The following is a 124,870-nucleotide window of genomic DNA, read 5'->3' on the forward strand; positions in this document are numbered from 1 at the left end:
TGTGTCTGCCTCTCCCTCCTTCCAGGCCACCTTCCTCTTCTCCTTGAGCAAGTACACCTCTCTCAAATACAACAACATCTACGTGTACCCTCCCTGGGGCTACTCCATCGGCTGGTTCCTGGCTCTCTCCTCCATGGTCTGCGTCCCACTCTTTGTCATCGTCAGCCTTCTGAAGACCCAGGGCTCCTTCAAGAAGGTAGGGACCTGGGGAAGGGATACATGGAAAGGGGTTCCTGAGAGAGGGTGTGGGCAGGACACCATGGGTGGGGCCCAGCTCTGAGTGTGGGGCCGTCCTTTGGTCTCATGGAATCTTTGAAGACCAGTCCCATGGCTTCACTGCCAGAAACGTTCAAGAGTCCTCGGATTCTGGACATTCAGAATCTGACCTCCAGCAGATCATGTGGGTGGGCTGAGCAAGAGTAAACTGTCAGAGGCTTAAGGGGGAAACTGAGTCACAGTAAGAACTTAAAGAGGTGCCCAGGCAGAGATTTAGAGAGCACAAATCCCTTGCTCCCAGGAAACTAATAACCCGTTACCATGGTTCATTTCATACACAGGCTTCCGGCTTCTTTTCTTCTCTTAATTCTGCCTGGGGAACCAATGCAAAGGCTCCCTGTTTAGAATTGAAGACATGCCTTCCTAGAAGGGGATAGAGCATGTCCCACAAAGATATTACACTTGTAGAAATTGATCTGGTCTATAAGTAACAGAAAACCCAACCAGCAATAAGCAAATGGGCTTATTTTCTTTTTACGTCGAGAAGACCAGAGATGGATCCTGTTGACATTTGGTTCAGCTGCTCAAAAGAGGTCATTAGGGACCAAACTCTTCCTATACTTCGCACCTCTGTCTGAGCATGTCTTTGTCATCATGCTCACCAGCCCAGGGTCACAAGAAGGCTGTCATGACTCCAGTCATCACATCTGCATTCAAGGCAAGAAGGAGGGGGAAGGAGATGGTCCCAATACCAGTAATAATAGTAGTACTACTACTCCCATAATAGGGACCTATTGGTCACATTATAAGGGTAATAGTAAGAACAAAAATAAGCACTTATTGGTCAACTTACTTTGAGCTGTGTACTATTAATATCTTTGTTTACAGATAGGGCACAGAAGGGTTAAATGGGTTGCCTACTATTGCACAGGTAGTTAGTAAGAACCAGGACTGGAACCTGGCCAGTTTCTGGTCCTAGTCACCACGCTACTGTCTCTTCTCTCTTCTCGAAATATTTATTCCCATATTCACTCAGATTCTACCAATGGCCCCTATGTGCCTGGCTCTGGGCTGGGCCCGGGGGACACAAAAAGGATGAAACATCTGTGCCTTACTCACCAGTAGCACCCATCTGCCCCTCTCATCTCCACAGCGCCTGCAACAGCTCACCACCCCTGACCCCAGCCTGCCACAGCCCAAACAACGCCTGTATCCAGATGGTGGTACCAGCCAGGATGGCGGGCCTTCCCCAGCAAAGGAGGGATTCATAGCTGCGGAGAAGGAGACCCACTTGTAGGATGTGGCCAGCAGTCAGGTGGCTATGGAGCCAGGAACCTCTGTTAGGGCCACCACGGTGGACAGCCTTCATCTCCATCCCTCACTGCAGTCCGGCTGGGGACCTCTGTGATGTCCATGGGTGCCCCCAGCCAGAGGCCAGGCCACTCGCTCCTCAGCTGGGGCAGCTCCTTCTGTGGGTGAAAGGTGGTCTGCTACACCACACCATACTGTTGGAACACACCTTCTTATTTATAAAGGAGGGTGGTCTTCTTTGAGTCCACCATCTGATTCGAACACATCATGCTGTGTGGGAGCTCCCACTGTAGGGATGTTCCAGCTTCCTGTATTTGTGCTTTGGGAGGGTAGCGCCGATGGGGTTATGTATCACGCTTGGACTCGGAGAGCCCGATGGAACACGTGGGTTGGAAGTGACAACAGAACACACCATATTTGTTCTGACATTCCATTAGAGGGGGTCCTTCACTAGGCTTGGTGTTCTGAAGTCCCCGGGGAAGGAACTAGAGAGACAAAAAGCTTTCAAGAGCCATTAGGGTCTCAAGTTTTCCTGGAGGCTTCTCAAGGTACCCCTGGTTCCCCATGCTTTCTAAAATCTGTGTCCTCGGCTCATGGAACATTGGAATGGAAGGAACTTAGAGATGATCCCTAGACTGTTCAAAGGCAAGAGTGTCTGTACCTTCCTGTGCCCAAGGCAGACATTGCTAATCGATAACAGAGTCTTCCCACCACACAGTCCTTCCAAATACAGAGCTCCAGGCAGCTCCATTGGCCACCCTGCTTTTGTCCCACCTCCTGACTTCATGGGTAAGAAAACTGAGGACCAAAGAGAAAGTGACTTTTTCAAGTTCACATAACTATGCCTAAAACCTGGTCTCTTTTTCTCAGGCCGAGGTTCTTCCCATGATATCCTCCTGCCTTAGTTAACAAGTATATATGGCTTGTCTGCTATGGTGTGCTAGTCTTCTCTGCCTCGACCTGTTCCTGTTTAGTTCTGCTGTCTTGGGGTGGGAGGGAGAGGGTCCCCTCTCTAGAGGGGTGAGCGGCTTTCCCCACATTGGCATCCTTATCTTGGCATTTCCTCTGCTGGCCCATACTCCTCTGGCCAGATTTCCTCTCTCGACCCTTTTGTTCTTGCTCTTTTCCATCTCCTCTCCCTCCGGAGATTCCTTGGAGTACATGAAAGCCCATTGGTCTCCCACAGAGAGGGAGGTGTTGCATGTAGGATGCTCTTCTCCCCAGGCCCTTATCAAATGATGCCAGGGCCTCCGGAAGGCAAGGGAGGGGGAGCAGTCGGGGTGGGGGAGGCCACTTCGGGATAGTGGCCTGGGGCAGGACCTGGGAGCTGGAAGAAGGGAAGCCACCTGTATACACCTGTGTATCTATAGATAGCCATCTGCAGGGATGCAAAGATAGATGTCACCCAGAGCCAGTGCCTGGTGGCCAGAGCAAAAATCTGTGGTCCAGCCAGGGTGAATTTCATCTTCAGAGCACCCAGCGTCCTTCACCCAGATCTGTCAGGGCTTCCCTGCTGGGCACAAGCAGACTTCTAGACCCCTGGGTTCAGCCTCCCTTGGACTGCTCTGCATATCCGTGCTCGCTTTGGTCAGACTAGTTAGTGGGTGGAGAAGGAGGTCCAGGAGAAAGCCATAGAGAGAAACTGCTTCAGCCTGGTAGCTCTCCTGAATGACCCTGGGGGACCTGTGGAGCAGGTCTGCTGCTTTCTGCTGCCGCCTGGTGGCAGATGGGAGCAGTGCCGCCTTCCCTGGCCCTGCCAGCCTCTGGAGCTCCCCATAGGAGCAGGAGGAAAGTGCTCTCACCCCTGTCTGGAAACTAAATACTTCTTATGTCCTCCTCCTGTGGCCTCAGCGGGGCTCCCCAGTACAATTGGCTTGGTTTGGGGGAGCCCAGCTTCAAGGGCATGGGGGCTGAGGCCGGCCAGGCTCCTCAGCCCCCCGCCTCCTCCCCAGAGTGTGCTGTGCTTTTTAGCCTGGCCCCCTTCCAGTCTGGACTATGGTGTTGTCTGTTGTGGGTGGTTTTCCTGTTCCGCACAGCGGTGGGGCACCAGCTCTCCCCAGCTCCCAGGGCCCTCAGCCTCAATCTTGATCTCTGCAGACGGCAGACACCACTGTCCTCTCCCCACATCAACTCACCAGGACTCTCAGCTGCTCCAGATCCCCTGGCTTTAAGCTCACCAGCATGTCCAGGAAAGTCTCTGCTCTGGCATGGGGGTGAGGGAGGTGGTGGGGGGTGGCCCTGATTGGAGCTGGAGAGAACATCAGCCGGAGAAGAAGGGACTTCAGGGAAGCCACTCATTGGGCCCACAACATGGGCAATGAGCACGAATTTGACTCTTTCAAGTGCCCAGAGCACTACTTCAGCTGTGCGTGCGTGTGTGTGTTTACATACACATGTATGCGTCAAGAGCATAGCTATGCCTCTGTGGGTTGTTGGGTCATAACTTGGGGTCTGTTTTCATCTCATCGAGACTATTTAAGTTTTAAACTGGTGGCCCGACCAGGCAGCCATGACTTGTTTGGCCACTATGATATTTAAAGAACAACTTTTTTCAAGGTGGATGCCTCCAGGCACCCTCCAGTTTGCCACAGGCCCCCCTCCCCCGCCAAGTCCCTATTACTCATACCTGACCTTTTCACACATTCATGCCTGAATGCATTTGCCTTCATAACCGGTGCCCAAGCTGAACAGAGAATTCTGCGCAAGGGAGGTCACCGGAACCCTCGCTGGAGCAGGACAGGGACCCAACACAAGTGGTCTCAGGAGTCCCAGCGCCTCTGAAGGGCTGGAAGTTCATGGCTTGTTCATGAACTTCCCACTCTGTAGACCCTCTGATGCAATTTATTAATCCTGGGTCACCTCCCCGTCCCACCCAGGCTCTTCTCTTGCCCAAAGAAGGATGGTGGCTGAGTTTAATTGCGAAGCTGGATCTAAAATGTCAGTGCACGGCGGTCCCTAGGGGCAGGGTGGGCTCCAAAGCAAAAAATGTGGCCGTGTTTTCTGAAGTCTGGGGTTTCTCCTGACTCCCAACCCCACTAGTGCAACCAGATGTGCTTAGAAATCATCCTCCCCCTTCTTTTATTTTAGGCAAAAGCATTTTTATCTGACTGGCACTCCCCTATGTCATGAGGCTAAGAGTGTCCCTACTTTTCCCTCACCACCCCCAGGCTGGGATTCTGGGGAGCCCACCGTCTAAAGCTGGGGTTTGCTGTCCCCAGCTGCTCACTTTGTCTTCCCTGTATGTCCCCCTTGCGTGGCTGGGTCTTGGTACTGGCTTGGACTTGGCCTCTCCCCGTCCCATCTCCCCTGAGAGTCCAAGACGCTGCCCAGTGCAGGAGCTGAGGAGGGCGCTCAGGCGAGCTCAGCCCCCTCCTCCCCATCCCCCTGAGCTGGGAGAACTCTGGGAACTGAGAGGGGCCTTGAACTCTGCTGACACTGGAGCCTCTGACCTCAGGGGAGCTGACTTCCCATTTGCAGGCTGTAGTCTGTGTGTGTTGGGCCAGAAGGTGCCTGACTAGGGGAAACTGTTCCCCTATCTAGCCTGGCTTCCCCCTTTTACAGCTTCCTTACTCCATCCCATGCAGAGCCCCAGAAGAGGGTAGCTGGCCCTGGTTTGGGGCCTCCAAGAACTATCTGGGCTTCACCTCCAGCTATTTGCCCAAATCCACCTTTCAGGTACGGGCCACCTTGAGGTTGACCCTTGACTTCCAGTTGGTCTCTTGTCTCTGCTGTTGCTGTCGACAGGAGGCACAGCTCTCCCTTTCCTCTCCATCCCAGTGCTGCCCAGGGCCTCAGCTCAGAACTCCCCCAACTGGGTCAGAGAGAAAGACAGGGAGAGAGAGAATGTAAGTGCCCAATCTCTCAGCCTTGTGAGATTTTTGGCTGTGGAGGGGAGGGGACAGGGTTACAGGAATGGGGACTGAGGCAGGAGAAAGAAGCAGCATCAGATGGCATTAGGGGGAAGCATGGTGGGGCAGAGGGACCTAGACTACACGCCCTGGAAGAGAGCTCTATGAGGTTTTGGAGGAAAGAGCCAGGATGGGGCTTTGTGGGGAGGTATCATAATCACAAGGCTTGAGGTCAGCTCACTTGAAAGGCTAGCACCTTGTTTTCAAACAGCCAGGGGATAGAAAGACCTCTCTGGATAAACCTTCCAGTCCACCCCCTTCCTCCTTCTCTGCTCGGGACCCTGGTAGCCAGCATCCAAGACGGCTGTCTGTGAACCCCACCTCCTGGGACCCACACCCTTGATCCACAGTGTGTGTGACAGAATGGTGGCAAGTGACTTCTTCTGTCTTGACCTCTTGGGTCATTCGCCCGGGGAGGGGAGGGGTAAGCCAGTCGCCATGCCACATGGACACTCAAGCACCCCAACAGAGAGGCCCATGTGGGTGGAACGGAGGCCTCGGACCAAGGGCCCTCACTGACGTGTCAGCCACGTGACTGAGCCACTGTGGAGGGGGGTCCTTCAAAAGGGACCAAAGAAGGGTTGCTGATGTTGCAGGCCTGGCTAGTGTTGACTGTAACCTCACGAGGGGCTCTGTGCCAGGAAGGTCCAGCCACGTGGGCCCTGAATTTGGAGCAGTTTATTATGTACCAGCAGGTAACCAATATGGATCCTTGGCTCCCCTGCATACCAGAATCTCCCTGTTTGAGGGTCGGGTGCCACCCCCTCATCAGAGGCGACCCTCAGTACTCCCTGGGATTCCTCCCGTCTGAGCCCTTTGCCTTTCTCCCCCAACCTCACCACCTCTGGCCCTCCAAAGCCCTGCCCGGACCCTGGGCTTTGCCCTCCTCTCCCTGCTCTGAGGCAGGGGAAGCCGGCCTGCCACCCCGGTCCTCACGTGTCCACTCCCCAGTGGCCCAGGGCACGTGGCTTCCCTGCGAATTTAGCTGCTCAAGAAAGTGATGCGGGCTGATCAGATCTGACAAGGAGGAAAAGCTTGCTAGCCAGCGGTTGGCAAAGAGAGGTCAGGAGGACAACAGAGGGCTGCGGAGGGCCAGGCTCTGCTCCCAGCCCACGGGAGTACATGAACATAGCCTACACCCAGCCTGTCCTCAGCTGGAGGGGGTCTGGTGATGAAAGGACCGTCCCCATGAGAGGGGCTACAAGGCTATGACTTTTAATCTGTTCCAAAGTTCCTGGGTTTTTTTGTTTGTTTTTTTTTAAATCAAGACCTTTGAGTTGGTGGTAGGACCTTTCTTTTCTGTAGGCGTGATTGAAACATGACTTTTTGTGCAAATTAAATGGCTAAATTATTTCTTTTGGAGCAAGAGGATCTACCTTTCTCTCCACGATACACAGTTGTATACCCCTTTATGGTTTTCCAGGAAATTAAAAAAAAAAAAAGATGTTGAGTTCTATTGATTGCTTTTTCATCAATTGAAATGATCGTATCATTTTTCTGCTTTAATCTGTTAATGTGGTGAATTATATTAATGGATTTTCCCCTAATATTTAACCATCTTTAATTCCTGGGACCCATCTAAGCCGGTGGTGGTCTACCATAGTCTTTGTTATTCACTGCCAGATTCAATGTGCTAATATTTTGCTTGGAGTTGCTATATTCTGGCTAAATATACGCACAGAAGCAAGAGTGGCTTCTAGTGGTTTCCCTTTCTCATGTTGCCTTGTCTACTTCCGTTTTTACTTTTAAGATGACTTTAGCCTTCGTGAAAAGCCGTTTGGGCATTTTCTTTCTTTTCCCCCTCTCTGAAGGAGTTAATAAAAGGTTGGAACTTTCTGTTCCCTTGATGTATGGTAGAATTGTGTAGAACCATTCAGCTTGGTCTTGTGTCGTTGTTTCTGTGGAGGGAGGTGGCAGAGAGATTTTTTAACATGTGCTCGAATTTCTTTAATGACCATTCATCTCAAATTTCCCATTTGTACTCGAGTGAGTTTTGGTAAAGTATTTTTCAAAGATCGTATTCATCTTACGTGACGATTTTCAAACGTGTTGTTCTAAAGTGTGTAGTTTATTTATAGCTGGTTTGTAGTATTCTGTTTATAAAAACATTTCTGCAGGATTGGTAGCTATGCGCCCCTTCCTGCCTCAGTTTATTTATCTGTGCCAAATCTCATTGTCGTGATCAGTCTAATTGGAGGCTTGTCAATTTGATTAGTCTTTTCTTAGAACTAACTTCTGCTTCTGTTAATCCTTTCTGCTGTGTATATCTTTTCTGTTTCTCTGTTTCTGCTTTTGTCTTGATTAGTTCCTTTTTCCTACTGCCTTTAAGATTATCCTGTTTTGTTTTGTTATTTGTTTGTTTTTTGGTGGTTTTTTTTTTTTTTTTTTTTTGAGACTTTAACTTCTTATCGGGAACAATCCCGTCAGAGATAACCGTTGGACTGACTAACCTGTTTGCTTCTGGGTCCGACATTCGGGGACTCTGTGGCTCCCTGCGATGGTGACTAGGCTCCCTCTAGCCTGGGGGGTTGCGAGGGAGGCAACTTCCAAGCCCGGATGTCTTAGAAGAGAAAGGATTGGGGGTTCTGGGGGCAGGGAAGCTGGGAATGTGGGAATAAGAGCCAGCTCTCCTGGAGGCTTCCTGCCTTCCCGCAGCTGGTTCCCACAACTTCTCCACAGCCTGCCTTGAGGTTCCTTAGGGTCATGGAAGCAGGAAACTCAGAGGTGCTCAGGGCTAGCTAGTGGGTCTAGGGCGCCTGGTTCTCTAGGGAAAGGAGCCACCCAGACCTGCAGGAGGGATGGGAGGACAGGGTGAGGAAAGAGTTTTCACCCGACCCCTTCATCTCCTGAGCCCAGTTCCCTCATCCTCCAGCCTCTTCCAGAATGGAATTTTCCCAGTGGGACTGGTTCTGTCTTCAGGCTGGAACAACATGGGGCCTCTCCCTGGGTCTCGCTCCTTCCTGGGAAGGAGAGAGGAGCAGATAAGAGGTCAGGCTGCCACTTCAGGCCACAGTGCTCTTGTCGGGCCCCACATTCTCCTGGAGGGAACACGTCACCCTGCCCTGTGAAGACTTGCCTGGTGGTGGCCGCTCAGGGCCATGCTTTGTCCTGGGATGGAGAGCTCTCCTGAGTTCCTGTTCCCCAGACACTCCCTGTCTGTGACCCTGGCTGCTCTCCTGTACCTCAGTGGCTCACTCTGTGGGTCAGAGGAAAGAGGGAGCTGATGGCAGCTGAGTAGAGCAAGTGAGGGGACCTCCTGGGCCAGGGGTCAGCAGGGTGCCAGAGTAGGGTGGAACCAGCCCTAAGAGGGAGCAGCCGTGAGCATCGGACTGGCACAGCATTGGTGAGCTATGGAACAGTGAGGCGTCCTCCTGAGCCATTTTCCACAAGCAATCTGACAAGAGTGGGCACAAGCGTCTGCCGCCAGGCTTCCTCCCTAGGACCCGGTCCCTCAGTCTACAGAGTTCGCCTGTGCCTCCTGCTCTAAAACTACCTCCGTCCCAAATAGCTTCCTTCAGGGCAGCTCAGGAAGGACACCTGGAGTGGGCGGCCTCTTCACTTCATCCCAGTGGCCAAAGTTTGTTGATTGATGGGGACTCCTGCAAAGCAGTGGTCAACAAGCCGCGTCTGTCAAGGCTGGGGGAAGGAAGGGAGGCGTACCAAGGTCCACGGCAGCCTTCTGCCAGCCCTGCAGGATGAGAAATTGACCCTACCACAGTTTTGGGTAATTCATGCTGAGGTCAGAAAGGTTGCCAACCTGGGTCTTGTGGGTAATGGGCCATGGAATCCATCCTGTTATTTAAAAAAGCAAATCTGAGTTTCCTTGGCGTGGGGTGACAGGGAGGAGGTAGACAGAGGGCTGCGTGCTGGCCCACTGGGCCCTGGGTGGGGGGCGGCGGGGGGCTCTTCCGCACCAACTTTTGCTCTGGACAGTAGCTGCCCCCACCTGGCCAGCCCCTGGAAGTGCCTGCCGGTCTGTGTCCAAGCCCCCTCCTTCCCCACTGATGATGGTGCCCCTCCAACTGGAGTTTCCCAGGCGAAGCCCAATTTTATCATTTCCTCAGTCAAGATGGTTCTTTAAATGCATTTCAGGAAGATACAGTAAGAATTTTCATGTAAGGACATTCACAGATTAGGAGACAGTCCTGTGGCAGAACGTCTCTGTTTTTGCCTCAGAAAGCTATGGTCATTCCACCCCCTGAACTGCTCCCCTGTCCTGGGAACTGTTCTTGACCTTGCTGCATCTGGCTCCCTGCAGAGGCCTTCCTTGACTGTTCACCCTCTCACCCTCTCCTTGTGCCACCACTTGCTCTGTGAAAACAGCTGGTCCCTTTGTGTTTCTGTGACAGCACCGCTCAGTGCGAGCTCCTGGAGGGCAGGACCCTTGTCTGTCCCATTCACTGGATGCCCCCCGCACCCGTACCAGTGCCTGGGGCATGCTGGACTTCCTAACCTTGCTAACTGCTCCCTGAATTCTCACGCTGCTGTCCTGTTCTGGGCCATTGCTCTCAGGTGCCCCTTATTGGAAACATTCTGAATCAATGGCTGAGGAGTTTCTCCCTGCTCAAGGGTCACTATAGGGAGAGGCACTGGCCAAGGGACCCAGGGGGCTTCTGTAGAGCCCCGTGGTCTCCCTCTCTCACTAGAGAAAGGGTGTTCCTTCCAGATGACCTCGGGGGCCAGAAGGCTTGGAGGATGGCGCCGCCCTGTGTTCCCACACAGCAGCAGCCCTTTTGGCCTTCAGCCCTCTCCCAGGCCTGGGCCGAGCTGGGTCCCCTCAGGGGTGCTCTCCAGGGACCCGTCCTCAGATTCCTGGGTCAGAGAGTTCCCAGGATGGGACAGGTCATTGCTGGCCCCAGACTTCTCCTGGAATTTCCCGTTTCCTGGAAGGAGGGTGAGGTCACGTTCCTTCTTACTTGAACTGGGGATAACGGGCCCCAGCCTGGGGAGCTGCCTGGATTCCTGGGTGTTCAGAGTTCTGGTCACCAGGAGAGTGGGTCACCCTCTTTACAGGTGTCCCTGGACCCTCCGCCCTGGCCAGTCACTCTTCTCCCACGGCGCAGTGCCTCTGAGGCGTTGGCTTTGCTGCAAGGCTCTGTCCTCTCTCCCCCGCCAGGGGAAATCGCTCTCTGTGAAGCCCCTATCCATAGCAGTGAATGCTCGCTCAAGCCCCTTGTCTCTCTCCCCCACCCTGATGCTGTTGTCCTCTCCTGCAGAATTTGGGTGTCCCCTCCTGCAACCTGCAGATGTCTGCCCCACACACTCCGTGCCCCACACACCAAGCGGTGCAGCTTGCCGGACCGCGCCCTCGGGCCTGTTGACCTCCACCTCCGGAAGGGGTCTCCACCCCAGGGCTGGTCAAAGCAGACCTGTGATTAGAAGGTCAGACATTCAGAGGCTGATGATCAAATGTGCTCAGTGGGACCCGGGGCCCCCAACATGGCCCCTGTCTCCATGGCATAAGGCCAAGTACGGCAGATGGGGTCCTGACCCCTCCTCTCCCTCTCTGCGGGGAGGCACACTGGAGGTCATAGGGCTTCTTCCCTCTAACGTGGCCCGGGTCTCCACTGTTAGCGGCTCTCTTGGCTGAAAGGTGCGTGCGGGCGCGCGTGTATGCGCATGCGCGCTGTGTGGGTGTGGCTGTGTGGCGGCGCTGAGTGTTGGGGTCAGCTTCCCGGCCCTGCGCCCCCAGCTCTGACCCATCCTATGACTCCCGCACAAGCCCCCAACTCTTCTTTATTTCGGATGAGGCTTCCTAACCATGTCCTATGGTGGCACCGAGTTAACCCATCCCGGGGTCAGAGGTGACACCCCTGCGGCCAGAGGAGAGCAGCCTGGCAGTCCAGCTGCCCCCCGAAGCCCTCGGAGCTGAGGGCTGCGCAGCAGCCTCTGGCTTCGGACTCTGGCCAACCGGATGCTCAGACCCAAGGTAGGACCTCCCTCCGAGAGAAACGGAACCAACGCAATTTGCTCAAGTGACATATTTCAATATAATCTCTAAAACTCTATGAATTGAACAGATAAAATACCTCTGGGCTATTTTGTTACAAAATATTTGCCATTTGGATTCATCGCTGGGTGCAGCCATCCTGCCTTTCCCTAGAGAGGTTTCTCTCCAACGAGGAGAAGGGGCAGATGCTGGGGGGGGGCGGTGCTGGAGCGGGGCGGGGGGATGTTTAGCAAGAAGGTCTGTACAGCAGGACACAGGGACAGATGGACAGATGGCTACCAGGGAAGCCTATTGGACGCAAAGAGACATTCTGGCAGGCTGTGGGGGAACGGGGTTCAGTCGGGGGGGGCGGTGTCCAGGGCCCAGGTCTGATTGATAAGTGTGTCTTGGAGACTAGCAGGCTTCCAGGCCAAGCTGCCAGGGGGGGGGCGGGGGCTTGTTCCAGCTCCAGTGGGGGACTTGCAGAAAACTGTGTGGGAAAGCTGTTAATCGTTCCCACTCCTGCTTCTGAATGAAGCTGGGGCCGGATGGATACCACTGAGAGGGGGCCCAGGTCCCCTAAAATAAGGCCTAGAGAGCTGATCCAGTGGGCCCACCCTGGAGTGGGGGTAGGCCCACTGGATTCATGGGGTGGGCCCACCTGGGGTCATGGGGGCTGTGCCCAGGACGCTATGTCTGGGGGCCCAGTCAGCACTCCACTGCCTCAGGGAGCAGGGAGCCATAGTGCACCTCCAGCTGGGCCCTCTGGGAGGGCTGGGCCCTGACGCTGCCATGGGGAGGAGCAGGCTTGTCCCACGTATCTGGGGACAGGGAATGAGGTGGGTCCCAACCTCAGCTTGTTAGCTGATCGGAGGAGGGCAGTTAGAGCCAGTGGGAAGTCTGGCTTTCCTGACAGTGAGGGGGGCCATCAGGAATTAAAAGCCCCTCAGATCCCAGGCTTGGCTCCAGGTGCCGCTGACCCCAGGCTGATCTGCCTCCTAGGCCAGGCCTCCCTGCGCTGCCAGTAGGGCCCAGGGAAACTACCCCAGTGACAGTGGGTAAGCCCCTACCTGGGGAAGGGACCCTGTGACGCCTGGGCATCTGGTCTTCAGGGAGAGGCTCCAGGCATGGTTTCAGCCCTAAGACCTTTGCTGGGCCTGGCCTGGAAAGTCAGGGCCACAGCAGAGCTGGGACAGGGGTTGGTGTGCCTGTCAACAGAGAGGAGGGCACTTTCCAACCAGAAGCACTGTGTGGGCAGGTAATAGGGGTCCAGCAATTGTGATGGTGCCCCTTCTCAGTGCTCCCTGGCACTCACGGTCCCTACCGAGTGAATACACTTAGCCATCTCAGAGCTCCTGTTCCTTCCTAAGGCAGCCTCCCTGCCACCCAGCGTAACTACCGCTCTCTTTCAGCCTAGCCCCTCTTTCAAGGTTCATCCGCTCCCCCCACTGAGTCCCCCCAACCCTGACTCCTGCTGTCTAGGCCTGCATTTTTTTAAGGGCAATCCCTGCCTTGGTCAAGGGCACCAGAGGTGACTGAATCTGTGGGCTCCATCTGTCAGCCACTCTGCTCCGATGGCTATGACTGTAGCCACCTGTTACAGGAAAGGCATGGGGGGGGGGGTGGCAGGGAGAGACAAGTACAGGAGATCAGCTGGGCAGCCACCCGGGGAAGAGGTGGCAAATTGGTCACAAGTTATGGAAACGGGGCTGACAAAGACAGAGCCAGAAATAAACTCACTGGGTGACATCATATGACGTCTGGGTGACCGCACACACACATTAGAAACTAGGTCATCTGGAACCTCTGAGAGTGGGGGAGGATGCTGCATCTCCTAGCTGGCTCAGGGCACTCCCTCTGGGGCACGGGGTAGGCGTCAGGGAGACGCAGATTCACTTTAGCCCTGGCCAATAGTCCCTTCCATGTCTTGGCAGGCTTTGCTAATGGGCTCCAAGTGGGAGGGGATCTTAACGAAGGACAGCAATGAACTCTTGGCACAGTACTGGGGAGTCCGGCCTGACTTGGGACAGATACTTCCTGAAAGGACTGGGATGGGGCAGGCCACGGTAGTGCCCAAGGGCTTTGAGGCCGGGCTGCCTCGGCTCCGCGGGGCCTCACAAAAGCAGACATTCTGATTCTGGTGGGCCCTGGTCAGCGGTCAGTGAGCCCTGCTCGGCTCTCCTGTGCAACTCTCCTGTGCCTCCTGGAGGCAGGTCTGTTGCCTTCCTGGAGGAGGCAAGGGGAGCAGGATTTAAAGGCTGCTGGGCTGGTTGGGGATGGCAGCAGGAGGAATGCTGGTGCCTTTACAGCACCTGCTTCTCTCGCCTGCTTCTGTCTCCAAACCTCTCATGGGGGCCGCGGCAGCCATTCCAGAAGGAACCCTGACTTAGGTCTGAATTCTACCTCTGCTGGCTGTATCCATCCCTTGGGCAATCACCACCACTTCTCCGTGTGTCTGCTTCCAGGCTGGAAGAGCCTGGTTCAGATGAGTATGTTTAAGTCTTCACCTCTGCACTTTGCCTTGGCTAGGCACTATCTGGGACTAGAGAACTAAGAAACTCTTTTAAAAGGTGTGTATTGTGGCTATATGGCCTCACGATTCCACAGCTCTGCTGACGGGCTCCCTTTCCCTCTTAAGTTCAGAACTTTCCTGAAGTCTGAGAAGCCCCGGACAGGCAGGGCCCAGCTCCTGAGAATGTGGCCGAAGGCCCTAGGAGGAGGGGGAGGGTGTGACCAGGACAGCCAACATCCCTGGGGGCTAGGGGATCAGCTTGGGGGCTGCTGAAGAGGAAGCCCCCCACCCCTTGCTTTCCCCACATGGCCTGAGGCCTGGGACCCGACAGACTCAGGGTCGGGAAGCCACTTAGGCCCTCGGCTCCTGCCTTCTTCAGTCTGGGGCCCAAGGGGCCAGAATGGTAGCAGGAGGAAGGGGTCCCTTACTGTGTCGGGCCCCAGGAGAGTGAGGTGGTGTGTCCAGATTAGGGGGAAGGGGTGCTCGGACCAAGGGAAGCATGGTGGGCAAGGCCAACCCAGGCGCCTGGGATTGGGAATCTCTTTCCAAAATGATGGTGAGCAGTGGCCAGGAGTGCATTGTGCCGGAGTGTGGGGAGCAGCGAGTGAGGGGGTGTTGGGGCTGCTGGGGGCAGCTAAGGGCCCCCCCATCCCCACCGGCCAGCCCTTCCAGGACAGCAGCGCAGTGGGGACCAGAGTCTACACCAGGCTCCTGGAGCCGCTGGAGTAGCGGCGCCGGTGCAGCAGGGAACCGGGCGGGCAGTACTGGTGGGGGTGGTTGTATGGGGGTGGGGGCGGGGGCAGCGGAGGCTGGTGGGTGACCTTGACGGGGGAGCCTGGGCCACCCAGGGGTGTGGAGCCACAGGAGTCGGAGGAGGACGAGGCATAGCAGGAGAGGGCCTGGCTCAGCAGGGGCTCCATGCGGGCCAAGCAGGGCTTGTCCAGGACAATGACCTTGACAATCTGCTGGCACTGCACCAGGGTCCCAGGGGGTGTGGGTGGCAGCGGCGGCAGCAGCGGGGGCTGCTCCCTCAAGGGGCTAGGCTGCGGGTCTGGCGGCGGCGCTGGCGCTCCCCTCTCGGCCCCCAGCCCGGGGTTGTGCTGAGACGTTTGAAGCCTGTTGTGAATTGACACCTAGTTTAGAAACAGCCAGAGAAGCATGAAATGTTATAAGACTAATTCCCAGCTGCTAGGACTGGCTACCCTGAGCCTCCCTCCCCAGCCCTTTCTCGTCTCCTGGGCCCCTCTGCTGCTTCTAGCCCTCACCTCGAGCCGCGCTGGCTGCCTCCCCACTGGCCTGGATGAACTCTGGCTGCCATACAGAAGGGCCGCCCCCCCTTGTGGTCCAGAGAGCTCGGCTCTCAGGCCTGTCTCCTCACCTGGGGCTCTGCAGGCCTCTGCAGTCACATCTCATGGGTAAACTTCTCTCCACTTCCCTCTCTACTAACCTCTGAGCTTAGAAAACAGGGCAATGGTCTTTGCCCTCTCCCTGCCTCCCAGGGCTGTGGCAAGGACAAACAGAGACCAGACACAGGGACAGTCCATCATCTTTGAGCCTCTCAAGCCCCCTCCTCCCTTTGTTAAAGGGGAAGCTTCACCAGCCCTGTCGAATCACAAAGGCGCCCAAACCCAGAACGCTGGGGGCCTCTGAAGGGACGATCTGGACCTACCCTGTTCTCCTAGATTTCCCCAAGCCCAAAACCATGAATCTAAAAGCAACCCAGATAGCCAAGGCCAGAGCTCGGTCCCCAGCTGCCTTTCTGGGCCAGCCTGCATCCTGGTTAAATTTGTCCCACTGTAGGAGAGGGTCACCAGAAAGGACTCTAATCGTTATGCCCTCCCTCGACCCATGGAGGTCACTCTGAACCAACCTGGCCTCCTCTCGCTAGCAGGGGGAGGTTGAGGAAATGGGAGAAAAGGAGCTCAAGCCTTCTGGGGGATGGGATGTCTTTAGTTCCTCACCTTCCAGCTCCCCAGCCTGTAGGTGTGACATTGCCCCCATCCCCTTCTAACCCCTGGCCCTCTGAGGTGGCTGACACCCTTCACTCTGAGGCATTCCACTGTTCTTGGGCCACCACCACCCAGGATGGGCTCTCAGAGCACAGAGGGGGACATCAAGGCTGGAGTGGAGGTGCCCTGATTGCCAGGTCTAGACCAAGATGCCCATCTCAGAGCTGTACGCCAGGGGTTCCTAACCGTATTGGCACAGGATACAATTTCTGGGAACCCCCCTTCTGGGCCCGTGCACTCCCCATGGGCTGCTTCCCTCTCCACAGTCCCCCAACCCACCCCCACCCCCACCCCCCGTCCCTCAGTGCTCTGCTGAGACACAGGGTAGGCAGAGGGCATAGCTGGGACCCACCTTCTTCTTGGGGAGCCCTCTGCCGTCCCCACTCTGGCAGAAGGCTTCTGCCCTCCACTGCTGGAGGGGACCAGCTCCTTTCTCCACCTGCCTGTATTCTGAGTTACTCCCCAGGAGAAAAGTGGCCTAGAGAGTAGGGGCAGGCCTTCTGTTCTCCTGCTCCCCCAGATTTTACAGCTGGTGTCTAGCTGCCCTAGTCCAGACCCACTGGACTTCCTTTTCCTCCTCCTGGCCCGCACCCCTCCCCCACGCAGCCCACAGCTCTTGGCTCATCTCCGCCCCCTCATCACCTCTTAGTTTCCGTTCCCCCCCCACTGCCTGCCCCTCCCTCTTCTCCACCCCAGCCTGGATTCATTATCTTTAATGGTCAGTAAGTGAGAAGCAGGAAGTGACAGCAAAACATTTCATTCTGACCCCCTTCTTACCTCCCTGCTAATGGAAGAACGGAGAGAGAGAGAGCAGGGGAAGAGAGAAAGAGAGAGAGAGAGAGAGAGGATGGATCATGAGTAGCAGGTCAGAACAGCTCAGAGAAGATGGAGAAGCACCTGCCAGAGGGGCTCGGCCAGGCAGTGCCGGAGAGAGGGCAGAGGACGAGAGAGCTTGGGGTCCAGCTGAGAGGCTGGGGGCAGCGAGGCTGCCCTCTGTGCAGGGGAGCAGAGGCTGGCAGGGCCCCGGGGCTAGCTGGGGGTGGCAGCCTTGCAGATAGCCACGTGGCCCTCTGGCAGGGTGGGAGGGGAGGACCGGCCGTCAGACGGCTTGTGCTCCCTAGGCAGGCCAGGGCAGGGCAGAGCTGGGAGAACAAACCGGACGGCTGGGAGCCTTGTGTGTTTATCTGCAAGGTTAGAGAATGGGCAGCTGCAGGAAGATGGGGAGAAGAGGGGGCACGGGATGGGATACCCACCCTGGGGGCTTGTCAGCTGCTGGGGCAGGAAGCTCCTCCGTGTAAAGGTGCCTCCTCCAGACACAGGTGTGTGGGGGGTGGGGGCCATGGGAAAAGAGGGAAGAAGCTGGGCTCCCCTGGGGCATCATGGTAGGCAGGCTCCTCCCTCCCTCTAAGTGGGGGCTCCTCCAGCTTGGGGTAGGGCTGGGAAAGGAGGTGTCTGTGTGTGAGAAGCTACATCCCTAGAGGCCTGGCAGAGGAGTGAGGGGTTCACTAGGGTGGGAGGGGAGCAATGGGGGAGGACTGGGGCCCTGTGGAGCTTATAGGGGCACTAAGTAGGGCCCCCACTTGGGAGCTTGGCAAGGACTAGCTGTGGCGGCTACCTCCCCAGCCTCTCCCTATGTGGCTTGGGAGGGCATCCCCCTCCCATGTGGGGAGTCTTCAGACACCTCTGCTGTCCCCCCAGGGAAATCCCCAAGGTGACCCAACCCTGCTCTCCCTCACTGGCTCCCACACGCACCCCTACGCCGTGGCCCGCTTTCCAAATGGACGGGCGGGTCTAGGGAGGAGCTCCCCACTCTCAGCTGCCCCCTGTCTCTGTTCTCCAACTGTCCCAAGAGGCAGCAGGGCGGGCAGCGTTCGAACCGGAAGTGGTCCCTAGGGCTGGACGTGAGGGGTGAGTCTCCGGAGGGACCCAAGCTCCCTCCTGTGGGGGACAGACACCCCACGGGGAAGGGACCGGTGGCTTCCCTGCTAGAGCATGTATTAGGGGCTCAGTGAGCAGTCTGCTGGGGAGGTGGTTTGGGGGGCTGTGAGCGGAGTCGCTATGGAGGCGTCATGGGCATCGTCTGCAGGTGTCAGTCTGGGAGCTCGGCCTCGGAGAGCACGCGGCCGGGGAATGGGCAGAAAGGGCTGTGGCTTAATTAGGCGCTGGAACAGTGGCATTACCCATGCTAGCAGTAACTTTTAATTGTATCTCTTGAAATTGGTAAAATGGTGAGTCGGGCTGGGGAGGCATTGATTAATACCTGAGAAGAGAAACAACAGAGACAGTGAGAAGAAGGACAAGCAGGGGCTCGGAACCACTCACCTGGGCGACCAGGCGTCCACTTACCTCCACCGTGCTCTCCACTGGCTTCTCCCCCAGCGCCGCTTCCCTTTTGGCTTTGAATGCAAAGAGCACAGGGCTCACTCTCTACCCAGCCCAATACAAATAAATTCCTGCCTTTCCCAGCCACTGCCCAACCCCCGCGCCCTGATACCAAGCATCCTTGCAGTTAGCCGGTGTGGACAGAAGACTCCGGGTACCGTGCCACTCCTGACTGGGACGCAGCTCCAGGGCAGTGGACCTGAAGGCAGAGTCCAATTCTGCCCCTTGTTGCTGTGTGACTTTGGGCATGCAGACTACAGGATCTGTGATGGTTTTTATGTGGGCAATGTTGAGTCTCGTTCACCCACGGTCAAAGCCTCCCCAACAGGGACAGTGAAAGTCAGTTTCACGGTGCCATTGGCTCTCAGAAACGCAGGGAGTCTCTGCTATTAACCTGTCCCTGACCAGCGCAGGCCCCTTGAGGGAGAGGCAGTGTTCCTTTTGTGTTCCTATCCCCGCTACTTAGCTCTGTGGTGCGTACGGGCTCTGAGGCCTGTACAGGGCCTGGCATGGGAAGTGTGGCTGTGTGAGCTCTACAGGGCATTCTGACTGGCGTGGCACAGCACCAGGAACCCTGCAGGCCTCCAGGGACAGTGTGGTGGCTTTCTCTGGCTCAGTCACTCCTGGCTGCCTCCCCGGCCCTCATCAGGCCTCCCACAGCCCCTTCGGGGAGCCCCTCTGACTGCTGTGTGCCCATGTGTGTATGTGTGTGTCTGTGCGTGTGCGCTCCCGCGTGCACAAGTTCCCTTGCTGTGTCCATCTCTCTGCTTTCTGTAGCACAAGAGGGAGCTATGCCATTGTTTGGGACCGAGGAGAACCCCAAGCAGGAGGTGACTGATGGACCAGGCCCTGGAGACAGGCATCCTGGACTGACGGGGGGTGCAGCTTCCAAAAGAGGCAGCTGGGCTGCAGAGTGGGGTGGGATGTCAAGTAATTAATCACAGCTGAGGCTTGGCTCCGGAATTTACACAGCTGTGCAAACAAGCAGTGACCCGAGTACTGTGACCTGATAGAAATGGAGGGGCTGGCTGGAAACTCAGGCCGGGTAGAGAATTATGAATGCGCGACGTCAGGCCAAACCCACATGCGGAAGATGACGTCACAGTGAGAATCCCCGTGCAGCTAAAGGAGCCTCAGGTCTTGCTTGGGAAAGGAACTGCGTCTCCAGAGTGACCGAGGCCTGTGATGCCGTCTGTCCCAGCATCGTGGTGTCATGGCTGTCACCGAGGGCTGGGGCCCAGCATGAAACCCACCAGAGTGTCTCGGCTCAAGCCGCGGTCTTGCTGGAACCCTGGTCTTCTAGTGCTTAGCAGGGGGCACACGGCAGGCACTTGATAAGTGTTTGTTAAATGTAAGAATAAATGGCTGAATTAATTAACCAGTGAACAGTTCTGGATGGTTTACTGGAGGTCTGTTGGGAGGGGAGTTCATTCTTACGCCATCTCGGCCTCTGATTTTTATTTGGGACCGCAGAGTGGGGGTGGCGGTGATACTTCTCCCTGTGGTGGGGGGGCCGTAAGGTGAAGGCCAAGAGGTAGAAAGTAGGAAGATGTCAGTGGCAGAAAGGAAGCAGGTGTAGAGAACATGGCCAGAGCTGATAACAAAATCTGAAACCGGCTTGAGTTGTCTGGAGTGAATAAGTCAATTTGAAGAAACCATTGGGGAAAATGGGTTTAAAGGTTTATCTGGATGTTGGGGTGGGCTGACTCTTCTGGCCTGGAGCACTTGTGGTTCATTAGGGAAAAGACTTGACTGGCAGACCAAGATTTCCAGACCCTTCTGCCATCCTCCTTACTGGGCTCCCATCATAGGCAGTAATTTTTCTCAAGCTGTTTCTCTTTATTACACCACCCACCCCCCAGAGAACCCCAGCAGTCCCCGGGGAGTCTGGATGCAGGGTGGGTGCGTGCATGGGAGGCTCCCCCACTGGGGCCAGGCGTCTGGGCTCTTGGCCCGACTTCTCTAGGGAGGATAGTGACATTTCACAGGGACGCAGGGCCTCAGGGCAGCATGTAAATGGACACGTTCCTCCCTCGTTGTCCTCCTCACTCCCACTACTAAGGCCCGTGAGATTAGCCTGGAGCTCTGAGCAGAAAGAAATGACCATGGGAATGAGCACTTCCCTCATCCCAATTCCCCAGGAGCCCAAGGCTGGGGGTGGAGAGTGGCCTCCCTGTGGGCCCAGGGCCATCACAGGCCTGGGGTTTGGGACTCCAGAGTGGAACCAGGGCTCACCTGTTGGCGATCCTTGCTTCGACTGCGGGTCCACCTGCGCCCCGCTGGACTTGAAGGAGAGCGTCTTTGCTCCCTGCTGCTTCTCCAGCTCCCCTAGAGGATGGAGAGGAACCCAACCTCAACCACAGTGAGATGGGAGAGGAGTGAGGAGAGAGCAGGGAGGGGGGCTGCTCCCTGACCCAGGATCTAACATGTGGCCCGAGTCTGGCACCCTCTTCACAGCAAGTTAGAGACCCACTAGAACCTCAGTTTCTTCCTCTGTCTGTGGGGATGCTAACGGCTGCTTGATTGTCATATAGGCAGCAGAAGAGGCGGAGAGGGCGGCAGGCAGTCTGAGTTTGAATCCTGGTTCTGGGACTTCTTAGCTGTGTGGCTATGGGCAACTTACTTAACCTCTCCATGCCTCACTCAAGGGGACAGCAGTGCTCACTTCCAAGTGTGGTTAAGCAGATTACAAGAGGAAATGCACCAAAGCCCTTTAGGAGGTGGCCCAGCTCATGGCAAGTGCTCAGTGAATATTAGCTTTTATGACAACATGGACGAATCACCTGGCACAGAGGACCTCAGTGACGGCTGGGGCCAGCCTGCGTCCTTTGCACCGGATGGGAAAGAGCCCGCCCAGCTGGCTGAGCTCCCCCAGAGAGGAGATTCCCCACCTGAGAATGTCGGTGCTCCTCAACCCGCAGGACATCCGCCTTGCCCTCAACCTTGATTCCTCTCACTACACTGTAAGCCTGGTCCAGACATGATTCAATCACTGCTTCAGGGTCTCTCTTCCAGGAGATAGAACTCAGGTTCCTTTTATTAAATCTGCTCTCCTGGGTCCCATTTTCTGTGTCCCTAGTTATCTATAACCCAGGGCCCTGGACTGCAAACCTCCAAGCCAGCACAGGTTGTCCTGACTGCCTGAATCACACCATCAGTCCATACTTCATACTTCTGCTGAGCGGAGGGTTGTCTCTCCCTGGAGAGGGGCTGTCTTGGCTTTGGAGAAATTAGCATCGTAATTATAAGCAGGGATTCCGAGGAACTTGGTGCAAATCTTGTTTTGTCACTGACTGTATGAACTTGGACAACTTCCTTCAGCTTGGTTCCTTATTTGTAAAATGAGGACAAGCCTCCCTGCCTCACGGGCAGTGGTGGCAAGGATCAGATAACAGAAGAGGGCCGGCACGCAGCCCAGCGCCGGGCATGGAATAAATGGTGGCTCTGCTGTTTCCATTTTCCTTTGTCTATTTCCTTCCCTCCCTGCCTCCCTGGCCCGTGCTTCATCTTTTCTTAGCTGTTGCTTCCCCTTCTCTGCATCTGAAGAGGAAGAGCCAGACGTGAGTGAGCCTCTCTCCCTGCTCCCCTGCCCTCTGGGCAGCAGGGAAGGACATTGCTCTTGACAGACTGATTCTGGCAATATCTACTCCTTTGTGCTTTGGGAGGGCTGGGTATGCTGCTCCCGGGCAGGTGGGGGCAAAGGGGCCTCTTCCAGCAACGCACTGTGCCTCCCCGGGGCGGGGCAGAGCCATCTGTAACGTTTCGACAATGACAGAAGTGACCTTTCAGGGTGTGTCCTTGAGAATGTTCAAGATCAGCAGCCAAGGTGGCGTGTCGGAGCCTCCGGTCCCGCTGCTGAGCTCAAGCATGCCAGCAGAGCACAGCAGCGGAATTTACACACCCCCACCTCCGAGCCCTACAGTCTGGGCTGGTGGGCTCCTCTTCCAACCTGACTGAGCTGTTTCCTTATGATATTATAAACGGAACCTCTTTTGTCAACGTTAGAGTAGAAAGTACACGAACCTCAGAAGCAGACCTAAATGCAAGTGCCACGTCTACTTCTAAGATGCCCGATGTTACACACGTCCCTAACTTCCCCGGAGGCTGGTCTGTAAATTGGGGACGAGCACCACCTTGCAGCATCACTGTGAACGCTATAGGCAAATTGCCCGGCACGTAGTAGGTGCTCCAAAAACGTGGATTAAAAAGCACCGGCCTGTCCCATTGCTGCCCTGCCCCCAAAGTCCCTCTGCTTTTCCTATTGCCTAATGGGTTTAAGTTGATTTAGAAGCACTTTCCAACAAACTGACCATAGAAGGCAGACCCGAAATCTATCTGCTCTTTTCGTTTCTGAATCCACGGTTGTTTGATTTCCCATGAAAGGCAGTCTGAAGCCAAGGGCGATGTCACAGCAGGAAAAGCTTGCGAGTGGGCACAGCTTGTGGGCCCTCGCTGCTCCCTTCCTCAACCACCAAGTTACCTGGCAAACCACCTTCCCCTCCAGAGAGGCCCATGGAGTTTCTAAAATGCCTGAATTGGAGCACTCAGGAATCCAGGCATTCCTTAGGGGAATCAAAAGACAACTCCTAGATGAGGGAGAGTCAGAAAACCAGGCAGGACCCTTCAAAAAGACCATATGGTGAAAAAATAAAGTCGGGGGACGATTCTAGATGAGAAGAGATGAACGAAATGAAGCAGACAGATGTAAGGTGTGAGCCAGACTGGATCCCGTGGTCTGTGTCTCCCCTGGGCACACAGACCATCGAGGCTGGCATGGCTGCCTCGCGAGGCTGGCATGGCTGCCTCGCTCGGCCGGCTCAGCAGCGCTGGTCAGACACAGCGGGTCTTCCGATCCCAGGGGTCCACACGTAGCCCCACAGCCTGATGGGTGTGCACACAGGTGTGCGCACTCTAGCGACCCCCAACTTCAATTGTGAAGAAACGGGAGCAGATGCAGTGAGCCTGGAGTGGGGCTCGGAAGACGGGAGGGGCCTCGGCTCATCCCACTGCATTCACTCCAGGGCGGGGCCAAGAGTCAGACTCCTGCCACAAGCAGCCTCCATTCCCTGCAGACGGGGAGCCCACCCGCCCCGCCGTGCGCCCCCCCCCCACCCATGGCCCTTACACTCTATCCGGATCTGCTCGAGCTCTGTCACCTCAGCGATGGACTCCTTCAGATCTTCCACAAACTTCTGCATCTCGTCCGAGCCCAGGGCACAGAAATGCAGCACTTGCTTCTTCTCAGAGCCCGAAAGTGGGGTCACCAGGGTGATGCCGTGAGAGTAGTCTGGAAAGGAGACCCCAGGCCCGTGTGGCCGTGAGCAACAGCAGGGGAGGCTAGAGGCAGCCCCGTGGGGAGAATGACCAGGGACTTTGGGACCCTTGTCCCCTCTCTCCTCCCTCCAGCCTCCAGCTTTCCCCTCCAAAACTCCCTCTGCCATGTCTCCGGGTCTGCGGGAGACTTACACTCGTTCTCAAAGAGATGGAACTGCATGCCCAGCAGGCCGACTGATTTGCAGAAGGTGTATGTGGAGGAGCTCTTCTTCTTTGGGCAAAGCTTCAGAATCTGTTCAGAGAGGGACAGAGACAAGCACTGACAGCGCACGTGTGTGTGTGCGCTCGGATGCACACACGCACGGGGCACTGGGGAACACACGAGTGCATACAAAGAAATGTGAACACGCTTGCACACTTGCATACTTAGGATACATTCACACACATTCACATGTTTCTATATACACACATGCATACACATTGCTATATATGTGTCCACACACATATACATGCGTGTATACACATGTATATAAATAAACACGATCTCAAAATATGGTGTTTTTTTAACTTGCTAAACTCCTCAGTGGCTCTTCCCACCACAGTTAGAAGAAGCCAGCCCACACTCCCTGCCTCTCCCCATCTTTTCCAGGCCTCACTCTCGCTTTATGCTGGGTCCTACTGTCCTCCTTTCCGTGGCCTGAATAGGGCAAGCTCAGTCCCCCTGCAGGCCCTTTGCACATGCTATCTCGGGGCCGCAACCCTCCCTGCAGCCTTTTGCATGGCTGGGTTACTCTCATTACTTACATCTCAACTCAGATGTGGCCTCCTTAGGAATCCCCTCCCTGAGTAGCCCAAGTAACAAACAGAAACAAACTGCACCAAATCCCCCCTCACCATTGCTTGCTTTCATCCCACCTTCTTCCCAATTTGATAATATCTTGTTAATTTCTTAGTTATTTCCTAACTATTTCCTAGTTATCTCCCTCCCCCAAGGAAAATGGAAACTTAGCCAGTTGCTCAATACACAAATGCTTCCTCAGTGCCCTTCCTCCAGCTGGGCCCTGGAGACACTGGAGCCACCAAAAGACAGAAATAACTACAGCATTCTGAAGGAGGTCCCCAGGGACAGGGCTGAGGCTGAGGAGGGGCCGCAGGGTGCCCCGGCCTGGCCAGTCCACTCACCACCAGCAGGTCGTTGAAGAGGAACACCTCCCTCTGATGCGCGGCCTGTTTCTGCAGCTTGTTCACATCTGTCACCTCGAAGAGACGGCTGCAGCAGACCAGGCGGCGGTGGGGCACAGACAGCACCTGGAGCAAGGGCGTGGCCATTGAAAAGAGCTTCCAGGTTGTTCAAATATGGCTGCCATCGACCCGTTTCCCTCTAAGACTTCTGTAGGGCCCCCGCACGACCCAGGCTGCCAGCTGCAGGGCTGTACCTCCATCCCTTTGTCCCCTGCACACCAAATCCTAGTGTGCCGGAGGGAGGGGATGGCGGGGAGGCCTTGGATCTGCCGTGTGTAACAGTCTACTGCAGCGGCACCCGCAGACCAGGCAGATGCTGAGACCTCAGCAATGGAGGTGCCTGGGGAGCTCAGTCAGTTCAGCGTCTGCCTTTGGCTCAGGTCATGATAGCGGGGTCCTGGGATAGAGTCCCACATTGGGCTCCCTGCTCAGTGGGGAGTCTGCTTCTCCCTCTCCCACTCCCCCTGCTTGTGCTCTCACTCTCTCTCAAACTAATAAATAAAATATAAAAAAAAAAGACCTCAGCAATCAAGGCTCTGGGCAAAAAGGGCCATCCCAGCCCAGTGCAGAGCTCAGATGACATCCCCATGCTGCTTCTGGGTCAGCAATTTAGGAGGAGAAAGTGGAAACAAATACCAGAACCCTCTCTACATCCTTTATATTTATGGCATGAACAGCCTCTGCTGATGTGTGAGTAGTAAACTATAGAGCATCATTACCAGCTTGGACCATATTGCCTGTGACATAGGTCATAACTGAGGGGCACCCGGTGGTTGGGACACCAGAGTCTAGAAGGCTTTTCAGCTCTTTCCTGCCTTCTGTTCAGTAGGACCATTCAGGAACACTCAGCATCCCGCCCTTCCTTAGTCTCCCCATCAGGCCATCCGGATGCTTCAACCCTAGATCACTGGCCAGTCTTTCCCAATACCTCACCTCAGGCCCTCCTGCTGTGGTGGCTGGTAGCCACGAGGAAATGAGGCTAGAGGAAACGGCAGGGGGTGCGGTGGGTGCCACATAGTAGGAATTCAATCACTATGAAGTGAGCAAATAATGTAAAAGTGTTTCAGAAAAGGAAGGAGGAGAATGGGAGGAGATGTCACACAGGAGACAGAAGCAGGTTCAATGTGGGGGGCTTGGCAGCCATGGGAGGGGAAGCGACCCCCATGGGGTGAGTGCTGTTCTGTGGGGGGCACTTACTGTCTTCATGCCCACGATGGACTTCTCCACCTTGGTGACATACGTGACGTGGTCCTCATTGGACTTGAGCTCCTTCTGCTGTATCCTTTCGTAGATGCCTACCACCAGCTCCCTGGGGATGTCGGCACCATCATCGACACCTACCAGCAATGGAGAGGGAAAGTAAGGTCAGGGAGGTAGCGGAGGGAGGGAGGGTGATATTAGAGACCAGGAGCCAGAGAGGGGAAACCCTACCAGACTGAGGCTCTTTAAGGGTGGCCTTGATTTTGCCCTGTCCCTGTTCCAAAGCCTTCAGTGACAAGTCCCTTTATCTACTGAATTAAGGACAGACTCCTGAGCCAGGCACCAGAATACTATAATATAACACACACTGCAGCCTCATATCCTGCTGTTCCATGATCAGAACCTCCATTCCCCGATCCCACCTCTTTCCCCATCCCCAAATACAGCCTCCATGCTCCTGCTCAGTTCCTTGCTTCTGTAGTTCTCTTATCCTCCGTGCATTTGTCTACCCCCACCCCGCTCCCTGTTCCCACCATGAGAGTCTCTTGACAGCTGATGTTCTAGCTTGTTCTCTCTTGGATCTCCTCCCTCTTGGACCCTCCGCACCCCTCCACACGGAGGCCTGGTGCCCCATGATTAGTTGCTGCATGTATGACACGATTCTTCCCTCACTGGGAGTGTGGGAAGTGGTGGTAGTTAGACATCAGGTGAAGAGAAGCGGAGGAGACCTTACATCCATCTCCTACTTCACAGTCATTACACTCTGGCAACAAAAAAATACTAGCACGAAATTGACCAGCCATGGAAATAAATTTCTTCAGGAGGTAGAAAGAGAGGCAATAAAAAATTTCTTCTTTCTACCTTTTCTAAAGCTTTTTTTTTTTAATGACTATATGTTTCTCTTACAAGAGAGAAAAGTGGAAAATAAAGCAACTTTGGCAAGTGTGCTCAAAGGAGATTTCCTAACTTAGTGAGAGGATATTATACCTTCTACAAGCAACTCTTTGTATCAACCTTGTTTCTTCCCTATCTGACCTTGGTTCTTCAAGTCAGGCACATTAGCCATGCAGCACCCCTGGGGACCTAAAAGGCATCAGGCTGGGGGCAAGAAAGAGCAGGGACCAAGACTGAACCCACAGAGGCTCCCAGCTGAAGACGGCAGGTCACACATCTCTGTTCCTCCTCAACATTCTGGTCAAAGGGAGGTTTTTTTAAAGAGGGCAGGGAAGAAACAATGGCACCACATGACCTGGGAAGTGGACTAATGAGCCGGACTGGCAAACCTGAGAGAGTGGAATGTGAAGCCAGCAGCAAGGTTAGAAGCCACTCCGTACACCACAGAACCACCAAAGGGCTCTGGAATGGTGGCAACAGGAATCCTTGAAAGTGGAGGTAAAGTCGGGCTGGACATAGGATCATAGCTCGATCGTCAGTCTAGAAATCATTTAGATCTCCCTTTCCCTTCTTCCACTCTGGCAGCCGACCAAGGGTTAGTCCTCTGCAAGAGGTGAGATAGGAACTCTGTGCGGGGGACGGGGGGAGACCCCAAGCCCAGCCAAAGGTGGGAGTCCGTGCTGAAAACTGGGGCATGGAGTTGATGTCTATGCATTAAGAGACCCTCTCAGTCCTATTGACCCAGAAGATCTCAGAATGTAGGCAGCCAGACTCATACCCTCTGGGCAACAGATCAGACGTTTCTCTTCTGAGAAATCAACAGGCAGAAGAGAAAAATCTAAAGATGCTGCTGTAGGGGTCCCTCAGTGAAGCAGCTCAACTAAAGCACCTAAATCACCCTATGAGAAAGACCACTGGTCAGCAGCTCCTGCCTATATATACATATATATTTATATGCATATATATATATTTAAAGATTGTATTTATTTGTTTGACAGACAGAGATCACAAGTAGGTGGAGAGGCAGGCAGAGAGAGAGGAGGAAGCAGGCTCCCTGCTGAGCAGAGAGCCAGATTCGGGGCTCGATCCCAGGACCCTGAGATCGTGATCTGAGCTGAAGGCAGAGGCTTAACCCACTGAGCCACCCAGGTGCCCCATACTTATAGTTTTTAATCAGCCTTTTAGCTCATTCTTAAATATGAGAGAACAACCAAGTTTCATCATGTATATATATAAAGTGTATAAAGCAAAAGAGAAAAAGGACAGGGAATCAGAAAAAGGAAGCCAGAAGAAATAGAGACAAGCAGGGAGAAACTGAACTAAATAAATACCATCAGAGACATGTAAGAAGATACCACATCTAAAAAACAAGAGTAAAATCCTAGAAAAGAGGAAGATTTTGAGAACAAAATGTTCTTGAAAATGAAAAATATGACAGGAAAGGTGAAAACCTTAGGAGAAGACTTGGAAGACATCTTCAAGAAAGTCCAACAGGGGGCACCTGAGTGGCTCAGTGGTTTGAGCATCTGCCTTCAGCTCAGGTCATGATCCCAGAGTGCCAGGATCGAGTCCCACATTGGGCTCCTTGCTCAGCTGGGAACCTGCTTCTCCCTTTCCTCCCAGCTCCTGCTCTCTCTCACTGTCTCTGTCTCAAGTAAATAAAATCTTAAAAAAAAAAAAAAGTCCAACAGGAAGACAAAGATGGCAAATAGAAAGCTGTAAAAATTAGAAGATCAAACTAGGAGATCTAACATCCTTATAATAGGAGTTCCAGAAAGCACAGAGAAAACGAAATGGGGAGATGATCAAATACTATATTTAAGAAAACTTCCGGGGCGCCTGGGTGGCTCAGTGGGTTAAGCCTCTGCCTTCGGCTCAGGTCATGATCCCAGGGTCCTGGGATCGAGCCCCACATCGGGCTCTCTGCTCAGCAGGGAGCCTGCTTCCTCCTCTCTCTGCCTGCCTCTCTGCCTACTTGTAATCTCTGTCTGTCAAATAAATAAATAAAATCTTAAAAAAAAAAAAAGAAAAGAAAACTTCCCAACAATTGGAGGACATATTTCTAGACTAAAGGATCAACCCAGTGCTAGCACAAGAGATGAGAAAAGAACCATAAAGAAACTCAGCAGTTTGAAGAGATATCTGCAACCCCAGGTCCACCGAGCATTACTTACAGTGGCCAAAATGTGGAAGAATTGAAAGATGAATCGATATAGAAGATGTAACATATATATATAAAATGGAATACTTGTCATAAAAGAGAATGAAATCTTGCCATTTATGACAGCATTGGTGGACCTAGAGGTTACTGTGCTAAGTGAAGCCAAGTCAGAAAGAGAAAGAAAAACACCATATGATTTCACTTATATGTGGGCTCTAAATATGAAACAAATGAGCACACAAAACAAAAATAGAAACAGACTCATAAATACAGAGAACACCTCCAGAGGGGAGGTGGGTTGGGGGTGGGCGAGATAGGTGAAGGGGATTAAGGGGTACAAACTTCCAGTTACAAATAAATTAAATCACAGGGATGTAATGTACAGCATAGGAAACAGAATCAATAACATTGTAGTAACTTTGTGTGGTGCCAGATGGTAACTAGACTGCTTTCGCAGTGTATAAAAATCACTCTGTTGTACACCTGAAACTAACAGGATGTCAGTTACACTTCAGTTTTTTAAAAAAGAACCAGAAGGAGGTGAAAAGTCATGAAAATTTAGAACACAAAGGACAAAGAGAAGAGCCTGTAAATTTTCAGAGAGAGAGAGAGAGAGAAATTAATATGCAAAAGGGGACAAACTGGAATGGCAGAGAAGCACCATCGTTAAAAGACAATGGAGTAGCGCCTGAAGAATTCTGAGTTCCCTGTTGCCAATCTGGAATTCTTTCCCCAGCCAAACTCCCAATCAAGAGTGAGGGTAGAAAAAGCTATATTCAGACACACAGGTTCTCGGAAAGTTTGCCCCCTGTGCCCCTTTTCTATGGAAGTGAATTAGAAATAAGCAAACCACTACTGGGTATTTACAACTAAAGATATAAGTGTAGTGATCCGAAGGGGCACGGGCACCCGAATGTTTATAGCAGCAATGTCCACAGTAGCCAGACTGTGGAAAAAACCTAGATGTCCATCAACAGATGAATGGATAAAGAAGATGTGGTATATATATACAATGGAATACTATGCAGCCATCAAAAGAAATGAAATCTTGCAATTTGCAATGAGATGGATGGAACTAGAGGGTATTTATGTTGAGCGAAATAAGTCAGTCAGAGAAAGACAATTATCATATGATCTCCCTGATATGAGGAATTTGAGAAGCAAAGTTGGGGGCTTGGGAGGTAGGGAAGGAAAAACAAGATGGGATCGGGAGGGAGACAAACCATAAGAGACTCTTAATCTCATAAAACAAACTGAGGGTTGCTGGGAGGAGGGGGGTAGTGAGAGGGTGGTTGGGGTTATGGACACTGGGGAGGGTATGTGCTATGGTGAGTGCTGTGAAGTGTGTAAACCTGACGATTCACAGACCTGTACCCCTGGGACTAATAATACATTATATGTTAATAAAAAATAAAAAAAAAAAAAAGAAATGAGCAAGCCATAAAATCTAGGATCTATGGACCGAACACAGACGCAAGGTGAAGGGAGGCCCCAGATGATGGAGGAGGGGATCCCAAACAGACTGGAGCAGCTAGAGGCTCTGGGAGGGAGACTCCAAGAAGAAGACCTCCCTGGGCTCAATGGGTTAAGAGGGACATGATACTTAGGATGGGGAATTTGGAGAGGAATCAGTAGCGTGTACCTAAAGAGCTAAGCAAAGGGAAGAACACAAGTGCTCACTTCACTCCAAGGAAAGCAGAAATAAAAAGACTTTGTAATCATGACATACTTCAAGACTCAGCTTTGGACTGTGTTTAGGTCTTAATAACATAAACGCAGTGTCGTCTTAGTGCGGCAGGCTGGGGATGGTGGATGAAAGAGAGCTAATCCTTGGATTCTGCAACAGGAGATGGCCGTGGTCCGAATGTTCGTGTCCCCTTTCCCCATGCATAGGTTGGAATCCTAAGCCTCAAAACGGATGGCATGAGGAGGTGGGGCCTTTAGAAAGTGTGGAAGTCATAAAGATAGAGTTCTCATAAGTGGGATTAGTGTCATTAAAAAAAAAACAACAACAAAGAGCTCCGCACCCCTTCCGCCATGTGAGCACACAGCTGGACGGGCCCAGCCAGAATCAGGAAGTGGGTGCTCACCAAACACCAACTTGGCCAGCGCCTTGATCTTGGGTGGCCTAGCGGGCAGAACAGTATGAAATAAATGTCTGTTATCATCTACCCAGTCTGTGATATTTTGTTACAGCAGCCTGAACCGATTAAGAGAGAAATTAATAATACTTAAAATTTAAAAAATGAACAAGTCTCATATAAAAAGAATAAAAGTATAAAAGGAACCAAAGTGTGTGTACTATTTAATCCCACCTGTAAGAAGTTCATGAACTGGCCCAGCTGGTCGCGGGGATGGCAGTTAGGAGAGTTGGCCCTCGGGCAGGGGTGCTGAATGGGACAGGACGGGAGAGGCTGTCCTGGGGTCAGGGAAATGATCTAGATCGTGAGCTGGCTGTGATCCCACACGTGTATATTCATACATTCAAGCATTCCTCAAGCCCTCAGATTTATACACCTTACAGTCCGCTTTTTTTTTTTTTAAGATTTTATTTATTTACTTGACAGACAGAGATCACGAGTAGGCAGAGCGACAGGCAGAGAGAGAGGAGGAAGCAGGCTCCCTGCTGAGCAGAGAGCCCGATGTGGGGCTCGATCCCAGGACCCTGAGATCCTGACCTGAGCCGAAGGCAGAGGCTTTAACCCACTGAGCCACCCAGGTGCCCCTACAGTCGGCTTTTATACTAATTAGAAAAAAGGCACAAGAAAAGAAGCAGAAGCATGTTGTTTAGCGCTATAGAAGACACACAATAAACAGCAAAACAAAATTGAGATTGGTTGCTTCTGAGGAAGGAGAGTGGTGACAGGGGTAGGGATGAACTTTGTAGCAAGCCTTGTGGAATTACTTGACTTCATTAAATTATGTGCATGTATGGCTTTTGATTTCTTAAATGCTAGAAAAGAAAAAAAACCAGTTGAGCACACATCCCGTCCTGCCAGCTTTGTTCTGTTCCCTGCCAGGGGCTGCACTGTGTCATTTAGGGAAGGACTTGGCTGGTGGCTGCATGACATTATCTGCAAGGCGGATGTAAGCAGACCTAAGACCTAAATGTCATTGTATGTTGTGCAGGGGAAGGGCTGGTATACCCCGGCACTGGCTGTGGTGCCGCACCTAGAGGTCAGCCCATGGAGGGCGTTCCGTGGAGGGCAAGGGGTACCGTCCAAGGTCTAGGACGGTGGCAATGGCTCCTGGAAACTGACCAGATGCCTGGCACTCAAGCAGCCTTCCCAGATTGCTGTGTGTGACCAAGACCAGACAGCAGCGTCCCCGTGCCCTTGGCTGCTGGGGTGACCATCTCCAGTGGACTCAGGCTCACAGAATTAAGGCTGAACAGATGGGGGTCCGAGCTGTGGTCTCACCCCTCCTACCCCTCCTCCTCACCTCGCAGGTTTCGGATAAAGTCCTCCAGCATCATCTTGCGGTCAGGCTTGATGTTGGGACTGTACATGTCGGTGTTGAGGAGGATAATGGCGAAGGCAAGAATGAAGATGGTGTCGGGGTTGTGGAATTGTTGCACCACCTCGGGGTTGCACATGCAATAGCGCTGGCTGTTGGGGGAACATGGAATGGGATGCCCAGTTACGTCCTCTCCCCCCAAATCCTCATCCCCCAGTCCCTGAGCTCCAGAGACTGGGGGCTGTTGGGGCCTGTAAGCTGGTTCCCCAAGGGCATCCGGTCCGTAATGGTGGTTGGCTTCCCTGTAGCCTGGTCCTCTTCTCCACTGAGAGGACGGGGCAGGTGTCGCACACCCGTGGAGCCCATCACCTTGCACAGACACGGGATGAGGGAGAAGCCCGCAGTCCACTTGGGGAGCCCGGCGCTACTCCAGCTTAGCGAGCTCAGGGGCTGAGGGCTCCTGTCCCTTTTCTTCCCTTCCCTCCATCCCACCCAGCCCACCACCCCCGCTGCCTCACCAGGAGTGCTTCTCCCCAACCCTGCACTAACCGCCCCCCCCCCCAGAATCTCCCGTCCCCCGTGACCCCAGGCATGTGTTCTGAGGGCTGGGGGAGGGGAGGGAGGCTACAGAAGGGGGTCCTACCTGAAGGCCTCTATGAGCCGCTCCACCTTCTGGGCCTCCCCTTGCACGCGGATGTGAGCCTGGAACTTCCGCAGGGCCTCGTCCAGCTCCATGCTGGAGAAGTCCATCTCGTCCACCACGCAGCTGGGGGCGGGGGAGGAGGGGAGGGGTCTTGAGGAGAGGTCGGCCCCTGAACCTCCCTCAACCCAAAGAAACTGAGGAGCAGTGTGCAAGGTGCACCTTCCCTACCCCCCTGGACAGCCCGCCCTGCTGGGGGCGGGGCTGGGGTCCCCGTGGCCAATCAGGAGGGGCCTCCTAGGCCAAATCGCCCCACCCTCGGGGGCTTTCCTTTGAAAACCCCCCAGAGGGCAGCTGGTGGTGGAAGCCTCTGGGTCTAACCCAGGGAGAGGCCACTCTTGATTTCTCAGCAGCGTGTTACCTCTTCCCTAGGTCCTCCCCAGGTGGCAGGTGAGCCCTGAGAGCAGCATCATGGGGCCCACATCCAAGTGACCCCCAGCCCAGCACAGTCGGGAGTTAGGGATTGTGCATGATTGACCCAGGCCACAAGGCTGGTCGGAGGAGGTGAACCGGTGCGGACCGGCAGTGAGGGGACCAGGAGCTAGAGCCCGGGAGGCAAGGGCAGGGCGGGGACGGGGATGGAGACAGAGAGACGCAGAGGATACAGAGTCTGGTGAGAAAGACAGGGAGGACAAAGACAGAGAGACAGAGAAGGCAAGAGAGACAGAAAAATAAGGGCAAGGAGATGAACAGGGAAGCAAGAAAGACCCACAAAACAGGGGAGAGACAGAGACAGAAGAGACAGAGACGGCGAGAGACAGGGAAAAAGACAGACAAAGAGAGGAAGGAGAGGAGAGAGAGAGGTGGAAAGTAACAGGGCATGGAGGTGGAGAACACCACAGACTGGACAGGGAGGCCTGGGTGTGTGTGGGGGGGGTGGGCTGCCCCACGCTGGCCAAACCCAGAGGACCCCAGGCTGGCCCCTGGTGCCCCGGCCAGGCGCCCAGCTGCTGCCCAGGACTTGCCCCATCAGTCTGTCCATCCCACTGCTGCGGGGCCTCTGAGGCCCTCTGCACTGTCTTTCCCAGAGCCTCTGTGCCTTCTGTCCCACCGCTCTGAGGGGGTGGGTGCCTCAGGCCTCTGAGGGGGTGGGAGGCCCCAGGCACCATGGCAGGGGGCGAGGGCAGCTGAAGGAGATAGTGGAGCAGCTGGGAGAAAGTGGGATCTGCTCGGCCAAGCACGATGGCCTAGTTTCCCGGCCTTCACTCAGGTGACCGGCAGCCCGCTCACTGGCTCGCTCGGGGCTGCGGCTGAGAGCTCCAGTAATGAGCCCAGAGCCCGAGACTCAGCCAGGTGGAAATGCCAGCCGCAGACTGGGAGTGCTGAGTAAATCGGCCACAGGCCACCCGGGAGGCGGGGGAAGGGGATGGGTAATGGGGGGGGCGGGGGGGGGGGGTGAGGGAGGACTTTGTGAGAGATCGCCTGGGCCGTGGGGTGGGGAGTCTACACCCCAGGTCCTCCAGGGCCCCTTGTAAGAATTGTGAGATGGCTTGGTAAAACGCAGACCCCTGAGGCCCATCCCAGATCTACCGGCTAGAATATGCGGAGGTGAGACCTGGCAATCAGCATTTTTCACAAGCTCTCCAGGCGATTCTTAAAAACCTGAAAATCAATGGCTGAACTGAGGGCCAGGGAAGGAGCGGGTCCAGCCCTTGTGGAGGCTTTTAGGAAAAGGCGAATCCAGAAACTCATGGGCCACCAGGCAGCAGCTCCCGGGAGCACACAGGTCCCCCGTCAGGCTGTCAGGGGCTGCTTTGCAGGGTGGTGGTGAGGGGACAATGGGAGGAGGAAGACACAGATGCAGAGCCCCTACGCACACACGCACGCACGCACACGCATGTGCGCACTTATTTCGCGCCTTCCTCCCGGGAGGATTGCCACCATGGGGCATCAGTGTTCGATGGGCTGATGGTGTCCTGGGGCTCTCAGATCCCGAGGGGAAAAAAATCTCAGTGTGTTCTGCCAAACCCCAGATGGCAGGGAAGAAGCTGTTCTGAATGGTGGTAGGGCATTACCATCCCCGAGAAGACAAATGCCTTCCTCTCTGGAGACTTGGGGTCCAAGCCAGGTAAGCGCTCAGGACGGCCCTCACTCTCTGAGAAAGACCCAGAAGCAGAGAGGGCCACAGTCAGCAGCGGCGTTCCTGGCTGGCGTTGGAATACAGAGCGGGCAATGACGGGCTGCTTCTCTCCCTCACCCCAGGGGACCACCGGGGGTCTTCCTGGTGGGGACTGTGCCGCCTGGGGCAGCTAGCTAGTCCAGGCTGTGTTCTCTCCTGACAAGCCTGCCCCAGTGGACCCTCACCTTAGAGCCTCGGCCATCCTGCAATCACCCAAACCTTTGTCCCTCCACTCAGCATGATGCTTTTTTCTCTCCCGAAGGGCCAGCTCAGCCTGCATGGCGACCTCCTCTGCCTCTCCTCTTCTCTCCCTCTTTCCCATGGTCTCTCTTATTTTGCTGGGTCTACTGTAAAATCACCCCTTCCCTATCCTTCTTTGCCACTCTGGAATCCCTGTGAGGTGCAGACTGACAGTTTTCCAAACCCATCCTGCTGCGTCCACCCAGGACAGCCCATGACTGTCTCTCCTCTTAGAGGATCTTTAAGGTCAAAACCATCACACATTTCTGCGTGGTCCTGTCTGGCGTATAATCTCCCCATTTTGCAGAAGGCAAAACTGAGACCACAAAGGGGCTTGCCCCATGCTTCCTGCTCCTGTGAGGCCTCTTCCCCCAGCAGGACCTCTCCACTCTAAGGGGGCGGGGGTCCAAGACCAGTGGGGGACATGGCCTCTTCACTCACATTTACTAAAGACTGTTCTTAGCTCAGAGCTCTGGCCTGAGGGCTGGTGGTGCTAATTTTTAAGTGGAGTCCAGATGAGGTGGACTCAGAGGCAGGAGGAGAGATTGAGACTGCCAGTTGAGACACATTCAGTCTGAGATGGTCTTGCCGGTAGTACCAACTTAGTGTCTACTAAATCATCCCCCTTAGTACCCCGAGTCTTCTCTTTCCTATTTCACAAATTAGGACCCTGCCTTGACTCTTCTTTGCCTCTCGTCGCTACCACTTCTCTCTACTCTTCTTCGGAGCCAAAATTCTGGAAGGTGTCCCTACCCATGCTGTCTGTACTTCCTCAATCCCATTCACTTTTCAACCCACTCCAGCCAAGCATCTACCCCAGCATTCCATTAAAACTTCTCTTGTCAAGGCCATGCTGGCTGCCTCGTTGCCATGTCCAATGGCACCAGCTTCTCATCCTACCAGCCTCTTGGTGGCATGGACATTGTTCATTGTTCCCTTCTTGAAACACTCCTCTCTCCCGCTCTCCTCACACCACCCTCCCCTTGGTTGACTCTTTCATCTCTGAGGGTGCCCCTCCTCCACCCAGAGCCTCCCTCCCTTGGCCTCCAACTTAGGGCCGGCCACCAGTCTCCCTTCTCCCTCTTAACACCTCTGTCGAGGTGGCCTCATCCATCACTGTGGCTCTGAATGTCCCCTGCCACCACTTGTACGTGTGTATCTGTTATGATGAATTCCCCCTTTCCATGTTATTATTCGTCACTAACTAGTTAATTTTCTTTTTGGTTGATTTGTATTTTTAATAAGAGACAACGTTGCTGAATCCAGGGGGGCCAAGTAAACAACCAACTGTGCATTTGATCGAAGCCAACCAACTTCTGAGTTCTCACTGTTGACCTCATTGGGGTGCTCTGGTCTGAATGGCAGTCAGAGCTGGTCCGGGCACACTCACAAGCCCACAGGCTGCGCTGGCATGTCTTGCAGGGAAGTCAGCCTGCACACACGTCATGTTTCAGTGGCTATTTAATATTTCAGCTTGTTCTCGGTAAATATTTGATAATACCTGGTTTGAGGGATTCTTCAGATCAAATGTTCCCGACCCCAGCATCTCCCTTCCCAAACTGAAAATATGCACATGTTTATTTGGTATAATTTCACAAATTACCCTAGAGAGCTTGAAGCACAAACAAATTCATATGCTAAGAGGGAGGGTTCTGAAATCTCAGCCGCTATGGAGGCTGTTCCTTGGATCAGCTACCCACCCCCACCCCGCACCTGCCTGGCCACGCCTCCCGGCCCCGCCTACTTCTCCCTTCCGTGGCCACTGCTTGAGCTCAGAGTCTCAACATTTCTCCCCAGGACTGTGCCTGCGATGGCCTCCTAACCAGCCTCCCTGCCTCCAAGTCATGTTCCAGAACAATCCTTCAAGGACACCCATTTGGTCCTGTCACTCACTCCTCTGCTTCTATTTTTTTCCCAAGCCTTCCCACATCCGTAGTCTGAAGCCCCAGTTTCGGGGCCAAGCAAACCCCAACTTCTGCCCAGCTTCTCCTGCCCCTTCCATATATTGGCTTCCCCTCCTGCAGTCTGGGTCTGAAGCCTGACACTTTTGTACACTCTGTCCTTCTTCCTGCTGCCCAGCCCCAACCTCAACGTCCCTGGTGAGCTGTCCATCTCTCCAGGAGTCCTCCTGGACCGCCCTGGCCTCCCGGACAGTCCTCTGTCTACCGCCGCCGTTGTCCCTTGTGCCGTAACATTTATCTGCCTGTCTTCGCACCCGGCTCCGCGCCCCTTCCAGCGGGAGCCTCTCACTCTCTGCGTGCCTGGCGTGCATATGAATTCAATAACCGTTTCTGGGATGAATGAATGCGTGAGTGAGAGACCAGCTGGGAGAATGAATGGGACCTGGAGCGTGTGCTCAGCTAGGGAGGGAGCCCAGTGGCCTGAGCCTCTGGGAGCTCTGCCCAGTGGCTCAGGATTGCTGGGCCTGCTTTGCCAAGATCATCTGGAGCTGCCCCCTAGACGGGGTAGAGCTGCCTAGGAAACGGCCCTGTGGATGCCAGACCGCAGGCAGTCAGTCAGGCAGTGTGGCGGGCACAGGCTTCCCACTGCCTTCAGCCGCAGCGCGAGCAAGTGAGTGACGAGAAGCCGGGCAAACTGGTGCCCATTAAGCCGCTTCCAGCAGAGCCTGCCTGCACCTGCCCAGGGTGGGGCCTCCGATCAGCGAGTGAGTGGATCATGAGAGTTGGAGCTTCTGCTCGGGCCTCCCTCCCTCTCTTTCCTGTGCAAGCCCCTCCCAGGGGCTGTGGGGAGCAGAAGCACAGATGTTCCCTGCATCTGTATAAACAGGTACAGCCTTGCAGAAAATGGTTTGTTAATACTGATCTGTGCATCAAAGCGGTTTGTGTTGCAAGGAGATGAAGCATCGTATACGACTGTGAGCAAAATGAATTTCGTCATCTCAACTTTTTTTTTTTTTTCTTTTACGATAGCAAGACTGTGTCTGGCAGACAAAGGAACTGACTGGGAGCTGAAAATAGGTAATGATAGCAGCAGGGATTTTTAATTGGCCAGAAGAGACAGCAGAGATCTGGAAGGTGAGGTTCGGGCTGAGCTCAGAAGAGGTGCGAGAGCGCAGCGCCCGCAGACAGCAGGGGGGGCCCTGGTGCTCGAGGCGGGGACTGAGTCTGGGCTCCAGGATTAGGATGGAAGATGAAACCGCCCACTGCCACGGGATGTAGGAACCTTGGTTTTATTTCTGCAGTTCTTGGCTCATACAATTCAATTAAAAATATCCCCATCCGCCAGAGAGTTATTTTTGTGAGGCAGAACTCATAACATGCCCAACAAAGGTCAAGGCTTTTTGGAAAAGTGTGATGTGGCTCAGAAAATAGAACAGAGGGAAGCTGATGCAGGAGGACCTGCCAGCATCCCTGGTGACGACATGGGGACAAAGAGAGTCTCATCTGGGAGGTCCTCAAAAGGGATGGCTGCCGGTCACACGTTGGGGACTCAGGAACCAAAAGAACGAAGTTGAAACAACCCGAATGAACTCAAAGCCAGTGTGGATGCTTGAGGGGGGGACTCTCCCTTCGCTAAGCCGGCCAGCATCCCCACTTGCCAGGGATTCTCCGACTTGAGTGTGCCTCCGAACCACCTGGCTGGCTGGTGAACCCACCGTTGCTGCCCTCGGAGTTCTGACTCCATGGGTCTGGGGTGGAGTCTGAGAATTGATATCTCTAACAGTTTTCCAGGTGATGCTGCTGCTGCTGCTGTTCCGGGGACCCCACTTTGAGAACCACTGCTCCAGGGTATTAAGAATGGGCAGCACGGGAAGTCAGGCCTTTGGTGTCAGACACCCTCGAGGCTGAATCTTGCTTCCATCATTAAGCCTCTCGGTTCAGGTCACCTAGACTCTCCATGCCTCATTTTTTTCCACCTATAGAATGGAGCTGACTCCTAGGACCTCTAGTGGACGGGTGGTTCTGAGTTTTAAAAGAGACCGTGTATGTAAAGCTACATAACAAAGCTTCAGAGATGAAGGTTTTCATTATGTACCTGGAGACCCAGCCTGAATTGACATACCAAGTGAGTAAGTGAATTTGAAGTCCCTTCTAGCATAGGGATTGAGACCCTTTCCACCATCAGCAGTTAACTCTGCCTGAAATTTCACCTCTAGATGTTCATTCACTAACTCTTAAAAATATCCACCTATCGGGGAGAGAGGAAACTTGATCCAGCTCAGACCCGAGATGTACGGATCCGTTTCTCAGTTTTGCTTTCTTCTCGGATGAGCAGAGCCAACAAACGTGGGTCAAGGGATGTAGGAGTACCTGATTTTGTTCAATTTGCCACTGGCCAGGGGACTAGTCATTTCTTCTCTCTGGGCCTCTCTTCCTGCTTGGGTGAAATGAGAGGGCTGGACAAGCAGGCCGTGTAAGGGGCCTTCCTGCACCGCATTTCACAACTGAGGTCATCTGGACCACACTTGCCTTGAGATGAGGCAGAGAGGAAGGATGGTGTCGGGCTATGGGCTCAGGTTGTAGACCCATTCTGCCTGCCTTCAGATCTCAGCCATTGGTTAGCTCTGTGACTGTGGGCAAATTACCTACCCTCTCTGTTCCTTGGTTCCTTCATTTGGCACAGATTAATAGCACTCACCTAACAGAGCTGCTGAGAGATGGGATGAGATTTTGCACGTATGGGTCTTAGCCCAGTGCCAGCTGGCACACAGTGAATGCGTGATATATGTGAGCTGTCACTGTTACATCTCACAGCCTACTCACTCACAGCTGACCCTCCTACAAGCCCCAGGGTAGTGTAATCCTAGGAAGCCCCTTCCCTAGAATCCTACTCCCTAGAAATCCCACTTAAAAGAGTGGCCAGGTGAAGGCACACCTGAATATCACACAGGGACTGAGAGAACATTCCAGAGCTAGGGCCCAAAATATCATGAAGGGACTGGATGGTAGATCTTTGTGTGAAAGTCCAACTTATACGCTAATGTGACCAAGCCAAAGGGAATCTCAACATTGGACTTGTTCACCCCACACTTAAAGTCCAGAGATCTCTACACACAGGAGTAAATGGGTCTAAAATGTTCATTACTCGTTATTGTTAAGGAAAATCTCTTGTCTGTCTGTGTACGTGTGTAATGGTGGGGTGGGGGGTCGGGGAAAGGGCACTGGAGAGGCGAGGGGTCAAGGCCATAAACCTAAAGGCTTCTCTTTTAGAAGAGACCCCCTTCCACAGAGCTGGAACAAATAATCCTAAAATTTATGGAACCAGAAAGGATTCCAAATAGCCAAAAGAATATTGAAAAAGAAAACCAAAGCTGGGGGCATCACAATGCTGGACTTCAAGCTCTATTACAAAGCTGTATCATCAAGACAGTATGGTACTGGCACAAAAACAGACACATACATCGATGAAACAGAATAGAGAGCCCAGAAATGGACCCTCATATCTATGGTCAACTAATATTTGAGAAAGTGGAAAAGGATATCCAATGGAAAAAAGTCTCTTCGATACATGGTGTTGGGAAATTGGACATGCAGAAGAATGAAACTGGACCATTTCCTTTCACCACACACAAAAATAGACTAAAAATGGATGAAAGACCCAAACGTGAGTCAAGAATCCACCAAAATCCTAGAGAAGAACACAAGCAGCAACCGCTTTGACTTCAGCCACAGCAACTTCTTGATAGACATATCTCCAAAGGCAAGGGAAACAAAAGCAAAAATGAACTATTGGGACTTCATCAAGGTAAAAAGCTTTTGCACAGCAAAGGAAACAGTCAACAAAACCAAAAGATAACTGAAAGAATGGGAGAAGATATTCGTAAATGTCTTAACAGATAAAGGGCTAGCATCCAAAATCTATAAAGAACTTAGCAAAGTCAACACCCAAAGAAAAATAATCCAATCAAGAAATGGGCAGAGGACATGAACAGACATTTCTCCAAAGAAGACATACAAATGACCAACAGACACATGAAAAAATGCTCAACATCATGTGACATCAGGGAAATAGAAATCAAAACCACAATGAGATGTCACCTCACACCGGTCAGAATGGTTCATGTTAACAAGTCAGGAAATGACAGATGTTGGCGAGATAGTGGAGAAAGGGGAACCCTCCTACACTGTTGGCGGGAATGCAAGCTGGTGCAGCTGCTCTGGAAAACAGTGTGGAGGTTCCTCTAAAAGTTAAAAATAGAGCTACCCTACGACCCAGCAATTGTACTACTACCCAAAGATACAAATGTAGTGACCCAAAGAGGCACCTGCACCCCAATGTTTATAGCAGCAATGTCCACAACAGCCAAAGTGTGTAAAGAGCCCAGATGTCCACCGACAGATGAACAGATAAAGATGTGGTATAAATAAATAAACACACACACACACACACACACACACACACAATGGATGAATATAACTCATCCATCAAAAAAATGAAATCTCGTCATTTGCAATGACGTGGATGGAACTAGAGGGTATTATGCTAAGTGAAATAAGTCAATCAGAGAAAGACAATTATATGATTTCATTCATATGTGGAATCTAAGAAACAAAACAGATCACTGAGGAAGGGAAGAAAAAATAAAACGAGGAGATCAGAAGGGAGAAAAACCATAAGAGACTCTTAATCTCAGGAAACAAACGGAGGGCTGCTGGAGGGGTGGTGGGTGGAGGGATGGGGTAACTGGGCGATGGGCATTAAGGAGGGCACGTGATGTAGAGAGCACTGGGTGTCACATGTGACTGATGAGTCACTGAGCTCTAGCTCCAAAACGAATAATACACCATATGCTAATTAACTTAATTTAAATAAAATACAATTAAATTAAAAGAAAAAAGAAGAGACCCTGTCCTTCCATCCTGCTGGGTGATGGCAGTGTCAAGTTTTTAAAGCAGTGGAAATAAACACAGAGTCTATCCCGGCCTGCCCCGGGCCTCTTTCCACCCTCCTGCAGACCTATAAGGGTCAGCCTGGGCCCCAGCCTGCTCTCTCCTTCCTGGTGGAATTCCCCAGAAACAAAGTAACCATTCTGAGGTTACCCATGGCAGAGTGGGCAGGACATTCTCAAATAATTTCTTCCTAACCACTAAAGGCTAGCACCTCCCAGCCTGTTGAGTTGGACAGGCAATCTGTCTTCATTTCTGAATGTCCCCTCAGAAGAACAAATCTGTTACACTCTGGCCAACACATTTCCAAGGAAATGAAATAATGCGATCTGACTAAAATGTCAAATTCTAATATTGAACAAGAAACGGAGTAGACGCAGCGAGAGAAGGAACATCCAGGAAACCCTTCTGGCAATTCAGCCCAAAAGCTGCCCTCCGTGCACTTCCACGGAAATGACAGATACCCACACCCGCCCTGCGTCTGTGATTCCCCTCAGAAAAGATCACCCAGCCCAGAAAAGAGCCTGCTCACAGCCAGCATGGAACGCTCCCCTCCTCCACTGGCCTTCAAACTGCTGAGGCGAACATTTCAGAAGGGAAATAGAGCAGAGCCAGATTTCCCAGCCATGTGAAAACTGAGAGGGAGAAGCTTCCAGTGCCCCAGGATCCTAACCCCAGCTGATGTCTGGCTCCTCAGGCCAGGCCGCCAGGGCCCCTCTCACCTCAGCACCAGAGAAGATTTCCTCAGAGTGCAGGATGGTCCCCAAATGAGCTCCCCTCCCTCCCCAGCAAGCTCCAGCAAGTTCTTGCTGTCTGGGGAGTGGACCTGATCTCCAACCAGACCTGAGGCGTCTGAGGGATCCCCCCACCGGGCCGGGGCCAGGCTGGGGAGGCGTCTACCGTCCTGTGCTTTCAAGTGAGAAAGATAATAATGGAAATAGCTAATATTTGTAAAGAACTGACTAAGCCTCAGTCACTGAAGTAAGCACTTTACATGCGTTTTAAAAAACTGTAATTTGCATGACGTGGGTCCTATTGTCCCCATTTGACAAGCGAGGCAACAGGCCCTTTTCTCCTTTATAAAAACCAAACCCTTCCCAGGTAAACAGTGGAATGGACATGGCCTCTGGAGCTCAGGATGCCTCCTACTATTATTCAATACACCCTGATTAAATACATTTCTTCTTGGAACGGATCTGCTATGGAATCAGGGATGAAGAGATCAGCTTCCTAGAGCAGCAAGGGCCAGATTCCGGAGGCGACGTCACGGAATCCATGGCGCTCAGACGTAGGCCAGCAGCTGAGGTGGATTCTGCTTGGCCCCTTCTATCTTCCTTTTCTCCACAGGCCCGTGGGCGGTAGGGGTCAGGGTCCCGCCCCATCCCCTCCCGTCCCACCCTCTCCCCTTCCTGTCCAGCTACATCTCAGAGAGTGCTGTGGCCGGGGCTGTCTCAGTCTCCAAGGGGATGGGTGATTTATGTCCTTTTATTCAGCAAGCAGCTTTGTACAGAACGGACGAGACATGCTGAATGTCACCAGGTGGGGGCAGGGACACTGTGCAGAATCCCAATGAAGCCTTTTCGGCCTGGGCAAAATGGCACTGGTGACTTTGTTATTGTGTGTGTTCTCTGGTGGGCGTAAGGAAGAGGCAGCAGATGCCCAGAGGTGGCGGGAGAGCTGGCTTGAGTGGCAGGGAACCCCCCTGAACCCCAGCATCTGGCTCCCCTGTGAGTGCCTGCCCCCTTCCTGCCTCCCATCTCCCACTGACACCCTACAGGAGACAAGCCAGGCAGGCGGCAACTCGGACTTGGGTGAAGAGGGTCCCTTTGGTGCTGTTTCTGTGCAGAGGCTGGGTGTGCCGGCGAATAAAGCACAAGGGTCCAAGCACCCACTGGGGCGGAGGGGGCTCAGCTCTGCACTCCACTCTCCTGACACCCCTAGGCCTGCGGGAGGTTCCCTGTCTCCCTTTCCATCCTCCTCTGCTCATCTCTCCCACTGACACCAGGGTCTGTGAGTTCCCCTGAGGCCACGGCCACGCCTGCTCCTCCCTGCCCCCATCCTGTACTCGCAGGAATGCCCAGCGCAGCCTCATTCCCAGCCCGGAGCAGGCACTGCTGTTTGTGGCAGGAACCGTGAGCTCCTGGCTCTGGAGCCCACGGACTGCTCTGGGATGCCCCGGGATGCCCCGGTGGTCTGACAAAGCATGGCCTTGACCTTTAGGGTGAACGATTCTGCAACCATCCCAGTGTGCGATGATGACACCGAGGAATACGTAAGATCTCAGAGTCACAGGAGTTGAAGGGACCTTGGAGATGGCACAGCCCAACCCTCTCCCTCGCTTTCCAGGTAAGGAAACCGAGGCCCAGAGGAGACCTCCCAGCACGAGAGGAGCAGAGCCAGGGTTCAGAGCGGGCCAGGTCAGGAACAGCTCTCTCTTGCCACCACACTGCTCCCTCATCCCTAGCCTGCTCCCCACCTCAGCTGCCAGCCTGGTCCCAGGCTCCCAGCGGCGCCCCTCCCCACCGGGGCTGCCTGTCTCCAGCCCACACACTCGGTCTCCCAGGGAGGATGGCAATTAGTTAGCATTGTGCTGCCGGGCGCCCGCACCACCGGGGCTGCCGGAAAACTGCGTGTTCCCAGTGCGCCAGGTCACCGTGGACCTAGCAGGTCAGAATTTCAGGGCCAGGCCACATGGCGACTGGAGATGGCAGAGGAGACTGGGGAGGTCAGGGCTGGGAGTGAAGCAGGAAGCCCCCACCCCCAGCAGAGCAACAAAGCAGGGCCCCCCAGGGGCGCGGGGAGCCAGGAGAATGAAGTGTTGAGAATGAAGTGTTGAGGAGAGCACACGCCCACTCACCCTCCCACGGAAACAGGGCGGTGGCGGGGGCGGGGGTGTGTGGAACAGGGACAAAAGCAAATGAAAAGGCCAGAGAGATGAGCTAGATGGAGGGAAAGCCTATGCGGAAGGAGACAGAGAAAACTTGATCTTTCTCCTCTTTCTATCATTTCCTCAGGGCATCCCTTCAGGGCACCCTACCCAGCAGGGCTGATGCTGAGGAGAAAGTGGGGTGGCGAGGGAGAGGGAGAAGAAAGGAAGAGGAAGGAAGCACACTTATCCATTCATTTTCCTCTGCAAGACCCTCAGAGCATCTTAAGCACTAGTGGGGGAGGGTCTGATTGTTCAAATAGGGGGGGACTGAGTTCCGTCAACTAAGGGGCGAAATCCTGGGATTTCAAGGTCCCTCAGATGTGTCCAAGCCCCTGCTCTTCGGACTGTACTCAGTTAGACTGAGTGGATTCAGGAACGTGACAGGGATTCCAGAGGACAACGGGACGACCCCTCATAATCCAGCCCCCTCCAGTCCACGGGCAGGGAACCATAGGCCCCCAGGGTAGGGACTTGTCCAAAGACACAGCACCAAGACTACTGCGTAAACAGAAGCCAGGTCTCCAAGCTCCTGCTCCAGGCACAGTGACCGTCTTGCCAGTCAGGCTGCTCCCAAACCCTCAGGCAGGAGCCCCCTGTCCCTCCTACAGCAGCCCCTTGCTGCTCCAAGAGCAAGACGAAAGGGAGAGATTGTTTCAGAACCCCCGAGAAACACATCGGCTGACTTCCCAGGGAGAAAGCAGGAGAGAGGTGGGGCGGCTTCCAACAGCACGGTGACCTTCGAGAAGGGGGTCTGGAGCAGCCTTCATAGGGCCTCACCCTCTCTCTCTGCCAGGGGCAAGGTGGCTTCGAGGCCCCAAGGATGCCACCCCAGACGCGGCGGCTCTCACCTGCCCACGCCTCCGCGTGAACAGAGCCAAGAGCACTAGCGAAGCCAAGCCCCCATCCTGCCCACATCTGTTGATCTTGGTGGTAAATGTATGTTTATGGAATCACTGCATTTTCTTGCTCTAAAACCCTTCCATCTAACTCCCTTTTCCTGACTTGTGTTTGCCTCCACCAATATGAAACTGAGCCCACACGGGGAGCAAGCCAGCCAGTGGGGGCTCAGGGGCTGGGCAGACAGCAGCAAGGTGGTGGGCTGAGGGTCTGTTCACCAGGCAGAGATAGCCCCCGTGTAGACCCAGGCCTCCTCTCTGGCCCTAGAGGGTAGCAGGGAGGGAGGCCTTTTCGTCTCCTTCGACCATTTCTATACCCCTGGTGCTTTCAGTGGGACCCAGCCCAGAGCCCGCTCAGTAAATTCCCCCCAGGAGGGGGAAACAGAGGCTGGTCAAGATACAGCGACGGTCCCAGACTCCAGGGGTCCTGTTCCCTCCCCTGTGTCCTGTGGGACCCTGGGCCACGCGTGGCAAGAGGGGCACTCACTCCAGCACATCGCGGTTGAACTGCTTCTTGCTGTTGCCTAGGAACTCCCCGATCATCTGCCGGCTGAGGCCCTTGCGCTGGAGCAGGAAGTGGGCCACTCCGATGGGGGTGTCGGGGATGAAGCCTCGGGAGATCAGGAACTGGATGCCTTTGTCTGGGTTTCTGGGGGTGGGATTGGAGGTGGGAAGAAGTAGAGAGTGAGCCAAGGCTATCCACGACTTCTTTCCTCCCTTTCTTCCAGCCCAGGGAAGCCACAGAAGTGCTTCCCAGAAGTTTCTGGGAAGAATTCCACCGAAAAGCCAGGATTCCTTCCGCTGCAGACGGGCTCCCTATCCCAGGGGCTTCGCCTAGGAACCTCGTCTTCCTGAACACCCCCACCCCCCACCCCAATACACACACAAGGAGTGAAGACAGCACAGGGAGAGAAGGAGTTAGAGAGGTCTGGCCAGATGAAGAGAATTCCAGAGCAAGTGGAGAGGTTTCTTTTTGTCTTCCCTGAAAGGCCCGGAGGCTTGCCACGAAGGCCCTTCCTCCCTGTCTGTGTTCTGTCCTCTGTACGCAGTACTCGCCCCAGAAGCAGGGCTCTGGGGAGCAGAGGGGAGCTCTCCTACCGCACTGGCCACAGGGGACACAAGAATCCTGCCCTCCATCATTCACTTTCTCAGGCTCGAGTCTCTACGTGTGGATGTGGGTGCTGTGTTTTTAGGCAAATGTGCTCACAGTATGGCCTGCAAATCCATGCTGTTCCCTGAAATGTATCTGACTGGTTCAGGAAAAGCTAAGTACAGAAACAGAGGGCAAGCGTTTAGAACATTTTATAGCACTCTGACATTTTTGGGATAACCAAGCATGTGATTGTTTTTCTAGCAACTCATTTTTATTGCATTTCACAAAAGTATCAGCCACCACTTAGTGGGTAAAAACCCAGACTGGTCCTTTACTACAGAGAGTTTGAGAACCACTGTCTTGAGGGATCCCAGGGTCTGCATGAGTGTGAGCGCACAACTCGCCTTACTTGTGTGAGCCTGCTTCTTTTCCGTAAAATGGCATAATAAGGCCATCTCTAGATATTGTTAGGAAGTTTGCAGATGTTTTATATAAGGTGAGCCGGGAATAGTAGCTGTTCCTCCCTGGAATAGAAGTTTCTGGAGACCAGGGGATGTGTCCTACTCATCTCCATGGTCAACGGTGCCCGAGGTTCAATAAGTAACAGTTGAGTGAATAAGTGAACGGACACGTGGCTGGGAGAGATGTTCAATTTCCTGGCTCAGGGCTCTGAAGGAAGGGGTGAATGGAGGGTGGAGATGGGATTTCCACGGGAGGGCTGCATGTATACTGCTGGCCCCCGCTCTCTACATTCTAGTTGCAAGGTCAGTTCTGGCTGGGGCTCTGGCTGGGGACTTTGAACCAAAACCCTTGTTCATTTTTCTGCTTTCCTTCTCCTGTTCTCTTCTGTGCCACCTCTGCGACCTTGTCGCCCCCTTTTATCCCCGTCCTTCTCCTGCCTTTTACCTAGATTCCTTATGCTAGGTCTCTTCTTTCTCACCCATCCAGGCCCTCCCTTGCCTTTCCTCGTTTTCCTCCTTGCTCTCTTCTTGACATCATCCCCCTGAGACGATGCTGTTTCCCTGGCTCCGGGTCTGCCTGAAGGATTTCGGCTCAATCCTCATACGACCTGGACTATTACTTAATACTGCATTTTCTTTTCAATTCCCTCGCTTTCCAAGCCCTAGTAAGCAGGAATAGTACTGAAAGCATGGGCTTGATGTGTTGTTTTGTCCCTAATCCTGAACATAAATTTGTTAACCATTAAAAAGAAAACATGCATCCCTACCCAGCACCTCGAGGAGCAGGTACGGCACAAATGTCACCAGGCAGGGTGCTGGGATGATGCGGGAAATCAACCCGTACCCTGTTCACCTGTCATTGTAGCCCCTGCCCCTTACCCACAGACCAAGAGCTTCCCGGGTCGCCCCAGAGCTCCCCAGTCGGTGCTCACTCACATGTTGAAAAGGTTGAGGCCGATGCGGTAGAGCCGTTTGCGCAGGGTGTCGGTGGAGAGCGTGGGCGACTTGCAGCTGGCGGGGTTCTCGCAGTGGTAGCGTGGCAGGCTCAGGATCATGGCCTGCAGGGCCTCCTTGGAGGCTGAGGCCGACGCTTCCGAGCCCGACTTGGCCGACTTGGTGGACGTGCTGCTGCTGCTCAGGGGCTCCGAGTTGTCGCCGGCCTCGGCCTCAGTCCCTTTCCCCACCTCCCCGGTCCCCTCCTCCGCTGCCTCTGCCTCCGCTGCCACTGCGGCCCCCTCCGCCACCGCCTCCACTGCAGTCCCAGGCGGGTGGGTGCTCGGGGTCCCGCTGGCTCCGGCCTCTGAGCCCGTGTTTTCGGCGGGCGCGTCCCCCTGAGCCGCGGTTGTGGCCGCCGAGGCCTCCTGCCCCGGGGTCTCTCCGTGCTCGGCTTTGCCCGCCGCGGGCTCCGCCGGGGTCTGGGCGGTCTGCGTGCCCAGACAGTTGGCCACCGACAGAGCCGTGGCGGAGGAGACAGAGATGTTCTGGTTGGCGATCTGCACGGTGACGTCCCGGAAAGCCATCATGAGGGTGCTGCCGTGGCCCTGGGGCAGGCCGGCGGCCTCGGCGGTCTCTTCCCCAGGCGCGGGCGCGGGGCGGGCACTGCCGAGCTCCCGCATCTCGGCCTCTGGGCCTGGCGGCCCCGCGCCCGCGTGCAGGGCCTGGTGGAGCTGGTAGGCGCCGCTCTCCTGCAGGGAGCACATGGTCTTGAGGCTCCAGGTGCTGAGCGCGTCGTCGATGGACTTGGCCAGGGACTGCACCTGCTCGGTGAAGGAGTCCTCCAGCTCGGTGAGCGTGCCCGCGAAGGTGGGCGGCAGGGAGGGCGAGCGCACCAGCGGCAGCCCCATGAGGCCGTAGCCCTCCATGAGCGCCTTCTCGGCCGCCAGGCTCTCAGCCGTGGGCGCGCGGACTTTGCGCAGGGAGATCCGTCGCGGCAGGCGGCTCTCCAGGAGCGAGTTGCGGATCTTCTCGAAGTTCTTGCTGAGCTGGTACTGGCGGAAGGCGGTTTGGATGGTGCAAGCGGCGCGCCGGGACACGAGGTGGCCCCCGTACTTGTGTTCTAGCATTTCAATCTGCGGTAAGAACAGAGAAGAGGAAGAGTGCGGTGAGGCCTGGGGCGGGGGCGGGGGGGGGGGGGGGGGGGGGGGGGGGGACTAAAGGGCAGAGTCTGAAACTCCAGCATGTCACGGCCTGGGATACCAGATCCTCGTCAAGATTCCTAGATGTGTAGGATGTAGGACTGGCTTCCCAGCGGTTGGCGATTTTCGGGGTGGGGTGGCGGGCAGAGGTCAGGGCGTTGCATTTGGGGATCAGATAGCTGCTGTTGCAGTGTTTGTTTTAAAACGTTCATATCAGGGGCGCCTGGGTGGCTCAGTGGGTTGGAGCCTCTGCCTTCGGCTCGGGTCATGATCTCGGAGTCCTGGGATCGAGCCCCACATCGGGCTCTCTGCTCGGCGGGGAGCCTGCTTCCTCCTCTCTCTCTGCCTGCCTCTCTGCCTACTTGTGGTCTCTGTCTGTCAAATAAATAAATAAAATTTTAAAAAAATAAAAAATAAAACGTTCATATCAGAGATCTGTATGGAAGTCCTTATGGGTGAAATACACGGGATCTTGAGTTTGTATTAAAATACTCCATCAAAAAAACTGGAACCGTTAGAGGAAACAATATTAACAAAAATTGTTGGAACTGGGGGTGGTTATCTGAAAGTTTACTACACTATTCTTTCTACTTGTGTGCACATTTAAAACAATAACAAATTAAAAATTAAACAGGAATGCTTTAAAAAATGCTGCTCCTCCCGTTCACCTTTCTTCCTCATCACTGCATTGCAGAAATTTCTGACCCTGGGATCATCATAAGGGGATGATTGGGGATTGATCAACGTGTTCCTGATAACCAGCCCAAGGGCTGGCACGTAGTAGATGCTCAATAAATGTGAATTTAATATATGGAGGACAGAGGAGTGGGTGGACGGATATTTCAAGAATGGGAGTCCCTCCAGGCTACCATGCTCCATAATTTGGGCCACCTCTGTTCCCAACAACAGGAGCTGTACAATCAGGGCGGGGCTGGGTGGGGCTGGTGGGCACGTGTTACCTCATGTGGGCAGTGTGAACCCAGGAAAACTTGTGACAAGGGACCTGTGTGTCTTCTAGGCCCTTACTCGCCTCCTTCCAGCTCTGTCCTCCTGCTGTGGCTGTTTCTCCCCATCACGTGGCAATGCTCTCACTCTTTCTCCCTTATCGAAACCTCTTAGGAAAGAACCAAAGAGACTTTCCCCCTGTGGCCAATAACCTTTAGCCACATTGGCTCACCAGCCGCTGGGTTCCCTTCCTGTGGGTGCCCCCTTACCCCCGGACCAACAGAGGCACACTTCTAGCCCAGGAAATCTGACAGGCACAACCCCAACCCCCAGGGACGATCCCGGGTAAAATGGCATGACCTCAATCCTGTCTTCGGTTCTTCCGTCTTGCCATTCAGGGCCCTTCCCCATCCCCAGACCTAGTGGCCTTATGCTTTCTATCTTCCTCAGTCTGGCTGTCCACTCTGAAGATAGGGGGGACACTGAATCTCACTAAGATTTGAGTGACCAGTAGGTATCCTAAGTTCAGCTGCTTGAGATTCCAAGGCTGAGGCCCTTAGTCACAGCTGCCTGCTGTTCTCTGCCACATGGTAGTTTGGCCCTTTGAAGCCAGCAGGAGAGTGACTCTGATGCTTCACCTTCTTTTAAAGGGTTCACCTGATTCGGTCAAGCCGCCCGGGATGATTTTCCTTTGATTCGCTTAAGGTCAACTGAGTGGTAACCTAATCACAGGAGGGATACCCTATTATGCCCTCTAGTCCCAAGGCACTTCCCATGGAAGGGAATTATGATGTGAGCACCAGGGGGGCGGGAATCTCGGGCTGTCTGAGTTCTGTCTCCCGGAACGTTCGGACAGTTGCCTACAGGGTTTCATCATGTACCCAGGATCTCCAGAGAAAGAGAAACTCCCGATATCTCAGAGGCATTTCGTTGTTGCTTTCACAGAAATCATGTCAGAGGGGAGAGATAACTGTGGCTCAGCTCAGTGTCGCCGCAGAACTCTGGCAGGTTCCCTGAGGTCTGGAATGGCCAATAGGCCTTAACGAGGAAGGAGAGCCCTCCAAGGTGCAAACTGAGGGGAGGTGACCACTTAATTGTCTCTTTCTGTCAATTTCTGTCTAGGGGACCAGGAGAAACAGACACCAGGCAGAAATTCTTACTTCTTTCCAACCTGGCCTACTCATGCTTTGAGGGAAACCCTAGGCCCAAGAGCATTCTCTTTAGGTTATGAGATGCTATTGGCAACAGAAGGAAGGTATGAAATCCCATTGCCTGAAATGCTTCCAGAATGGGAAAGATGTCCATTCCCCTAGCACGGTATCATCCTACCTGGAGACAGAAGCCTGAGCTAAGCCTAGGAGACTTCTACCAGCCAGTGTCCTAGTGTCACCCAAGCAGAGAAGAAAACCAGATTTTGAATATCTTGAATCTATTCCCATCAAGTTCTCCACTAGACTGTAAGCCCCACGAATGCAGAGACTCTGCCATGTTCACTCCTTTATCCCCAGTGCTTAGAGAGTGCCCAGCACACAGTAGGACTTCAGTGGATATTTATTGAATACATTAAAGAATTAATTGCAAAGTTATCTTTGTAACTCTCAAAAACCCCCCTAACCTAACCCATAACTTTCTTCTCCTGGAACTGATGTATTTCACTTGCATTTCCGAACTCTACTGTGTCACTGGCTCCTTTCCCCCTGCCTACAGACCCTCCCAGATCTCCCCAGGCTAAAACATAACTCCTCTTGACTTCACTGCTCTGGGGCACTGGCCCAGTCTCTTTTTTTCTGTTTGCCACCAGACCTCTTGGAAGACTAGTCTATACCCTCTGTCTCCTTCCATGAACAAGTACCGAACAGCCAACCCAACCCTGTATGCGCTGACTCCCCAGGGTCTACCTCCTGCTCCTACCAGTCTTCTAAATTGACTCTCAGGAAGGTCACCAGAGACCTTTAATCATGAAACCTGATGGTCCATCCTCCACTCTCCTCCTCCCCCTTTTCCACAGTTCTTGGTATTTTTATCACCTTGAGACTCTGTCCTCAGCTCTCACGACCCAGTCTACCTTGGTCAGCCTGCTCCCATAGCCCTTTCATCCTATGTTCTGACCGCGAAACCCCTATGAATGTCAGTTACGAGTCCCACATGGGCCATCTTCCACTCTGCAGACATATTTGAGCCCTTCAGGACATTCCGTGACTGCCATGTTGGACGTCGTCAGAGCAGCCTCTGGTAACTGATAATTAGGCACTAATTAAGAGGGAAGCTGTCTCAGGCAGAGCCTTTGTGGCAACATCTACAGGCTAATGTCTTCTCACCTCTTATGTGAGACCCTTGTTTCCTATCATAACTTCACTCTACTTTAATGGACTGATGAACAAGCCTTAGGAGAGACACTCAGGCCCAGATCTGCTTCTTCCCTGCGGGTTGACCTTGAGCTAGTTTCCTAACATCTCTGATTCTCCACTTTCTTATCTGTTAAATGAAACTAATCCTGCTTACCCTGTACCTTGTTATGAGAGTTGAATGGTTTCGTATAGCGCTTGGCACATAATAGGTATACAGTAAGTGGTAACTATTTGATGACAATGATGATGATGGGAATGACTCTCAAATTTCCATTCCTAGGCTTGATCCTAGACTTGCATTTCCAACAACCCACGGATCCCCCTGTACACCTATACAAAGCCACTGTCTTCCCCCACCTCCCTAAACCAGCTCTCGATGACTTCTTTTTTTGCATACAGAGCCTTGGCTGTTACATTCTCCAGGCTGGGAAACTTGCATTTGACCATGGGTTCTCCTTCACCCCGGCCTCTGCGTTTGTCAGCCTCAAAGCCTTTATTCCACGCACCCCCACTCCAATACCTTTTGGATCAACCTGACCCGACTGTTGCCATGTGAGGCTGTCTTTGGCTCCCCACTTGGACCCTTTGGCTCCCACTTGGAGCCTCCCCACTGCCTCCCTGCTTCTTTTTTTTTTTTTTTAAGATTTTATTTATTTATCTGTCAGAGAGAGAGAGGGAGAGCGAGCAAGCACAGGCAGACAGAATGGCAGGCAGAGGCAGAGGGAGAAGCAGGTTCCCTGACCAGCAAGGAGCCTGATGTGGGACTCGATCCAGGACGCTGGGATCATGACCTGAGCCGAAGGCAGCTGCTTAACCAACTGAGCCACCCAGGCGTCCCTGCCTCCCTGCTTCTTGATCACACCTACCATCCGCCCTACATTACCCTGATCAAGGGTCTTGAAGAGCCGATGTGAACACAGGCTTTGCACTGCTTGAGAGCATCACCCAAAATAAGTATAAGTGTTTCCTGCTGGCCTTCCGACCCTGAGCAATCTGGCCTCAGCCTCCCTCCCATCTTCTACTCCTACGCCAAGCCTGTGTATACACTGGCTGGACTCCTGCGCTTCCCCCAGCCCACGCTAGGCTTTCCTGCCCTGAGCATTTGCTCAGCCTTGTCACTCAGTCTGCAATATTCTTCCCTTTCTTCGAGACCTGCCTCCACTGTGCTTCCTCTGTGAAGCCTTCTCAGTCCCCCAACCCGACGGGGAGCTCCCCATTTCAGATGCCCATGGAGAACGTTGTTTCTTACTTCTCTCTGACACTCAGTTCTCTCCACTCATCTTTGGGATATTTATTTAACCCACCCTTCTCTCCACCTCACCACCCCAACTCGAATGGAGCAGAAGTTATTCGAGCCCTCTGATCCATGCCCAGCACCCAGCACAGAGCCTGGCAAGGAGCAACTGCTCACTCTGGTGTTTGAATTCAATTGTTGGATCTTCTCCATTTGTTCCAGCGCATTTAACACAACCATCTACCATTTATTCCAGCCTTGTGCCTGCTGCAACCCCAGCCTACGCTGTCCCCCACTGTTTCTTTCCCGTCCTTTGTAGCCCACCCTCTGTAGCCCCACAAACTGTACCTTACAGACAGGATAGTATTTATGTCTCTACATTCCTAGGGCCCAGCATCGAGCCAGAGCCATGGCTGGGGCTTAATAAATGTTCACAGACAGGAACTAAACTGAACTCTCTCCTATATCCCAGGGAAAATAAAAATCTAGGCTCTCTTCCGGATCTGGGCTTGGAGTCAAATGCCGCATGCTCCCCTTTCCCTCCACTATCTCGCCCCCAACCAGGGCTTGGGAACTTGACAGTGTCCCAGATCAGCTCTGTCTACCCGACCAGGTCCTCCCAAGTGCCCTAACGCTTTTCTTTTCTTAATCAGGGCCAGATTAGAGAGCTAAGAGAGATGGACACGGGGGTGGGGGGAAGTGGGCTGTGGACCCAGGGAGGGAAGGTCTCTGGGCCCACTGGCCTAAGAGCAGCTCAGCTCACTTCTCTCTAAACCCCATGAATCATGGGTAATTGTAGCCTCGCCTCCTCCCAAGAGAGCAATCTCTCAGCTTCTGCCGGGAGAAGCAGTGGAGGGGGGCTCGGGGGGCTCTGTCTGTCTAATGAGCCTCTCAGTGTTAATTAGAACATGCTCCCTCTTTTCAGGTTGCTGCCGCAGCCAGGCCCGAGGAGGGCTGCAGAGAGAGGGCCGCCAAGTCAGGCTGGGGGAGGAAGAGCAGCTAGCTGGGGGGTGGCAGTGCTGGGGAAGGAGGGAGCCAGCCCGGGGTGGGGGGTGGCTTTCACATGTGAGAGAGGATTTCCTCTGATCCAAGATTTCCCAGCTGAGAATGTTTAAGCATTACGTGGAATGAGCCTGCAGAACTTGGCAAGGGAAGGCTTCCAGGAGGCTTAGGAGCAGACAGTCAGGGCGGGAGTGGGGGGGAGCTCAGAGATGCTAATTGCGGCCCCCAGGGGAAGCTGGCCTGCGCCTGGCACCTGGCGGGATGTGACCCCTGTGTCTTCCCTGTGTGCCCACCTCCCTGTCCGCTGTCCAAAACACCGAAAGTCCTCGACACAACAGGGCACTGAGGCCTGCCTAGGAGTAAGGATGCTCTTGGAAACCCTCTCCCGGCCCCATCCAGCTAGGGTTGGGGGCTACTAATAACTCTGCTCCTCCTCGGTCACAGAGACTGCCTCAGGGAGAGCTGCTGCTGTGGGGAGCCTGCTTTGAACCCCAGGTTGGGCTCCTCGCTGTCGCCAGTGCTCCCACAGCATGCCGTCCACCGCTTCCTTGGAACCTACCCCTTTGCTGCTCTTGTGAAAGACTTGGGATAAAATCAAGGACTGTGAGCCCCAGTCTTGGCTGGACCGCGGACACACACTTAGGGACATGTCCTTGGGTGAGTTACTTGTTACGGCTAAACCTCAGTCCCCTCATTCCTCAAATGGGGGTAGCAGTCGTCCCTAGCTCACCGAGATAGCCAGCAGATCTGGGGAGATAATGCATAAGAAATGCTTAGCACCTTGTCTGGCCCAGATTAGGGCTGTTAGTGCTACTTAGTACCCGCTACATGTCAGCGCCCACCACTGGAGTGAGCTCCCTGAGCCCTGGAACTGCGTCTTTTGCAGCGCGGTGGCCCAGGCCTTGCACATAGCAGCTGTGCGATAGTGCTCCCTGAATTGGATGCAGGTGGACAGAAGGACTACCCTTGACTGGCATTGCCTTCACCGTCATCTGTAGGCTGGCCCCTGATGCTGTCCAGGGCCATGGTGGGACTCTCATCTTCAGAGGAGGAACAAGCCTTAGATATTCCAGAATAACCTCTTGTTTCTTCCATGAGGAAACTGAGAACAGAGAGTTGGAAACATAATCAACCACCTCTCCCCTTGAGAGGGTGATCACCTCCCGGATGAGGCTGGACCCCGAGGCTCAGGTAGGGGAGATCGCTTGTAGAAAGGACTGCTGTCCAAAAAAGAAAACATGACTTCCACCCAAGACCTGACGTGGGGTCAAGGCCTGGCTGCTACGGACCACCGCCACATGGTCCCCTGGCTTGGATGGCAAGAGACCCATGCCATTTGGACATCCCACGCCGGCTCCAACAGGGTCCTCCTCAGCAGAGGCACACAGCAGGATCCGAACTCCCTCAAGAGCATAGATGAATGTGGAACTCACTCGGCTGCCCTATGCATCTTCCCCACACCACTTTCCTAAAGGACCCCCTGAAAGGACCTGCATGTTCTTTGTCCCCAGAGGTTGTAACCCCAAGGACCACTGTGAGATAAAGCAACAGAGCTGAGGGCGGAGGGAACGGAGGACAGGAGAAGCCAGACTGGAGGACCTCCCCACTGTGTGAGTATGGGGGGAGGCCCTGGGGGCTGGAAGGCAGGGATGCCAGAGGGCGGACTCATTCTTTCTTTTGTTCATTCATTCGTTCGTTCTTTCATTCATTCATTTGTTTGTTCTTTCACTCATGTGTTCCTCCAGTGTGAAGCATGTCTTAGGCACCAGGGACTGTGCGGGGTGCCGGAAGCAAAGGTGGGCAAGAGCTGCGTATCATCTAACGCACAGCTCTGAGGAGTGCTCACTCCCCACAGAGACTACAAAGGTGTTCTGTGCACAGTCTGCTCGACTCCGTGACAGCCCTGAGAATGGCACAGTCCCTGCCTTTATGGGTGGGACAGCTCTCAGGTGGCACAGAGTCATCGGTGGGGCACTCCGTGAAGGCACACAGCCAGGCTCAGGGATACTGAGATGCGGAGTATGAGCAGAGATCTCCCCAGTGACGTGTGCTGGAGGGACAAGTGGGGAATACTCCCAGCAAAGGATATAAAATCTGTCAAGGCCCGGAGGCAAACGACAGCACAGAGGTCTGGAGCAAGGCAAGTGGGAATGGCTGAAACCCCACTTGGGAGCGGGGCAGGAGATGGGGTTGTGTCTGGTGGTAGGAGACCTTGGAGAAGTCTTTGTCCTGCACACGGAGAGGAGCCATGCAAGGCTTTCAGACAGATACCGTGATCAGATGTGCTCTCCAAGAGGGCTCAGTGGCAGCGTGGAGATCAGTTTGGAGGAAGCACAGCTCCAAGTAGGGGAACGTGAGGCACCCCCCAGGGGCTCAGGCGGGAGATGATGGTGGCCTGCCCTGGGGTGGGGGTGGTGGGGTTGGCAGGGGAGGGTGGGAATTGGGGAAATAGTTAAGATGTAGCAGCAGTGGAGGCTGGGTTGGAGGACAGAGAAGCCACAGAAACTGCCTAGGATTCTGGACTGGCCGATGGAGCAAGACTAGCAGTTGGTGGGCTAGGGAGATAATGACTGTCCAAGATCCTTCCAGTCCGAGTGCTACAGTATTTGTGCCACTGGTGGGACTGACAGAATCAGAATACCACATCCTAGATCTCAAAGAAACCCAAAGCAGGGTCAGGTCCTGGCCCCAGGTCTCATGCCCCTCTCCCTCTTTAGCTCACTTCGTATTTTCCCCCTTTCATCCCTGAGCATCTTCTTCATGCCAGGCACTGTGTCAGGCACTGGGGATATAATGATGAATAATAAGTCATGCGTCCTGCCTTCAAGGAGTGGCCAAGTCAACAGGGAATGAGGATATAGGGCTGAAGGGCTATGACTGGGAAAGGCTGGGTGTGGGAGGGTCACAGAGACAGGACATCCAACACAGGCTTGGGAGGGCAGGGAAAGCTGCCAGGAGGAGGAAGGAGAACCACAATTCTGTCTCAAAGTAAAATAAAGAGTAATTGAGGCCAAGTGCCAAGTGAGGAGGGGAGCATGAATGTTAGCTGTAGAGGCAGAGGGAACAGCACGTACAAAGCCCCAAAGAGATAGGAGGCAATGGAGGCCCAGAGAAGTTAAGCAGCTTACCGGAGGTCACACAGTTCATTTGCAGAAGAGACAAAAGTTGAGTTCAGTCTCTTATGAATGTGTGCCACATTTTTAATCACTTTTCTCTAGCCCCTCACTTTTTGCCCTCTTCCTACCTCCCTCCAGTCTATGCTTGACCCAGACAGATACTCAATCCAGAGGAGTGGGCTGTTGCCCGAGGCTGGGTTCGCTCAGCACAAAGGCTCCTGTCACACCCTCTGCCAACCATCCCACACCTTTCCCACCCCACTCCTGTTGGCCCAACATGCAGAACCGTCTATCAGAATGATGTCCACTATAAAAAGGTCCATGATACTGATCAGAGCAACTCTCCATATGCCATCGTCGCTCAGAATTAAACTAATTCTCCCGCCCAAGTTGAAGCACAGGTTTCCCTTAGTTTTATTGGCCCGATACTCCTTAAAATGAACTACACTCTCTTTGGGGGCCAGTAGGGACCATTTTCTTCTTGTTACCTCACTCTCGTGTTGCTTTTCACACCATAGTTATCCAAATATTATCCATTCAATGAGCTCTTACTATGTCCAAGACACTCTGCTAGGTGCTGGGGGAATGGCATGAAGATGGATGAGAGATGGTCTCTGTCCTCAAGGAGTACAGTCATGTGGAACCGAGAAGACGTCTTCTCTGGGCCAACTGACCACCCACATCATACTGTAGTGTTCCAGATGGACTGTCTGCCAACCCCTGCCTGGGCATTCCCAGTAACACAAACTCACTACCTCACAAGCAAGGCCTTCTATATTTTTAACAGCTCTAATTGTTAATTGAGCTAAAAGCTTCCTTTCCTGTAGCTTTCTTACATTAGTACCACTATTTTTGCCTGGAATGATAGAAAATATATCTAATCCCTTTTTCACATGCCAGCTCTTCCATATTTAAAACTTGTTTTCGTGTCTACAATTTCTCCATATGAATCTAGTCAATCCTCTTTTCCTTCTTAGGAGAACCTTAGAATCCTCGGCATTCTTACTTGCTTCTTAAACACAGCCCCAAGAATCAAGGACGGGCTCCAGATGGGCCCTGACCAGGAACCAGTGTGGGGCTCTAGCCAGCAGCTTCCTTATCCAGGGGGCTTTATCTACTCTTCTGTGCAGGCTGCTGGACTCACTTTGGCACCTGATTTCCTGGTTATTGACTCCTTTTGAGCTTACAATCAATGGAAGCCCTAAGGTCTCTCTCCCAGGACCAAGCCTGCCCATCTTGTACGAAAGCTGTGGGCTTTTCAAAGCTAAGAGAACTTTAGATGTTTTTCCCTATTTCATTTAGACTTTTTCATTTAAATCTTTATGTCTGGATAAGATTTTTACAAAATCTTGGATTCTGTCACCGAGGTATTTGCTGTCCCCTTTCAGCTTTGTGTCATCAGAAATTAGTGCCTGGTCAAAACCAGTTAAACAGAACAGGACCAAGGACAGCACACCGCTCACCTCTCCCAGGAATTGGCCTTGATCGAAAAACCAACTTTGTTTTTTAAGAATTCTGTTTGAAAAGAACCAACTTGACTATATTGTCATCTACTCTGCTTCCTGTCTTGCCCACATATCGATCATGGGGGATTTTTAAAATACTTTGCTGACAGCCAGATGTTCCACCTACAGCTGACCTTGATGCAGAAGGAAAGAAGTGAGGTTGGTATGGCCTGGCTCAGTCTTAGTGATCTTCCTACTAGCTTTCCTTCCCAAGACTGACTTTGCCCATTGAGTTAAAGGATGTTTCTTTAGAACCTACACACTGTAGAGCTAGAAGGGACCTTGGAGATGATTCAAGGTCTAATGCCCAATTTTGCTGATGAAGAAACCAGTGCCCAGAGTGCATAACTGGCATTCCCAAGTCACAGAGTTAACTAGAGCAAGACCAAGGATTGGATCCTATGTCTCTGGCTCCAAGTTCAATGCTCTTTCTTAATAATATCTAGTCATGGGGCACCTGGGTGGCTCGGTGGGTTAAGCCCCTGCCTTCGGCTCAGGTCATGATCTCAGGGTCCTGGGATCGAGCCCTACATTGGGCTCTCTGCTCAGCAGGGAGCCTGCTTCCCCCTCTCTCTCTGCCTGCCTCTCTGCCTACTTGTGATCTCTCTCTCTGCCAAATAAATAAATAAAATCTTAAAAAAAAAACCAATATCTAGTCATGATGTTTTTCTCTAAGCATATGCACATAAGTACACACACACACACACACACACACACACACACACACAGAGGATTTGTTCTCCAGTAGGGGAGCTTTGGTTAATCTAGGGAATCCTCAATCTCCTTGGAGGAGACCATTCTCTTGGCACCTCATTTTAACCTGTGTGTGCCTACACACGGGGCTTGTCCTTTGCATGGACACGTAAGCGAGGCTCTCTCTTCTTCCCCAGAGAACAGTGGGCCACCTGTCTCAAGGTCTGGGGGTGGGGCAATTTAAGCTTCTGGCTCACGGTGAGAGGAACAGAGCCCTGAACACAGTACTGAGGGGACTGGCATTGCAAAGGTGTGACCCCTGCCATGGAGAGGCTGATTCCTGACAAACTGGGCTCCAGGGAAGGGCCGAAGACAGCTCCATCTGGGAGAAGTCATGGGAAAAGAAGTGTGCCTACAGCAGAGGTGGGCCCAAGTGGGGAGATCTCTGGTACCCTGGATAGCCCCCGAAGGCAGGGCCCCCTCACCACCCTTCCCGCCCCCCTCGGAGGCCCTGGGTACCTGTTTATTCTTTAGGTCAAGGGAGAGCTCGTAATCGGAGGCGTTAGGGGCGTGGGAGCAGAGCGCCGTCGCCAGGGCAGGCTGCTGCCGGCCGGGGGAGGCCACGCGGTGGGAGCCAGCCCTCGGGGAGGCACCCCCCGCCCCCGGCCGCTCCTCCTCCTGCTGCAGCTCCTGGGCTTGAGCCTTCGGGGCATGGGCACTGGGTCTGCCGGCTGCCACCGCCGCCGCTGCCACCACGGAGTCCTCCATGCCCCCACCGGCCTGGGTGCAGGAGCCATCACTGTGAACAAAAGGCAACGGTGCTCGGTTGGGGGAGAGCGGGACAGGGTGCATGTGGGTGCGGGGGTGAGGAGAGAGACTGGGCGCTCCGGCCTGGCCTTTGGGGCACTGATGGGCCTTTCTGGCGGTGGGGACTCGTGGGGGTGCCTCCTGCCATCGCCTCTAGGGAGGGGCTGCCTTGGCAGGGGAGAGCTGCAGGCAAGGAAAGAGAACCTACATTTGAGAAGGGTAGCCCAGGAAGAGGGAAGAAGCAGCGGTGCTTAGAAACAGTATGGCACAGTGGGGAAGAGCAGACCCCCTGGGCTGGGATCTGGACTCTGACTTAACAGCTGTGTGAACCTCAATAGGCTACTCGACCTCATTGTACCTGTTTCCCCATCTATAAAATGGGCACAATAATAGTACCTACCTCATAGGGATGTTGGAAGGTTTGAGTTAGTTAAAGTTCTTAGAACAGTGCCTGACTCATGGTCCCTCGTATATATCAGTGTTAAGGATTATCATTATCAGTCATCTAGCTCCCAGACCAGTGGCTTAAGCAGCTGGAAAGAAGCTGGTTTACACTGAAACTGCTCCATCTTTACACTGTCCCAGCAGCTGTTGGGGAAGGAATGATCCTTACAGGCATGATCTGGGCATGAAGCCCCTCTGGGCTGGGTGGACAGACGTCAGCTCTTTGGAGCTGGGGCTATGAAGAGGAGGGTGCTTGCCCTGCAGGGTCTGGGGCAGCAACTGTATTTGGCTCCTGGCCCCTCCTTCCTTCCCATGGAAATACCAGCAGGCTGGGCCGTAGCTGCTGTCCACCTCCCTGCTCGAAGCAGGCTAGAGCCCCCATACCCAGCCCATCCTGGAGAACTAGCACCCTCAGGTCATCCCCCTCCCTGACCAGTCTGCAGGTCCTGCCCCTCCCTCAAGACCAAGTGCGAAGCCCCCTGTCCATGAAGCCTTTCCAGGTGACTCTAGCTGTAACCGCTTCCTCTGTAAGCACACTAGGAGCTATGCTTAGCGAGTCCCTTCCTGGTCCACAGGAGGAGAGCATTATGGCTACAGCATGGGTTCAAATTCAAGCTCTACCACCATCCGGCCTCAGTTCAGTTGCTTTTCCTCTGGGCCCCTCTCTGGTTTTCTCCTCTGTCTAGTGGAGCTACGCTTGCCTACTCTATGAGGTTATGGTGAGGGGGAAAGGAGTCAGTATGTGTAAGCTGTTTAGCACACTGCCTGGCACAGAGTCATTGCTCAGTAAGTATTAATTCTTATTTCCCCTGTCCATCCTGCCCTAGAGGCCAGGGCCTGTAGTCCGGTTTATCCCTGCTCCCCACTCAGTGCTGGGCAAGTGGTGGATGCTCAGTTCACGCCTGATGATGACTGACCTGCAGGGAGGGCAAGGGCCATAGAGATGGCCCCTACAGCGGACAGAGATAGAAGATCAGGACTGGAAGGGACCCTGAGGCCCTCTAGTCCAGCCCTCCAATCTCCCTTTTTTACAGATGAGAAGCAGGGGCTCAAGAAGTGGGGTGACCCTGGTCTGAGAGCCAGGCGACCTTAGGGCTTTCTTCTTCTAAGGCTTTGCCTCCACGTAAGGTGCCAGAGAAGAGACCTCTTCCTGTTGCTTCCACCCAACTTTGGAGTCTCTGGTACTAGAATAACCACAGGTGGGTGAAAAATCCTGTCGCTCCATCTCCATCTCTCCTCCCAGCACTCCTCGGCCTCATCGCCTCCATAAAGGAGAACTCTTTGGCTGGCCCTAGCCACAAGGAGCCTCAAATCCGCTAAGGAAACCGTCCTTGTGCAATTTTCTTTGCTCCATCATTTCTTGTATGGCCATTAATCAAGGTGCATAGCTGAATGGGCTCCAGAAGTCTGATAAGTCTTTTTCACCGGTATCACCAAGAAATTCTTTCTAAGAACTGACTTCAACTCCTGTCGCAGGACTTCCCTATTCTTTCCACAGGGCACACAGAAATAGCCCTTCCTTTTCCTATCACAACCGGCCTCCAGGGGGCACCGTTCAGTCTCATCCGTCTCTCCTACAGACTGTCCTTGGTCCTCATGCCCAAGCCTTTTCACCCGAAAAGGTTTTCCAGACTCTTTAGAGAACTGATAGCTACTAGGGGCTACAAACGCCTTTAAAAGGAGCCCTTCACTTTCTTTTATTGCTGGAGTGAATAAACCTTGAGAAGAGGTTCTGGGGAGCTGAGGCCCCCAAGTAGCAGTACTCAGCAGATGGTAATGGAGGCAGGAGGATAAACCCCCCGGGTTCCTCCTCCCTTGAGGAATAACCCAAGGCACATTCCACACCATCTCCCAGAGATGCCCAGCAGTCAAAGCAGTGATGAACATGTATTGGCTTCCTTCTCATCATTCCCCACTCCTACATTGGCGCTTCTTGGAGTCACCTGTCCCAAATAAACTACTTGTGTTAAACCAAAAGAAATGTTTAAAAATAGCCTTTTTTATGGTCTACCCCTCTGGGTATAGACGGACTCCACGGCCTTCTCCTGAACTCATTCATAGGACCTGGGAATTAAGGAGACCCCTTACTGTCATCTCCAGCACATACACATGCATGCATTTGTATACACACATGTGCGCGCACACACACACACTCACACACACTTACACACACACTGACGCATATACAATGCTTCTAACTAGTTCTGTGGCCTTGGGTAATTTGTTCTTCCTTCTGGGTCAGTTTCCTTACTTGTCATTTGATGGGAGCTTACTTATCCCTAAGCTTAGAATTCTCGGAGCTTGGATTCCAGTGCCAAGGCCAGTCTACCAAGGCCCACCAGCCCCAAGGTTCCAGGCTCTCTGGCTGGTAGAACCAACTCTGCCTTTGCCCACTTCCATGCAAAGGAACTGAGAGACTGTGGCCCTCCCGAGTATATGATGAAAGGTATTAGAAAGGGGATCTTGTCCTTGCCTTCCCTCCTTAGACTTCTTCACAGACTTGTGTGGTACAAGGTGGCTATTGGAGACCCAGAGCTGCTGTCATCAATATGGCAAAGTTTAAGGTCATATAGTGGAGGGTAAAGAACATGGGCTTTGGTGTCAGGAAGACGTGGGTTAGAATCCTGGTTCTGCTACTTATTATGTGACCTTGGGCAAGTTACCTAACCTCTTGGTGGCTCTATTTCCCCAAAATGGGCATCTAAATAATTCCTTGCAAGGCTTCTGTGAGGAATAAATATAACTTACAAAGAACTTAGTGTGGTGTCTGGCACAGAGTAGTCCTTGATAAGCGGTGACAGCTGCGGTGACTGGGTTCTGAGCTGGAGACCTACAGCATGGAGTCCCAAAGGAGTCCCCAGAAGAACAGCATGGAGAATTCCTGCGGAAGGGGTTCTCAACATTTAGCCTACCTCAATCTTCACAAAACCAAAACAGTAGGGTTTTTCCATCAGATCTCATGGCCTTTCCCAGACCTCCAGGCCAGCTTTCACAAACTTTAGGGAGAGAGGTGAAGGCAAACTGGCTTCCTGAGGCTTCCTCCTACACATGGTCTCCACTCACCGGAGCAAGAGCCTCGGTCTTGTGGGGGGGGGGCGGTCACCAAATCATGGGATCTGTGACCTCTGAGGAATCCATACATATTTACCAGCTACAGGCAGACCCCCTGGCGGTACCGGCCACAACACGGGGCACGCCTTAGGCAGACATTTGTCCAATGCTCCTTGTGTAAATTTGTCTTTTAGCTACTTTGTCAGGGAGCAGTAGAAGCCTGAGTACTTAAAACCTCTACATGATGGCTGAGCATCAGAAGAATGTTCCCAGCCTCAGTCTCCCCGTTTGTACCCCATCTGTAAACATGGTCTAAAGAAAGAGGTTGGAATATTCATCCTGGCTGCCATCGCTTGGAAGGACCGTCGATTTCACGTAGAGACCATCTACTTCAATCCTAGTCCCATATGGAACTAGAAGCCCATTGTTCCAGTGCCCAGAACATCACTCCGCTCAAGATACAGGCTGTGATCCTTAAGTGTCCAGAGTTGGCTGGACTGACCTTACATCAAGAAACTATTGTCCCTAGTGGGTCAGATTTCAGGCAGCCTGGCACTTCGACAGGAATTACGTGAATGGGATTCTCTGTGACCTGCATAGCTTCCTGTAAAGAGAAGGGCAGGGGAGAAGGAAGAGGGATCCCGGTGATCTTAGCTCTCTTGGGCTCCCTATTCAGCTGTGGAAGCAGATTCCTTGAATGGCAGCCCACTAGCCTAGAGAAACTTAGGGTCACTGATGACATAAAGGAGACACTAGTCTCAAAAACCTGTCCTGGGTTGGGATGCCCATTCAAGAAGGTAAAAGAATGTGGGTGGCACCAGAACAAGGGGTCCAGTGAAGGCTTTGGTTGAGGCCACATGACATTAGGCCAATACACACACAGGGACAAGGCCGTCCCCAGGGCTTATTCCACCCATGAGAACACAGGATGTGAGCATGACAAACGAAAGTCTTTGGAAAGTAGGGGGAATAAGTAGTTGCTCAGAGGAATACTACATGTGCCCAGCACCAGAGCGACCTGTGTGTAGGAAATGAGATTCACATCAGAGAGGGTCACTTATGTCGGAAGCTGACTTGTGCTCAGAGAGATGATACGGGCTTGGGGAGCATGGTGTATATATGACTCCCTTGGGGTTCCAGTGACCACTCCCTCCTGTCTATCATCCCTGCTTTCAGAATTGACTTCCTAAAATGTAGATACTTTCATATCAGTCCTTGGCTCCAAAAGCATCAGTGACTTCCCAGTACTCCTGAGATAGAGTCCACTGGCGTGGACTCGGGAGCACTGGTGATCTCACCCCAACCTCCCCTTCCAGCCACATTTCCACCAAGTGACCCACCCACACCGGGCACACTGACACTCTCCCCAAATCTCCCATTCGCTCTCGGACCACCGTGCCTCTCCCGTGACGTCCTTCTGCCTTGCAATGCCTTGTCCTATTTAAACTCCTGCGCTCCCGCCCCTCCTTTCTCTGCCTCATCAGCTCTTTCAGGACTCACTCGTTGCCCCTGGAAAGAGTCGGTTCCACCCTCCAATGTGCTCTAATAACTCTTGGCACTTGCCTCTATTTCATCAATGACCACTTTGTGTTCTAATTATTCGTGGATGTGTCTCTCTCCACTAGACGACGCCACCTGCACCTTTTATCACAGTGGGCTGGCTCCTGAGACGTGTTTAATAAATGTTAAATGAAAAGATAGAGAGCTGGATGGGTGGATGGATGGGCATCGTTTAATCTCTCCTACTTGCCCAAGGGCAGAGGTACTGACCCTCCTTCAGGAAATGACTTGTTGCCCAGCTCTGGCAGTGCTGCTGGGGGCTGCCCTCTGCCCTCAGCCCCAGCAGTCCCATCAGAGATGGTCTCAGCTGCAGGGAGCTCCTTGGCCCAAAGTCACGTCATTCCTGGGGCTATCCAAATCCAGCGACTGACTGAAGCGGAGAATATGAAGGTTTGGCCATGTTTACCCAATATGCGGCAAGTTTGATAGGTCATTCTCACTCCAGAGCCCCCCTGGGATTGGCTGAGGCACCTGTTGGCCCTCCATCACTTGGACTTCTCCCTTCACACCATGCTGGGCTCCTGCCTTCCCTTCCCTAGGTGGTGATCCCAAGCGCATCCTCTAGGAAACATTTAGGGCTCTCAACTCTGACTCTGCTTCCCAGAGAACCCAATCAAGGACAGATATCCGGCTTCTCTTTATTCTTCCTTTTGCTCTCAACAGCCAGAATTATCTGGGTCCAGCCTGCCAACCACCCTGTAGAACCTTTGCTGGTTCCCAGCACCTTTGAAAAAAACTGTCTTTCCAGAGAATTCATGCATGCCAAATTTTACCTCCACACTCAGAGGCTTTATAGACCCCGTAGGCTCAGGCTGAAAACACCATTCTGGAGAGAAGTTCATGGCTTATCTTCCCTATGCAGAGGACTAGGTCAAGGGCTATAGGCAGCCCCCGCCACCAGGCTATACCACCCACCCCTGAGCTTTCAGACCCTGCTTATTACTATCCTCACATGGATGACATCTTCCCTCACAGGCAGGACAGTGGGCATGGAGTGAGGCCCCTGGTCCTCCCGTTCACTATTTGGCTGACTCGGGTGAGATGCCTAACTCTTCGGCACCACAGTTGGCTCCAGAGAGTGAGAAGGAGAAAGTGAGCTCGTAGATGGGTATGCTGGCCGTGACGGGAGCTATGGCCTTTCCATGAGGACAGAGTGTGAAGGAGGGCAAGGGACCCTGGTGTTTGTGCTCACATAGCCCCTGCCAAGGAGCTGACTCAGGTCAGCGAGTGTCCTCCCTGGTGACCAGGGGCGAGGCCATGTTGCCCACCGCTGGGAGCTGGAGAGACAGGAGGAACTGGAGTGCTGCATGAGGGCTGAGAGAGGGCACCTCGGCCCACGCTGCCCTACTAGAGGCTGGCTTGGGTGAGGGCCCTTGGCAAGAAGGTGCGGTAAGGAACAGGGAGGGCCCTGGAGGCCTAGCTCCCAAGGGGTTTGTTGGTGTTGAGGGTTGAGGGGCTGCTGGGGGAGGCTGTTTTCCCCTCTGTGCAATGGCTGGAACAGTAATTTCTAGACATCGTGCTCAGACGGTGTGGAAGGCTGAAGGACTCCTCAGGCAGAAAGAAACCCCAGAAGGCCTGACTGATTGCACTACATTAGCCCAAACTCTGCCAGGCTTTCTTCAAGCACTTCTGGAACAAAGAAACTAGGCATTTGGCCGACAAAAGCTAACAACACTCCTCACGTCTGAAGATTTCTCAGCCTCTACTAAAACACTCCTTTTTCCTCCCGTGTTTGAATCAATAAGGTGGTGAGGAAGGGTCAGAATAAAGGCGCCGAGCAAGGGAAGCCGAGGGTCCTCCGCATCCCAGCTGCCCCTGGGGAAGTCCGGGGTGAGCAGAGGGCCGGTGCTGCCAACGAAGTCACTCTGTGCTGATTCTAAGGGCAATCTAGAGCATGCTGCTCGGGGTGCTGGCAAGAGCACGAGGCTGGGAGTCAAGGTCCAGTCTCACCTCTGCTCACGCCCCCTTCCCCCTCTGTGGGCCCCAGACCCTCACTGCACCATCCCTGCTCAGTGACTGGGCTCTGGCTCCCCCACCCTCAACACCCACGGACACAGCAGAAGCCTCCCCTTGCTTCTGTGATGTCATCAACTCCATGCCCGCACCTGCCCCAGCCCATGGCTCCTTGACCTCCATTATCCAAGCTGGAGGCCAGGTCTCAGAATAGAAAGCCCCAGAGCGAGGCAGCTGTGTCTTTCTGGGCCCATTCCCTTGCAGAAGCTGCCCCTGACTTCATTGGCTGTGACAGATGCTTCTCCCTCCCCTCTCCCAAGGGCCCTGAGAGAGTAAGTTATTCTCTCTCCCGTTGGCTCCTCGGAGACACCAAGCTTTGATCTTACAGCTGTTCCCAAAAGGTGTTGGCTGGTTCGGTTTGCCGGTGGGGGTTTCCCGTCCAAGAAACCACAGTCCTTCCAATTTCGCACCTGCCCCATATCCAGGCCCCTGTTTGCTCTCCCCTCTCTCCAGGCTGGTCCCAGGTGCAGCTCCGGCAGACCGGTCCCTAGACGTCTACTGTGGAAACCTCCCCTGCTCAGCCCACCCCACAACCGAACGTTAGCACCTGGGCACGTCAGAGTCCGCAGGACTCCAGGGAAGGTTCATCTAGAAGTTTCCGCAGTACACCTCCCTCACAAGCTCTCAAGCCGGCCACACTGACTAATGCCATCTTATTGCCACTGGAATCCTAATAGTCTTGAGCATTCTATTTTCTCACAGATAGACGTAGATCTGGTAGCAACATCCAGCTCTAAGGACATCCTCCCCGCTTCCTGTCCCAGCACACAACTTCACAAACGCACGTTTCTCTTAGCCCAAGCACAGAGAACTCGCAGTGGCCCCAAACGCACTTGGGATCTCCTCACCTTTCCTCATGTGCTTGTGTTAGTAAGAGAACAGGGTTCTCACGTCTGGCAGCCCCATGGCACCCGGCCCTGCCGTGAAGCTCTCACTGCCTCTAGAACCGTCTCTAAACATGCGGCCTGAAGTCATTGCAAAGCTGGTGCAGACAACACTGGAGATTTGCAGCCTCGTAAAACTCGGGGTCTTATTTAATTGTTTCTTTTTTTTATGAGCCACTTTATAGATGCAGATAGGAGTAACCTACATGTAAAGTCTAAAGAAAATTATTCCCTTGTACCCAGCTCGAGAAATGGCACAGGAGAAGCCTTCGTACCCTGTGTATTTCTGCTTCTCTCCTCAAAGGAATCTTTGTCCTGAATTTGTGTTTATCGCTCGCTAGCTTTTCCTCAGGGGCAGATTCCTTCCCTGTCTTTACGTAAGCAGTGGTGGCTGCTTGGCAGGGAACCGTGTCTGCAGAGCGAGCTCAAGGGGGAGGCTCAGGAACATTCAAGATCCTGCAGACTCCAAGCAGGTCAGGAAGCCTCTCCAGGGGGTGATGCCCACAGCTCCATGCTGGCAGGACAGAAACAATGGCAGGGATCTGGCCACAATCCCAGGGATCCGGGAGCTGGGCGATACCCATTATCTCAGCAAGGAAGACTTTCAGGAAAGAGAACGGACTTGTTCTTTAAGGAACCCCACTGTCCCCCCTGGCCCTTATGGTCTGGAGGTGTCATCATCTCCAAATGGGCCATGATGACTGTCGGGAGCCACACAGATGATGCTGGGAGAGGCGTCCTCAAGAAAGGCAACAGCCCACCAGCCGGCAGGGAGCCAGGCCTGGGGTGCACGTGCCTTCGGGGTCCCCGAGAGGAGGGAGCACAGGAGGCCGCAGGCAGGGTTGGCCCGTGTGTCATCTGGGGTTGCAGCGCAGCAGGTCTAAGTGTGGACTGGATTTGAATGTTGACTCTGCCTTGGCTTGCTGTGTGGCCTTGGGCAAGTTGCTTCACCTCCCTGGGCGGTGAGAGAGAGAATTGAGGTAGGAATGTGTATGCAGTGCTCAGCTTTGTCCTTTCTTAGGACTTCCCACACGCTATTTTTGTTCAAATAAGAAAATAGAAAGGAAAGCATCATTCAGTTTCCTTATAATATTACAAAAGAATATGAAAAAGTAGGAAGGATGTGACTTCGGAATAAAGAACCGTCCTTGAACTTGAACTATCCTTCCTTTATGTTCTTGTGCCAGAGTTCTTGAAATGGAGAGGTACTGTTCTTTTCTGTATGGTATAATTTCTGAAGCTCAGAGTTAGAGATGATGCCAAGAGCAGCTCACCAGAGGTATAGGGGCTGGGAGGCCGCCGAACATGGTAAGTAAGAGATTAGAAACCAGACAGACTGCCCGTGGTTTAAAAGGCAGCCACTCATTTGCTGCATGATATTGGCCGGCACCTTGATGTCTCCAAGCCCATTTCCTCAGGTGTGAGGTGGGGGACCTACCCCATGACTCTGCGGCGAGAGTTACTAGAACAATGTGCACAAAGCCTAGGGCACCTACTGCTGCTCCGTCCGTGCAGGTTTCCTTCCCTAATCTGGGCGTGTCCTGCTTCCCCGGTTTCTGGCTCAAGAGTGATTACTCCCTGGAGAGCAAAGTTCTCATCCAGTTCCTCTTGGGTCCGGCAGAGAGCCCTGTGATGGTGACCTACACACACCGTGTGTGAGCACAGTGCATGCCAGAGGCTGGGCAAGAGACCATGCCTGCCTCTTCTGTAACCTCATGGCTGTAAAGTCCCTTTATTCTATCCTCCTCCTGTCCCACCCAGATCAGCCCTGCCTCACCCCAGCAGAGCGGATGTTTCTTTGGTCTTGAGCCATTTCCAGGAAAGAAACCTCCTGGCTTCTCACAGGCTCAATTCTGTCACGTGCCAGGGGAAGGGTCTCTGGTGGCCAACAGGTGCATATGGTAGTCAGGCGTGTGCTTTGCCAAACACAGTAGTCTTAGGACACGAGAGATGGAAATGGCCACATGGCCAGCAGTGGAGGACACTGCTCCAGGCATCCATCAAGCTGCTAAGGAACATGATTATTTCCCTATTTCCCTAGAGTCACCTTCCTTATCTTTTGCCTTCCTACTTAAATTTCTTCATGTCTAACTTCAACCTTTCTTGCTTCAAGTGTACAGTCGCAGAATGGCCATGTGATTTCCCACATGCCTGTGGGTTTTGCACGTCATCTCCAAAAGTGTTTAAGATGAAAGGACTATGCAGGGCACACTGGCTTTGGGAGGAAGCCTTGGAGATCCCAGCATGGGGGACCACTCACCCCTCCGGGCAGAGCAGGGGTCAGTGCCAGGCTAGAAACCTTTCCCGGAAAGGGTTCAATTGTTTCCTCCTCTTAGGAGAGCAGTCAAACTGTCAGCTGGCAAAGAATTTTCTGATAAAATGCCTCTGCTTTTAATCTCATCTTAGCCTGCACTGTGACAGCCTGGTGGTGGGTTAAATCATTTCTCTCCTGCCCTGATGTCTAGAAAGTCTCCTCCCCGGTCCCGTTGGCCCTATTAGATTGGCATTCATGGGGGCCTCTAGCTTCTTTGATCTTTCGCCCAAATTGGTCTCTTAATTCCAGAGTCCTCTCTCTCTCTCTCTCACAGATATTGGGCTCTTTCTAGCCAACACTCCATATGTCCCAAGCTAGGCTTGAATAGAAAGACCTGAAAAACCACCTCCTTCCCATGCCCGTCACCTGCCATCCAGAGAAGGGACTAGATCCTCTCTCTGAGGAGCATGCCTCAATGTCCTGGGTAGTGTGTCCCCTCCTACTTGCCATCTCAGGGGCTCTACCATTAGGCCCTCATCCCCCAAAGTAGTTAGCCCATTCCCTCTAAATTTTTCCTGATCATAGCTGAGTTTCTAAGTCTCTTCTCTGGGACTCCTGAATCTTGATAGATTTCTCCCTCTCTACTCTTGAAAAATCCAGCTTTAGAATAGTTAGCATTTGGGCTGCCTGGGTGGCTCAGTTGGTTAAGCAACTGCCTTCGGCTCAGGTCAAGATCCCGGAGTCCTGGGATCAAGTCCCACATCGGGCTCCTGGCTCAATGGGGAGTCTGCTTCTCCCTCTGAGCTTCTCCCCTCTCATTCTCTCTCTCACACACTCTCTCTCAAATAAATAAATAAAATCTTTTAAAAAAATAATTAAAATAGTTAGCATTTATTGAGGGCTTCCTATGTGCCAAGAACATTTCCATGTAGCATCTCATTTAATTCCCTCAACCTCGAAAGACGCAAGTGCTCTTGTTACCCCATTTCACAGGTAAGTAATAATAATGGAGGATTAGAAAGTTGGAAGCAGGTTAACCGAGGTCACAGAGTTTGTAAGTAGCCAGGTCAGGATGTGAACCTGGATTTGTGTCTGTGCTCTCACCTGCTCCACATTCTAGAACTTCTTTAAAATTTTCCTGAATTCATCTTTGAGCCCAGGGTACTACCTCCCCACTTCTCTCTTCCTTTCCAATGTAGAAGCGAATCCATGAAAGTGCTCATCCCTCTGCCCTTGGAAAAGAAAAGGGACTCTCGTATCTTTAAGTTCCTTATTCATCGGTAATTATGTGTAGTACCTGTTCACCGATACTATTTCTCATTATGAATTCATAAGTTCACACTACTCTATCAGTCTCTTATAAATTTGTATCTGGTGAGTCTGTTCTCCTGAAATCCGGGGACCTCAGGGTAGACTAATTGCTCCTCCAAACCTGCCAACTCACAGCCTCGATTAGAACCCAGAACCACATCGAGATTAGAACCCGGAACCACATCGAGATGCTGCCAGTTTGCGTGGGTGGTGGCACCTGGCATGTGGCCGAGGCAGCACATCCCAACGGTGACAAGCAGGACACAGGGCTTTATGTCACTGCTCGTTGCAGCCCCTCTCTGTATACGGGCTTGTCTTGATCTCTGTCAGTTTCTACCTTCCTACCGACACTTCTCATTTCTTGCTTATGCTCGCACTAGTTTGGATGTGGCTGTTCCCATCTGCTCCTTGGGGTCTGCTGTCTCCCCACCCCTCCACCTTACACTTTGTAAATGCTCCCAGGGGCTCCGTGTGTAAGCCTATGCTGTCCCCGGCCAGGACAGAGTGTCTTCTTATAAAATCATGGCTGCAGGGGCCTTGGGGATTAGATGGTTCACCCCTTCGTGTGGTAGCTAAGGAAACTGAGGCACAGAGACGTCTGGGGGTGGAAAGCACCAGCTTTTCAGGAAGCCCGAGTTCTAGACCCTGTTCTGCACTTAAGCAGTTGACAGACCTTGGGACTCTGGTCCCCCGTCTCCTATCTCTGTGATAACGGGTAGAGCCCCCACAGCCTGGGGTTCAGAAGCAACAGCCCCGGGGCACCTGGGTGGCTCAGTGGGTTAAAGCCTCTGCCTTCGGCTCAGGTCATGGTCCTAGTGTCCTGGGATCGAGCCCCACATCGGGCTCTGTGCTCTGCAGGGAGCCTGCTTCCACCTCTCTCTATCTGTCTGCTTCTCTGCCTACTTGTGATCTCTGTCTGTCAAATAAATAAATAAAATCTTAAAAAAAAAAAAAAAAAGCAACAGCTCCTTTCTTTCTGCTGCTGTTGGAGCGTCTCCCTGATGGAGACAGCAGCATATGCCGGTCCTCCTTCACAGACAGCTGTCTTTCCTGTTTTTTCGTTTTTTGGGTTTTTTTTTTCCATCATCACAAAAGAAATCTCCAAAAATCTCTTTTCTCAAGCCATTCCAAGGCCTCTGTCAAAGGCATTAAAGTCATGAAGAATGTCTGATCTGATTAAATCACTCTTGCTGCAGAGGAAGATAATTTCCTCTCTTCCGGTGTGATGAGACAGACTTAAAACCCTTTCTGTCATATATCAGAAACGCTTATTGAAATTATAAATTATTTTTATGGTCATGTTATTGGTTGAAAGATAAATGAATAAGGAACGATGACTTTTCAGAGGTGAAAACAAAACCAAACGAAAAAGTGTAAGAGATGGTGAGGTTAGAAAAATCTCTGGGACTGCAAAGAGAGGTTATTCTTTCTGGGAGTGGAAAAGGAATACCCAGAAGACTCAAACGAGAAGTTTCCGGTAATCGAAAAAAAGAATTTTTCCCCCCAATTGGATAAAACTCTGCCTTAATGAACACCAACTGAGCAGAGATAGTCAGACATGCCTTGTGGTAGCTTTCATTTTGTTGTTCTGGGAGTATTATCTTTAGTTATGTTTATTTCTTTAAAATAATAAAGCCTAAATCTTTTCTCCCCCCATAAAAATCCTCTCTCCGCCACTTCTCTCCTCAGCTCGGTTGCTCTGGTGTGTCTACCTCCTGTTGCCTGGAGGGTGCAAACAGCCTTGTTTGGAGGGTAGCAAGGAAAGGCCAGCTTTCTCGGTCCCTGAACTACAAACCAGGGTCTCTGCGAGGAGCCCCCTCGAAGCAGCCTCCTGGGGAAATGGGAGTCAGATGGTCACTCCGCCATCACGCTTTTACTTCCCATGCTGAAAACACCTCCCTTCTTGTGTCCTCCGACTCTGGTAGCAGAAGCCCTCATAGATGCTTGGTTCAAATCTTGGTTTCGCCCTTCACCGGGTATGTGGCCCTTGGACAAGTCACTCATCATCTCCAATCCTCACTTTGTCTGTAAACCTGGGACTAATCACAGTTCTAGAACTTTCAGCAGGAATTAAGTAAGATCCTATCTGCCTAGCACATAGCGAGTGCTCTATCCCTCACAGCCACTATTCTCTTTCTTTCCCTCTCTCACGGGTAAGGGACACAAAACAGAGCGAGGAGGATTTCTCTAAACATCTCTAATCACACTGATGACAGCAAGTTGTCTGTCTTAATTCACAGCTCTTTGGAAGTGGACCCAAGCCTGGCCTCGCTCACACTCCACAGCCCCCAGCGCAGGCCTGTGGACAGGGAATTTTCCCAAGCACCTTTGCTGACAACTAGGTCTCCTGGAGAGACTGGTCTTAGAGAGTGACCGGGAGGAACAGTACATAAGGAAATCAGCCTGGACAAATTCTTGACTCCAAACATGAGTTTCACATCGCAGCTGAGGAAAAAAAGCCTCCCTAATACTCTCTGGAATTAGGGGGAGCGGGTGGGGGAGGACATCCCCTACCAAGCTATCAAAGCATCTTGACATCTATTTTGTCTTTTGTGCCTCTGGCGGGGAAGATGATGGCGGGACAAAAAGCACAGACCGGTGAAGAGACTGGCCGTGTGGTTCGTCAGGGGACAGATTTCTCTAGCTCCAGGACTGAATTTTTCGGCCTTCTTCCTTGTGCTTATCCTCAGGTATAAAGCCCGCCCAAGGTGGATTCTGCTGGAACGCCACAGAAATCCTTGGGAGACTGGAGAACTAGGGTAACCTGCTCAAACAGCCCAAATAAGAAGGAGCAGCCCCTCCCAACACCACCCCCCCCTCACTGCTAGGCACTTCCCACCAGGTTTGCTGCGTCCCGGGCCAGACTGAAGTCCTCAGTCACCAGGAATCCCACCTGAATCCCACAGTTGGCAGCTGCTCCGTTCTAGGGCACCATGGGAAGTGTCACAGCATGGCATTAGGTCACAAGATCCTGACCCTTGCCAAGGCCTTTGGGAACTAACCACTGGACGCCCAAGGAGACCAGATCATTTCCTCCTTGGCCTTGTCTGCTGTCCCACTCCCTTCCTAGTGCGCTAAGGCAGAAACCCCAGAGACCCCAGAGACCCCCATCTCCCCCCACCCCCAGGCCTGTGAGGGAGGCCGAGTCTTCTCGGTGCTTCTCCAGGGAAGAGGGACGAAGTTCTGCAGCCCCAGAATGAGCCCCACCCCCTCCACTGCGGGTGGGGCAGGTTCCCGAGTAGCCTCAGAGCCTGGGAGGTGACTGATGGAGCCAGCACGTGACGCTGAGGCTCCCTAGCCCGGCTGTTTGAAGACTGAACTGTATTGATCGGGAATTTAATTGCTCCATAATCTCTGAGTAAACACTGGCTGGTCCATTGATTGTGCCCCAGGCCGGCTGGGGAGAGCCGAGAGGGAGAGGCCAGACAGAGACGCCAGCAATGCTAACGAAGGGTTCTCCCTGACAGCATCCTCCAAGGGAAGTCCCTTCCTCAAGGGTGGCAAGGAGCACGGCCTCCAGCAGAGCCCGCGGCCAAGGGCACACACTAGCTGGCCTGGGTGGTAGGTGCAGACCGGGGTCCCCAGGACAGGGTGGGAGCATGGGACGGACTGCTCCAGGGCTGGAGCGCTCCTGGAACACGGTATACTAAGTGGGAAGTGCAGCCTACAACAGTTTTTTCTCTTTTCTTTTCTTTTTAATGAGGGAAAATATAAAATCCCATGCCTAGAAACATAAAATCCTGGGAGGTTGTACCCTAATATGTTGACAGTGGTTAATTCCATATAACGGGATTCAATTATTTTCTTCTTTACATTTCTGTATTTTCCACATTTCCAACAACTAGCAAGTATAACTTATAATCAGAGAAAATAGAGGTTATTTAAGATCAAAAGAAATGCCTGGAAGGATTTCTTCTGTGCTCTTTTAAAAAAAGAAAAGAAAAGAAAAAAATTCTAGCAGCAGCTCAGTGGAGAGACGTTGCATTTTGGCGGTAGACCTGAGCTCCACCTCCACCTCCAGAACTGACTGGCGTGGTCCCTCTGTCAAGACACGGGACTTCTCTCCATCCCAGATTCCCTATCGACAAAGGGGAGTAATAGCTATCTCCCAGAACTGGGATGAAATATTGAGAGGGCTTAGTGCAGCATCCCTGGTATGTTCCGTGAATCGTAATTTCAAGAAATATTAGTGTCTCTTCCGTCCTGGAGTAAGGGGTACGCAAGGAGGAAGGACTGAACACCAGGGGTAAGTCAGTTGAGACTGCCGGGGGCCCCCTTCAGATCTGGGGGTTGTTCCGTTTCCACCCTAGGGGTCCCCTTCCTGAGCCCCCACGCCCACCCCAATGAGCCTCCTCTCATGACCCTATTAGAGACCAATCTTCCTCAACTTGGCCCCGTTGCCACCCAGAGAGACAAATGGCCTGCCTTCCTGCGGGATGCTGGGAGGTGGCTGGCCAGCCCAGGGTCATTGTTCCGAGTGTCACTGAGAGCCTGAGAGGGAGGAGAGCCACGGGATGGAAAGTAGGGCTGCAGTTACTAGCCTATTCAGTTCCCTAGAATAAAGCCCTTGTCATTAGCGAGCAGCAGGAGGAGGTAGGGAAGGGATGAAAGAGCCTGGCAGGCACTTGCTGCCCCTGGCCGGCTGCTCGGGGCTGCACCATCCCTACCTCTCACCTGAGCCTCACTGCCCAGCAAGCAGAGGCCGTTTGCCTCTGAGTTTGCGAGCCGCGGCACCTTTCTCTGGTGGCCCAGCCTCAGAGGCCTCTCCAGCGCCACCACTGCACCCTTGCGCCCCAGTCCCTTAGGCCCAGCCCTTGGCCTCCTTTCTTAGGGACCCCCAGCTTCCAGGCTTGCTGCACTTTGGGTCTCCCCACTTCTTGGAGCATCACTCCCTGGACGGCTCCAGGTCCCAAGAGTTTCTCCTGACCCCGCCCCCCAAAGGCCGCTCTGTGGGTGTCTGGGCAGGCTGTCCCAGCAGCACCCCTTCTCCCAGGGCTGGGGCTTGGCAGCCTCTTCTGGAGGCGGGAGGATTGCTCCTGGCCGGTCTCTCCGCGGGGCTGAGGGCTTGCCTCCGGCGGTGGCGGCCGCTCTCCACAGGTCTGACCAGTGGGGCTGTGGGTGACCAGCTGCCAAGCAGCCCCCAGGGGATGAGTCCAGGGGCTTAAGGAAGGGATTCCTGTTCAGTCCCACAGCTTGTGTTCTGCAGGGAAGATGACAGACATCCCAAACTTGGCAATTTGAGGAGGGAGTCAGCTGTGAGGTCACACACCAAGGACGGCAGTGACCCTGACACCTGAGTGACTGGTGTAGCTTTCTTATTGGGGTGTCCTGTAGAGGCCAATGGACTTATCTCCAGAGAACTCCGAGGAAGCTGATTGGGCTGGAGCCTGGCTTGTCTTGGAGCCCTGTATCCCAGCCCAGGATCTCCCAGGGTGGCCCGAAGGGCTTTGTGACTCACTGACCCTGCATTCGTCCTCAGCCCAGTCTCTGACCTTGGCACATTCTCATAGAGAAATTCACAGGGAGGTCTGGGCTATGCTCTGGAGGTGGGGCACCTGGGTAAAGGAAAGGGATATGGGGCTGTGAAGGAGTCATGGGTAGGGCTGGGATCAGGGATGTCAGGGATCTCATGGAAGAAAACTATCCGGGATGGGATTCCCCCAGAACACCAAGAACAGACAGACTTGACTGACATATACACTGTTGGACTGCCAGAAAACTTCCAGTAGGCCTCCTCCCAGAGAAGCCAAGAAACTGAGGTCACAAACACAGACAGACTGACAGACAGACAGACAGAAATATACTCTAGGAAACTACAAACCAAACAGACAGGACAATTTGAAATGACTGGGAACAGAGGCAGACAGCAGCTGAAGGTCTGGACCCGCTGGGGGCAGGTCTCCCCGGCCCACACAGAGGGGAAGGCTGCGGTGGGCAGTGCTCTCAGACCCTCCACCATCAAATGTTCTCCCACCCTCCTTCCCAGAGCACCCCACCCCAACTTCGGCGCCTGTCCCTCCAAGGGGAAACAAGGAAAATAGATTTCCTACCCTCCTGCCCCAAAGCCTGGGAAAAAAAGCCCATTCCCTTGGTGCCCCAGCCCCCATAAGGGGGGAACATCCCTCCCCTGCCCCCACATGCTCCCACCCCTCTCTCCCACATGTCACAACAGCTCCTCCCTCCCCTTCCTACCAGAATCCAAGGCCTCAGGGTGGCCCCAGCAGGCAGAGGAGTGTGGGCACGGGAAGGAATGGGAAGGATGAGAGTGAGAGGGGGAGCATGGAAAATGCTGGGGAGGATTTCTGTCACCGGCGCCCCCACCCCAAGACTGAGCTTGCGGACACCCGGCGATCTGTTTTCACCGATGCCTGGTGCTTGGGTGGTGGTAATTAAACGTTCCTGAATTGAGCTGGATTGATGGAGTGGGAGGCAGAGTAGACAGCTTCCCTCTCTTCTCCCTGCCCTACGAAGGAGGACATGTTGAAGATTCTGCTGTGTGTCTGAACGGTGAGAACTCATGGGGAGGGGACAGGGTTCTCCATCTCCATCCTTGCAGACCACCCCGATGCCACTCCACTCTCTGTCCTCATTCTTTTCCTCCTCCCCCCACCCCCTGTCTCATTCTCCTATTTCTTTCTCCTTCCAGTCAGTTTCCAGGCGAGCCATCATCCATTTGGGGGCATTACAGTGCCCCACTAGATGGGGAGTTCCTCCAGAATCCAAATGGCCTTCCTTGTGCTTCTGTCCCCAGCACAGAACTTGGCCCCCCAGGCCACCCAGGGTGCCGGCACAGGGCTTGGTCCTTCCCTTTCCCTTCCATCCTCCAATCTGGTCAGCCTCGGGGAGCAACCATGCCTCCCTCAGCCCGGGATGGAGGGATCCTGAAGGTGTGCCACTGGCTTTGGCTTCAGTCCTCCAGTTTCCTTCTTAGAGTCCTACCTCCTCCCTGACCCTGATTTCCCAGTAGTAACACCTTTCAGGGGTGGTCTTATGTCCATAGCTTCCATTCTGATTACTATGGAGTTACTTTCCAAGGAACAAAGGAGGAAAGAAAGATCATGGAATCACTGAGTCTTAAACCTGGAAATGCTAGCAGTAGGAGTCACATGCCCTCAGGGCAAGTCTGGGCACTGGGACTTCCTGGCTGTGTGATTGCGGGCAAGGCCCTTGAGTGCCCCGAACCTGCCTCTGCTCTCACATGAGGCAGGGATAAGAAAACCTGCCTGGTCTAACCTTGCAGAGCAGCTGAGAGACTCCATGAAACGCTATGTCAACGTTCCTTCCCAGACAGATCACCCTCTTGATTCTACAGATGGGGAAACTGAGGCCCAGGGGAGCTAAGCGACTTGCTCAAACGAGTCCCAACAATAGAAGACTGTAAATGGGGCAAATCCTGGCCAGAATCCAAGTGTCATGACTGCCAGTGAAGTCAGAAACAAGTAAAGAAGAGAGAAATGTGCAGAACTGAGACAGAAAACTCGGTGGAAAGAGAACAAAGCTTTAACGAGGGACCCAGAGCGCAAGGATCAAGACAAGCGAGCCAGAGGAGAGGAATCTGGTGTTGGGGAGGAAGAGGAGAGCTGGAGGGACAGGTGGACATGGAAGAAAGCAGACAAGAGCATGAGGAGGACGGACGACCAAACAGCAGGCGGGTGGACAGAGGGACGGTGAGTTCAGCTGCTCAGTGGCTCTTCTCCCCCTCCCCTCCCTGAGGAAGTGACTGGCATGGAACAGAAGTATTTCCCTACACTTACATTTCAGGAAAGCCTTGAGCTTAAGAAACCCAAAGAAAGAATCAAGGCGTCAGTCCTGAGACGTAACATATCCACATCAAACAGCCGGGAGCTGATGTGTGGGGAGGAGGGGTCAGAGTGTGAGAAGCTGGCCACGCGGAGAGCTGCCTTATGGGGCTCGGGCACCTACATTTCCACGTCAGCGTCACAGGCAGAGCACTTGGGGACTCCCCGCCCTTCTGCTGGGGTAGGCTTTGCAAACGTGATGACCGTGATGGACAGACACTTAGATGAATGGGGATGGACTCCCCGGTAAAACGAAAAACTTATAGTACATTTAAAAGCTAAATAGCTTTTTTGACCACTATGACTATTTCACACTAAAGGCTGCTATGTTGTTGACAATATTGGAAAGACCCCAAATATATGCTGTAACACCCCTATTTTCTGTCTCATTAGATTGGCATGCTGTGCCTGTGCCAATCAAAAAAAATGTATATATATTTAGTTATATTACCCTAAGATGTCATCAGTGAGTATTAAATGACCTGAGGGTTCCCTAGTAAAAAAAAAAAAAAAAAAAAAAATTAGTTAATTTTTTAAAAATAATAAAAGAAAGAGGAACCATGACTAACCCACAACTAGGTGAAGAAAGCCCGGGACAGCAACACGGACCCTAGACCCAACGCTCCCCCTTCCTTCCCAGGTCAATGGCTATCTCAGTGAAGTGTTGAAATCCTGAGAATTAAACTTAGTCATCTTGGCTCTTTTATGCAAGGAGAAAGAAAGGAAAGCATCTATCTTTGCTCTGATAGAAAGGATGGGTGCTACCATTGGTTGAGCCCCTCCTGAGTGCCAGACGACCTATATGATATTTTATGTATGTATTTTATACTCTGCATAAACTCTGGAAGTTTAAAGAGATGCCATTTTATGTAGGCCGTTTGGGGGAAGGAGTCTAAGTTTGGAGTTTGAACCAATAGGGTATAATGACCTCAAGAGTTGGGAATGGCTCATCTGGGGTCCAAAAGAAGGAAAGAGAAACGGAAGCAGGAGGCAGGAGGTAAAAACAGACAAACAAGAACACAGGACTCAGAGGAAGAGGCGCTGTGTGGCGTGCTTTGCTCCGAGGGGAAGGGCAGTGGGGGTGGGGAAGGGAGGACAGCCACCGCGTCATTCCCACCTTTGGGAGGCCAAGTCGGAGCAGGCGGGCTTCTGTTCAGCATCGGCGGCGGGACAGCAGAACTGGTGTAGCACAGTCTCATTCCTGAGGACAGAGCAGAGGGACAAGGTCAGAGGTGGCCTCGACAGGCGGGGCCCAGCCAGCACCAAGACATCCCTGCCCTGAGAACCCTTGCCGCTGCGTGCAGCCCCGGACCTCCCAACTGCTACCTCTTCCTCCTTCTGAGCACCCCGCCGGGCGGTAGGTTCCTCTGCATAGGATTTTCCATTAATTCCGCACTATCTTTTATCATTATAGTTCTTTAAACCCTGTTCCCCGCTTCGGTCCAGCAAAGAGGAACTAGGTCTATTCATCTATGATGCCCAGAACTGAATGTGTTTAAGCTGATCATACGCAAAGATACAAAGCACTCTTCACGGAGAGTTCAGTGCTGCTGGCTGAAAATCCAAGGCGCGGTGCTTGATGAGGGATTTGTTTGATGCAAATGAAAAAGCCAACCGAGAGGCAGAGATAAAGGTTCTAGCGTCAACTCTACAGCTAGCCAGCTGTGGGATACCTCTTTCACCTTTCCCAGGTCTCAGTTTATTTGCTAATGAAATAAGGAAGTTAAGCTACAGAAGTGGTCTTCAACCCAGGCTGCTGATTAGAATCACTAGGAGACTTTTCCAAGCATCAACGCCTGCCCTCCCCGCCCCCACCCTGCAGCCCCCCTACCAAGGGACTGATTCTCTTGTTCTGGCCCTGGTTAGGGGCTCCAGGACTTTTTATAAGCTCCCAGGTGATTTAATGGTAGCCAGAATCGAGAACCACTAGACTTGATTTCCAAGTTGTCTTCCATCATCAAAACTCCGTGATTCTAATATTTACTTTGAGCCACCTTGGGATTTAATATTGAAATTACTTTTGGATAAAGTTATGTTGACATGTTGTTTCACGATCATGGAGTCAGAGAATGCCAGACCTGGAAGGGCCCCCAAAGATGACCTGAAAGAGGTGTTTAAACTCCTTTTAGCCTCAGAACACTTTGCCCAAACCCAATCTTTCCTGGGATCCCATTTTGGTTTTTGTGGGTTTTTTTTTTTTTTAAGATTTTACTTATGTATTTGACGGAGACAATGAGAGAGGGAACACAAACAGGGGGAGTGGGAGAGGGAGGGAGAAGCAGGCCTTCTGCCGAGCAGGGAGCCTGATGAGAGGTTCAATCCCAGGACTCTAGGATCATGACCTGAGCCGAAGGCAGACGCTTAGCTTAACGACTGAGCCACCCAGGCACCCCTGGGATCCCATTTCGTAAAGCAACCAAAGCGGAATAGCTCAATAGGGGCAGGAAGTGAGAGATCTGTGCCACCCCCTCACAGCCCTATCTTGCTAGCCCCAATGTTGGTAGCCACCTCCCAGGTGTCTCTTGGGGGCTCCACAATTACAACAGCATAGATTAGAAACTGCTGAGTCTGGCTCTTCTCATGGGAGAAAATAACATTGGAGCTTACCTTAATTTGGCAAAAGTAATTCCAGAAAGATTTCAAGTTTCAGTGGGAAAAAAAACAAAACAAAAAAACAGAAAAAAAAAAAAAAAAACAAGGGCAAATTTATAAGGAAACTTAGACAGTTTATGTGTTTGGGAGACTTTTAAAACAAAACAGGAAATTGAAAAGCCATTAAGAAGAAGAAATATATCTGACTACATAAAATGAAAGCATCTTGTGTGGGAAAAGATAATCTAGTAAGTCAAACGACAAATGATCAAGTGGGAACATATATTTGCAGTACGTATGGCAGAAGGCAGGTGCGTCTCCTACACCGAGATCCCACAAATTCATAATGTAAAGACAGACCCAGTAGAAAAAATGGGCAAAGGATATGAATTCTGGTTGAGAAAAGAGGAACTCTGAAGAGCCAACAAATGGAAAGACGCTCTACCTTGCTAGTAAACAGGAAAGTACAAATGGAAGCAACACAGAGATGCCATTTCCCACCCATCAGACTGGCAGACATTAGAAAGACAGTAGCTACAGTGGCTGGTGAGAACACGGGCAGAGAAGTGCCCTAGTCCACTGCCTGTGTGTGAATCACTCATTGTGAATGTTTACAGCTGCTTTTTGGAAATTGAAAGGATCACAGGTCTTCTGACCTGGCGATCCCACCTCTGGAATTTTATACCAGAGAAATGCAAGGAACCAGTTCATAAAGGTATTTGTACAAAATATAGCAGCATTGTTTTTAGTGGGGGAAACAGAGCAGCTGGGAATAACCCAAGTCCCCATCAGTCAGGGACTGGTTGAAGATACTGGGACAGTTTCATCCATCCCATGGAGTTATGTGTTCTATCTCTACATGGAATTATGCGTGATATCTCTTGGCTGGGGTTGATTTCCACAACATGTGGCTAAACGAGAAAAGCAAGCTGCAGAGAAATGTGTATCATTTTGTAAAACAATGACTCCTCTCCCCCAAATGCATATTCTATACAGTGTACTGTATTTCTGTATGAGTGCATGTATAACTAAGTGGTTCATGTTGGCTACCTCAGCAAGAAGAGAGCAGGACAAAGGAGATAAAAAAAGGGAAAGGAAAACACATGCTTGGTGTAATGTTAGCTGAAAATATTCACTATAAATTCCTACTTATGGTATTACTGTAAATACATTAAAATTGAATATGTGTGTGAACAAGGACTAGAAAGTGTCAGGAGCCAACAGAAATATTAATGTCATTTCAGGATGGATCACGGGAAATTTTCATCTTGGATTTTTGTTAATTTAATAAATTATTGATTATGATTACATATAATCAATAGATTATAAACTAATAATGCATCTAATATAGTTTCATAAAAGGGCAGTAAGGAAAATATTGAATCTGAACCCTCATTTCACACATGAGAAAACTGGACCCCGAATGGAGAAGTAATTGGTCTATAGTAGTTCCCTGACCAAAGTCCCAACTCAGTCTTGAGCTCCTCTCACCTCCCCTACTCCAGCTCTGGAGTTCCTGGGGGCAAATCAGAGCCTTTAGAGAATTTTCTGGATCCCAAATGTCACATGATAGCCTCTAGGACTGCCCAGCCTGAGGAGAAGGGGAAGGGGGAAGGAGGAGACAGGGCAAGAACCAGAAAGGCTCAGAGCCCCAACCATGGGGAGGCAGGTAGACCCAGGTATGCAGGTAGCAGAGAACCTACCTCCCAGTTCCTTCCACCAGATGTACCTGTGCCCCAGGGTAGGTTCAGAATTCCAGAAAAGACCCCGAGATCGTAGGCAAAGAGGCAGAGCTTGTTCACCATCCATGGCACTGGCATATCAGGCTCACTTGGATACAACCATAAGCCAGGTGCCTGGGGGCTCTGTCCTGACCCTGCCTCCACTTCTTAGAGGCACCCTCCCAGAGCTGGGAGCTGCTTCTCTGGCCAGGCACTTGGGCAGACTCCAGATAGTCCTCCCAGTTCCCCAGATTCAGCTGTGTTGGCACATGTAATGGGTGATGTAATCCTGGATGTCCCCAAGTCCTTCCGTACCTTGGGCTTGGGATGGCAGTGCTATTGGGGCTTGCATTCTCCTTTGGGGTTCCTACTGATGGGGTCCCTCAAGGCAGTCCAGCTGAGAGGGGAAGCTTGCCTTCAGCCTTTTTTCTATTTCTCCTCTATCCACCTCCTCCCCCATGGGTCTCCTCAATCTGGGCCAAGGGTTTCCCCATTAGAACCTCTCTTCTTGCCTTCTCTTAGGGTTTAGTTCATGCTGAGTTTTAAGTCCTGCTCTACCCACCTCTGACCAACCTGGCCTCCTCCCTTGCCCAAGGTCAGAGTCCAAGTCCCCACAGTCTTAGTGTAAGTTGGCTGAACGTTGATTTTACACTCCCAGATTTCCTTCCCTCTACCCCAAAGGAGAACCCAAAAAAGGAATCCAAAAAATTCATTCCCATTAAAAATAAAGTTGGGGGTACGATAAGAAGAGCACTTCACCTCTTTGGCATCTTTCCCCCAAAACTATAACTCCAATCTACCCACGAGAAAAACACCAGACACCCCCAAATTGAGGACCTTCTACCAAATATCTGACCAGTACTCCTCAAAACTGTCAAGGTCCTAAAAACCAAAAAGAAACAGAAACTGTCACAGACCAGAGAAAACTAAGAAGACAGAACAAATTGTCCCATGGTACCTGGCTGGGATCCTAGAGCAGAAAGAGGTTAGTAGTAGAAAAACTAATAGAATACAAATAAGACTAGAGGTTAGCAGATAGATAGATAGATAGATAGATAGATAGATAGATACAGGTAGATGATAAATTTGGGGTAGCAGAATACTAAAAATTATATTTTAGTACTTCATAATGTTTACTATGTGGCACAGACTGTTTGAACACTTTGCATGTATTAACTTTTTAATTCTCACAAAACACCATGGAGCAAAACTTCCTCATCACTCTACAGATGAGGAAACTGAGGCATAGGGAGTTTGTGGACCACTGATGACATGTCATGCATCCAACATACGCCTTAACCTTTAAGACAATTTTATAGTGTGTGTCATCATCCTCTCTTTTATAAATGAGAAAACCAAGACTCAGAGCAGGTAAAAGACTTGCTCATGGTCACACAGCTAGTTAGTAGGAGAGCCTACACTCCAAGCAGGCAAGTTTCAAGGATCATGTCCAATTCTCTATTTCATTAGGTTTTTGGCCAATGGTCATTCATGGGTCCAACCACTAAACCCTGGACTGGGATTCCCCAGTGTCTGGTACACTGTTGGTGCTCAATGTGTGAAAGTACAGAGAAGCATCACAGCAGGCCCTGCCTCAGGGAGCCCACCAGCTAAGAGAACTCCAAACTGGCAAACAATAAGTTCCTGTTTGATTGAAGCCGGGCAAGGAAGACATAATGAGAATGTGGGTAGAGGGATCATTGCCAAGTTTGTTCCTCCCTGCCCAAGTCCAAGACTTGTCCTGACACTGCCCTTGAGCTATTTCCCAAATCCTTAGCCCACAGGTCATAGCCCTTTGTCCCTCTCTGCTTCCTTCTTGCCCAGCTTTCCCTGGGAGCACTGCCAACACAGCAGATGGACCATGGGACACCAGAGGCTGCGAAGGGGGGTGGGAGCCAGGGAGGAACAAGGCAGTGTCCCTGGGGTGGGACCATCTCAAGGCTGTTGCCAGCATGTCCCATCATAACTTGTCCAGGTGTGAGGTGGGGCCGTGGACACACCTGGCCTCTGTCCACAAAACCCGGAATAAGGCTTTCTTCCCAAAGAACACCTGACGTAAGGCCTTGGCACACTCCACTCCGGGTAAGGTTTCAGGGTCTATGCCAGGATCATAGACCCCACAGGGTCATAGACCCCACAGATGGGCCACAGCCCTCGTGTAAGTTCATCCTAGTCCCTTGCCTCTTGAAGCCTCGGCTTTCTCACCAGTAAAGCTAGGACAGTAGCAATACCTGAACCTGTGGTGCTTTTAGGAAAGCAAACACAACATCGAATGTCAGCTCATGTAGGTCCTCAGAACCTGTGTCTTGAAGGCTCCACACTGGACAAGCTCCGCTCCCTGTACCTGAGTCATCATCCCAGGGCAACATTTCTGCATCCCCATTCCATCGTGGTGGAAACTGGGACCTAGTGTAGAGTGAGACGGGGGCCCAGCAGGTTGAGCAAATCCCTAGGAGGCTGGATGATTCAAGCACCTAAAACCAGACTTCGTCTGTCTCCCATTGCTACTGGAGAAGTAAAGAAAGGAGAAAGGCCTGCACTCATAGGCCTGAGTGCAGTTGCTACACTTTGGGGTGAGGGGGTCCCTTCAAGTTGCATTAAGAATGTGAGCCAGGCCTTGGAATCAAACAGTCCCCAGCCCACTCGGGGGCATGAGCCTGAGAGGGACTTTCTCAGAGCCACCACATCACGCAAATCCAGAGGCACACTTCTTATTGGAGCCTGTGGGGCCTGCTGCCCAGGGCTGTGGCCCTAAGAGTTCTGGAGCTGGAGGGACCCAAGGAATAGCAACAGAAAAGGAACACGACCCAGCCTCAGTATACGGTTCTTGGAATTCCAAATGAGGGAAGCCAGTCGTATCCAGGCCAAACATTTATTTCTTGTACTTTTAATTCCATGGCCATGACTTTAGGCAGAATTCAGTCCTTCCTGGCTTTAGCAATCCAAAAGTGCCCCAAGCTGATGAGTATCGGTGGGGTAGCTGGACCATGGGGTGGTCCAGACCCAGAACGAGAATTTTGATGTCTTGTCTTATCCCTGGTCATGCCATGAGCCTGGGATGGGAAGGAGGACTCAGGAATGAGAGGTACAGAGTAGGAACAGCTGGCTTAAGGAACTTCAGGACATCATCCAAACAAGACAGGGGTTCAAGGGTCTTCATAGAAGGCAACATGGACCTGAAGGAAGAGGGGAGCCTCAGGTTTGGCCAGAAAAGTTCCCTGTTCTTGGAAGAACTAGGAAGGAAGCTGGGGATAGAGTGGCGGTGCTATCAGGGGAGAACAGGGGCCAAGCGACCAGGACACTGGGAGGGGTAGGAAATGGCAAATGCTGGCAGGAGCTAATTAAAGCTTTAGCCAGGGCCAGGCCCTCGAAGTTCTGGGAGATTGTGCGCCTATAACTTCCCACATCTATATTCAGTTTGAGTCTCAGGATTCCACTGCTTGGCCATAAAAATAGTCGAGTGGCTTGGAAGAACTGATGGTGTGTATAGCACCGCAGTAAGTGAGACTGGCAGAGGGATGAAGAAGGGGGACTCCCAGCAGGAGACTCAAAAAGGCAAAACCAGGATCTCAAAGGGGCAACTTTGAATGAGGAATCCCCTTCTCTTCTTCCAAGGTGAAGACAGCAGATTGAAACAACAGCAGTCCTTGAAACAACCAGGAACCTCTCTAAAGGACCTGCCTTGAGCTCCAGGAAAAGAGAGAAATCATAAAATCATTTCCTGTCACCTCCTTGACCCCCACCCATCCTGGGACCACCATCACCAGGGCTGGCAGAGCCTGAAGACCAGCCTCCTTTTTTTTTTTCCTCTCACCTCCTCCAGGAAGACTTCTCTATCTAAACATGATGAATAGGAGGAAAATGTCACTCTTTATTTTTAGAGGTCACTCCTTTTCCCGGGGGGTGGGAGAATAGCCAAAACAACTTTGAAAAACAAGAACAAGTTGTAGGTCTTACACTATGTGCTTTCAAGACTTTAAATAAAGCTACTAAAATTAGGACAATTTGGTGTTGGCAGAAGCACAGACATACGGATGGATTGAACCAAATAAAAAGCTAGAAGTAGACTCAAACATGTGTTAATTCTTATAAATTAACTCATGGTAAAATTACCAAGGTAGGGGTGCCTGAGTGGCTCAGTGGGTTAAAGCCTCTGCCTTCGGCTCAGGTCATGATCTCAGGGTCCTGGGATTGAGCCCCGCATCGGGCTCTCTGCTCGGCAGGAAGCCTGCTTCCCCTCTCTGTCTCAGCCTGCCTCTCTCTGACTACTTGTGATCTCTGTCTGTCAAATAAATAAATAGATTTTTTTTTAAAGTACCAAGGTAATTCAATGAGGAATGATAGATTTTTTAATAGATGGTGCTGAAACAATGGAAAATCCATATGCAAAAATAAAATGGACCTCATGCCCTGCACCATATTTATATAAAAATTAATACAAAATGGAACATATACCCAAATTAGCAGATACAATTATAAAACTTCTCAAAGAAAACATAGGAGAAAATGTATGACTTAGAGAATGCAGAGATTTCCCAGCTAGGACCACTAAAAGCACAGACCATAGAAAAAAATTAATAAATTAGGCTTCATCAAAATAAATATTCTCTTTGAAAGACACTGTTTTTAAAAAATGAATAATCCTTATAGCTTAATAATAAAAAGACAAACAACTTTATAGAAAATATACAAAAGATTGGCAACAGATACTTCACAAAAGAAAATATATCAATGATATAATTAGTTATTAAGGAAATACACGTTAAAACCACAATGAAATGCCAGTACACACCCACTAGAATTAGCAACAGTTAAAAGTCTGACAATATCAAGTGTTGAAAAGGGTGTGGAGCACCTGAAACTCTTATACACACTTTTCCACTTGTGGCAGAAATGTAAAATGGTACAACACTTTGGAAAGCAATCTGGCAGTTTCTTACAAAGTGAAACATACACTTACCACATGCCCCTGTAATTGCATTCCTAGTTATTTACCCAAGATAAGACAAAACATAAATTGGCAAAAAACGATTCAGAGCTACAAATGTTCACAGCAGGAAAAAAACAGCCACCAACAACAGGGAATTCTACCCATATACATTCAATTAATCTTTGACAAGGGTGCCAAGAATGCACAATGGAGAAAGGATATTCTCTTCAACAAATGGTGTTGAGAAAAGGGGATACCCACATGCAAAATAATGAATTTAGACCTATAGCTTACAGTACACAAAAGCAACTCAAAATGGATGATAGACTTAACCTAAGACCTGAAACTATAAAACTCCTAAAATTTAAAAAAAAAAAAAACAAAAACACAGGGGAAAAGCTTCATGATGTTGGTCTTGGCAATGATTTCATGGATATGACACCAAAATCCCAGTCAATGAAAATAAAAATAGACAAGTGGGACTACATTAAACCAAAAAGCACCTACATAGCTAAGGAAACAACAGAGTGAAAAGGCAATGTACTAAATGGGAGAAATTATTTGCAAACCATAACATCAGATAAGCAATTAATTTCCAAAATATATTTTAAAAAAATTCCTACAACTCAAGAACGCTAATAACCTTGATTAAAAATGAGCTAAAGACTTGAATATAACACTCCTCCAAAGAAGACATATAAAGGGCCAACAGGTATATGAAAAGATGCTCCATGCCACCTATCATCAGGGAAATACAAAACAAAACCACAATGAGATATCACCTCACACCCGTTATGATGGCTATTGTCAAAGCATATGTGTTTATGTGTGTGACAAGTTTTGAGGAGGATGCAGGGAAATTGGAATCTTCATACACTGTTAGTGGGAATGCAAAATGTTGCTATGGAAAATGGTATGGAAGTTTCTCAGAAAATTAAAAATAGAACTACCATATGATCCAGAAATCCCACTTCTGGTTATTCATCCAAAAGAATGAAATCAGGATCTTGAAGAGATATTAGCACTCCAATATTCAGTGTGACACTAGTAACAGAAGCCAAGATTCATAAATGATATAAATGTCCATCAATCAATAAACAGATAGAGAAAATGTGGTATATATATTCAATGAAATACTACTCAGACTTTTAAAAGAAGGAAATCCTGTGATACGTGACCACATTGATGAACTTGAAGACATCACATTAAATAAAATAATAAAATAGTAAGTAAAATGGAAGGACAAATACTGCACGATCCCACTTATATAAGGTATCTAAAATAGTCAAACTCATAAATTCAGAGAGTTAGAATGATGGTTACCGGGGGTTGGGGGAGCAGGGGGGAATGGAAATTGCTAATCAGTGGGCACAAAGTTTTGATTCTGCATGATTCTGCATGAATAAGTTTTAGAGATCTTCTGTACAACTTTGTGCCTATAGTTAACAAGCCTATATTGTACACTTAAAAACTGAAAAGAGTGGGGGCGCCTGGGTGGCTCAGTGGGTTAAGCCTCTGCCTTTGGCTCAGCTCTTGATCTCAGGGTCCTGGGATCCAGCCCCACATGGGGCTCTCTGCTCAGTGGGGAGCCTGCTCCCCCCTACCCCCACTCTGCCTGCTTCTCTGCCTACTTGTGATCTCTCTTTCTCTGTCAAATAAAGAAATAAAATATCAAAAAACAAAACTGAAGATCTCATGGTAACGGTTCTTACCACAGTATAATAAAATACAACAAATAAAGTTAAATACCACATTTTGGTTTGAATATTCATTTCTTGAGTTGCGTGACTACAATGAGTGGTTCCCACTCTGCGAGAATCTGCACCCTGACCAGAGGAGTAGGAGTGGGACAAAGCCAGCTCACAGTTAATACAAGGAAGGTCCGAGTACGTGTTTGCCAAGCATCGTCTATAAGTTGAGTAAATGATACATCCACACACAAATGGTCCATGTGTTCTAAATGTATATAGAGACAGTTATTATCAATAAAATAAAGATGTATGCAAAAAAAAAAAAAAAACCGGTAGCAACCTAAATGTCCACAAACTGGTAAATGGATAAACAAATTGTGGTATATCTATACAATGGAGTACTATGCAGGAATAAAAAGGAACAAGCTTACTCATACATGTGCCAACATTCATGAAATTCAAAAGAGCATCATACTAAATGAAAGAGGCTAGACACAAAAGTCAACACGCTGTGTGATTCCATTTGTATGACTTTCTAGAAAAGGCAAAAACTATAGTGACATTAGATCAGTCTCAGTGATATGGGAGGCGAGAGTTTAAACTGAAAAAGGGAACAAAGGGTCCTCTGGGGTGATGGAAATGTTCTATAGCTTGATTGATGTCATGGTTACAGAACTGTAGACATTTGTCTAAACTCATATGCTTAAGATAGGTGAATTTCATTTATGTGATTGTACCTTAACATGGCTGATTTTTTAAGACCAAAATCTTTTTCTCACCCTTCTCATATCTTGATACTTCATCAAGAAGCTTTAGAATAATATCTTTTCTAACTTCCCTGCTCTCATTGGCCCCAGATCACCTAATTATTAACCCCCCTCCAAGCAGCAGATAAAAATAACGGATTGTTCCTTCCCTTCAACCACTAGATTGGATTTTCAGAGACCAGATGGCTCATGACTGAGCCAAAGGAGTCCAGGGGGCCAGAAACTAGGACAATGAGAAAACTGGGGGTGGGGATGGTTGAATGGGGGAAATTTTGGAGCTGGGCCTGGGGCCGAGAGCCCCTGAGAAGTGCTGGAGATGGAGACCCAGCTCACCATTCACTACTGTCAGCCCTCAGGAATGTCAAGTCATGGTAAAGGAGGTTCTCATTCCTGCCTGTTTATGTCACTGAATTATAGGGATTCAACAAGATTTTGAATGGGAAACTGCCTTGGGAGAAACATAATAAACCCTGCACAGATGCAAAATCTTATAATGACTATTATTGGTATTATTAGACCTTGCCCCCGGGGCACTCAGCAACCACAGCGCTATTGCAAGAAGGGACCAACCAGGATGTCATTTCAACGGCCTCCTCCCCAGGCCCCCATCCCTTCCTCTCGGCGTGGGGGCAGTGGAGGAAAGGGTAGATTTTCTTTGCTCACTCTTGCAATCTGCCACTGCAGTCTTCCATGGGAAGCTCTGGAAAGATCTTAATAAGGCAAATGCTTACAGATGTTCCAGCAGCCAGGGGCAGAGAAAGGAAGTGGCTTGTACCTTCTTATATGCAGATTTGGCAAGTTTTCCACTCCATTCAAACTAGAAACAGCGGACCCCACCTCCTTTCATGCTTCCTTCTAAAGACAACAGGACACTCTCTTCCTAACGGAAAGGTCATCTCTCCTCCTTGCTCCCCTCCACAGAGCTCAGAAGGTCACAACCCTCCCTAAGTGCGTGCTTGTTCATTTACTTTTTGAGGGCTGATTGCCTGCCAGGAACTCGATGTGTAATAATCATAAAACAATAGACCGGAGAGAGAGATATCGTTATTCCCATTTTACAGACAGGTAGAGAAATTTGGTCACACAGTCAGAGTCACACTGCTAGGAAGAGGTTGAGGTAGGATGTGAACCCAGGGCTGGTCCCCAGCCTCCAAGTTATTTTATTGCCACGGAAGAGGCATGGTAACAGTCCCTTGTTGGAGAGCTGGGAGAATTCAATGAGAAAATATACCAGAGGAATTTAGTCCACAGACCACAGTGGTATATAATAAATGGTGGTATAAAATAAAATAAATCCCCGAATGAGCTGTGGTATATCCCAATCAAATGGCAAACTCTTTGTCCTGTGTGTCTCTGTAGCCCCACGCACACGCGTACACACGCACACACGCATGGGGCCTGTTCGTTGTTTGCTAACCTGAGGACAGAGTCTGCCTGAGGCTGGTACCTTCCTTTTCCCATTGTTATTCTGTGATACAATTCAGTGTTATCAACTATAGTCACCATGTTTTCCCTTCGACCCACAGGCCTTCATCTTGGAGCCCAAAGCACATGCCCTTTGGCCAAATCTTCCCTGTTTTCCCCCAGCCCCCAACCCCCAACTTCTCTGAGTATGACTTTGCCTGCGTGTGTGTGTGTGTGTGTGTGTGTGTGTGTGTGTGTGTGTGTGGTTTAAGGGATATCATGCAGTATTTGTCTTTCTCTGCCTGGCTTCCTTCACTCAGCATGAAGTTCTATCATAAATGGCAGGGTTCCCTCCTTCCTCACGGCTGAATAATATTCCCGTGGATACATATACCACACTTTCTTCATTCATTCTTTTGTGGGGGGACACTTAGGTCGTTTCCAGGTCTTCAGCCACTACAAACAGTGTTGCAGTGAGCGTGGGCGTGCGGAAATTTCTTTCTGATTCTGTTTTCATTTCCTTCAAATAAATACCCAGGAATGGGACTGCTGGATCCTATGGTAGTTCTATCTCTAACACTAAAAAAAAAAAAAAAGACTTTATGTATTTATTTGATAGAGAGAGAGAAAGCACACAGATGTAGCGGGGGTGGGGTTGGTGGGGACAGAGGGAGAGCAGACTACCCGCGGAGCAGGGAGTCCCCACGAGGGACTCAGTCCCAGGACCCTGGGATCATGACCAGAGCCCAAATCAAGAGTCAGATGCTTAGCTGCCTGAGCCACCTGGGCGCCCTTGCTCATTTTCAACCAGACGCTTATTTTTTTGTTACTGAGTTGTATGAATTCCTTATATGTTTTGGATATTAAGCCCTCACCAGACATATGATTGGCAAGTATTTTCTACCATTCTGTAGGCTGCCTTTTCACTCTGTTGACGGCTTCCTTTGCTGAGCAGAAGCTTTTTTGTCTGCTGCGATCCCACTTGTTTATTTTTGCTTGTGTTGCCTAGTGCCTTCCTTATCGCATCTACCGCGGTGGTGGGCACACAGTGCGGCTGTCTGCTCCTTCCATTTCAGCACTTCACAGTTTATACAGCATTTTCTGACACATTGTTTGACCTCGGTACTGCCTTGTGGGTTAGGTGTAGTTACGCGCCGAGGTCACACAGCTGGTAAGGGGGTGGAACCAGCCTTGACCCGAGGTCCTCTGATCCCGGGAGCATACCGGTGTGGAGCAGTGAGGTTGCCACATGATCTAGGGAGGAATTCTATCCAGGACCCTTAAACCACAGGAGGCAGCGTGGTTCCATGGACAGGGAACAGGCTTGAGGTTTGGGAAGGTGTGCACGCCTTTCCACTGAGTTGGCTGGGGGGGTCTCGGACAGATTATCTGACCTTCTGCAGCCTCGGAGTTCTCAGCTCTGAGCGGCGAGGGTCATAAAGGAAACCACCCCATAGAGTTATTGCAAAGATCCAACAAAATAACCCATGTTGGGGCGTCTGGGAGGTTCAGTCTGTTAAGCATCTGCCTTCTGCTCAGGTCATGATCCCAGGGTCCTGGGATCGAGTCCTGAGTCGGGCTCCTTGCTCAGCAGGGAGCCTGCTCCTCCCTCTGCCTGCTGCTCCCCTTGCTCATGTTCTCTCTCTCTCTCTAGCTCTCTGACGAATAAATAAATAAATAAAATCTTTAGGAAAAAAAAAAAAACATGTCATGCTAGTGTGATGCTTAGCACATAGCAGGGGCGAAATCAATGTCGCACCACACAGGGTTTTCGGGGCAGGCTAAGTCCAGAGTCCAAAGCTGGTTTTGCCACTTTCTAGTTAACAACTTGGCCTGCCTGAGCCTCAGTTTCCTTACCGGTAAAATAGGATCCTAATGGCATCTACCTCAAGGATTATGGTGAGGACTCAATGAACCAATATATCTAAGGTGTCGGGAGCTGTGCCTGACTCGGTCGAGCACCCCTGCTGCTCGCAGACCCAGAGGGCCCCTCCCTGGCCCTGGGTTTGCATGTTCCAAAGACTTGCGGTAATGTTGTAGGGGAACGGCACAGCCCCTATCCATCTCTGATTTATACCGTTAGGAAACAGGAGGGAAACCTCATCCCGATTCTCCAGATTCTGCCCGCCCTCTAGAGCCCAGCGCCGAGGCGTGACCCTGCCAAGCCTTCCCCTGCTGTTCTTGTGCCTGACCTCCAGCCTTGCTGGCCTCAGCCCCTGCCCCTGCCTGGGCTGGACCCACTTGCCTCTGGATTCCCACACCAGCCTCCGTCAGTTCTCCTCCATGCTGTATCCCCGATGTTTGCAGACAGGCTGCGTCTCCCTACACTAGAGTGATCTCTTCGGGACGGAGCAGCACCGGTCACCAGTTTGCCTCTACCTCCGGGACAGAAGGTAGCCTGGCTCGTGGCGTATAGTAGATACCATTTGTTGACACGATGCACGAATTAAGTCCCTATGACTGAGGGCAGTGGAGAGAAATGGGGAATTAAGCCCGCATGTTTTTGAAAACACGTGCATTCATGGAAACAAAGGCCTAAGTACATGCCTCAGAGAACTGTCCACCACCATTACTGTCTATGCAGGAGTACTGAGCCCTTTCCAGACATTGCCTCATCTTATTTTATTTTTTTAAAAAATTCTATTTATTTATTTATTTGACAGAGAGAGACAGCGAGCACAAGTAAGGGAGCAGAGGCAAAGGGAGAGACAGAGGGAGAGGGAGAAGCAGACTCTCCACTGAACAGGGAGCCCGACGCAGGACTTCATTCCAGGACCCCAAGACCATGACTTGAGCTGAAGCCGGACGCTTAACTGACTGAGCCTCCCAGGCGCCCCTCACTTAAATCTTCATTTTACAGATGAAAAGGCTCAGAGAGACAAGATATTTGCTTAATATCACACAGTCTCGGCATCAACCTGGTAACTTTGGGGAAGCTTAACTCAGACTAGGAAACTCGGTCTGTAACTTGAGTGCACCACGAAGCCCCAGCCTCCTCCTCCGTCCACACTCCCCGCCCCGGCCCAGTCCTGGAGCCCTCAGACCGTCCTCTCAGTCTCCCAGCTTCCTGCTGCCCTCTCTCCTTCCTGCCCAGCAGGGTGGCCCAGCCCGCGAGCCCACAGCCATTCAGTGGCCAATCTTGAAGCCTACTTGTTTGAGGTCCAGCTGCCTTTGCGAGGAGCCAGGAGAGCTCCGGTGCCAGGCAGGGTGGCTCAGCGGGAATTACAGAGCCGGGCGCTCGGCTGCATAGTGCCAGCTTGCCTTACGAGAGATCTCTATTACCTAGAAGACAGGTGCCTGGCTACTGGGCAAAGCCAGCCGGAGAGGATGGGATCAGGGCCATCCAGCCCATGCCTGCCACAGAGAAACACGCCTACACGGTGTTACTCCCCCACCCTTAGTCAATGGTGGGCAAGCACTGTTTTTCCAGGAATGGTGAAGGCAGATCCTGGTCGATAATAATGACTGCATTCGTCAGTGTTTCCGATTTACAAAACATTTTTGAATGTCCTATGAATGGTCTCAGTGGATAACGGTAGTAAAAGTCATAACGTTATATATTATAATTATAATAATAATTAATGTTATATTGATGCCATATACCTGATGAGGAAATTAAGGCTAAGGGAGGTTTCATGACCTCCTGCAAACTCACAGCTAAGACTAGCTCCATGCCATGCCCCTCAACCCCACGGCAGGTATGTGCAGGAGAGGTGGCCTCTGGGCTGTGAATGGAAGAGCCTTGATCTTGCCCTCCATGGCACAGTCAGACTCAGAGTTACACGGCAACACTCAGACAACCTCAGCCAGTCTCCAATCACACACTTCAACTATCTCCTAGTCAGCCGCTCTGTTCATATGCACCAACCCAAGTCACATACCAACAGCAGGAACCACGGCTACACACTAATACTCAATGTGTTTGAAGACACTGGCTTGGGAGAGCAAAGATTCATACATGTAACTATACACACATGCCCCTCACTGCACACACACCTAAGTGCACACACTCCTTAACACGCATACCTCATTCCGTGAACATATCCAGGGCCCTCATGAAAATGCATGGGTCTTAACTGCACCCCAAGTCACCCACTTAGTAGAAACTCCCCAAACCCATGCACACGCAAATACATGAATGCACACGCACTCCCCCTTGGATATCCAGACATGCATATACACACGTATCTACAGCCCTCCACATGCAGCCATGTGCGCGCGTGCGCGCACACACACACACACACACACACACACAATCGAGGCGAAGGATGTTGTACCCCCTCCTGACCACATGGGCCCTGGAAGGATATGATGTCCCATGGGGACCTACAAATCCTCCATCTGTGGCTACATGTGGGTGACATTTGGCCAGTCCTCTAGCCCAGTCCTGCCTGGCATGACGGAGAGGAGCGGGCCAAAGGCCAAGTTCAGAGCTGCAGCAACATGAACAACTGTCACATGGGCATGGTGCCATCAACCTTTTTGTCCCTGAACACTGAGCCAGGTTCCTGATCGGACCTTGCCGAGGGCAGACACTTCCCACACTGCAGAGGACTCCCCTAGAGTGGAGAAAGCTATGTCTGGGTATAAGAGGCTGAAGCTTACATGAGGAGCTTGAAGACCCCACTTTACTGTGTGACCTTGGGTGGGCGACCTCAACATCTCTGAGCCTCAGTCACCACATCTGTGAACGAGGGATAATAATACCTTCCCCTCAGGAGTGAGTCAATCAAATGAGATGATAGATGTACATAAATGCCTCGCACACAGCAGAAATGAGTACATGCTGTTGAAAGACAGAATGAATGAGTGAACAGCAGATAATTGCGAACGGCACTCTAGGGCTCTCTCTGCTGAAATCCCCTCCCTCTTCTGCCCTTTGAACCTCCCACTCTGGTTTCCAAAGTAGGGCATTGCATCACTGCCCTGTCTAAAGTTTCACCCCCATGACTTCCTATTAGCCTCCCACTCCACAAATTCTTCTGGAAGGCCCATCTTAACCTCCAACCCCATCTCCTCCACTCCCTTGCCTTCTGGCCACACTTTCCTTCTTATATTATTTGAACGCACCCATTTCTTCCAGCCCCAGGGCCTTTGCACAGGATGTTTTCCCTTCGCATCTTCATGTGGCTCTGTCCCTAGCTTTATTTAATCTCTCTGCTTAAATGTCACCTCCTAGGTGAGGTCTTGCCTACCAAAACCACCATCTCCCCGTCATCCCCTTATTTTCCCTCTGACCCCTTATGAATTTATATGCACATATAGTCTTGTTTAATATCTGTCTTCTCTTGAACGTGAGCTCCACAATGGTAGAGTCTTTGGCCGTGAATCCCCAGCACCTACAGCAGAGCCTGACATACAGTAGGTGCTCAATAACTACCGGCTAATGAACATACAGATAGGACTCGAGCCCTTGAGGAACCTAAATAAATTTTCCATCCTTAAATAACAATAAGGTACTGAGCTCCCCTCTCTCTACTTCCTTGTTCCTGTACAGCATAGCTCATTATATTTTAATTTTTCCCAGCCCCCAGCTAGTCTAATTATTCACAGCACTCATGTGAGTATTTGTGTATGCGTGTTGATAAATGAGTGAGCTTGGGCCAATCTATGCTAATGGTTCTTAGGCAGGGAGCAGCAATCTGAGCCCTTCATTTAAATACCCTCGGCTGCCCTCCTTCCACTAACGCCCAAGTGAATGACAGTCTCCAAGGCTAAGTCCACAGCAAGTGCATTCTGAAAAACTTCTCTTGGCGGCCCGATGCATGTTACCACATCGTCTGGGGGAAGGCAGTGGAGAGTGGAGGTGAAGACACCGACTGTCACAATCACCCTGCTAGGGCTTGAATGTGGGCACCACCTCGAGTCACCTAACCTCCTCATGCCCCACCCCCCAGCTGTAGCGGGTTTCAGAACACGTATCAAAATAAGCTTATAAATCACTTAACACAGTCCTTGCCCAGTGCAAGCTCATGAAAAAATATTTGCTTCATTAAGTTATTGTGACTTTTCTCTAGGCAGTGATGCCACCTTCCTCAGTTTCCCTACAGGGCTTTCTGTGGCAGACAGTCTGCAAGTGGAGTTGCCCGTCATGCTGATGGAAACACATGTGCTGTTCCTCCCATCTTCCAGAACAATCTTCTGCCTTGAACTCAGGGCCCCCTCCAGTTATCAACCCGCTCCTTTACTCTTCCTTATAGGAAAATTCATCAAAGACTTTTCTGCACTCATTGTTTGCAGTTCCTCTCCTTCTGTCGTCCTTTACACTTATTAGGGAAATTTCAAACATGCATTTTACTAATCTCCTGCCCCAATATTTTTTGCTGGGGTATTTTAAAACATAACCCATTTTAGATCATTTTAGCTCGAATGTATCTCTAACAGGTAAGAACTTTAAAAAGATATAATAACGGGATCATTATTACGCCTAACTGAATTAACAATAATTGGTACTCAAATTTCCCTGATTGCGTTAAAAAATGTCTTTTTACAGTTTGTTGGTCTGAATCAGGACCTACTCAAGGTCCACACAACACATTTGGTTGGTTTGTCTCTTTTCCCTTCTCTCCTAACCCCACACTAATCAGGCTTCTGCCCTGATTGTGTTATCAGAGCTAGGTCATTGATTACCTCCACTTTGCTAAGGCTGATGGGCAGTTCTCCCAGTCCTCACTCTACTCCAGGGCTTATCTCTATGTCCCCGCCCTCCTGGTTGAAACCCCTCTTTGCTAGGACACCACATGCTTCTCCAGCTTTTCTCTTGACACGGGTGTGCGCTAAGTCTCCACCCCTGGTCCTCTTCAGTCTTCTCGCTCCTTGGTGATGACATCCAGTAAGGCTTTCAAAGCCTCCCCAAATGTATATCTCCAGTCCACTCCAAATGCCTGCCAATCATCTCAACCTTGAGTGTCCAACAGGCATTCCATAAGAGGCATTTCAAACTTACCATGTCTGAAACTCCTCCTGAAATCTCCACCCACCCAGACCTCCCCATCTCCCCCTTCCAGTAACTTTCGCCCAAACTCTTGAACTCACGTCCAATCCCCCTTTCTCTTACATGCCACACTAATCCCTGGTCTGACCACTCATAGCCACCTTCCCTGTTACCACCCCAGGTCCTTGCCTGAACTTTACAACAATGTCCTGCCTTCTCTCCTTGCTTCTAGCTTTCTTCCTCTTCAGGCTGTTCTAAACAGAAACTCAACCCAGCGGCCAAGGTTCCTTTTAACCCAATTTTTATTTTTCTTTTTTTAAAGATTTTATTTATTTATGTGAGAAAGGAGAGGGGCAGAGGAAGAAGCAGACTCCCCACTGAGCAGGGAGCCTGGACCCTGGGATCACGACCTGAGCCGAAGGCAGACACTTAACCAAATGAGCCATCTAGGCACCCCTTAGCCCGGTTTGTCTTAAGGTCAAAATCAAACTCATCACAATGGACGTCAAGACCCTATCAGCGTGTCTCAACAAAGAACACTGGTATTTTGGGTAAGAACATTCTTCACTGCAGGAGCTGTCCTGTGCTCTATTGGATGTTTGGCATAGCCTTTGCCCCTAAGTGCTGGGGGAGTGACACCTCCCCCTCAACCTAGCCAGCCATTGTGGCAACTAGCATATCCCCACACTTTCCAAACACAGCCCGGTGGATCCTATTTGTAGCATCTCTTACAAGATTTGCTGCACCCCTCCACTCTCCCACTTTGCAACCCTCCACCAACATTTCTGGTTTTGCCTCAGACTATTCTCCCTGGGTTCCCTCTGTTTCTGTTTTACTTCAACAACCAGGCTGTTCCCTCAGTCCCTCAAGGGGGCTTTGCCTCTGCCAGCCTCACTCCCCTACCCAGATTTCTCAGACACCCTCCCCGCCCCAGGCTCCGGGTCTTTGCCCAGGTGTTATCTTCTCAGTGAGAACTTCCCGGGACTCCCTGTTTGAAACTGTGATTCCCTCCTTTACTTCCAGGTCCCCTTCTCTGTTTTATTTTTCTCCATGACACTCACCCCATCAGATGTAACCAATGTTCTTTCTTAATCTTGCTGATTTTTTTTTTCTGTCAGCTTCCTGACAAAAGTTGTGGATTTTTTCTGTTCACTACTGTACCCCAGTGCCCGGAACAGTAGGAACAGGCTCATGGTAGACGACCGAGTATTTGTTAGGTGGAAGAATAGACATATCATGACTATATACTTACATAGAGAAGAAAATAAGCACTTTTAAACCAAGGAATAAAGAATTGACTTCATTCTTAGCCAGGACTGGATTAGGCTCAGCCTGAGGTGGGAAGTAGGGGGACAGGTAATGGGAAACTCAGGTTCCTCCTCAGATCAGTTCAGGGAGACTTCCTGAAAGAGGTGGTGTTTTCGGACTCATCTTCGGCTTGTGGGAAGGAGACTATATACCTTGGCAGCTCCCCCAACCTTGATGCCTATAGGCAACAAAGGGAGCCAAGCTAAAAGAGTGGCAAAGACTCTTCAGGGAAGAAGGCACGCTTCCTGAGTCTTCTTTCTACGGCAACTGATCTGTGTCTAGAGGAGGCTGCAGGAGCACACCTCAGCAGCTGGAGGGCCAAGTTCAAATGGAACTCCTAGGTCATGTCTGCCTACCCACCCACCCCTCAGAGAAACATCTCCGGAATGATTACACGGGTGGGCTACCCAGAGCTTGCCTTCCAAACTCTCAGTAGACAAGAAGGAACCTAGATTCACAGCCAGTGGGATACTTCACAGCTATTAAAAAGAATGAGGCAGCTTTCTTTATACTGCATATGGAAGGATCACCAAGACAGATTATTGGAGGGAAAAAGCAAGGTGCAGAACAGCATATCATTTACTGCCATTTGTGTAAAAGAAAATACACACACATAAATATATACGTGTGTGTGTGTGTGTATTTGCTTGAAGGTACATAGAATAACCCTGGGAGGATGCATGAGAATTCGTTAACTTTTCTGGGGGGGGGGTTCCTGGGGGTGACAATGGGCATAAGTGGGTTGGAGGGATTGTCAACGAGAAGTCTTTCTGTTCTGAGCCCTCTGGAAGACACAGGGGGGATAAGGAAGAGAGCCCTCTACCTTTGAAAAGCACTTTCTGGCCTCAAAGGTCCCCAAAGAACAGCAACTAATATATCTTCTTGAGTCCTCACTGCCCGCAGGCACTCGCCTTGCCTGGCGCTTTTTTGGCCTGACCTCTTCATTTCCCAGCAGTCCTACGAGGTTAGGAGTATGCGTATCCCCATTTCAGATAAGAAAACCAAGACTGTCATTGCTGAGTATGGCAGGGAGCACATGACCGAGTGAGGATCAAACCCAGTGCCACTTTCTGAACGATTATGCCTCATCATAGGTTTCGCCAGAATTCTAAGACTATGAGATTCTATAAAATACAATATAAACCATGGGAAGGCTGAGATACAGCTGGGATTCTCCTGCCCACGTGTCTGGGTACGAGGGAGGCTTGTACCCAGGGGAGGTGGATGCTGTGTAGAAGCTGGACCTAGGTGACACCAGCCTGATCCCCGAAGTCGCCCATGCCTTCTTCTCCCCTTCTTCCCCCAGGTGGATGCAAGCCCACCAGCCTGGGTTAGGGCCTACGGAGGGCTGGGAAAGGATCCGCACCCTCGGGGAAGGGGGCGTGGAGCGATCCTGGCCTGGGGCTGGGGGCAGGCAGCAGCGCCGCGGGCCGCGGCGGCAGAAGCAGCAGCGGCCGGGTGGTGACGCAGCACGGAGGCCCCGACCTCCCCCCTCGGCTCGCGGAAAGGCGCGGGCGGCAGCGGCGCCGGGGGGCTCTCCCAGACGCCGTGGGCGGGCAGCGGTGCGCACGCCGGGAGCAGTCGGAGGGGGCCGTGGGGCTGGGGCTGGGCCGGACCGCGGGGAACGGCCGCATTCGAGATACGGGTCGAAGCGAGAAGGGAGAGGGGCGGGGCGGCCCAGCCAAGGCCCTCAGCGCGAGCCCGGCGGGGGCCCCGGAAGGCAGGCGGAGGGGGCGGGGGCGCGACGGGCGCGGCCAAGCCCGAGCGCACAGGTGCCAAGGCTGCGCCTCCGGAGCGGGTGACTCAGCAGCACCGCGCAGGGCGGGGGCGGGCCGGGGGCGCGGGGCGCGTGCGCGCGGGGGGCGGGGCGGGGGGGCAGGCGCGGCTTCCCCCGGTCGGGGTGCCCGCCCCCGCGGGGGAGCGTGGAGCTCGGTGCGGGGCGGGCGCGGCGCGGGGGCCGGAGGTTCCATCGTGCTGTGAGCAGCTCGCCAAGTCGCCCACGCAGCCGAAAGCCCGGCTGCGCGCACCCTCCCTGCGGAGAAGCCCCCGGGGAAGCGGCCGGGTGAGGAAGGGCTTTCCCCAGGCTTTCCGAGGGAGGGGTTCCTGGTTCCCCACTTCTCCCTTCCAGCTTGCTCCCAGTTTTCACGCAAAGTCCGGAGGGAACCCGGTGGAAATTCCTGGCGCGCTTTAAAGCTGGAAACCCCTACAGAATTCACCTCGTCCCTCCCCCACCTGCAGGGCAGGGCCACCCTACATTGCAGGGGTCTCTCTCTCTCTCTCTCTCTCTTTTTTTTTTTTTTGAAAGGGAGCGTGAATTCAGCGTCTCCCTTTGTCCCCCATCCTGACCTCCCTTCCTAAGGCTCTTACCATTCGTAAGTCACTTTGTACGTCTAAGCTAGGTTCTTGATGCTGCCGCAACCTCTCAACAGCTCTGCCTCTCGTTGACTTAGTGAGTCTAAGGGAGACAGTCCAAGAGCAGGGCAAAGAGTGATTGTCCCCCCCTTGATCAGGGGGGAGATCAAGGCCCAGAGAAGGGGCGGGGTTTGCACCAAGCTTACATTTGGGGTCTGTGAGGATGGCACAGCCATCAGGACTGAGGGGGCTGGCTTCTGGGTCAGGGTCCTGCCTACTTCTGGAATTCCCTTCAGCCTTCCATGACTGGCTCACAGGAGGGAAATAGCCCCAAGAATGTCAAAGATGCCAACCTAGCCGATTTGGAAGCATCCGGGCCATCTCTGTAAAGACCAGACTATGCCAGGAAACACTAAAACTAGACACAAGCAAGAGCTTCCCAACCGCTTTGTAGAGTTTTTGTCGCTGTTGCCGTTTTAAAATAATCATTGTGTTGAATTCATGTGTTGAATGAAAATTGTGGTGCATTGGAATCATTTATCAAGGAAGAGATTGTGGAATTCCCTTGCTTCTCTGCCTGGGGTGGGAGTGCATTCCTCATAGCAGGGAGACAGCTGGTAGGACCTGACAGCTCCAGAGCCCAGAGAGGTCATGTGGTGCCACTCCCTGGCCAGAGCTAGGCCAACTCCCGTCCAGGGAAAACCACAGCGCAGCTTTCCATGCATCACCCTGCTGCTGGGTGTCTGAGCTTCCAAACACAATACCTTAATAGAGAGTCTCTGATCCCTGACCCCTGCTCTTGCCCACCCTTCAGGCAACCTTCTTCCCAGGAGCTGGCAGCTTCCAGAAACCTGGTCCCCTTCACACCTGCAACGGGGTGAGGGTGGGAGCATGTAGACTCCCCCCATTACAGAGGGGAATACCCAGAAGGAACTGGCTAGCCAAGAGAGACGAAACAAGTCATGCAGAGAAGGAGAGAGAACCCAGAGTCCTGACTGTAACCAGACCAGGGAGTCATGGGGAAGCAGGAGGAAGACCTACGCTGAATTTTGCCATGAGGTCCACACATCTTTTTATGGTGTGTGCTGTGATCCCTCTCCCCTACCCCTAGTAACATTCACCCCTGCGCAGCCGTAACCATGAACACATCGGCTGCTTATACACACCTGCTCACCCTCTCTTCGGGGTCCTGACATTTCCCTGAACAGAGCTGACACTGCCCGGTCAAGAAATAGGAGTAAGAGGCCTGGAGCCTGAGGCTGGTTCCTGTTTCATCCCCCAGGGCGGAATCCAGCTCTCTCTTTTCTCTTTCCACCTGGAGACATGGCCACATCTTGGGCTTCCTTTCCCTCCCATCATCATAGACCAATTGCCTATTCCTGGTTCAAGCTTCTGGCAAGGCCATGGGCCTGGGGCAGGGTCACTGAGATGAAACACTCAAAGGGCTTTCTCATGCTTAATTCTTAACATGGTTTCCCACACGGAGGACTGGACTGGTCTGGGGTTAGAGGCTGGCAGCAGAGGGAGAGGAGGCCTTTGCAGGCTCATGGAGAGGATTGGGGTGGTAGAAACCCTGATGTGGCCCTCACTCCCCAGCTGGCCTTAAGAGCTGAGCCTCTCATCCAGCTTCTCTCTTGTGCTCAGCTGCAGACTCTGGGCTTTTGGGCCTAACTAAGCACAACCTCCACCCCCAGCAGAGATTCCCTCCGGCGGAGACATTCTTCAGCCTGGACACCTTATGCTTACCTCCCTCCACCCAACGATTGCTGAGCCTGCCTGGGACCTACATATTAGGAGATTGTTTCTTCAAGCAGTATTTATCAAACTCCTACCAGATGTTGAGTTAGCCCCTCATCCCCCATTCTCTCCAGGCCCAGGTAACCCCAACCTCTACCACCTGTTAATGCTCTCACCCACCTCTTCCCAACCTCACCGCAGACCCCAATAGAATCGTGTGAAATTTTGCCATCTAGAGAATTATTCTAAGACCCTAGAAAGGATCAAAAGAGATTACCCAGTATCAGGATGCTCCTTAAATTCCTGCTGAATGATTTTTACCCATGAAGCTCACTGGGCAAGTATCCCTTCTACAGCCAAGATAATCACTTTTCTGAGGCAAGCCAATGTGGGAGTGCCCTGGGTCCCCCCGCCACTCTGCTTGCCAGGTCCAGGCCAGGCAATTCCAAATCCCTGCAAAATATGGCAGACATAAAAATCATTTAGGCTTTCAACAACCTCCCCTGTGAGCCTTTCCACTCCTTCTGAGCCTCCTGCTCTGTCTCTTAGTCAACCAGTGCCGCCATGGCACCCCCCTCCCTTATCAAATCCTTTCTCGGACACTGCTCACATCAGAACTCTTTCATGCTGAAGTGGAAAGGCTGATAGAGCTAAATGTGTTGTTTTTCTCCTGTCCTAGGAGAATTTGCATTTTAACAAGGGGGATAACCTTGAAGTATTGAAAGGAATCTCTAATTGTGGAATTGCTGGCAGAGGTGAGCTATTCTGAAAGGCAGAGACCTCTCTGGGACCCCTGAGTTCACATAAATAGCTGTAGGTCTGGCCCCGTACACCCACGGAACAGTCCTGACCAGTCCTGACGGGGGCCCGTCACTGGATAATGTCAAGAGCGCCAGGGGAAGAATTCTAGGTCTCTTTCCACCACTAACTCATCTGGAAACACCAGTCACTTCTCTCTCCAGCCATAGTTGCCTTACGTGCCTCAGTAAGTTTGGAGCCACGGCCCTTTTCCGTACCTTTCCAGCTCTGACCTTTGCTTGACCTCCCAGCGGGGCTGGAGGACCTTGGCCCAGCTCCGAAAGCTCTCCCACCCCTGCAGCTGTGGCCTGGAGGGAAGGGCCCAGTGCCCGCGGAGCGTGGGGAGCCGCTCGGACAGGCGTGCGTGGCCTCAGTCCACAGTCGCCTGCCTGCCTGCTGGGGACAAAAGGTACCACTCAGCACATACACCGGGCCTGCAGAGTTACATAACCCTCCCAGATGGGATATTCCAAGGAGCCACCGCAGAGCAGCCCGTGCCTCTGCTGCGCCCAGAGCCACCCGTGGCCACCTTTTCCTGTGGTGTCCGCATAGCCACAGCCGCCCTGGGAGGGAATGTCAGAAGCCCATTGTCTTTTCTGTTGTTGGTTTTTTGCTTTTTGTTTTTTCCTAGACGGCATTTCATCTAAGGAAGTCTTAGAAGAAGAAACTCTTTTATCTAGCCTTGACCCGAGAAAGTAGAATCCTCCCGTAACCTCCTTGCCTTCCCCCTCAACCCACCACCCCAAGTCCCACAACACATCAGGCTGTCCTTTCCTCAGGCAAACCCTGCTGGGCTTTGTTTTTTGTTTTTGTTTTTGTTTTCAACTTTTGGACCTCAGAAAGAGCTGCAAAGAACAGGGCTGCCCTTTCAAAATTCCCAGGATGGAAAAATTTGGACAAATGGATGTAGGTTTCATTCCAGGGAAGTGGGACACATTCTCCTGGCCCAGACTCCATTCCCCTCACCTCTTACTTTTATCCTCGACAAGTTCATATACTAGAGGAGACTGTGGCTTCCCCATTTGGAAAACGGGCAAGATCATTCTTATCACCACGGGGCATTGGGTGATCCCTTTGATGTCCTTAGGAGAAGTGCAAATCATCTTAAAATGCAACAGAAGACATTTCAGTTGAGCTTAAGGAGGCATTTCTCAACAATAAAGTTGTGAGACCCCATCACAGATCACTAAGGGATGGTGGATTTGTCCTGCTTGGCTGCATTTGAAGGTAAGCTCTACATGCGTGCAAACGAAATAGCTTGGGTGCACACTCTCCGAAGAGAAAGGGGCAGATGAGAAAAGGGCACATGTAGGAAGCTGGCTTCGAAGCAGGAAAGGGATCTTGAACTTGGTTTCAGGTCTTTCATTGTGGTCTGACTGGGGATGAGCCCTGGGCCTGGGTTGTTTATCTGTAGAAATGCTACAATGTCTTGAGCACTTATTAGGTTTCCAGAACAATATTTTTAAAATGATACCATTTAATTTTTAAGCTTTACAGCAACCCTTCAAAGTATATGTTACTTTTCATTTTATAAATGAAAAAACCAGAGGCTTAAAGAAGGTAAATAATGACTATAAGTTCTCACAGCTGGTAGGGGATAGAGCAGGACTCACACCCAGAGATGTCTGACTCCAAAGCCCATGTTCTTAACTACCTAGATCTTGAAAATTCTGCGATTCTTTAGTTCCTTAAGTTCCCTTCAGCCTGAAAAGTCTAAAAATTTCTCCTTCATGCTGCTCCTCACCCTTTTTGTTTGTTAATGCCCTCACTCCTTGAAATGGAGATGACCGCTACTCTCCTCCCCAAAACAAGAAACCCTTTGCAGCCTGGGTGAGAACCTGCCCTGTGTGCTTTTCCAGAAGCAGAGGAAGAAGGTGCTGCAGTGGCCCAAGCCTTGGAAATCCTGCCAGATGGCCTTGCATTTGGGGGTCTGCCGGGTGCAATGAGAGTGTCCCCGGGACCTCTTACTAAGAACCCCCATACCAAGCTGCTGCTTAGCTAATGTCCAGGGCCACTGAGAGTACGTTTGGGCCCTAGTGAGAAGTGTTGAGGCTCCCCAGCAAGGTCAGTCTGTCTAAAAATCTTTACCTGGGATTTAAATTCAGGATCCAAGTCTCTTTCCAGACCACAGGTCCAGCTGTTGGTCCCAGCTCTCCCCTCTTCTTCAGGATCATTCTCACTTTTGTTGGCTCTCCCCGTACACCTGACCCCATCTGCCTTGTCTCGTAAGTGACCTTTGAAACTCGGGCCACACAGATATCTGCTCCATCAGCAGAGCCAACTACTGCTCCTCTTGTTGGGTTTCAGGCCAACAAGAGAATGTTCCAGGGTGCTCTCATGGGGCCCTTGTGTTCGCTATGTGGGCTCGGGAAGGGCTTTGGAGTAAGGATGGAGAACTCGAATGGAGCAAGGCACCGGGAGCTGGTGAGGAGGACAGAGAACAGTGGGTTTTCCCAGAGGCAGGGGTGACTCGTTTCTCTTGAGCTATGTTCTTTTTGGATGAAAGGGAGGAAGGTCTGGGCTCTTGGGCAAGCAGGGAACAGAAAATCTTTACAAGTGCCCACTTTGTACCAGCTTCTAGGATGAGCAAAAAGATGCATACTCCCTCCGCTCGGTGAACCTTCCTTCTGGCCCCATTTTCCAGCTTACCAGCTGGAAGTCCTCTCCTTGCTGGGGGTAGAGGAGAAAAGGAGGGCGGGCAGTTTGGTGAGCACTGGCCTTCATGTTGCTTCCTCAGCAAGCAGGCCTTCCAGCCACAGGTAGACAAGGACTCTGAGTGTTAAGGCTCTTCTTACTCTGCTGATAGGGTTTAGCCTGGTGGGAAGTGATTAGGGTTGGGGGTACTGTACTGTCTGAGGATGGAACGATATGCATATGCAGTACAGGTCTCTCCATGAGTTGAATCTCTGGGTCTCCATCCTCCTTCCAGCTGCCCTTGGTCCTTACTCTTCCTGACGTAAACCCTTGACTCCAACCAAGAAAACCTTCTCTCTGGGCTCTCAGTATGCTCCCCCTTGTCACCCTGTTCTCTTCTGATAGATGGAGCAGCAATCTGCTTACACTTGCTTGGATGTTTCTAGATATATGTTTCAGGTATGTTGACAGGGACTGCTTGCTTCTTTCCTGTTTTTCCACTGACAGACAGACCTTCACACTCTCTTAGTAGCTCTCAGAATGGGCCACACAGGAGCCACCATCTCTAGGCGGATGACCCTGACTCAGTGGGGACAGAGACACCTGCTCCAATCAGCATTTTAGACAACAGGCTAAAAAGCACATCTAATGATTGTCTGTCCTTCAGCCTCCAGTCATTATGACACCGTGGAGCTCAAGTGACCCAAGATTTGTTTTATGCTTAAAGGGTGAGAGCAGAGAAAAGGAGACTTCACTGGGCTGCTGAAGTGGAACCAAAGGAGAGATAGAAGGAAGAAAATATGGGAGAGAAAAAGAGTTTGACGGGAGAGAAGAAAGGGGAAAGAGAGAAGGAAGAACAAAGAGAAGGGGGAAGGTAAGGAGGAAGAGAAAGTAAGAAGAGGAAGATGAGGGACGAAGGAAGAGAGGAGAGGACAGGAGCTACTGAGCCTTTCAGACTTCCTGACTACTTGGAGGTGGGGGGTTTGGAGTAGGAGCTGAATTTGAATTATAATTCAAGAATCTTATCCAGCCTCCGGTAATCCCCTGCCTCGGGCTGGAGAACATGGGCTGTAAATGCATGGCTGGCTGGGTGGGCATACGTGTTCAGAGAAGCTGTGGTCCCAGGGAAGCCAGTAGCCTCTGGTAGGGTCATGTGCTTCCACAGCACGAAGTAGGCTTTGCCAGATCAGGCTGAGGCTCTGACTCCAGCCAGGAAAGGGATAATCAATTCTGTAGATGCTGTGAGCCTTGATTGAAAAAATAAAGAGGAGGAAGCTAGATAGCTGCTTTCATTAAGAGGCAAAAGCAGTGGGGGCTGGAGCTTAGCAAGAGCCAGGAAGCACGCAGAGAAAGAATGTTAACCCCTCCAGCGTCTTTCTTCCGTGATATCTTTGCACTCACCCACTCCTTCATCGTCACTTCCTTGGCCTGACCTCTAAGGCCACCACCTTCCTATCACCCTCAGCTGAAGAAGGGAGAGAGGCCAGGCTGCATAATAATGCAGATCTGATGACAATTAAATGATGCATTATTTCCCAGGCCCGGGTTCCCCGGGGCTCTTGCCTCTCCTGGATTTGGGCAGGAAGAGGAGCTCTGGGTACAAGAGACAAACTGTGTGGGAAGATAATGCGTCTAACACAGTGCCTCGCCCCATGTAACCCTCGCCCAACCCTCAGCAACCTCCCCCGGGCCGCATCTCTACTATAATGAGGCCAGAGAAGGGCAAGTAAAAAATGAGAAAGGATTTCAGTAAAATTATGATCGGAAGACCTCATCTGCCTTGTCTTCTTCTTACTTCAGCGTGCCCAGTAGAGAACTGATTCAGCAGGGAGCTCCCCAGAAGAAACACCAAGGAAAGGGCTGCTGCCTCTATTCTTCCTCTCCTCACCTCACCCTACCCATAAAGATCTCTGCCTGCTGGTTACATCCAGCCCTGCACTGCTGAGAGGTGTGGGCAGAGGAGAATAGCCATACAAAATGGGGGTCAGGGGTAGAATCCAGATGGGGCCAAATGTAATCGGCAACAGTGAGACATTACTGAGGTTCTGTGGGGGAAACTTGGGTTGAAGTTCAGCGAAACAGTGAGGAGGAACGAGTGGCACAAAAGGCACAAAAGGCATTCAACCAGCCAAGATGTCCATGATTTCACATCCTAGGGGAGAGAGTGTTGCAGGGGGGAGGTAAGATGCTCTCTCTGTCTCTTGGTGTCCAGGCTCGGGGAGCAAGGGGAAACACTGGAGGAGCTGGAGGAAGGAGGGGGCTACTTGGGGTATTAACCTCTTAGTGCCTGGCACAACTTCCTAGGTGAGAGATTTTTAACAACTTTCACTCTCCTCTACCATTCTAATTATTTCTTATTTTTGTTCTGCTCCTATGGGAAGCAAAAACAGGACAAAGGAGAAAGAAAGATAAAGACGCTATGGGCAGGAGAGTTGGGGCTCTTCAAGCTACTTTGGCGGCCACAACAAAGTCCTTTTCCCAGAAAAAATGATCTTTCCTCAACCCTTTTTGCTCATAGTTCCCTGAAAACATGCAGAGAATGTGGGGAAGAGAAAGGAGATACCAAAGGGCATGAGGAGAGGAAGCAGGTGAAGAATCATAATTATCAGGAAGCAACCCCCAGAAAAACAAATGAAATAGGTCTTTCCCCCCTATTTAGGGGAAAGCCACATAACACCTTGTAAGAACATTGTCTTGTTGAATCCTGGGCACTGAGGGAAACCTGACTTTCTGCTTTTTATGCCAGGTAAGGAAAGAAAACTGAAATTGAAGGAAGGACAGATGGGCCATTGGGGGAGCTGGGAAAGAAGGCTGCATCTTTTGGGGGCTTGACTCAATTGCTATAGGTCTGCCAAGTTAGATCATCCTGGGTCTTCACCCCTAGGAGCCCATGGTTCCAGTCAAGTCTACTCTCTATGAGTTAACATATCCTTCCCCAACTTCTCTAACTACATAGATATGAGGAGAAAATGAGTTTTGAAGGAATACGCCAAATCCTCACAAGTATCTGCAGACTTGAAACATGCCGAGACTGGATGAGATGAGATTCTTGGCTCTCCTTCCTCCTCCCTCCTCCCTCCTCCCTCCTCCCCCCACCCACCTCCTGTAACATCACCATTGTCAGTGTCAGGTGCTGACTAGGTACTGATTTCCCCTGAGCCGTTCTTCCATGCAGTTCTCCCATCACCTGTATACTCAGAGGAAGGAAGCTGATATGTCACAGCCTGCCCAATACAGAGGAGAGAACATTCCAGTCCTCTTTCATCTCTTCTTCCCATGTCCCTAGTTCATAGACATTGAAAGTAAAGAAAGAGCTTGAGGTCCTAGAGTCCCTCACTGGGGGCTAATGAGTATATTTCTCTCAGGACCCAACATGAGATTCCTAATATCACTAAATAACCAAGTGGAAACAAAAATGCAGTCACCAGCCATAACAGAGAGAGATTTAAACAACCAAATGCCAACAACTTCGTTTGCTGACTCTCTCTCTCATCATTGTTCCCCTTCCACAATTGCCAACCATCCTGCACAGAAATCCTCCTTGAGTCAGAGGGAAAGAGGTGTAGCCAGATTGAGTCCTCATACTGTAACTGAGTCCTCCATTGGCTTGGTGTGTTGTGTCTTTGCACCCCTTTGGTTCTGTGGGGTTTCAGAAGAAAGATGCCCACTCAGGTCAGCAGAGTAAGCTTTCCCAAAGAGCCACTCCTGGCTTTGATCCCACTGCATCAGTGAAAGAGCTAGACTCGTTCCCCTGGGAAATGCTTTCTCCCACCCTTTCTCTATCCCCAGCACCCCTGCCTTCTCACATCATTCCTTCTTTTCAGCCTTATCCCCTGCCTCCTAAATTTTCTCAGACCCCAATTCTACTCTTCCTGGACCCTAGTCCTTTTAAAGCTCTTAACATGCATCTTTGCCAAGCCTCTGTCTCTTTCCATTCAAATAATTTTACTACCCAATCTCCCTTCCAAATTCTTCTTAACTTAAAAAAAAATTCAGCTGTTCTTTTTTCTTTTTCAGTGTAATCTTCATCACAACTTCCTCCCAATCTTGTCCCCTTTAAAATCTGCCAGTTTCTGATATCCCCAATCACTTAAAAATCCATTTCTTCCCTTCTTTGCCCTCCGTAAGGGTCTGGATTCTCTCTTTTGCTCCAACATCCCCTGAAACCTCTCAAACACTGATATCAATCCCTCTTTCCCCCCAAATCTCCTTGACACACTTCTACGTCCAAACATCTTCTCATCTCTTCACTTCAGGTTGTTCTAGTCCTTCAGACTCTTAGGGGATCCCAATTTCCCCCTTATCTCCTCCTTACACCCATTTGCTTCCCTTTCTATCACTACAATCCGCCTCCCTTCTTCCCCACTCACTCGGGTCTCCTGCTCAGGACGCCCTTGCCGAGGGCGGCGGGGGATTTGTGCTGAAGGAGGGTTCCAGCGGCAGTGCAACAACTCGGGGGACGCTCCTTCTCTTTGTCGGCGACGGCCCCAGGCGCCACTGGGTGCTGGTGGGGCGACTGAGGTGCGTGAGCCCTGGTGCTGGGGCCCGGTTGGGGCTGCGCCAGGAGCTGTCCGTGGTGCTGAAGCGGTGGCTGCTCAGGCGCGGGCTGTGGCGCTGCGGGCGAGATCTGTCCGTGGTTCTGGAGAGGTTCCTGGGCCCCGGCGGCGGCAGCGGCGGCAGCGGTGGCCGGGGTGGCAGGCGGCAGGGCTGGCGACGGAGGGATGAGCCCGGGCGGAGGCTGGGCTTGCAGCAGCTGCTGGTGTTCCCACAGGCTGCGGTTCTCGGCGCTTAGCTCGTCCAGCCGCCGCTCCAGCTCGTCGATGCGCTGGCGCTGGGTGTGGATGAGGCTCTGCTGGTTCTGCACGATGGCCGTGAGCTCCTTGAGGTAGAGCACGGCACGCACCGGGTTCTCCAGCAGGCTCTCCATGCCGCCCGCCGCCGCCTGCGCCCTGCCTGCGCCTCGGCGGGCGGCGGGGAGCGCGAGGGCGCGCAGGAGCCGAGCAGCCCCAGCAATCCGCTCGCCTCCCTCTCCAGCGGGCCCAGCCTCCCTCCCCGCCGCCGCCGGCGCCGCGTCACGGCCACACAGACATTCACACACGCACTGAGGGGCGGGACCGCCGCGCCAGGGTCCACCCACCCACCCTCCCACCACCAGGCTTCGTGAGGAGTCTCGGCTTCCTGCAGGGCTGACAGGGAAGGGAGATGAGCGAGGGAGTGGATAGGGGAGCAGGATAAACGAAGGGGACCAGAGATAGATAAATCTGGAGACCAAAAGAAAGCGGGTGAGGTGGACTTAGCAGTACTGGGAGAGTGCCCTGGGATGGGTAGAAGAAGAAAAGCAGATAAGGAAAGAGGAAAAGAAGAGGAAGAGGCCGGGAGAAGGAGGGAAGGAGGGAGGGGGAGAGAGAGAGAGAAGGTGGCAAAGGGAAGAGAAATAGATTTGAAACGAGGAAGTTTCAAATATATGAAAGATCGCATTCTTTTTCCTGGGTCCAACCATCCCAGAGGTTATGGGTCATCTTAAAGACCTTCTGAGGAGAGGCCACACTTGCCTCTTTTGTACTCAACAACCTATTCTGCTGGGGAATTCCCTGGGATACAAGGATCACAGAGTTATAAGGGACCCTAGAGAACATCTAGTCCTTCTTTATTAAGCCAAGAGGGAACTTAGAGTGGGAAATCTGTTTATGGTGGGTTTTCTCAGGAAATGAGACCTCAGGACAGTTTCAGCCACTCTAATATGAACATTAACTAAATAAACCAGGTCCTGTGTGTTGGGTCCGCCGCTCTGGGAATGCAGGAGAAGCAATAGAAATTACCGCGGGGCCGCCATCTTCCAGGCCCCCCCCCCCCCCGCCTTTCCTAACCCTTGACTCTCCCGCCATAAGGATGTATGCCCAGGTCATGTCTCCACAAGTAACCGGATACCTATGCAAGAAACCGGAACATCAGGACTCCCCAACCCTCCAATCCCCAAATACCGTACCTTATATGGCTGTGAACCTATTCCCTCTCTTAACCTAGATAAAAGACCCACTCGACCCCCTCCCAGCGCGACTTCCCCGACTCCTCTTTCCAGAGTCAGTACCTCACCCCGGGGGTGCCCACCTCCTCCCGGTGCGACTTTTCTGGCTTCCCTTCTCCTGAGCCCTGAAACTTCGCTGGAGAGCGCCTTTAATAAATCTTGCCTTGTGCCTACCTCGCCTGGTGTGTTTATCTCGCCTGTAAAACCTTACACTGTGTTTCATGGCTCAGGCTTCCAGAAACTTCTGAAGAGATGTTTTAAAAAAACATTTATGCAGTGCATTCTCCTACAAACACTGGGCTAGGTGGTGGTAAGATCGAGATGACTAGGATGGAATCTTTGGGTTCTTGAAGCTTACAATTAAGTAGGTGAAACAGGTAGTAAATATTTAACTTCGATATATGGTTCTGGTTGTATGTTATAAGATAGAAATATGCCCAGAGTACTACAGGAGCCCAGCAGCTTGGGATCTGGGAAGACCTTTTGGGGAAAGTAACACTTGAAGTGGAAAGGATTTTCCTGGAAAGAGGAACAGCAGGAGCAAAAGATCAGAGATATGAATCAGCATGGACTGAATCATTCATTAATTACTACAACAAATGTACATGTAACACCCACTAATTGTTAAGTAATGTACTAGGAACTAGGCAGGCTATACCCAGCATAGATAGTAAGTTATGATTTCCAGAACCAAGGAGATTATAATCTAGTACAGTAGATAAGGCATGCACCTAAATAGCTAAAATGCAAATCGGAATTTCTGTTAGAGCTCTTCAAGCCAAGTTTCATAGGAGTTCAGGAGAGGGAGCAGTTGTTTGACTCTGGTGGTCTGATCAGGAGGAGGTGTTACTCAAGCTAGGCTATGAAGGATGGGAAATTTCACCAGGTAGACAGAACAGGGGAGCAGAAGATGAAGAAGATACGTCAGACAGAAGGACAAGACTAAGGGATGGAAATAGAGAACTTTGGTTTAATCTAATTTGACAGAAGAATGACCTTTCCCTCTGGGCTGTGAGTGCTCTTACCATTATCTGTTATTCTCCTGTTCTATTCTCCACATGGTTGTTGTTTCCCCAGGGTAGGCATATCTGTGGATACCATGTGTCCAGCGAGCTGGGTCAGCCAAGTCCATCTGGCGCCAGACTATAATGCCCTTATGGGAAAGGATATGTGCTCTGCAAATACATTGGTTTCTCTGTACCTATAGTGTGTTTTTATTTTGTTTTTCTCCCATTTATTTTCCGAGGAAACTTCCTTCTATAAACAATGAGTGAAAGAACCTATCTATAGCTGAGCCAACAGTTGAGAGAGGATCCTTTGGTAGTGATCAGTATTCCAACTAAAGAATGAAGCTTGGGGGATGGAATGGGGGGATGGAATGAGGGCACACAAAAATTCAAACACTTTTCTTCTGAATTTTCTTTGCTCGCCTAGTCAGTTTGTTTTCCATGAGTTGAGTGCCCATAGAGACAATACTATTTCTACGAATAAAATAGCCTGCAGCCTAATTATCCATAGGACTTGTTTGAAATGCAGGTTTCTGGGACCCATGTTAGTCCTGCTATGTTGAAATCACTAGGAATGGGGCCCAAGTACTTTCATTTTTTTGGCGCTTTTTTCCCGTTTATTAAAAAAATCAATTGTATTGAGTTACAACTTAAATGTAATAATATGCATCCACTTTGAATGCATGGTTTAAAGAGTTTTGCCAAATACATATACCCATGTGATCCAAATTTCCATCTCTATAAAAAGTAACCTCATGCCCCTTGCAGTCAGTTGCTTTTAGCCTCAGCCTCAGTCCACCATTGATCTACTTTTTGTCAAGATAAATTAGTTTTGCCTCTTCTAGAATTTCTTATAAATGGCAATCATAAGATATATACTCTTTTGTGTATTTTTTTTTTGCTCAGCATAATGCTTTTGAGATTCATCTATTCTATTATGATATCAATAGTGTGTTCTTTTTTATTTCTGAGTAGTCTTGTGTGGTATGGATAAAACCCATAATTTACCCATTCACCTAAATGTGGACATTTTGGTTGTTTCTAGGTATTGGTTATTTTGAATAAAGTTGCTGTGGATGAGCATAACGGACAAGTCTTTGTGTGGACCTATTGGGGGGGGAGGAACTCTGGAATTGGAATTGCTGAGACATATACTAAATATATTTTTAACATAATAAGAAACTCTCAAATTGTTTCCCAAAGTGGTTGTACTGTTTTTTATCTTCACCAGCAGTGTATGAGAGGTTCAGGTGTTTTTACATCCTCACTAACACTTGGTATTTTTAGGCTTTTTAAATTTTATCACTCTGAGTGGGTAGTAGTATATTAATATGGCTTTCCCAAATATTTTTCTGTTGACTAACACTGTTGAGCATCTTCTCACGTGCTGTTGGCCATTTACCTGTTTTCTCTGCCCACTCTTTCTATTGAATTGTTTCTCTTATCTATTGATTGTAAGAGTTCTCTATATATTCTGGAAAGCAGTGTTGGTCAGATGCATATATTACAAATATTTTCTCTAGTCAGTGGATTGCCTTTTCACTTTCTTACCATTGTCTTTTGAAGAGCAAAGGTTTTTATTTTGATAAAGAAAAGCTTATCACTTTTTTTTTTTCCTAGCTCATGCTTCTTGTGTCCTATCTAAAAATTCCTTGCCTATCTCAAAGTCAATAACATGTCCTCCTGTGTTTTCTTCTGGAAGTTTTACCATTTTGTTTTAGATCTGTGATCTATTTTAGATTAATTTTTGTATTTGGTATGAAGAGTCAAAGTTCATTTTTTTCCTTAAACATTTGACAGAATTCATCACTGAAGCCATTCCAACCTGGAGATTTCTTTGTGAGAAGATATTTAACTACAAATTCAAGTTCTTTAATAGATAGGGCGGTTTTCATCCATTCTATTTCTTTGTGTATCCATTTTGGTAATTTGTGTCTCTGGTAGGCAGAATGATCACCCCAAGATATCTGTTTTAGTCTCTAAAACCTGTGAATGTGCTTCCTTACATGGCAAAAGCAACTTTAAATATGTGATCAAGTTAAGGATATATTTTTTAAAGATTTTATTTATTTATCTGAGAGAGAGAGAGAGAGTGAGAGAGAGCATGGGAGGGAGGAAGGTCAGAGGGGGGAGCAGACTCCCCATGGAGCTGGGAGCCCGATGCAGGACTCCATCCCAGAACTCCAGGATCATGACCTGAGCTGAAGGCAGTTGCCCAACCAAATGAGCCACCCAGGTGCCCTAAGTTAAGGATCTTGAAATAGAAAGAGTATCCTGGATTATCTGGTTGGGTCCAATGTAATCATAAGAGCCTTTGTAATGGGGATGTGAGAGTGTCAGAAAGGAGATGTGACAACAGAAGCAGAGGTCAGAATGAAGCAATTGCTATCTGGGAAGCAAAATTCAGAAAATGCAGGTGGCATATAGAAAATAGAAAAAGGAAGGAAACAGATTCTCCTCCAGAGCCTCCAGAAGAAATGCAGTCCCACCAATACCTTGATTTTAGCCAGGTGAAGCATTTTGGACTTCTGGCTTCTGGAACTGTAAGATAATGAATTGTGTTGTTTCAAGTCAGTAGTGTGTCGTAATCTAATAAGGCATCCATTTCATCTGAGTTGCCAAACTTTTTGGCATGAAGTTGTTTATAATATGTTCCTATTAGCCTTTTAATGTCTGTAGTCTGTGTAGTGATGTCTTCTCTTTCATTCCTGATATTGGTAATTTGGGTGTTTTTAAAACTCGGTCTGGCTAAATATTTATCCATTTTTATATTTTCATATAACTAGTTTTTAGTGTCATTGATTTTTCTCTATTGTTTGTCCATTTGCTATTTCATTGATTTGCTCTCTTATCTTTCTTTTTTTCTACCTACTTTTGTTTCCATTTGCTTTTTAAAAACTAGCTTCTTAAGATAGAAGCTTAGACTATTGACCTTGAAACTTACTCCTTGTTTAGTATAAGTACTTAAAGCTCTGAAGTTCCCACCAAGCACTGTTTTATGTGCATCCCAAATTTTTCATATTTATTCAGTGCAAATTATTTTTAAATTTCTCCTTGTATTTGCAGATCTTTCTATTATTCATTTCTAATTTAATTCCTTTGTGGTCAGAGAACATATCTATATGAGTTCAATCTTGTAAGATTAATTGAAATTTTTGGAACTTTTATAGGGTCTAATTTATGGTCTATTTTGATGAATGTTCTATGTGCAGTTGTCTGATAGCTATTCCAGTTTTCCCATTATTAATATTTGCTTTTGTGGTAGGCAGAACAATGGCTCCCCAAAATGTCCATATACTGTCCCAGTAAACTGATTGTATTACCCTACATGGCAAAAGAGACTTTGCAGATGCCATTAAAATTAAGAACACTGAGATTGGGGAGATTGTCCTGGATTTTGTCCTCAACACACCTGTGCCCATTCTAACCATATGATTCCTTAAAAGCAGAGAACCATTTGTGGTTGTGGTCACAGGGAGGTAGGACTACAAAGGAATGGTCAGGGTAGTGTGATGTGAGGAGGACTAGGCCTGCTTTGCTTGCTTTGAAGATAGAGGAAGGAACCACGAGCCAAGGAATGTGAGTGGTCTTTAGAAGATGGAAAAAGCAAGGTAACTGATTCCCACCTAGAGTTTTCAGAAAGGAAGGCGGCCTTACAGACACATCGATTTAGCCTAGTGACACCCATGTTAAGTTTCCAACTTACAGAACTGTAAGATAACAACTTTGAATGGTTTAAGCCATTACATTTATGATCATCCATTATGGCAGCCACAGAAAACCAATACAGCATGTTACATTTTTTCTCATTCTTTTCCTTTTAATCTATGTATGTCTTTAAATTTAAAGTTTTTTTTTTTCCTATAGAATACATTTAGTTGGATCTGACTTTTTAAAAATCTAGCTTGAGAGGCGACTGGGTGGTTCGGTTGGTTAACCATCCAACTCTTTTTTTTTTTTTTAGTCACTGTATAGTAAGTACATCATTAATTTTTGATGTAGTGTCCAATGATTCATTAGTTATGCATAACACCCAGTGCTCATCACAACATGTGCCCTCCTTAATACTCATCATCCTGCTACCCCCTCCCCCCACCCCCTCCCTTCTGAGAGCCTCAGTTCTTTTTCCAGGGTCCATAGTCTCTCATGGTTCATCTCCCTCTCTGATTTCTCCCCTTTCAGATTTCCCTCCCTTTCCTATGGTCCTCCATGCTATTGCTTATGTTCCACATATGAGTAGAATTATATGATAACTGTCTTTCTCTGCTTGACCTACTTCACTTAGCATAATCCCCTCCAGTTCCAACCATGTCGAGCATCCGACTCTTGATTTAGGTTCATGTCATGGTCTCAGAGTTGTGAGGGCATGGAGCCTGCTTAAGATCCTCTCTTAACCCCTCCCTCATCCTCCTCCCCCTAAACCAAAAAAGAATCCAGCCTGACATTCTTTTAATTGGAGTGCTTAGATTATTTACATTTAATTTATTTATAAATATGTTTGGATTTAAATCTGCCATCTTGCTGTTTTATTGTTTCATTTGTTTTCTGTTCTTTTTCACCTTTTCCTGCCTTCTTTTTGCTTGAATAGCTTTTTTAGCTTTTCTGGTCCATCTCACCTCCACTAGTGGCTTGTTGATACCCCCTGTTCATCTATTTATTTAGCGGTTGCTTTGGGTTTACAGTATTTGTTGTTAAATTCTCATTGTCTATGTCCAAATGTTGTATTTTGTATATAATACAAAAGCATTCTAGCAGTTTATTTCCATTCCTCCCATCCTCTGTGCTATTATCATCATAGATTTACTTCTATATTTATTGTAAATTTCACAATACGTCGTTATCATTTTGCCTTAAAAAGTCAATTATCTTTTTTAATTTTTTAAAATTTTATTATATTTTTTATTTTCATACACACATGCACACACACACACACACACACACACACACACACACACACACCATTTTGGCCGCTTGCATTTCTATATAGATCCAGGTTTCCATTTGGTATCATTGTCCTTCCACCTGAAGAATTTTTTTTAACATTTGTCATAGTCAGGTCTGTTGGTAACATATTCTGTCAGGTTTTTTCTTTTTGTCTGACAAAGTATGTCTTCTCAATTTTTTTTAAAGATTTTATTTATTTGAGAGAGAGAGAGAGAACACAAGCAGGGGGATTGTCAGAGGGAGAAGAAGTACGTTTCCCACAGCCTGATGCAGGGCTTGATCCCAAGACCCCTGAATCATGACCTGAGCCAAAGGCAGATGCTTAACTGACTGAGCCACCCAGGCACCTCCATATTTACCTCCTCAATTGTTAAAAATTTCCTTTTCACGAATATAGAATATTTTACTTTGATTTCTTTTAGGCACTTAAAGATATCATTCCAGTATCTTCTGGCTTGCATTTTCTGGAAAGAACTCTGTGATCAATCTTACCATTATTATAACCCAAAATGAGAAGAAAAATACTCAGTAAAACAAGATATGAAATTAAAGGTGAAGTTAGCAAGGATTTTAAAACAGCTGTCATAAATATGTGTAAGGATTTACAGAAATACAAGAATACAATGGGGAGAGAAATGGGAAATATGAAAAAACTAAATGGAACTTCTAGAGATAAAAATATAGTATCGAAAATGAAAGTTTTACACGGTGGGAGTGACAGCATATATACACTGCAGAATTAAAAATCGGTAAGCTTAACGATACAGCAACAGAAACTCTAACCTGATTAATATCAATCCATATGTTCCTGAGCATCAGGATTTTTTTTTCCCAGTCTTTTTTCTCTCCATGCTTCAGTTTAGATAGCTTCACTTGTAGAAGTTCCATTTAGTTCCTTTTATATATTTCATTTCTCACCTCATTATGTTTATGTTTTCTTCTAGTTTGGGGTCTTACTCCCCCCCCCTTCTTCACATGTCTAGTAATTTTTTCATTTTATACTAGACAGTTTGAGTGCTGTCTGTTGAGTGCTGACTTGTTTTGCCTTCAACAGTGTGGGACTGTATTTTTGCAGGTAGTTAAGTTACTTGTGGATCCACTGATGCTTTTAAGGTTTGTTTTAAGCTTTTTATAGGGCAAGTCTAGAATAATTTATCTATTTAAATTATCCACTCTTGTATAATTTATCCTTACTACCATGGCGAGATCATTCTGTCATCTGATTGAACGTCATCAAGATCTTTGCAGTCTGATGGGTCAGAACTCTAATCTTTTCCAGGCTGTGTGAGCCCTGAACTTATTCATCTTAAACCCCCACAGTCATTATCTACTCAGCCATGTAGAATTTCACTCTCTCTATATATATATATGGCTTAGTGTTCAGCAACAGACTCAAGGAGGGTTATCTGCAGATTCCTAGAGCTTCTTTATATAACTCTTTCTTTTCTGATACTCTGTCCTATAAATCCAACCACCCCACCTCCTCCAATGGCTGTGTCCTTAACTCAGAGAGACCATCATGTTCTGCTTTGGCTCCCTCTTCCTGCCCTGGAATCTTGAAGGTTTCTCTAGGCAGTGAGCCAAGGTGATTGTAGAGCTCCCTAGTCTGTTTTCCTTGTCTCAAGAATCATAATCCTGTGCTGATAGTTTTCCAATTCCAGAAGTTGGTTTTTTTTTTAAGATTTTTTAATTTACTTGACAGAGAGAGAGAAAGCACAAGTAGGGGTAGTGGCAGGCAGAGGGAGAGGGAGAAGCAGGCTCCCCGCCAAGCAAGGAGCCTGATGCAGGGCTCAATCCCAGGACGCTGGGATCATGACCTGAGCTGAAGGCAGATGTTTAACCAACTGAGCCACCCAGGCAGCCCTGGAAATTGGTTTTTAAATATATGTTTATATTAGAATATAACAATTTTCTATTTGTTGATATAGGAGGGCAAGTGCAGTCCCAATTTTGGCTTCTGGCCTTAAAAACTGGCCAGAAGACAAAAAAACCTACATTTTTAATAAGCACCCAGGTAATTCTGATATATTCTAAATGTGGAGAACTGGCAGAGGGAAATAAAAGTAATGCCTTACTTTTGTGTGGCATTTTCCAGTTTGCAAGTCCCCTTCATATGCAATATCATTTAATGCTCACATCTACTCTCTGAAGAAGGAAGGGATGGGATTATGATTCCCTTTCTAGGGTACAAAATTTGAGGCCCGAGAATGTTGTGATTCCATAACACGGTTGGTATATAGGACAGCTGGAGCTGGAATTCTACTCTTCAAAACCTAACGCATAGACTCATCTCCCATACATTGTGAGAAGAGAGGAGCCCTGGAAAAGACAAGCCTAAGAGTAAGCTTGGGCTTACCTTTCCCTGAACCATGCCATCTGTTTGCTCCCCAGTGCTCAGGCTGTTCTTCCTCTGCCTCTGCGTTCTAGCCTGTCTTCCAGCATTAGGTCCCATCATTTCTCCTAATAAATGTTAGGTCCCAGCCAGACTGGACTATTTAATCTTTCTGAAATCCAACAACACTCCTCTGTCTTTCTTGTACTTTCTACTCCAGCTAAAGTGGCTTATCACCCTGAGTCCCTGCATGTCCAAATCCTGTCCCACCAGGGCTCAGTAAAAATGCCACTTATGCAATGAGTATCTCCCATTTGTCCTTCTTTCTTTAGATTCTCAAAGCACCTTATCTATGTGTTTTTCCCTGGCATTCACTACTCTCTTTGTTACATAGTTACCTATATAGGTGTTTTCTCCTCCTATACTGCAGTCTCTGAAGAGGAAGAGTTAGTACCCCTCTGAAACGAATAATACGCTATATGTTAATTAATTACATTTAGATAAAATAAAATTTAAAGAAAGTTAGTGCCTTATAAATCTGGGCACCCACCCCACGTCCCTACCTACACTAATCCCAGGGCCTTGGGCGCAATGGATGTGCAAAGAATATATGTTTAATAAAAGAAGTGTGGTGGTGGGGAGAGAGATTAATGAGCAATTATACTTAGTTGTAGGGAAGAATTCAGCCATAGAAAATGGCACTTTACCTGGGCCTCAGATGTCTCTCTTTTAAAATGACGTGGTGGCGCCTTGGTTATACTGTGTGTGTGTGTGTGTGTGTGTGTGTGTGTGTGTGTGTGTGTGTGTGTGTAC

At 50.9% G+C, this 124,870-nt stretch overlaps 2 protein-coding genes across 5 annotated transcripts in view; one reads left to right on the plus strand and one right to left on the minus strand.

Annotated features, from left to right (window-relative positions):
* The window catches only part of LOC111159720 (solute carrier family 6 member 12), a 25,497-nt gene extending 23,010 nt beyond the window's left edge, over positions 1-2,487 (plus strand). For all 3 annotated transcript variants that reach the window (XM_022522285.1, XM_022522287.1, XM_022522288.1), the window contains 2 exons: positions 26-196; positions 1,370-2,487. In XM_022522285.1, coding sequence (XP_022377993.1) covers positions 26-196; positions 1,370-1,513 — 315 coding nt within the window. In that variant the 3' untranslated portion in view covers positions 1,514-2,487. The remainder of the gene's footprint in view (positions 1-25; positions 197-1,369) is intronic.
* Positions 2,488-11,717: 9,230 nt separating this feature from the next.
* On the minus strand, positions 11,718-114,676 carry LOC111159829 (IQ motif and Sec7 domain 3). Of its 2 annotated transcripts, XM_022522467.1 has the most exons (14): positions 114,120-114,676; positions 81,999-82,082; positions 61,278-61,557; positions 48,717-49,849; positions 46,714-46,875; positions 33,138-33,260; positions 32,480-32,646; positions 25,981-26,120; positions 24,724-24,849; positions 23,734-23,833; positions 23,393-23,554; positions 20,503-20,595; positions 18,232-18,281; positions 11,718-15,009 (listed from the first exon to the last, which is right to left on the minus strand). In XM_022522467.1, the coding sequence occupies exons 1-14, from the start codon at positions 114,674-114,676 to the stop codon at positions 14,575-14,577; spliced, it is 3,612 nt and encodes a 1,203-aa protein (XP_022378175.1). In that variant the 3' UTR covers positions 11,718-14,574. The 2 variants fall into 2 exon arrangements, with proteins under 2 accessions (XP_022378175.1, XP_022378176.1); XM_022522468.1 differs by lacking the exons at positions 11,718-15,009; positions 61,278-61,557; positions 81,999-82,082; positions 114,120-114,676 and adding an exon at positions 17,900-18,145 and having other exon boundaries at positions 48,717-49,843.
* Positions 114,677-124,870: the final 10,194 nt, after the last annotated feature.

The sequence above is a fragment of the Enhydra lutris genome, unplaced genomic scaffold, assembly GCF_002288905.1.
Source record: "Enhydra lutris kenyoni isolate GAN:26980312 unplaced genomic scaffold, ASM228890v2 scaffoldscaffold69, whole genome shotgun sequence".
In the NCBI taxonomy this organism is placed as follows: Eukaryota; Metazoa; Chordata; class Mammalia; order Carnivora; family Mustelidae; genus Enhydra; species Enhydra lutris.

What these genes read in the sequence shown, in the direction of transcription:
- LOC111159829 (XM_022522467.1), bottom strand. Translation starts at nt 114,676, where the DNA reads ATGGAGAGCCTGCTGGAGAACCCGGTGCGTGCCGTGCTCTACCTCAAG. An exon ending in TTCAACCGCGATGTGCTGGA is followed by an intron (nt 33,261 to 46,713) that starts GTGAGTGCCCCT and finishes CCCCGCCCCCAG; the next exon opens with CTGCGTGGTGGACGAGATGG. An exon ending in CTTTATCCGAAACCTGCGAG is followed by an intron (nt 26,121 to 32,479) that starts GTGAGGAGGAGG and finishes CATTGCTGGTAG; the next exon opens with GTGTCGATGATGGTGCCGAC.